General features: G+C 43.7%; 2 protein-coding genes and 1 long non-coding RNA gene across 6 annotated transcripts; 2 read left to right on the plus strand and 1 right to left on the minus strand.

Moving 5' to 3' along the window:
- Positions 1 to 41,236: 41,236 nt before the first annotated feature.
- On the plus strand, positions 41,237 to 46,570 carry LOC130871530 (uncharacterized). The gene is made up of 3 exons (XR_009056843.1): positions 41,237 to 41,831; positions 42,218 to 42,425; positions 46,167 to 46,570. It is a non-coding gene; the product is annotated as an uncharacterized LOC130871530 (long non-coding RNA).
- A 4,962-nt stretch (positions 46,571 to 51,532) lies between these two features.
- On the minus strand, positions 51,533 to 92,683 carry LOC130871172 (serine/threonine-protein kinase Chk2-like). The gene is given in 14 exon segments (XM_057764471.1): positions 51,533 to 52,103; positions 52,512 to 52,597; positions 53,553 to 53,668; positions 53,885 to 54,048; positions 54,726 to 54,812; positions 55,798 to 55,894; positions 64,666 to 64,727; positions 67,332 to 67,385; positions 69,557 to 69,665; positions 83,723 to 83,813; positions 84,893 to 85,040; positions 85,397 to 85,521; positions 91,247 to 91,566; positions 92,657 to 92,683. Coding segments are annotated over 13 exon segments (1,461 nt in total). The 5' UTR covers positions 91,560 to 91,566; positions 92,657 to 92,683; the 3' UTR covers positions 51,533 to 52,094.
- Positions 92,684 to 92,924: 241 nt separating this feature from the next.
- On the plus strand, positions 92,925 to 107,651 carry Hscb (HscB mitochondrial iron-sulfur cluster cochaperone). Of its 4 annotated transcripts, XM_057763422.1 has the most exons (6): positions 92,925 to 93,207; positions 96,091 to 96,187; positions 96,871 to 96,960; positions 98,070 to 98,214; positions 104,378 to 104,425; positions 107,515 to 107,651. In XM_057763422.1, exons 1-6 carry the CDS (start codon positions 92,975 to 92,977, stop codon positions 107,604 to 107,606), a joined length of 705 nt encoding a protein of 234 aa, XP_057619405.1. In that variant the 5' UTR covers positions 92,925 to 92,974; the 3' UTR covers positions 107,607 to 107,651. The 4 variants fall into 4 exon arrangements, with proteins under 4 accessions (XP_057619405.1, XP_057619402.1, XP_057619404.1 ...); XM_057763419.1 differs by lacking the exon at positions 98,070 to 98,214; XM_057763421.1 differs by lacking the exon at positions 98,070 to 98,214 and having other exon boundaries at positions 96,871 to 96,965; positions 107,515 to 107,602.
- The last annotated feature ends 14,245 nt before the right edge of the window (positions 107,652 to 121,896 follow it).

Raw genomic sequence — 121,896 nt, forward strand, 5'->3', positions numbered from 1 at the left:
TGGCCTTGGCATTTGCTCTCACTCTTCTCTCCAGGATGTGTGGGTTTGCTTTTCCTCATGAAAGTTTGTGGGAAATAAGAAACAGCAACCGTCAGGTTCTGTTCTGTATGTCTCTATTAATTTATTTTTGAGTCAATATCTTGCTAGCCCATACTAGCCTTGAACTTGTGACCTTCCCAACTTTGCCTTCTGAGTGCTGGGATCATCACACCCTGTAACATATGTCCATTTCCAGGCAATTTTTTCACCTGTAATGTACGTCTATCGCCGAGAAATTTTTCTTCTCTCCTTTCATTTTTATTTTTTTCAGTTTTGGGCCCCAGCTGCAGGTGGTCCTATTTTGACACAATGGGCACTGTTAGCATGCCAGAGAAACCAATGGTTTTAGGAGTCATGTACCAGAACCTGGGCTTCAGACCACTCATTGATTGATTGATTGATTGATTGCAGGCCAGGGGATTGAACTCAGGACTCAGCTGCATTAGGCAAGCCCTCTACCACAGAGCTATCCCTCAGTCTCCAGGAGAGGTGGTCAGTGTGCCAGGCCTGAGGTCGGTGTGGCTGAGATGCCTCGAGTCCTTGCTTCAGCTGCTTATGCATCTTTTTTCATTCGTTTCCAGTTTCTCCAGAGAGACCACAGCTGCTCGCTCACCAGCCTACACACAAGAAGCCCTTTATTTGAGTGCAGTAAAGACTGGCGGCAAAGTCGGTTTTGGTGGGAACCGTGCAGCAGGAAGAACGCAGGACAAGACCTTGGTCTCAGCCATCTAGCTGAGGGGAGAGGTGAGCACCAGGGGTAGGAAATACAAATTACCTTTCAAACCAAAGATACCAGTGGGCCAGTGGAAACACTGTTCCTTCTGTTTATCTTTTGTGAAAATACTTCTTTTTCTTCACTTCGGGGCCCAGACCAGCCTTGAACTCCTGATCCTCCTGCCCTAGCCTTCTAAGTGTTGTGCCAACACTTCTTTAATCTGTGAAAAAGGCTGCCTTCCTTGTTGTCCTTAGCAGATAATGTGACAGATGTTAGTGTGTGCTGAGCGAGTCACAAGAAGCAAACCAGGAAGCTCCATGGCTTCTGCTTCATAGGTTCTTCCCCTGCTCAAGTCCCTGCTCTGACTTCTCTCAGCGATGGACTGTTAACTCTGCCTCAGTTAAAAACTGGTCAGTCAGTTGGTATTACAGACCCTAAAGCCCAAAGTGCGATTAGCATGGCCCCTGGGCAGAGGTGACATGAAAAATTCCACATTCTGTAAGGGAAACAACAGCTGGTCAGTCCAGAGTGACAGAGAACAAAGGGAAAGCTCTGAATTTGTGGGAATGTGATCCTTTTTTCCAGCAGGACTGGTTGGCAGGGCCAGGTCCTCTGCCTGCTGTGCTCTGTCAGCTCTGAGAAGCACACCACAGTCCCTTACACCTCCACAGAGTTCAGAGGGATTCAGGTGTGGAGTTAGAATGGGGACAGATGTTCTGTGTCATGGTATGTTCCTACCATGCTGTATCCAGGTGTCCATGTTGTCAAGGGTTTCCATCCCAGCACCAGGAAACTTGGACATAATTCACTTAACAGTTTTTAAGCTGGGTGGAGTGATAGAGGCAGGAGAATTGCCAATTAAAAGTCAGCCTGGGCTCTGGAATGAGACACCATTCTACCCCTTCTTTCCACCCAAGCCCTTCATGATCTGCCATTGGACAGCCAATAATGACAAATACCCATGGTCATTAAACATGCTTAAAAGCACAGACTGGAAGAGATAGGAAGAGCATCACAGACTGGACACTCGACATCATGTCCATGCTACCGCTGTTACTCAAAAGTGTTGAATTACTGTGTGTTTGACAAGTGAAAAGAAGGCTTGTTCTTCTTTGTAAATTAGAAGTTAGAAGTTGTTTGCTCCAGGGCTGTGGCAGTCAGGGGTGGCAATAGAAGCTTCCATTAAGACTATTCCCAAACTGATACAAACATTTAACAGCCTTGACTATATTGATTGACTAGTTGATCTAGCAAAAGCATAGAATGACAGGTAGCCTTAGAAATTTCCTTTATCTTTCTAATCTAAATCAGCTAGATTTCTCTGGTATTTTCCCCCATCTAATAGGGAGGGATAGCCTTCCAGTTCCCAACGACCTTTGTCTAGTTCAGTTCCTCTGACTTCCTTTCCGAGCCTTTCATACCATATAGCAGTGGGGCTGTATGAATAGAATGGCCCAAGGCAAGTGGTGAAGTGGGGGTGTGATTTGAAACTCCAGGGGGAAAATGTGAATAATAAGTCATTTAAAAATACTCTAAGCCTCTACAGTGAATATGTAAATAACAAGATGCTACTGGTTAAATTTCAACCTTTAGAATCTACAGTTAGGGCTAGAACTCGGTTGTAGAGCATTTGCCCACCAGGCACGAAGCCCTGCATTTGATCCCCAGCACCACATTAAACCGAGCATGGTGGTTTGTGTTTATAATCCTAGCAGGAGCAGAGCAGGAGGATCAGAAGTTCAACGTCATCCTCAGCTATAAGTGAACTTGAGGCTAGTTTTGGATTCATAAGGCCTTGCTTCAAAAACAGTCCCCTGTCTGGCAAAAAAAAAATGGAAAAAAGAGAAAGAAAGAATCAAATTCCCCCTCCATGCTAAGCAAATACATTTTATTTTTAAAGATTTTTTAAAAATGTATTCCAGGGTTGAAGAGTTGGTTCGTTGGGTAAATCAAATTTGCACACATGTAAGAAGCTGAGTTTGGAATCCCAGAACCCACAAAAATCCAAACATTGCAGCACACGTGTGTAATCCCTTCACTTGTACAGTAAAAATGGAGGTGAAGATGTAGAACCCCTAAAGCTCACTTGTCAGGTAACTTGGCTCACTCAGGGGAAATACAAGAGAGACCTAGTCTCCAGCAGGTGGAAGATAAGGATCGCCCGTCAAGGTAGCCTTCTGCCTGTCACACATGTTCTCTGGCAAACATGTCTCTCCTCTCCTTCACCTCTCCCCCCCCCCACACACACACACACACATATACATACATATACCCACACACAAATACATACATATATAAATAGATACATGCACACATACACATATACATACATACAGATTTTTTTAAATCAACCCAATTTGCAAAATCACCCTTGATTAAGAACCACCAGACCTGGTTAATACTATGTACAAATAAGTACTCTAAAAGGATCCCAAGAAGACACAGTCAGGGGTGAGGGCCTGTGGCCTGCGTCACTGGTGTCTATCCCCTATCTCACACATGGTTCTCAGCTTCCCATGTAGCTATATGAGGCTGTTCAACTTAAACAAGATTGTAGTGGAGTTTTGCTGAGGATTGGCAGGAGGAAGTGTGAAAAGGTTACACTTTTAAAGAAAAAGTTTTAAGAAAGTATTGTATTGCTGGGCACACACCTTAAATTCCAGCACTTGGGAGGCAGAGGTAAGTGAATCTTTGTGAGTTCGAGGCCAGCCTGGCCTACAAAGTGAATTCCAGAACAGGCTCCAAAGCTACACAGAGAAATCCTGTCTTGAAAGAGAAAAAAAATGATTTATTTTATTTTATGTGTATGAGCGTTTGTCCATATGTCTGTGCACCGCATGTGCCTGGTGTCCTCAGAGGTCAGAGGAGGGCATCAGATCCTATGGATCTGGAGACACAGATAGGTATGAACTACCAAGTGGGTGCTAGAAATTGAACCCAGGTCCTCTCAAGAGCAGTCAGTCCTCTTAACCATGGAGCCATCTCTCCAGCACCCAGCTTACAATGTGACAAGCATCCTGTTTCTATCCCATTTCCTGCTTTCTCTCTAGTGTGTTTGAGTGATGTCGGGAGCAGCTTTTCTGTAACAGAAAGAAGATACCTATGCACATAAAAGCTAATCCACTAAGGACAGCAGAGAGGAAAGAGAGAAAGCCCGGTGCTTCTCGGAGCTTTCTGACAGCTGAACTCACAATAAAAGGGTGTATTAAGGAACAGAAATAGCTCCAGTGTAAACCCTGTGGTCAGGTTTCTGTAATTCGAGAGCAAAGCAATCACAACTCCTGAAGTTACAGGCATCATGAAAAGAGGAAGCTAATACAGGCACTTTATCCTGGCCTGGTTAGTGTTAGCAGCCTGATACAACCCAGGCATACCCCAGAAGATGAGACCTCCACTAAGGAACTGCCTCCAGCAGATCGGCAGCAGGACTTGGGTGCTGTCTCATGCCCTCGAGCCTGGCCCTTCCTCCCTGAGACCTCTTCTCTGCTTCCTGCTCCAGGACTCAAAGGGATCCCGTGCTAAGCCCACCGAAAACTTGCCCGCAGCATCAGGCTTTGAATCTGGAAGGCACAGAATCTCAGTGTAGATGCCATGGCTGAGATGCATGGGGCTCGCAGTCTTACTTTTCACACTGGCCTGCAGAATGAGGGGCCAAGAAGCAAGTGTCTGTGGGCAGCTGCCAGTGGGCAGGCTCATCTGTTCCTTTGCTAGCATCTGCCAAGAGCAATTTCTTTTCCCTACAGTTCAGTCTCAGAACTGATGCCGTGGGCCTGGCCTGAGGCAGGTCCTCATCCCTGCCCTGCTCGCTGTGGCCAGAGGAGGACCGCAATGTGTCAGGCTTTTCATACACCTGCCTGAGGTGCCAGGACTGACTGGGGGCAGGGAGCTCAGAGTTGTCCTGGTGCAAGGAAGGTGTGAGCTGGGCCTAGTGCCATATTCCTATGACCACACCTACTTGGGAGACTAAGGGAAGAAGCCCACAAGTTCCAAGCCACATGAGTGATTTAATGCTATCCTGTCTCAAAAAGAGGCTGGGACAGAAATAAAGGGCTTCCCACGATATGAGAGGTCACAGTCTCTTAGATATCTATAATGCTGTTTAGCGTTTTGTTAATTTGACACAAGCTGGGACCATCTTGCAAGAGGTGCCTCAGCTGAGAAAATTTCTTCATCACAGCATCTTCCTGATTGATGATTGATGTGGAAGGGTTCAGTCCATAGTAGGTTGTGCCACTCCTGGGCAGGTGGTGTTGGGGTGTGTAAGAAAGCAACCTGAGCAAGCCACGAGGATCAAGCCAGTGAGCAGAGTTCCTCCATCATGTCCGCCTCAGTTCCTGCCTCCAGATCCCTGCCTTGCCAGGATGATGGACTGTTTGCTATAAGTTGTAAACCAAGGAAACCTTTTCCTCGAATTTCTTTTGGTCATGGTGTTTAATCGACAACCAACAGAAAATGAAGGCAGCTGCTGAGGAGCGAGGGATAGCCCTGTTTGCCTTACTGAATCCTCATCTCACCAGGAGAGTAAGGCAGGCTCAGGGGATGTAAAAGTGTTGTCAAGAACACACGCTGTGTGTTAGAGGTAGATATTTCCACGTTAAGGGCCTTCAATGGTGGCACTTTCAGAGGATCCAGGCTTAACCTCCAGCACCCAAATGGTAGCTCAAAACCTTCTGTAGCTCCAGTCTCAGAACTCCGACACCTTCAACCACCATGGTTACCAGGAACACCTGTGGTACACAGGCATACAGCAAACCAAACACCCATACAAAACTTTTTTAAAAAAGGAGAACACCCAATTCAGTTCAGACCTGTCCCCATATACCTTCTGTACAGCACACACCTTGGCTTGCTAGCCCACAGTGGGCTGGGCCCTCCCACATCAATCATTAATGACGAATATGCCCAACAGACATGTCTCCAGGGCAGTCTGCTGGAGGCAACTCCTCACCTCACTTGAGGCTCCCTCTTTCTAGGTGAGACCATTTTGTATCAAGTTGACAAATTAACCAGCAGAACACCTCCCTCCCCCCATAAGCCACACCTGACTCACCCCCTATCCTGCAGGACCAGGAAGACGTTGGTGGCTAGGCGGCTCCTTTGGAGACAGCAACACCCCATGGGTCAGGGTTGTTCTCTCAGGAGGACCATGTCTTTTTTGGCCAGACATCTCCCAGACATTTGGTCCGGGGTTTTCCAGGTGAATTTCCCACTATCTCACTCTCTGAACACTGCACTGTCCCCAGCTCCACGGGGCAGGTGATGGGAAATCGCCCCACCTGATTTCCTATCCTTTCCCAGACTGAAACACCAGCATTCCATTCTGATTTCCTTCTATTCTGTAGGTGGAGATCAGGGACTCTCCAGTTAGGCCTCCCACCCCTCAGGACCCCAGAAAACTGCTTCTTCCCTCCCAACTCACCAGGTGGGAGATGGGTTGACTTCCAGAAGCCCAGGTGTCTCCTGTGACCCTCCTATCTTAGTGCTGGCTTCTCATTATCTTCCCTGTTATGGTGCCTAAAGGGTGTCCCACAATCAGCAGGGGCGGCTCTTCCAGCAAGGCCTGGTAATGCTGACTGGTGAAGAATCAGGTGCCTCAACCTCACCTTCTGTAGCTCGGGTATTCTCAATGTTCTCAGTCTGCATGCAGCTCTGGGACTATCACATGACACAAGTGGAAGATTAAATAGCACTTTACTTCACAGAGACATTAGCCACCTTTTATGAGAGCCACCTCGGGCTGTGCATTTCAGTGTGCATGAAACACATCACTCCTTGTTCACACTTGAACTTCCCGGAAAATACTGTGTCATGTATTTGCAGAATACTCCACATGTAAAACTTGAAGCATTTCTGGTGCTAAGCATTTGAATAAGGATTCCTCGGCCCAAGTGTCCTTCCTCTTTTTCCTCTGGGATATCTGTGGCCATCATATTGACTTAAGCAAATAGAATCAGGTAAGAAATGTTTATTCAGCACCTACTATGCCTCGAGGAATCTTGCTTTAAACTGTCCACCTATATTTGGGGATGAGAGGTAAATGGAGAATGGACTTGTTCTTGTGGCCCTTGTTGCCCACCCTTCCCCCACCCAGCTCCACACCACAGTCAAAGAGGTTTCCAATGGCCATATCCCTCTTTTATACAATGACTTTCACTGCTCCCCACTTACTTAGGCTTCAGTCCAAATTACATTGCATGAGTGAGCAGCTCTTCTTGATCATGCTGATCTTTGAGAGTGTCATTTCTTCTGTGGCGTCTCCTCCCCAAATGTGGCCTGAGATTCCTTACTCCTCATCTGTGTCCTAGATGTGGTGGTGACAATAGGGAAGCTCTGGGCTGGGTGGATGAACCCCATAGGTGCTCCAGGGAGCCAGCCAGCCAGAATCCTTGGGAATTATGCCAAGGCATAAGGTGGTGTTAGTGGGTAGGTGAAGGAGGTATTCTGTCCCAGTCTACAATCAGGTCAGAGGCAGGCAGAAGGCAGATGGTCCCGGTGGGGACTAAACACCCAATATCAGACCTGCAAAAAACATTAAATATTCTAAGCACCAAGACAGAAATTGGGGTTCAACCTGAGCATCAGAAAAGTAAAATAGCCACCAACTGGTTCTTTACTCCACCGAGTCTGAAATGGTGATCCTCCCTCCAGGAATCTCAGAATTAAACTGAGACTGAGAGCTGTCCCTTCCGACTTATAATCCTCTCTCGTCCTGAGATTGAAGTTATGTATCACTACTACCTGGTTTCTATGGCAAGTTAGTGTGGCTCTGGGATTAAAGGTGTGTGTTATTGCTGCCTGGTTTATAGGGTCTATTTTACATTTCTGACCTCAGGCAATTTTTATTTATTAAAATACAAATGAAATGATACTATATTTCACCTTTTTTGTCTAATAAAAAGGCTATAATTAATATAAGAGAAAATATATACAATAAGTACAATAACTATATACAATATATACAGGCAATAAATATATCATCAATGTCTAATCCATTTGCATTTGACAAATTCAGAGAAAATACTGTGTATCTATCCTATCTCGAGGAGTCCATGTTCCTGTACCTAATTTACTTTCTATCATAACTTGCTTTTGCATCAGGTAAACAAGGAAAACTATAGCTATCTAGTCTTCAACTCCCTAAAGAACCAAGAATGAAATAATATTAACTGAGTAAGCAGGAAATGTAAGCAAGGAACTTCACAAAAAAAATGTGAGTAATGACAGAAACAACTGGCTACCTGAACAGTCACCCAAAGTTTCTCTGCAATGTTGGGGTACTCCATCTTCAGTATACAAGGCTAGTGTATCTGACAGATCTTTCTGTGAAGGAGGACATTCTGAAGGGCTGTTCCTCCTTGTCTTGGCAATGTTTGACAGTCACATTCTTTTGTGTCCTATTGTCAGCACTCAAAGCAAGGGTATTTTTTTTACCCATTCTTTGTGGCTTACTTTTGCCACAAAGAAAGTAAGCTCCATGTGAAGTTTCTTTAATTCCCATTATCTCCTCTGAAGTATATTGGTACTGTCAAGACCTGGTGTGTCTCATTGTCATAAAGAAGAAGAACCTAGGTTATTAAAACAATTAAATGCCATATTCTGTAGATCTCTGAAGTGTTTGAAGTTGACTTGTTTATCTAACTATATCTTTGTTTGACCTTGAGAACATACCCAATGTGACTACAAGTTCAATTATACTAGGTGACTAACTACTAGCCTATATTTCCTCATTCTCTTAAACTGTTGGTAATAATAATTATCAAGTATTATAAATTAGCATTATATTTTAAAATGTATAATAAATATAAATTTCATAGGTACAGTACCTTGAACAATATTAGAAATTTATGTATAGTATATTTTAACAAAATTAATCTCAAATTTGTATAAATATACAAAATTTGTATATAATATACAAAAGTTCAATCCGATGTAAAATGTTTAAAACTAATAATTGCTTTTTAAAAGTAGGTTCAATAATCTACTTTTTTATCTTATTGCATCTGTATTCTCCCTTTTGCTTTTTAGAGTAGATTTAAAAAAATCAACCCTTATCTTATTCTGTCTATAATATCCGTAATTCATTGAATGACCAAAAACCACCCACTGTACCTCCTGGGAATGTGGGCATGGTATTCTTAAATTTACTTTCTGCTCTCTGGGGGTGACAGTATCTTTATGGGATCCTGCTAGAAAATTTTTGGTTAATTTTCAAGTCCTGACACACGTAGTTGTATCATTTTTTGTCCAGTCTATGCATATTCGGAAAATGCAGGACTTGTCTCAAGTCCTTGCTAGAGTAGTCTGTGAGGCTGAATTATTTGTTAGCTATCTCAAAATTGTTCTGAGAAGTTTGTAGTCTAAAGCTGATCATTAAGTGGAGCTATCAGTTGAATGGCATCATATGAACCAGGTGGAATACTTGTATAATTGTCTTCTTCCTGGAGACTTCAAAGATTACTGTATGAGAATTCATTATTCATTGTGGAAAACTTAAACATTATTTATGTCAAAATTAAAAGTTTGGGTTTCAATATACATATATTCAAAGAAAGGGATCATAGAGATGAAAATAGGTATGGGCAGAAGTAAAATTTTTGAAAGCAGAATTTTGAAAGCCTTAGTCCCTAGATTTTATATTTCTTCTTTTCCACACCAGATGGCTCCTGACATGAGACAGAAACTCTAAAGTTTTCTTCTAACAACATGATCAGATTTAGAGAAAAGCCACCATCCAACTCCAAAGACAGGTTTGCTTTTGAAGTGAGTTGCAACTACCATTGTATTGACAAGTAGGGAGATATGTAAGTCTAGGTAGTGAGATTTTTACCCTTTTAAGGATATTGGTATCAAGTGGTATTCCTTGATCAAACCTGATTTTTCTTAATTCTTTCATTTCCTGTGTAAACAAAACCAAAATCTCTTCTCCAAAGTAACATACCTTCAATTTTGAAGTCAAAGTATTTTCAAAATATCTATCTTGGATTAATTTAGCAGCATTTATAAGCAAATACATTTTAGATCTGTTGCTCCTTCCTCAGCATACAAACAATTCAAAGAGAACATAATAACATACAGTGTCAAGATTCTCTGTGTGTTTTCCATTTTTACATGGCTTTATTTTAAACTCTATTTCTTTTATTTTTAATTTTTGGCTTTTTGAGACAGGGTTTCTGTGTATCTTATCCTGGAACTCACTCTATAGACCAGGCTGTCCTTAAATTTACAGAGATCTGCCTGTCTCTGCCTCCCAAATGCTGGGATTACAGGTGTGTGCCACCACACCTTGAACACCACCCAACCACTCTTCTTTTTTAAAAATATTTTAACATTTTTCTTTTCTGTCCCAAGCCTGCATATATTTTTAACACACTGTAAAACATTTAGAAGTTTTCTTCAACTTTGAATTTTTATTTTACTATATATCTATCTTTTCCTGACCATATGAGTCTCTAATTGGCTAAGCACTATGGAGAGGATTAAAGTTGTGGCTTTGATGGCTGGATCCAGCCCATTCCTTAGCTTTCTGAAATTCCAGGCTCGGCGGCAGAAGTACTGGCTGGATCCACGCATATTGCCACAACTCTATGGCGTTTCAAGGTCCCTGTCAGTAAGCAAGCTGCAACAGTGTGCCCACAAACCAGACTCAAATGCTCTGTAGCTGAACCTCTACCTGGAAGAGTCAGAGTTTGTGCTGGCAAGATGGCCCAGAAGGCTGGCATTTTAAAACAGTGTGACTTTTTTCCTGCTACTGCTGAAAACCAAAAAGCATGCAGTCAGCTTTTCATCAATACTGTTTGAGTCTTTCTTGGCAGGTCCTCTTAAAGAGCTGCAGGATTTTGCAGCTAAAACTGAGTCAGGAAGCCTCTCTTAAATGTGAACACTTGCCTCTTGCAAGCAGAGCAGATCTTAGCAATTGCTGCTACCAAGAAGCCATGCTTTATTCTATTTTTTTTTCTCTCTAGAATTACTTCCCAAGCTCTCAAGTTTTACGTGGATACAGTTGCCCACACGTTGGGCACCATTTGTTCCAAGGAGGGGTCTGCTTGTTTGTCCCAGCCACCCAGCTAGCTTACTTTAGCCACATATGGCCTCAGCCTTCCTCTCTGTCCTTCTGGCCCTATGCATTTAACATATCATGCTTTGTTTTACTTGAGATATGGTTCCAATTCCTAAGAATTGAACATCTGCCTCCCGAAGAGCCCAATTCAGATGCCAATATTCTGGAGTAATAATTGACACATCTACACCTGCATCCAATAATCCTTCCATTATAATGTTATTTATTCAAACTCTTAGCTTTGGTCTTTGACCATTCATAGAAGTCTGCCAAAATATAAGTTTTCTATTTTCTTTTGGAATTTTTGATTCATCTTCCATTGTTATTCTATCATCCAGAGCCATAGGTTTTTTTTTTTTTAATAACAGACATCAGATTTTATAATTTTCCTGGGGAGGTGTGTCTCCCTCAGTGACTGGGAATGACTGGAACACATGTGACCTAGAAGCCTGCGAGAGGCCCTTCAAGGAGTATTCTGATGATAATGGGTTGCCTTGTTTGTCTCTTTTTGCTCTACATTCAGTGATCCAGTGTCATCCTTCACCTCATCTTCTTCATAAAACAGAAGATTGGGGCCTTCTATTTGGGTGAGTCCCAGAAGATACACCCTGTCTGAAATCCCTTCTCAGATGTCCAGTTATACCACAGTTAATACTTTAGTATTTTGATGTCTCTTCATACTTTTGGAAATCACTTCTCCTACCCACGCCTCAGTGTTATAATCAAAGGACTCAACACTGGCTATGTGTAGGATCCATTTATCCATTGGTGCTCTTCTGACCTTTAAAGGCCCAAGTATCTATTTTCCATTTTAAATTATCATTTTCAAAAGCAAGAGTCTCAATGAGTACTCATCTAGGTTCTGCATCTGCTACCCCTATTTGTACAGCTTTAGTTAATCATTGCAAAAATCATTAAATGGTTTTGTCAGGCCTTGTGATTCAATTCTTTTTTCTGATTCTTGAATCTTGTCCCAAGCATTCAAGGCTGTTGTACAGCATATGGACAATATGTGTTCATTGTCTGTAGCTTGACTATATGGATCAGCATAAGAGCCCTCACCAAGAATTTGATCTTGGGGGCCTCAAAATCTCTGACTCTTCCTTGAGATTAAAGGGCCTTGGCTTCTTCTCTCCAAAAACTCTTCCACTAAAGCTATAGTCCTCCGTCTAGTACAGCTAAGACTAGTTGAAGCCGATCACGTGGAATAACCTTATTTATTGATACCCATGACTTTAACAATTCCCTTACAGGGGGCTGGAGAGATGGCTCAGTGGTTAAGAGCATTGCCTGCTCTTCCAAAGGTCCTGAGTTCAATTCCCAGCAACCACATGGTGGCTCACAACCATCTCTAATGAGGTCTTGTGCCCTCTTCTGGCCTGCAGGCATACACGCAGACAGAATATTGTATACATAATAAATAAATAAATATTTTAAAAAAAAACAAAAAAAAACCAATTCCCTTACATATGGTAAATGCATGGCATAAGATACTGCTGCTTGCTTAATATATTTCAGATCTTTCATACATATAGGTTCCCATTTACATTCTGTATATCCTTTTGAGTATTGAGCATTTGCTGATTTTTCAGAAGCAGTAACAGAATAAATAGCTAAAATGCTTGGTAAGTCATCTCTGACTCTGAGAGGTACTAGCGATGCTACATCTACTATTGTCTTTTGCCTGTATCTCCTCTCCTTATTTATCAGTTCTGATGAGTTCCTCAATTGATTCAAGTCTTTTTATCACTGTTTTTTGTAAAGTCTGAATCTCTTGTGAATATTTCTAATGATTTCATCAAATCAATTAATTTCTGGTTCTCATTCTGCACTTGTGATTCCAGGCTTTTAAATTTTTCCATTAATAATATCTTTCCATCCTTAGAGATTATTTGGATGGCACATAGATTGCCCTCCAGGAGAGATGGTCTATCTGCTAGCTTGTTGTAACTTTTTAACAGATTTGGATTGTCAATTTCATCAGTATGAATCCTTTCAGATAATCTCTCATTAACATTCTGTCAGGTTTAATAACCCTTTGGTATGCATTGAATTTTGCCTGTCAAAGTATGGTTATCATTTTCGATGGTATGAATCCTTTCAGTCAACTTCTAATTACTAGTCTATAAAGTCTGTATCATATCTATAAGTTTCTCCTTCTTGGATAAGGAAAATGTGGTACATTTATACAATGGAGGACTACACAGCATAAAAAATAATGACATCTTGAAATTTGCAGGAAAATGGATGGATCTAGAGCCGGGTGGTAGTTGCGCATGCCTTTAATCCCAGCACTCGGGAGGCAGAGGCAGGCAGATCTCTGTGAGTTCAAGGCCAGCTTGGTCTACAAGAGCTAGTTCCAGGACAGGAACCAAAAGCTACAGAGAAACCCTATCTCAAAAATCCAAAAAGAAAAAGAAAATGGATGGATCTAGAAAACATCATATTGAATGAGATAAACCAGACCCAGAAAGACAAATATACTATGTACTCACTTATAAGTGACTTTTAGACATAAAGCAAAGCAAAATCAGCCTACAATTCACAATCCCAGACAACCTAGACAACAAAGAGGACCCTAAGAGAGACACACATGGATCAATCTACATGGGAAGTAGAAAAGGACTAGATGTCCTGAGTAAACTGGGAGCATGAGAGTCAAGGGAAAGGGGAAGAGGAGAGGAGAGGAAGGGAGGGGAGTGGAGAAAAAATGTAAAGCTCAGTAATAACAATTTAAAAAATTTCTCATTCTTGACTGTGTTAACAAGCCATCTCTTTAAAGGTATAATATGAATTATCAAACTGATAGCAGCTATGTCTAAGAATGTTCAAGTCCAGGTAGGTCATATACCTCTCCTAGAATTCCATCCATAATAGAAACAAAGGGTTTTTAAATTCTTTTTTTTTTAAACTTTTTCAGATTCATACTTATTATGTATACAGCATTCTATCTGCATGTATGCCTACTCGCCAGAAGAGGGCACCAGATCCCATTACAGATGGCTGTGAGCTACCATGTGGTTGTTGGGAATTGAACTCAGGACCCCAGGCAGAGCAATCAGTGCTCTTAACCTCTGAGCCATCTCTCCAGCCTAAGTTTTTAAATTCTTAAATGGAGATATTATCTGGCATTATCTTAGAAGTGGTTTACAAATTGAAAAAATATTATAGTTAGCAGATGACTAACCTCTGTTAAGATCCTGGTTTAGTTGAGAATTCTAGCAATGATGTGAGCCAGAAAAATCTGTGGATTTTCTAAGCAGAGCTCAAAACCAAACTGAACAGAATTTTGTTAGACACAGGGAAGCCATGCAGCAGTTGCACATAGGTCACAGAAGTCAGGAGAAGCTGTGGTAGCCGTATGGGAGCCATAGGCATGCGGGATGGGGTCAAGCCAATGGAACCGCAGGAGCCACAGGAAGCTGTGGTGGGGGCTGGCAAAGTGTGGGAAGCTGTGTGGTGCCCTGTAGGGTGGTGGCAAGGACTGGTGTGACAGCAGAGGAAGCTAAGCTGGAGCGGATGGGAGCTGGGACACTAGTGCTTCTCTGGAACCCAGGTGTCTGGGTGTGGGCTCCAGTTCCTAGAGCTGGAATTCCAATCCCAGTTTGGGGCTGGGCTGGTGGCTAAAAACCCTCAGGCAAATGGCTTTTTTGTAAATTCACGCCCCAAAAGTTGGGCACCAAATGAAGCTCAATTAATAAAAACTAAGAGATAAAAATTTCTTAAAGGTCAGAAAAGTATAACAGCTAGTCACTGGCTCTTGCCTCTACCTCATTCGGAAATGACGATCCTGCCTCCAGGAATCTCTGAATGAGGTTCTCAGCTGAAACTGAGAGCTGTTGCCTCCAATCTTCTGGGATTAGGGGTGTGCACCACCGCTACTGCCCAGTTTCTATGGCAAACTAGTGTAGTTACTGGGATTAAAGGCGTGTGTTCTTGCTGCCTTGTCTGTATGGCTGGCAGTGTGGCTGGTTTACTTTTCTGATCCTCAGGCAAATTTTATGCATTAAAATACGAAATGCCACTACAGAGAGAGACACACAGAATTGCTATATTGGAAATGAGAGAGAGAGAGAGAGAGAGAGAGAGAGAGAGAGAGAGAGAGAGAGAAAAGAGAAGAGAAGAGAAGAGAAGAGAAGAGAGAGAAGAGAAGAGAAGAGAAGAGAAGAGAAGAGAAGAGAAGAGAAGAGAAGAGAAGAGAAGAGAAGAGAAGAGAGAGAAGAGAAGTTGTGGTGTCAGAGAGGGGACAACATGTTTTAAGGACAGGGCCAGGCCAAACAGGCTACAGTGAATTCAGCCTTGTTGAACGGGAAATGAGGCAGCGGAAGAGAGGGGGCGCTGTAGACCATAGGCTGCCCGCCTCCCTGCCTTGTCTCTGCTTTCTGATCAGTAGAAATGTGAGCAAGCAGCCTTGGACCCCTCCCAACAAGGCTAGAGCTAGTTGCATGGCCATGGCTTCTCTGCCGTGATTGACTTTAGCCCGTGAATCTGCCAGGATACCGCCCCCCTTATATTGCTTTGTTAGGAGTTGGTGACAGCAACAAGGAAAGAAACTGGCACAGTGGGACTTGAGTTAGGGATGGCGGATTCAGGCTAAGGGGATCCTGAGACCGTTCCTTAAGGGGCCCAGGATGCCCTGTGAAAGTCTACCCAGTAGAATTCCATGGCTTGCCAGGTGTGTCTGTTTGTGTCTGAGCTTCGTGGCTATTCCCTGTTTCCTCCCTCCCTCCCCGTCGGCCCCCTATCGGCCTTCTTCCTCCCTTTTACTTTATGTTCAATCATGTGAAGGTGTAGGGGCACACGCAGGTGCATCCTCAGGACTATCAGCGGTGCTGTTACGAGAGGGTGGGGAACAGGGGAGTAGTGGGGTCTGACATGGGTTCTGGGAACTGAATTCAGGTCTTCTGGGAGCACACACGCTCCTCGCCACTGAACCATCTCTCCAGTCAAAAGAACAGAGGTTTTTCTTTGCGGTACAAAAGTAAAAACCTCTAGGGGCTGGAGAGACAGTTCAGTGATTAAGTGTGCTTGCCTCTCTTGTAGAGGACCAGGTTTAGTTCCCAGCACCCACATGGCTGTTCCTAACCACCTATAACTCAAGTTCCAGGTAATCCAAAGCCCTCTTCTGGCCTCCTTGGGCACCAGGCATGTACGTGGTGTACATACTTACATGCAGACAAAACACTTATATACATAAAATAAAATTTTAAAAATATAAAATAATTCTAAGAAAAATAAAAATCTCTAAACTATTGCTAATTCTGAAATGACAATCTTACTGTGATCACTTGTTTTTAACAAAATGTGCATTTTATTGAGGTAAATACTTTGTTTTTGAGGATACATTTAGATTTGCAGAAAGTTTGCTGAGCTGGCACTGGTTCCCACGAGCCCTCCTGCATTCTCCTTCCTGTGCTCAAGAGCCCAGACCACCAACCAACCAATATCGTACAGGTTTCCCAAAGGCCCTTCTGTTCTAGGGTGCTGAAGTATGTTTAGACAGCATGTGTCCTGCAGCTCCTCACGTCTGCTGACTGAAGGACACAGCCCTACCGTGTGTGTGTGTGTGTGTCTGTGTGTCTGTGTGTGTTTTAAGTAGTTGTTGTTTGAAACAGGGTCTTGCTTTGTAGTCCAGCATGGCCTTGAACTCTGTATTATCCTGACTTAGTCTCTGAGCTATCATGAACTTTCACCCTCTTTTTCAGTTTTTTTGTCAACTTTGATACAAGCAACAGTCATCTGCGAAGAAGGAACCTCACCTGGGAAAAATGCCTTCATTGGTCTGGCCTGTAGGTGAGTCTGTGGGGACATTTTCTTGATTAATCATTGATGTGGGAAGGTCCATCCCACTGTGGGTGGTGCCACCCCTGGGCAGGTAGCCCTGGGTTGTGCCAGAAGACAGGCTGAAAGAGCTGGGGGAGTAAGCAGAAAGTATGGCTTCTGCCTTAGTTCTTTAGTGCCCGCTCGGACTTCATGAGGAACTGTAACCTCTAAGTTGAAATGAATGCTTTTTGCCCCAAGTTGCTTTGGTCGTGGTGTTTATCCCAGCACTAGGAAGCAACTAATACCACCTGCTTGTTTTGATGACCGTCCTCACCCTGGGAAAAGCTCCTTCATATCATTGACCAGGGCAGGTGTTCTCACCATTTTGCTGGGGTGGAACAAAACCTCCCCCTCCAGAAAAAAGGAACCTAGTAGAGGGGACAACCCAGATCTGAGTTCCCCCTGGAGAGAGGGCTTATCTGTCCTTCCTCTACCTACCAGACCTGACAGTGTTCCAGGACAGCAGAACTGCCAAGTTGGGTTCCCTGAGGTAGCCACCACCCTCAGGCTTCTTTCCTAAAAGGTCAAGTTCATGGCTAATCGTGGCTGATTAATAATGACGATGTGTGTTGCCCTCAGAGATTACAAGGGACCATTATTCATGTCATAGTGCCTTATAGCACAGCAGCCCTGGGTGGCCCCAACACCATGCCCATTCCACAGCCTAGGAAGTAATGAAACAGACTTACTCAAGTCCTGTCCCAATGCCATCCCAAGCTCCCACTGTTACTATGGCCTGCCTTGCATTATCTTCTAGCCCCGGGTCTCCTGTGTAAAATGAGGAAATCAGAGCATGAGAGGGCATGCTGTCAGTCCTCTATGAGGGGTTTTCATGACCAATTTTAATCATCAACTTGACACAGCCCAGAAGCACCTGGGAAGAGAGCCTTGGTGAGGGATTGTCTAAATTGGGTTAGCCTGTGGCTATGCCCGAGAAAGCCGGTCTTAATTAAATTAACTGTTTGGAAAGACCCATGAGAGTCCTGACTGTATTCAGAAATCAAGCAGAGAATAGGTAAGCAAACCAGCTAGCTGAGCAGGATGCATGCATTCATTTCCCACTACTATGAACTGTGGAAGTGATGTGACTAGCTGACTCCCCACCATGGTGGACGACAGCCAGGAAATGGAAGTTGAAATAAACCCTTTCTCTTCTAAGTTGCTTTGTTAGGATATGTGTGTGTGTGTGTGTGTGTGTGTGTGTGTGTGTGTATGTATGTATGCATATATAATCATAGTAACAGAAATGAGATGGCAATAGTGGTTCAGCCTGGGTCAGTGATGGGGTACATGGCATACATGCTCAAGCAGATGGTATCCACAGACAGGTCTGTATAGACAGAGCCTTTTCCCAGCACTGGGGCCCTGGACCCTAGTCCCTTAGCTTCCTGCAGGGGTGTGGCCCATCCTCCAAGAGAAATGTCAGCAGGAGCGTGGGGACCACACAGCTCCTCACAGGGCACTGGACAGCCAATAGCTCGGAGCCTGCATGAAGCAGGAGGCCAGGCACAGCAGAGGAGCCTGTAAAGTCACCAACTTCCCTTTTATAAGGAGGAGACCCCAGTTCCCACTACAAAGCACTTCTTTCTGTTTTGAGTTGTTCTACCTCTTGGCAAAGAGATTGACTGAGTCCTGTCTTTTCCTTCAGATTTAGTTCAGTATCCTGTACCACAGAGAATGGGAGGAGCTTCAACCACCTCTCTTGTGATGCTCAGGTGAGTGACCTCTACCCACAAGCAGCCTCAAGGTCAGTTCACCCGCTATCCAGCTGTTGATGTGAATCTGACATGTTCCCCCCACCCCATAGACTCATGTTCTGAACACTACTTCTCCAGTAGTAAATACTATGGCACCTCTATGGAACTTTAGGAGGCAGAAGTAGGTTGTCTTAATCAATGTTCCATTGCTGTGAAGAGACACCATGGCCATAGCAACTCTTACAATGGAAAATATTTAGTTGGGACTGGCTTACAGGTTCATTGTCATCATGGCAGGAAGCATAGCAGCATGCGGGCAGGCCTGATGCTGGAGAGTAGCTGAGAGTCCTGTATCAGATCTGCAGCCAGGAAGCAGAAAGAGATACTTACTCCAACAAGGCCACACCTCCTAATCCAGAGGTTCTCAACTTGTGGGCTGCAGTCCCTTTGGGGGTCAAATGACCCTTTCACAGGGGTTGTTTATCAGATATCCTGTATATCATATATTTACATTATGAGTTATAATGGTAGCAAAATTACAGGCATGAAGTAGCAACACAAATAATCTTATAGTTGGGGTCACCACAGCATGAGGAACTGTATTAAAGTTTCCAGCATTAGGAAGACTGAGAACCACAGAAGACGATTTAAAATCCCTGACAAAGTAGTACACTCCCTAATGACCAAGCATTCAAATCTATGGCCCTATGGGAGCCATTCTTGCTGAAACAACCACTTAAGTCAAGAGTGAGACTTTGAAGCCTATACCCAGCCCCTAAGGCCCATCTTGGCAGCACACACCTAGAATCCTAGCACTTAGGAGGCAGAGGCACAAGTGGGTACAAGCGTCTTAAAACAAACAGGCCCAAGAGATGGCTCACCAGGTAAGCCTTCTGCTAAGCCTGATGACCATGACTTTGATCCCAGGGACTTGGATAATGAAAGAAGAGAAATGACACCTGCAAGTTGTCCTCCAACCAACGCACACAAACGCACATGCACACACACATGTGCATGCATGTGCATGCATGCAAGTAAGTGTAATATACACAAAAAATTAAAACAAAAGAGAAAAGAGTGACTGGGTGGTGGTGGCGCACACCTTTAATACCAGCACTTAGGAGGCAGAGGCAGGTGGATCTCTGTGAGTTCAAGGCCAGCCTGGTCTACAGAGCAAGTTCCAGGACAGTCAGGACTGTTACATAGAGAAAACCTGTCTCAAATATATATATATATATATATATATATATATATATATTACATATTACATGTATGTAATACATATATTATATATATATATATAATATAGAGAGAGGGGGGCACATCTAACGCCTGCCTCACTCTGTACTTCCTGCTCCCTATGATACGAACAGCCTCTGCCACAAGCCCCTGCCCTGTGAGCCAAACTGCTTTCTAGTGTCTTTGTCCCATAACAACCGAAACTCCCCCTCCCTTAGGTTGTGTCTCCAGGCACTCTGCTCACAGCACAGGACAGGAAGCAATGGTCCAGCCCAGCCCAGCCCACTGTCCCAGCCTGAGCTGTGCTTCCTACCCCTTCCTTCCCCTTGCTGCTGTCCCACTCTTTATGGCTTGACATGTAGTTTCCTGAGAATTCAGAAATAGAATTGCTGCAGAGGAAGGTAGATGGTCATGAGTGTGCCACCACCCAGGGACTTGTATCCCTAGAAGAACGGGAAATTACAGGTTGGGCCTGGTAGCCAACATCTGTGACACTAGAGCTAGGGAGGTGAAGAGGGAGAATGAACGGTTCGACGTCAGCCTACTCTATATAGAGTCCAGGACAGCCAACTCTACATAGTGAGACCTCGTCTCAGAAATAAAATAAAATGCATGCAAAAGATTGAGAGATCTGGACACAAAGATTTTAGAGAGGGAAGATGCTCTAAGGCTGGTAATAGGGAAGGAGAAAGGACAGTTCAGGAGAGTCTCTTAGAGCAGATCCCTGCCTTACTTTCCCACAAAGTTTCTACCCAGGGACACCCTGCAGACTCCAGCCACCACTGTCAAGCCCTTGACCAGTGCTCAGGATGAAGCAGTAACAAAAGAAGGGATGAAGAGTCATTGCTTTGTGGGGGCTTGCACCATAGGTGGGGGCAGATAATGCCACGTGGTGGTGAGACCTAGGACTGAAGCAAGGGGCCCCTGGCTCTTGTCACCCCTGTTTTGTGAGTCCTTTCTGCCTCACCAGGAAAGGCCTCTCCTACCCTCTGCAGGACTCTGCCTACACCTGCTGTGCTCTGAATGTGGGTGGCTCCATGCAGGCACCAGTGAGATCTTGGAAAGAAGGCTTCCTCCCCTCAGCTCTCCTGAACCCCTGAGCCTAGCAGCCCCTCTCTCTGTTCTCCAGCCACCTGCTCACCCCTCACAACCCTGCTTTCTGGAGCCTGTCTCCTTCCCTCTCAGGCTGCAGGGCCCTTTCCTCTCTGAGGCAGGGCCTACCATCTTGTCTCTTTCTTGATTTCTCTACCTGGCCCCACTTCTTTTTTCTTCTTTCTCCCTGTTTCCTTGGAAAGTTTTCAAATTAGAGTGAAGCCGCACTACTAACGCAATGAGTACTTCGATGTCTTTCATCTGAACTCCCCAGCTGCCAGTGTGTTGCCATTTTCTGTATCCCAGTGAGTCTGCGCTTTGATGGACTTTATTTGTGGAGTCATTGGAGATTAGGTTAAAGCCTTGTGAGTCATCACCTCTCATTCCAGCTGTGTTTTCTAAGAACAGGACATTCTATGACAAAGCCACAATTTAGATGTCAATGACAGAAATTCATTGACACACTATTCTTATATAAAATATAGTCCTATTTAAATACCACAGTTGCCCCTATAATGTCCCCCTTTGCATTCTTCTTTTCTGACCCAGGAGTCAGCCTAGGAATACACACAGCTATGAATCAGCATGCCCAGCTTCCTCCAGAGCCACTGCCCCCAGGCTGTCACTCAGTGAGATCCTGCCCCTGTTTCAATCACCAATCTGCTAGAGACAGCTCCTGGCCCCTCCAGCCTTCTTTTGGCTCCTTCTCTCCTTTTTATCCTTCCTGTGTTGGTATCAGTCCAGGACAGAGCCTCTGGTTTATGTCCTTTCCCAGAGCCATGCCTGCCAGAGTCTGGGGGGAAGCACCCTTGCCTGGAATCATCCAGACCTGGATCTCAACTGTGGCTCCCCCCAACCCCTGCCCAGTTTCTGCTTTAGAGACCTTTGTGTTACAAGATGCCCTCAAGGCTTCACTGTCATCCAGGAGGATCTGCCTGGGTGCTACCGGAATGCCTGGCTCAATGTATACCCAGTGGAAGGAAGCGTGTGTATGGTACCCAGCAGTGTTCATAGAGCAGGGTGATATGGGACACTCAGCTCCTGGATGTCCCTTCCCCCAGTCTGACCCTTCCAGGGCTGACAGAGACAAGACCTCAGATTAAGAATACAAGGTACCAGGCTGTCTGGGACTGCTGGACATACCTACGATGCCAGCACTTTGCCTGAGATCCTACCCACCCTGTCCAGTCATTCCATGAACCTGATCATCACCCCTAAGTTTGGCCAACTAATAACATTTCTCCCCAACTTGCTACACTCGAAGTGTCCCCCAAAGCTCTGCTGGGTTTGGGTGTCTGAGGCTTCTGTCAACCCACAGCAGGAAGGACCAACTGCCTGTGGAGCACTGTTGACATCAGATCCCTAAGTAACATCTGGGTCCCATTTAGCAGCAGAATATTGAAAAGCTGGGCTGGCCATCAGCTAGCACCCAGCAGGAGGGGCAGGGCCACCACTCCCTTTCCAGGGTGATTGAATTGCCTGGTTCTCTGGAGGCCCACCCAGTTCCCGCAAGAAATCCTGAGGAGGTGTGGGGGGGAGTTGCTTCAGCTGGCAGGGCAATATTGAGTTCCCTGAAGACCCATCCCTGCCTGCCTTTCAGGTTTTCCAAAACAATAGAATGAGTGCTTCTTAGACATGATGGCAGAGGGCTAGGGGGTGCTCTGCCTGCATAGACTTAGAGTTGAGGGTAGAGCCTCCACCTAGCACAAAAAGCCAGGCAAACACAGCTGTCTGTCACTCACCAGCACACTGTGCACAGGTGGACCAACCATTTGCCTACCAAAAGGATGTGTGGAAAGACAAAAAACAGTCTTTATCAGGGAAGCAGAGTCTGGCGACTGAAGGTAAACAAAGCAAGCTCTACCTGGGCAGTGATGTCTGCCTGCTGCTGATGCAGTGACTGCCAGGCCAACCCAGCAGGGATGCTGCTGTGACTACAGGTTCATGCACAAGGAATCAAAAGAGCAGGGATCGAGTAGCTCTCAAGGACCAGACAGGCCACCTTTCCCTCTACTGTTGGGGAAACTGAGGTCCCAATGCACTGGAACACATGACAAGATGATTTCCTGAGCCATCTAAGTTGGGGATTCCACCACATGTTGTCCATTTCCAGGTTGCAGAAGTCAGACCTGTGAGCTCCTTTAAGGTCAGGGGAAGTTGAGTGACTTCTTCAGACAGAAGTCCTCAGGTAGGTGCTGTCTGGGAGCTTGGCACCAATTGATAGGACTACACTGAGCAGCGAGCTAGGAGAAGGCAGACCTAGCACAAGGAGCCAGCTCCAGAAAGATGGGAAGATCTGGAATGCCGTAGCCTAGCATGTGAAGGTAGCTAACCTGTGTATGGCATGGGGAGAGGTGTTCTGTCTTTGATAACCTATACAGTACCGTGGTGACCCACAGATACTGTCATCTTGTGACCTCCCTAGTCTAATCAGGAATCCTACCATGATACCTTTGCTGGAAGGTAGGGCCATATATAGGGGGTGTGGGTGGCAAGGCCATGGTATCCTTGAATAGTTCCCAGACACAAAGAGCCATGACAAGTATCTTAGAGTTTCTATTGCTGTGAAGAGACAACATGACCATGGCAACTCTTATAAAGGAAACCATTTAATTGAGGGTTGGCTTACAGTGTCAGAGGTTTAGTCCATTATCATGCTGGGACATGGCAGTGTGCAGAGATACATGGTGCTGGAGAAGGAGCTGCGAGTTCTACATCTTGGTCCATAGGCAGCAGAAGCAACTGTGTCCCACTGACGAGATTTGAATTTCTAAGACCTTAAAGCCCACCCCCACAGTGATGTACTTCCTCCAACAAGGCCACACCTCCTAATAGTACCATCCTCTGTGGGCTAAGCACTCTAACACTTGAGTCTATGGGGGCTATACCTATTCAAAGCACAATAAAAATCTAGCATGGGCCTCTGTACCCTTGACAAATAGGGGCTCCAGACAATTGAGTTTGATTTAGAAAACGCAAGAAATGTGGCCACTGCAACGTTTTACTGTACCTTGGAGGAATCCGGGCTTGACAGAAACTTTTAGAAACATCCTTCAACAAATCACACAGTTTTTAGTTTTTAGGGGCTCTGGGGAGGGCAGCTTTTGTACATAAACTCATGCTACCTCCGTCACACCCCACCTTTCTGGGAGCCTTCCTCATGCCAGTAGATGTCTCAGGCCTCCTTTTCTGTTCTTGGGCCATGTGGGGTGTGCTTCTAGAAGGAAATCTATTTGGTTGGCTCCCATGGCATGGTCCAGGTAGTCTAACCATGGCCGTCTCACCATGGAAACACGAAGAATCCGGCAGTCACCATTTGCAAGGCTGGATGTCTCAGCAGTCCCATGCTGGGACTTTGGAAGCCTGAAAAGGTTGATTCCAATCTCAGTGATGGAGTGCTGCAGCAATAGGGTGTATGAACTTGCCAGAAGGAATGAAGGCACGCAGGCAAAGATCAGCTTCCTTCTTCCATCTTCTTTATATAGGCTGCCACCAGAAGGAGTGGCCCAGATTTAGAGTAGGTCTGTCAGTCTCAAATCCTACAGATTTAGGGTGAGTCTTCCCACCTCACACGATCCAATCAAGAATGATCTCTCACAGGTGTGCCCAGATGCTGGGATGTTAGCTGATTCCAGATGGAGTCTAGTTGACAAGCAAGATGAGCCATCACAAACCTAATGTTAAGTTCAATTTCCAAATGTAAACAATATCCAGGTCCTAGTTATGGCAAACATGATATAACTAACATACAGCTGCAAATGCAAGATATGTCTTACAATAGGTGGCAATGTATCTTGAGGGACAATCTATTAGTATCTCAGCTTAAATATAATAACTACCAGTATTATCTCAATTGATTCTACTTTACAAGATACAGAAATAAAAGAAACAAAACAAATATCTGCACAAACACATTCTTATTTTTATTTTTTGTTTGTTTGTTTGTTTGTTTCAGACAGGGTTTCCCTGTGTAGCCCAGCTGTCCTGGAATAACTCCCTCTGCCTCCACAGGGCTGGGATTAAAGGCATGCACCACCAACACCTGGCACAAAAACATTCTTAACAAAATATGACAGAAATACTCATGTTACTAATAATCCTCATTCCTGTAATGGTCACATGGCCTTGGCTGATATGAGTAGCTTACTCTCCTACCCATTCTGTATTTCCTCCACCATAAATAAGAATTTAGGTAGGTCTTGCTTCTTCTCCTGCAGGAGTGACCCATACCTTCATTTCTGAAGGGTCTGTGCCCTTTCTCATCCTGCCTAGATTAGGTTGTGGTCGTTTCCCGTTGACTTTAATCACAGGACATGGTAGCACCGAGAGATGCCCTAGGGATCTCCTGCACTGCAGACATAATCTTCCTTTTCTCCATTGTGAAGAAGCAATCCACTTTCTCCTTGGTAATCTGTCATCCCTCACAATGCTGTCTTCCCTTTCTTAGCATGTTGGCTAAGAATGTCTAAGGCACCAGAAACCCAAAATAATGAGGGGGAAGTCTGAGCTCCAAAAACTTCTAAGCTAGCAGAACTTAAGATCTCAGGAACAGGAAGCAAATAATTTCCTAGTGGGTAGTTAGGAGTGATAATGAGTAAAACAATTCCCATTTCCACCCCTGGGTTCCTGGACTCATGGATCCTGGCTATGGGAGAAACCATAGGGTAGGAGTACTTTCTCATGGGGGCTGCAAGCTCCCAAATAATGACACAGACTTATTATGAATATAATAATGCTATATTATATCAGCCCTAGCTTAGCCTTGTTCCTAAATAGTTCTTATAATTTAAATTAACCTGACAAGGGAGCAACTACTGAGGGAGTAGGCCTGAGCCAGAGACATCTGCAGGACGGGGTTCAAACCAGGGACCTCTGCAGGAGGGGGCCCAGGCCAGGGACATCTAAGGAAACAGGCCTGAGCCAGCTACCTCAGCCTGAGCAGGCCCCAAGCAGCAACCTCCACAGGAGCAGGCTTGAGTCAGTGACCCCTGCCAGAGCAGGCCTGAGGCAACAACCTCCACAGAAGCAGGTACAAGGGAGCCACTGTTGAGGGAGCAGCCCCAAACCAGAGTCCTATGTCAGACTGGGCATGAATAAGCAACCTCTGAGGTAGCAGGCCTGAGCTAGCAATATCTACTGGAGCAGGCCGGAACCAGCCACCTCTTCCAGAGTAGGCCCAAGGCAGTAACCTCAGCATAAACAGCCCCAAGAAAACAATCTCCATGGGAGCAGGCCAAAATAACCCCTGGTATTGCAGAGCCACCACTGAGTGACCTCCAGGAACAGAGTGACCAACGGTTTGACTGGAACCATGGCCCTGACTGTACCATGAGGAGCAACCATCGGAGCCTTGGATTCATTGGCACCTGGAAGATTGATCACCAGAGACACAGACAGCCCCAACTACACCAATCAGAGGAAAAGATGGCTAGACAAGGTAAGAGCACACACCAGACCACACACCCAGAACTCAGTCATGCTAAACTCCATGTCTTTTTCACTAGCATTATACTGAAACACTTCTATATTATTAAATATTCTTCCACGCTATAATTTTAAATACCCTCCTAGCACTTGGTTATGTGAATATATAATAAATTACTTCACAAATCCACTATGCTCAAGTTCAAACTTTAAATCTTTGGCTTTAAAAAATAATACTAGGATTCAGGTGTGATGACACACACCTGGAATCTCACACTTATGAGTCCTGAGCTGAATGATTTCAGGTTGTAGGGCAGCCTTGATTTGAGAGCGACATCTGTCTTCAAAACCATGAACAGCCTCAGAGTGTCGAAGTCGTGCTGGAATTATGATCATTTTCACAAAAATTTTTATTAGAAAATTTCCTAGAAGAGGAATAAATCAAAGAGTACAATGTTGCACATCTTCAGATAAATACCACCCAACTATTTTCAGAAAAAAGTGTCTTTGCCCCTTTATGACTGTGTTCTCAAACTCTGCTTGCTACTAGATTTCATCAGAAAGCTTAAAAAAAATCATTGTGATAAAGTAGGTGAAATACAACATTTATCAGTTTAAATACATTTCAGCTCATAGCTCTTAGAGTCATGAAATAGAATCTTAAAGCTTTGCAACCATCACCAGTTCCATTTCTAGAACTGATTCATTGTCCCATGCAGGAAATCTGTGTCTGCAAAACAAAGAGAAGGATTAAAATTTTCTTCTAGTTTTTCCAAGCTCAACTCACCAGCTCTGTCTCTTTGTATTATTATCTTTTTATTGCCATGTTTTGTTTTAGAATGCTTTTAAAGATTTGTTTTGATTCATGTTATGTATGGGTGTATTCATGTGTGTATGTGTGTGTGTGTGTCAACAGGGGTCAGAGGAAGTCTTACAGGTAGTTATGAAACCATCTTTGTAAGAGAAGCAAGGGTTCTTAATTGCTGATCCATCTCTCTAGACCCTTGTTTTGGAATTTTTGAAACAGGGTTTCCTGTAGCTCAGGCTGGCCTGATCTTACTATGTAGCTGAGGCTGGCCTTGAAATCCTTATCCTCCATCCACTCTTGGAGTGCTGTGATTGTAGACACGTGACATTTTGTGTGGCCTTTATGTTGTTCTTGGAAGTATGTGGTGTTCCCATTGGTTCTCGGAAGGGTGGCCATGCAGAGATGAGTCATTCTTGGTTATGTTTCTGATCCTCTGTGCCAAAGAACTATGTTCACTGTACTTGTGTCTCATATACTACCAGACAAGTTGGAAATTCAGACTAGGGGTCCAGCAAACTTACCCAAGCTTATTCTTATTTTATTTCTGTTTATGCGTATGGGTGTTTTGCTTACGTATACGTCTGCTTACACCACACATGCATGCAGTGCTTTTGGAGGTCAGAAGAGGGTGTTCAGTGCCCTGGGTCTGCAGTTCCAGTTGGTTGTGAGCCATCAAGTGGGTTCTGAGAATCAAACTTTGTTTCCTCTGGAAGAGCAGCCAGGGTTGTTGACTGTTGAGCCATCTCTCCAGTCTAGAAGTCTTTTCAAAACAATCGTTATGGTGACATTGGTTTAAAATGAGAGCCCCATGGGAAAATGACAAAGAATGCTATTCTAAAGCAGGTCAGTCAGCTCCTGGTAAAGGAGGAATTAAGATCTGGTCACTGAGAGTAAAGAGATCATGTTGAGTGTTAGCTGGAGCCTTGTTTCTACACTATACGCTACAGGTAACGAGGTTCCCCTTTTGCGATGTAGACAGAACGCTGCTGTATTTTACTCTATTTATGGCAAATGGCCAATTGTATATACCCTAAGTTTTCCCCTGTAGGTTACTGGCTGTCTGCTAATATACTTTGGTTGCAAAGAAACACACAGATTCTGGTCACTAAAGCAAAAAGACATTTTATTTAGTGAGGTGTTAAAGAAGCTGGCAGAGTGTGCCTGGAAGAAGGCAGGTAGCCTACAAAGAAGCAGGTCTTTCTATTTCCACATGCTTGGCCGGACTATGTTAACTTTGCCTCCTCCATCAGTGTTTTATTAGGTTCAGAAGCCTAAGTCTCGGGGATGCAGGGTTGGTTCTTAAAGTTATGTCGTGTGCTTGGACCTTGCCTGTGGCAGGACCCTCAGGAAGGCTTACAGCAAAAGTCTCCAGAGAGCTTTTAGATCTTCTAGCTGGAGGAGGCTCGGGAGTTTTACCGAGAAGGCAGGGGTATGGTATCTAAAGAAGTGCATACCAGGTGGAAATCAGGCTGCTGTTGGGAAGTGGAAACAAATTGGAGCCCAGCAAATGCCGGCATCCAGCACCTAAGAGCAAAGAACAGGAATTCAGTGGTATTCAGGCTCCTGAACCTTGTGTGTGTTGGTTAGTTGTTATATGTTGGTTTAATATTTTTCAAATGTTGGGGCTGGAGAGATGGCTCAGAGGTTGGGAGCATTGCCTGCTCTTCCAAAGGTCCTGAGTTCAGTTCCCAGCAACCACGTGGTGGCTCACAACCATCTGTGATGAGGTCTGGTGCCCTCTTCTGGCCTTCAGACATACACGCAGACAGAATATTGTATACATAATAAATAAATAAATATTTTAAAAAAATATTTTTCAAATGTTAAAATGATAACAGCCACTTTGTCCTGTCTTCCCCCTCCCTCTTCTGCCTTCTCTATTTCTCGCACCAAATATACACACCAAAATAATATAGCTTTACAGAGATTGCATGTCCGAAGCGAATGACCAGAGTACACATGCTCCTAACTTTTCACCTTCTATTGACTGGGGTGCCAGCAGACTCTGTGAGCATGCCTTCAGTTGCTGCTGGTTGACATTCCAGTGGCTGGATCTTGGCCCAGCTGAAGGTCACACTGTAGAAACTTCTCTAGGTCATACTGTTGGTGATCTGGCTGTGGGAAAAAGCATTCTTTGCAGGTGCTTTCTTTGTGCTGACATGCATATGTATATATTGTTATATATACATATTAATGTCTGGACGAAACAAATTCCAAGGTCAGCAATGTGGTCCACTCGCTCGCTCATGAAGTCACTTGGGCATTTCCTTCATTGTTGTCATTTGCTTTGTGAGAAGCAAGCCTCAGCTAGTTTGAAAGTTGCCCAACGATCTCTCCTTTTCTACCCATTCTGTCACTTACTTTTGGCAGAGTTGTAATGAATACTTGTCACTCCTTTGTTCTTCCTGCAGATGTCACTGTCTTATCTGTGTGCAGGGACAGATGCAGGTCAGGAGCTAGGCTTAGCGCAGAGATCAGGTGACATGATCAGTTAGACCAAATGTAAGACAACAACAGAAGAATCTATACAAACCCTGGATTTAGGAGGAGGGAATAGTTTCCTCTCTGTGAAACTGTGCTGCCCCCTCCCGGTCTTCTTCCTTCTGGAGCTTGTCTTGTAGTGGAACTTTCAGTCTCTGCAGCTGTAACTTGTGATTCTCCCCTTCCTTAAAATTCCTGCCTTTCTAGGGTTTTACACGCACCCATATATATATGTACATGTATACACATATATGTTTGTATATATGTGTATGATAAATGGGGATTTATTATGTGGGTTTCCGTGTGTGTGTGTGTTTGCTTGTGTGTGTATATATATTCCTTCTATAAGTCCTGTAACTGTGGAGAACCCTGACTACTGCATATTTTGGCACCAGAAGTGAATCCAGAGCAGCAGAAGGATAAGGGTGACTCAAGTATCTGGCGTAGGCTTTTCCATTTGCCAACAGCTACAGCTAATGAAGCCTCTTCTGGGAGCTCAGAGAGAACTGAGAGCCCATAGTGAGAACACTTTACAAATTAAGGAGAAGAATGCCATCCATTATCCCGATTCACCAATTATGAGCAGGAATGCGTCTGGTGGTTCTGTATAGGAAACTTTGGACAGTTGCAAAATAAGGAAAGTGATGGTGATGGTCAGTTGCTCTCAGCATCTCTGGTAAATTAACAAAGGATAGGAACGAGCTTTGTGTTAACCAAGGTCTAGCTTCTCAGCACGTGCTGAGGACAACAATGAATTTAGTGATAAGATTGACAGGCTCCAGTATTAAAGGAAACAGGATAAAAGTTTCTAAGTGTGTCCCGGAAGAGAATCTTTCCAGCAGCCATAGACCTCAAGCTACAGAAAATCAAAGAGCAGCCCACATGATAAGGTTGGCTGAACTACAGCAAATACTCAAGTCCCAGCCTCAGACAGTGTCTGCAGTTAGGCAAGGGCATTAATTGGTAAAGTATGGAATCCTGGGACTTGAGATGGGGATGTGTGGGAGGACTCTATTAGGGCTGAGAACTGTGAACTCTCAGGTACTCAAGGGTTAATCTCACCTGAGGGGTAATCACTCTACCCTCATTACCCCCTCCCCTTGAAATGTTATCATTGTCACCAGTGACTGAGGAAGTTCATTCTTCATTGTCTTCTAAACCAGCTGTGAAGGAAATGTCAGGCAACACAATACTGATGCCCCTCGGGGTCACCAATAGCTGCCTCTAGACCCATAACCAGACTTAAGGTACAGTAGGCTGGTAAGGGGAGGTAGAAAGTGTAGTTCATGGGGCCCATGATCACAGAATCCCCTGGTCTCGCCCTGTTCTCTGCTATCCCGAGGGAGCTGAGCTGATGAAAGATGGGATGGTCTTTTGAAGACATAGTTCCAGTGTCAGCTAGATGGCAGCAGCATGGAGGGCAGGGGCAGGGTTCTCTAGAAGATGCTGTATGCTTTGAATCAGCATCCAGTATATGGTACAGTTTCTCCCATAGCCAGGATCCATGGGTCCAGGAAACAAGGCAGGATGGAAAAGGCAATATGTATACTCGTTACACCCTAGTGACTCCCTAGAAAAAAAACTCCTTCCTGTTCCCACAACCTTAAGTTTTACTGGCCTGGAAGTGTTGGCATGATATTGGGGAGCACTCCTGCCAGGAGCCACAGCAAACCTTCAATTGAGCTGGAAGATCAGGATTCCCCCGGCCACTATGGACTTCTACTGACCTTAAAACAACAGGCTATAACTGGTTTTCTGCCCAGAAAGGTGAGAACAGACGTGTTTAACAGCCTGGTGACCTTTGGGCTACCTATGTGGCCGAGACTACACCCAGACCCTCATATTGAACTTGTTTTCTCAGTCTATAGAACCCATCTTTATAGAAGATGGCATTTGTACTTAACACAGTTTTGATGTGGTCACGTCTTTAGATTTGCTGTGCACATGAGATTGAGTAAATTATCAGGAAACTTCACCAAATTGTGCTGTGCCTAAAAATGCCTTAAATAAACTACTTGGCATCAAACTTGAAGTTTGAACCACCATTGGACTGTTACCCTGCTGACTGTGGTGTTTGCAGAGACCCACACAACATGGCTGCATTTAAATCATATCAAGTAGATCAGGCCCAAGGACATACCAGACACTCCAGGTTGTGGAAAGGGCACAACTCCCTCACATGGGCTTCATAAAATGCTGTCCCCTCACACTGCAGTGGCAGGAGGGGGCACAGCTTAGTGGTGGAATCCTCGCCTGGCATGTGTGAAAACTTTGATTCCTCGTGACTCAAAACAGTAAAACCCTTTGACAGCAAACAAAAACGCTGCCGTGGCATGACTGCACACCACCCTACCATCTGATGCTGTGTGTGCAAGGACTGGGGACCCCTGTTCTGCTCTTTCCCTCACTACTGATAGAGCTTACTTGATGGACCTGGACCTGACCCACTACCGTTCCATGCTCCTGACCCATTTCTTGCTGTGGACTTGGTTCAGACTTTTCATCTCACAGATGAATTCTGCATCTTCATTCTGAAACCTGATTCCAGGAGCAGTAACACCGTATTCCTTCCTGATATGGGCCTCGTTCCTTATCTCTGTGGATCACGTTCCCAGCATACTGTTGAAACCCTTGCGCTCTGCAGTGGCTTTCTTTCCTTAACCTGCATGTTTGTGGAGAGATATGCAGCCACATTTACAGTGTGATGTCTGATGTGAATTAATATTAGCATTTCAAATGGAAATAAAGCCGGGTAGTGGGGTGCACACCTTTAATCCCAACACTTGGGTGCCAGTGGCAAGCAGAACTCTGTGAGTTTGAGTCCAGCCTGGTCCACATAGCTAGTTCCACAATAGCCAGGGCTGCATTGAGAGACTCTGTCTCAAAGTAAATAAATAAAAAGAAACAAAAAGGTTTGGAATCAAGAACCAAAATTTGCCTCGGCCAAACTGCTAAGATAGGCAGACTTATACTAATTGCCATCATTAAAACTGCTCAGCCTTACAGCTTTAGTGTTATTCAATACATTCTGACATGGAGGAAAGATGTGAGCATATTCTTCTGTGAGAGGTTACAGGCCAGTGACTGATGGATCTCAGTGGATTCTCCTCTTGACCAGTGCAAAGCCAAAATGAAGACGCCAAGACAGAAGCGAGGGAAGAAGGACTTATCAGCTGCAGCAGGAAGGAGAAGCAGGGCATCATCTCTACAGCCGGGCTCTCTCAAACCAAAGAACAGGTATGAATTTATAGGAAGGCCACACTTGTTCCTATGGGGAGGGCGCATTCCTGCACATGCCCAGTGTGTGCTGCAAAGCTTTATCTGGAAATAAAAGATCACCTGTCATTGACACAGCGACCACCCTTGAAGGTGCAGCTCTGCGTGGCTACTAACAGTGTGAAGCCAGTGAAGCTTCATGAGACCTTGTTTCCAAACCAAAATATAGGAGCGGGGGCTAAAGCTCCATCTGGAGAGGCTCTCTGCTTCCTGACTGTGAATGTCATGTGAGAGGCCGCCTTCAGCTCCCACGGCCACAGCAGACTCTACCCTCCCAGCCTCCTCAAGTCACTGTTGTCTCAGCAACAGGAAAAAACCAACGCACCACATTACTGTGTTGAACATGGGGTTCCCGATGTTTCTATGAAGATTTGGTGGCTGAGGACGCCTTTTGTTATCGATCTCCCAGGTATAAAGAAATGCCAACATTAGCACCTCAGCTCTCATCCTAAAGGGAATAAGAGATGGTTTATTCTGGAGTCATTTAGAGTAAGCACACCCCAGGAACACAAATTTAGGTTACCCCAAAATTCCATGTTCCAATGTGGAAGCCTTTCACAGGATTTGCGCAGTTTTACACAACAAAGACAGTCGTAAGTCAAGGCAACTTTACCATACATTTGTGGGCACACCAGAGCGGCAGGTACATCGAGAAGTGGGGAGCGCTATTCTACAGGCGAACAGGCGATCTGATGACATTCTTAGAGCTCTCCGTTTCGAGAAGCTAATGTTCTGCTAAGTTAATAGCTTCAAGGAGGTGTTTATTATTGTGAGTTACTAGTTTTGATAGAGTGACAGTTAGGTGGTGGGGGCAGACACCTTTAATCCGAGCATCCAGGAAGCAGAGGAAGGTGGATCTACAGAGTTCCAGTCCAGCCTGGTCTACAGAGTGAATTCCATGACAGCCCAAACTAGACAACCAAACCCTGTGTGTGTTGAAATGTCAAAAAAAAAAAAAGGGGGAAGGAAGACAGGAAGAAACTCAGGAACTGAGTGCGGCAAGGAGCTAGAACTAGCACAAGGTAAAGTAATTAGTCGCTGGACCTATCAAATTCAAACCTCTGCACAATACTGAAATTCTGCCTAGACTGTCTGTCTCTTCAGACACAACACAGACTCCTTCCAGGAGCTTTGTTGTTGTTGTTGTTGTTCACAGCCAGACAGCATCTTTTCAGACATTTTTGTTCACACAAACTAAGTAAACTATTTTTTTCATAATGCAGAGTAAATTAAACCAGGTATAGGGAAGTACACCTGGAATACCAGCAGCACAGAGGAGGTAGAGGCAGGAGGATTCCTATGAGTTTAGTGCCTGCTTTGGATATGATATATAGCAAGTACTTCTGATAGCCACATGCTGCGAATACATACACACATAGGAACTCACTCACACACACATATACATAGGAACACACACATACACGTAGTAACAAACACCCATGCACATATGAACACACATACACATAGGAACATACACACATACACTAGGAACACACGCAAAAAGTACTAAAAATAATAATGAAGAGAATTTTGAAGGCAGTGCCAGGCATGGAATCGTGCCTGCAGTTCAAGGAGTTGGGAGACAAAGGCAGGAGGATCAAAGGTTCCAGGCTATTTTTGTCTACATAGTAAATCTGACACCAGCCTGGGCTACATAAAACCCTGAACCCTCCCATTTGGTGGGGAGCAGAGTCGATGTTGACCTTTTTCCATGACTCAGAGTTGCAACAAGGGGTCTATCTTCCACCTTCTGAGTTTTTGAACATAAGCTGCTGCTCTTCTTCCCCTGTGAGCGCCCAGGTCTGTCTGTTCCGGGTTCTCCCTTAACAGCCTTCTCTCACCTGGTGTGTGCCTATGCTACTGGGATAAGAAAGCATTGCTGAATCCAAAGCTATGAGAATGTATTAAAATGTTTTCATTTCCTTTTTTAGAAAGGGTCTCATGGAGCTCGTGTTGTTCTTAATATTCTAGGGATGACCTTGAACTTCTGATCCTCCTGCCTTCACCCCCATTGGTAAGATTACCACATGTGCCAACATGCCTGGCGCCCAACCCTGCTTAGCTGACGGGATGAGGCTGTATGGTCAGAGTCCGGGATACCTGGAGTGTGATACAAGTTAGAGAGTAAAGCTCCCAGCTTGTAGAAAAGATAAGTATCAAGCAGTCACATGATCTGCTTATTATATATTTCTCATTCTATATAGGAATGATGCAGAAGGTAAACCTAGGCCACCAGGCAACACAGTCAGCTCTCTGCCCTGCTGATTTGGCATAAGGCCCCAGAAATGTCAGTCATTGACGTGACAGAAGACTAACTTCGAACTATCAACCTCATCAGTTTAAGATTTTAGGGATCTTGACTCAGGAGAAACCGGGATTTGTGGTTTTGACACTGAAAAGAATTTCAGGAGTGGCCTAGATGGCAAGGATATTTCAATAGGCTCAAGGGTGAGGAGATGTCTATGCAGTGAAAGCCCTCGCCCGAGGCCCTGCTGCCAGTGCCACCAGCTGAGCCCACCACCATGCTGGTCTGATCCTCTGCAAGGCTGAGCCAAATAACCTCTACCTCCCTTACACTGAATCTTGGTATTGATGTGGGAGGAGCCATGAGCAATGAACTCTAAAGCTATGCTGGCTTCTGGTCAACTGTGATTGGTGCATGGCTCTATGACCTCACAAGGAACCATTGTGATGTATGAGAGAGGCCTGCCTATATTAGGCACCAGCTGGGCCTAGACTTTGTTCTTAGGCTGCGGTGAAACCATTGGTTACCTAGCTCCAGAGGACTTGACTGTAGACTGTGATTTTTATAGATTTTGATTTTTAGTGTGCGTCTGAACATCTGTGATCACCACTGACCTGAATATCGTGAGTGTGCTTCCAGTGGGGTCGGGTTTGTGCCTGAATTTTGACTGACTTGGTTTAGGTTTAGTTTATGCCTTGCTTCAGTTTATTTCATCATCAACCATTTTCTGTTATTCTCTACACATTCATCTTTGACATTTCATACATTGGTTTATTTCTTTACCTTAACTTTTGTTAAGTTAGCTGTAAAAGATAAGGGATTTGATTTGGTCGTGCACTTGGAGCATACCCACCTGCCTTGTTACTTCCCCCGGCATTTCCCTGTGGTTATAAATCCCCTTACCATGTTAAGACTCTTCTCCTGCCCACCATGCCACTCACTAAACAGAACACGCTCTGGAATGTCTTGAGGGACGACAGTTTCCTCGTGTCACAGACAGGCCATCATCCTTTCGGTGCCCATAACTACGAGTTTAAGGGAAAGAAGCTGAGTGTCCTGAGGGTGGAGGAAGAGGCTGCAGTAGTTGGAGTCATCAGGGAATTTGAGGGTCTGAGTGAAAAGGACTTTAAAGAAACCTGCGTGTTCCCTATCTAGTCCATAGCCTGTCTCTAACCCAGGCTAGCCCAAAGCCGGCTGAGTCCACTCTTGTTGTTACTGCTGCTGTTATTAAAGTCCAAATGTCCTCAAGGTTGTGAGGGAGAGGTTTCACAGCATCTCAATTCTCTGGATTTCCAGTCTCTAACTGGGGGTGCTGTTCAGGACATTGTAATGCCCCATGGTGGTGGAACCCAGAAGGGGGAATTGAGTCATTAGAGGCAACAGGACATGACAAAGGCGTGTAAGCAGCTGCTTCAGACCCATCTTCCCAAGTCCCCAGACATGGATTCCCTGTCCTTTGAGAGTCTGAGACACAGCACAACCCATGGAACAAATGTTGCTGTTTCTCAGGGAATTGGTCATGACAATGAGAAAACCAATGCAGTTTTAGGAGACAGAAGGTGAAGGTTTTTTTTTTCTTGGTTGTGAATAGCTGTGATTGGTTCATTTCCTCCTATGACCTCACTGGAGCCATTGTGAGGAGTTGCAGACTCTGCCCACATGAGGCCCTGGCTGGGGCTTCTCACTCTGCAGAGAAGCTGTAGCTAGGTTGTTTGCAGAGTTGTTGAGCTCAGACTTTGATTAACATAAACCTTGATATTACTGATCTACGAAAACAGACGCTGTTCATTTGCTTTGACATCCAAACAGTGAGTTTGCTTCCCAGGTTGTTGGTTTTGATTTTTGTCTCTGAGGTGGTTCTTGACTTAATTTGTGCTTTTCATTCAGTTTCTTCTGACTAGTCCCATATTTCTATTCTTAAACATGGTTCCTTGATATTTTTAAATATATTTTTTCTGGTTTTCAAAGTTTATTAGTATGGACAAGCTGTAAAAGCCATCTATTTCATCACCATGTAGATGTTTATCACATCTACCTGTGCCCTCTATTATCTCATAAATCCTTTGAAGCACTTAAATGCTCATCCACCCTGGTAACTATCTTCCACACTTGCTATGTTGCACCCCAACGCCCTGCAAAAAAGACCAAAAACTGTCATGTGTACCATGAGGTACAGTCCATTTCATTACAGCATCCCAGTGTCGGGGAGGGCTGGCATCCTTTAGATGACCATCTATATGAGTTTTAGACAAAGGAATGGAATATGTGAAGTGTGGAGACAATGTCTGTAGTCGTCAGAATACTTAGAGAACTTTAGTATCCTAGTGCAAAGGGCGTTGGGACAGACCATGGGTTCATTCTCTAACTAGTCCATACCCGTGTCCCTAGCAAAGGTCAGCACAGAGTTGCTGAGTCTGTTCACCTTGTTACTATGGCACTTGTTACCTTGTTACCATGTTACCTGCTTACTATGTTCTTAAAGTCAAAGTGTCCTGCTCAGGTTCGATAGGAATGGTCTCACACCTTCTCACATGTCTGAATGCCTGGGTTCTAGCAGGAGGTGCAGTTTGGAGAAATCATAAAAGCCCAGGGCCTCAGGAGAAATTGGGTGACTGGATGCACCATGGACCTGCCAAAGCCATGTACCCAACTGCTTCAGACGTATCTTCCCAAGTCCCCAGCTCCTCATCTGCCATCCCTCCCTGTCCCCTGAGAGCCTAAGAGGAGGGTTACCCTTTGTCATGTAAGATGTATCTTGTTGGGGGATTTGCTCATAGCCTTGACAAAAGTTATGCAGTCCCTGGAGCAGGGTAGAGAATCACCTTTTGGTCTCTTTGCTGTTACTGGTCCATTCCTTACTGTGATATCACAAAAAGCCTTTGTGAGAAGTTATTGAAATCTCTTCCTATAAGGCCCTGCAGCCGACTGCGGTTTGTCTTGATGCTGCAGAGAAACTCTTGTTGGATAGAGAGCACCGGACTTCTACACTTGACCTGATAAACTGGAATCTCCTAATGTCTTGGACCTTGACATTGGGAGATTTCCTCTTTGTTGGCTGGATTTTGTGTTCAGTTGTTCTTTTTGATACATACACTCAATGCTTTTTGTTGAGGCACAGATTTCTGCTTATGTGTTCATTTCATTTAATTGTTCCATTTAAATTTTTTGCCATGTTTTACTTTGGTTTCATTTTTCTTATTTTAAACGATATCTGTATGAAATAAAAAATCCTTTGTAACACTTCTATAGATATAAACAGTGACCTGGGATCATTTTCATCTGCCTGTGACATTACAGCTGCCCCTTGTGTGTGCCCCAAAGTTCCCCATTTCAATTAAAGTTCGAGCTACTGATCCATAGCTCTAGTCACCATTTCTCTGGAACTGGGAGGGGGAGGGCATTGCAGTGCGAAGCTCATGTCTATTTCTTCTTCAGAGAATGACAAAAGTTGATGTTTTGTGGCCAAGTGTGGATCTCTTCACTTGATCTCCTTACATGCTTGCTAGTTTCCCCATAGAATTGTCCTAGGATTCCCGTTGAACTCTGTGAACAGGAAACATCCTAGCTGTCATGTATTGTTTGAACTTGTGTGAAGAAGCAAGGAATCTGATAACAGATGTACAAGTGGATATTCCTCAAGAACATCGGAGTATACTCAAGCCTGTGTGTGTGTGTGTCTTGTGGTTGTTGTTGTTATGGGCTAAGCCTCAGGGTTATACTGTTTTTCAAGACTGTGTTTGCAATGATCTTTCCTAGTATCTTTTTGAAGCTTCCTGACGAACACTGGTCTCCGCTATACGGAAAGACCCATCATGCACTCTGTTGGTCCTGGGATGTCCTTGATAGCAGAAGTTGTGTTTCTCTTTCCATATCATCCCTAAATTGATTATATTGTATGTTTTGTAACATCCAGACTTGATCCTCACGCCCAGGGTGGAGTATCTGGAAGGCAGCAAGTGCTATGTAGGTTTGATAACATCTTATCAATGTGAGTGTCTCTTTTATGACTCAAGAAATCTCTTGCTTACAGGGATATCAACTCTGCAGTCAGTTCACATCACACACGCAGGGCTCCCTAGGTCCTGCTTGTCCTTTCATTCCTCATGTCTTGTCTCACATTTCAAGAATTTGGATCTTATCTCTGGGTGACGCAGGTCAAGGGTTTCTCAGACTTCATCCTTTCAAATCACCAGATCTTTGCTTTGATCTTTGTTTCTTTGGCCTTTGATTCTGACTCTAAGAGACCACTTATTTCATCTCTGAGGTTTCTCATGCTTTCTCGTAACTGCTTTGGGGTTTGGGTTGGCGTTTATTTTCTTTTTAACCTCTGACCCCAATATGTATCATAAGGAGGTTTGAGATAGCTAATTTTTTGATGATTTTCATGATGTAGACATTGAGAGCCATAAACTTCACTTCTAGACCTGGTTTTGTCTTTTACCTTCTAGAATCTTGTGGTGGTCGCAGCCCCCACCTGTCAGGGTGGGGGCCATGGAGGAGGAGAAAACGGAAAACCTGTGGCATAAGAGCTGGCCGGGTTTTTCGGCCCCACAGATTTATTCTGAGGAGATGGAGAGTACGTCATCACACAAAACTGTTCTTGACAGTGAGTTAGAGGAGGACTACTTCTCCTGCGTAGAGGATTTAGACATGGAGGATGACAGCGGAGAGGCTGAGATCCAGGAGAAGGGCAGCATCACCATCCAGTCAGGCCTCCATCCGCTCTGTGCCCTGCACCAGAGGGTAGACCCTGAAGAAAATATGGGCCCTAGCCCAAGCCAAAGCGAAGTAATTGAAGACACCATTGGTGCTCCCCTCAGCCAGGGATTAGTCCCTGAGGTCAGCATGGGCACTGGCCCCAGCAGGGATACTGACTCCAAGACAGGCCATGGCCCAAGCCAGGGCATAGACATTTATGAAACCGGTTATTGTGCTCCCGAGAGCCAGAATACAGTGCCCAATGTCAGCATGGGCACTGGCCCCAGCAGGGAGAGTGAGGGCACCGTAGGCCATGGCCCAAGCCAGGCCATAGACATTGACAAAACCGGTTATTGTGCTCCCGAGAGCCAGAATACAGCGCCCAATGTCAGCACGGGCACTGGCCCCAGCAGGGAGAGTGAGGGCACCGTAGGTGATGATCCAAGCCAGGCCATAGACATTTATGAAACCGGTTATTGTGCTCCCGAGAGCCAGAATACAGCGCCCAATGTCAGCGCGGGCACTGGCCCCAGCAGGGAGAGTGAGGGCACCGTAGGTGATGATCCAAGCCAGGCCATAGACATTTATGAAACCGGTTATTGTGCTCCCGAGAGCCAGAATACAGCGCCCAATGTCAGCACGGGCACTGGCCCCAGCAGGGAGAGTGAGGGCACCGTAGGTGATGATCCAAGCCAGGCCATAGACATTTATGAAACCGGTTATTGTGCTCCCGAGAGCCAGAATACAGCGCCCAATGTCAGCACGGGCACTGGCCCCAGCAGGGAGAGTGAGGGCACCGTAGGTGATGATCCAAGCCAGGCCATAGACATTTATGAAACCGGTTATTGTGCTCCCGAGAGCCAGAATACAGCGCCCAATGTCAGCGCGGGCACTGGCCCCAGCAGGGAGAGTGAGGGCACCGTAGGTGATGATCCAAGCCAGGCCATAGACATTTATGAAACCGGTTATTGTGCTCCCGAGAGCCAGAATACAGCGCCCAATGTCAGCACGGGCACTGGCCCCAGCAGGGAGAGTGAGGGCACCGTAGGTGATGATCCAAGCCAGGCCATAGACATTGACAAAACCGGTTATTGTGCTCCCGAGAGCCAGAATACAGCGCCCAATGTCAGCACGGGCACTGGCCCCAGCAGGGAGAGTGAGGGCACCGTAGGTGATGATCCAAGCCAGGCCATAGACATTTATGAAACCGGTTATTGTGCTCCCGAGAGCCAGAATACAGCGCCCAATGTCAGCACGGGCACTGGCCCCAGCAGGGAGAGTGAGGGCACCGTAGGTGATGATCCAAGCCAGGCCATAGACATTTATGAAACCGGTTATTGTGCTCCCGAGAGCCAGAATACAGCGCCCAATGTCAGCACGGGCACTGGCCCCAGCAGGGAGAGTGAGGGCACCGTAGGTGATGATCCAAGCCAGGCCATAGACATTTATGAAACCGGTTATTGTGCTCCCGAGAGCCAGAATACAGTGACCAATGTCAGCACGGGCACTGGCCCCAGCAGGGAGAGTGAGGGCACCGTAGGTGATGATCCAAGCCAGGCCATAGACATTTATGAAACCGGTTATTGTGCTCCCGAGAGCCAGAATACAGTGACCAATGTCAGCACGGGCACTGGCCCCAGCAGGGAGAGTGAGGGCACCGTAGGTGATGATCCAAGCCAGGCCATAGACATTTATGAAACCGGTTATTGTGCTCCCGAGAGCCAGAATACAGTGACCAATGTCAGCACGGGCACTGGCCCCAGCAGGGAGAGTGAGGGCACCGTAGGTGATGATCCAAGCCAGGCCATAGACATTTATGAAACCGGTTATTGTGCTCCCGAGAGCCAGAATACAGTGACCAATGTCAGCACGGACACTGGCCCCAGCAGGGAGAGTGAGGGCACTGTAGGTGATGGTCCAAGCCAGGGCACAGAATTTGATATAAGCTCTGGTGGTCCTGTGCCTCCCTGTCTGTACCCTGAAGTCATCATTATCCCTGGCCCCCCCTGGGAGAGTGAGGAGTCCCTGAACACTCCCCTGAGCCACAGGGAAGCATGTGAAGATACTGAGGGCATTCTGCCCAGCCCAAATGAAGACAACTTGCATGGTGAGGAAAACCAGAACCCAGACAGGAGGAGGAGATGGCGCCTCAAAGGGGTGAGGAGGCAAATCCACCGTCTCTGCTGCTGTTTCTTCTGTTGTCTCCTCACCCCAACGGAAGAAGCCCCAACCCCCAGGTGAGGGACTGGGAGAGGTGGGAAATGGAGTCCCAGTGAGACCGGGTAGACAAGCCCAGTGACTTCTTGTGTATTTCATCTTTGCTTTTGCCGTGGATACGCGGCACCATTTAGAGGACAAGAACCCTAATGTCTGTGACCCTAGAAGGAGCTTTCCCATTCTGCCCCTTTATATGGATTCTGGGAAAGTTGAGCCTGAAGCAGACAAGCAGAGGATGCAACCAGGGGCAGTGGAGGGAGGGAGAGGGGTTTGGGCTTGGGGAAGGGAGATCAGGTTAGGCAAGAGGAATCATGTAGAGTGCTGTGGGACAAGAGGCTAGCCCAGTGGTGAGTCCTGCCTGTGTCTGAGTCACTAACAGAGTCCTTTGCTTGTGTCTTCTTTCAAGGTCTGAAGAACAGGCCTGGGGCCATGGTTCTTAAACCATGGGTCTCGTTCGGCCTGGTGTGGCCTACCAGCCACAAGAGGGGGCCAGGCCAGAACATTATAGAGCATTGTACCCGAAATCATCACGCCCAGTGACACATGCTGTGACTCATAAGGACAAGCTCTGTACCCCTCCTCTCCCTGCAGTGGGAGCTGTTAGCTCCCTTAAGGTAAGCTGATACTTGTCGTCCCAGCACTATGGCTGGACAGAAAAGTCGGACACAGGGCCACCCCATTTTAAAGAGCCAGCCTTCCAACTTCTGCAATCCACATTATGCAGCATCATGTTCCACACAACATGGGGTCTTCACCAAGTCGTCCCCTAATTTTTGAAGATCCTTATCGATGACCAGCTGTAAAGAAGTCCATGGACAGGGCAGAAAGGAGGAGAGAGGTGTGTGGGACAAGGCAAGAGAGAAGAAAATCAGTAAGACAGTGAGGGGGACAGGGCATGACACTAGGGAAGGAGAGGAGTCTGCCCATAGGAAATTCCAGTTCCAGCCAGGCAGCTGAGAAGAAAGAGATGAGAATGTAGGGCAGGGACAGGGACCTTGGGCGGGCTGATCGGGAGAAACTCCCTGAAGAAGAGACATGAGATGCAGGGCATGGGTTCCCAGGAGCGGAAGACCATGCCTCCCCAGGGGGTTCAAACCAACCCCTTCCCACGATCCTCCTCCTCTTTCTGCTCTAACAACCTCAGGCTGATCTGGAAGAATCTGCATTCTTTTCTTCACTGCCTCCTGCCACCAGGGTCCACGCTGCCCTTCCCATGTTCCAGAAGTTCAGAAACTGTGGTAGTATTTTTATCCCAGTGAATGATTCTTTCACTTTGACTAAAATTACAGGACTTTTCTGGCTACTGTGAAAAGGTAACTAGGACTTGAGAGGGCTGTGGAACATCACTGCTGGACAAGGCCAGCATCCTGGGATGGCTTTGTGTCCAGTGATGACATCCGGGGTCTAGATTGGGGCAACAGTCACTGTCATGGAGCTACAAGGTGTCAGCCAGTGTTATTGTGTACATTCTTGCTGAGTGAGGTGTCTGCAGAATCCTCATGGTCACCATGCAGGTTGTGAACAGCTCTCTGGGTCAGCGAGATCTTCCCAGCTGACAGGGAATCCAGGGTTCTTCTGAGGGGATTATTTGGATCAGTGGTTCTCAATATTCCTAATGCTGCAACCTTTTAATACAATTCCTCATGTTGTGGAGACCCCCAAAAAACAGTTACCTTTGCTCCTGTTTCTGATCTTAGATGAGCCTGTGAAAGGTTCATTCGATCCCCAAAGAGGTTGAGACCCACAAGTTGAGAAGCGCTGAAGTGATGAATTAGTTTGAGTTCTCTGAGTGTCTTTTTATGGAGGATGAGTTTCTGAAGCCTGGTCTTGATGGAATCCACCAATGAATCGGGCTTTCTTATGACTGCTGAGAATGCTGGCATTGGTCTTTCTGAATATGGGTGTTGTGTCAGCTTAGCAAATAGCAGTCTACTCCCTCGGCCACTGCTGAGCACAGCTTGCACACACAAGTCTCTGTGGCAGCCTACAGTGCCGAACTCTACTGGTGTTGATGGTGCAGTGGGTCAGCAGGTCATCCTGAGGAGGGCTTGACACTTGTCTCCCTGTGTCATGAATCATTTGCCAGATACCCTGGGGCCTTTGAGATAGGAACTTGGTGCAGACAGATACCTATTCTAGCATTCACTTACTGAATTTGCCCTTTCCTGCTGTTTCTACTCTGTCGCCACTTAAGCGAAAAAGCATGTTACTTAGGGGTCCACAGTTGCAGAGGGGGACAGCACATGAACATCCTGATGGGAATCTAGCAATAGGCAGTCAGTCATGGCATTGGAGCTGGAGGTGATAGCTGACACTGATTCTCAAGCAACAGAGAGAGAGAGAGAGAGAGAGAGAGAGAGAGAGAGAGAGAGAGAGAGAGAGAGAGAGAGAGAGAGAGAGAGAGAGAGAGAGAGAGATTTGGAATGGGTTTGGTTCTAGAATCCTTAAAGCTCTGTGACCCCTACTGGCACTTCCTTCTTCCAGGCCATACCTCCTGTTCCATATCCAAACATGTTCATCCGTGGGGGCCATTCTCATTCAAACTAAGCCACATACTAACCAGGATGGGGAGAGGAAACTCTTGGGTAGCCTTGCCCTGAGTTCTGACTGTTGATGTCCCCACTCTTCCGTTCTCCTTACACTCTCAGAGAGCAGATGACACCACTGTCTCTCTTGAAAGTTGCAAACCTGCACTTCCATAAAGATGTTTGGAAGACAGAAGAGACCTTTACACTCAGTTTTATCCACAACGAAGTTTCTTTTGTGGAGCCCCTCACCTAGAGGAGCCCTTTTTGCCTCTCTGCACCCAATTGGATGTTTGTGACCACCTCACACTGTCAGAATGGGCTAGATAGTCTCAGAAAAAAGAACAAATAACAGGCACACCCCTCAATCCTCATTGGAAGACACAACATACAAAACCATCAGTGGTCTGCCTTATGTGACAATGGAAGCCTGACCACAGTGGCCCCTGTCAACCAACCCATGCCACAGCCTCTCTGCCAACTTGCTGAAAGAGGTGGGGCATTCAGTGTTGGTGTCTTCCTGCCGCTGACTACCAGACACAGTAGTCAATGTGAACATAAGTCCTGGACCAGTGCAGGGCACCATGGAGTTTAGGGAGTGCCCTGCCAATCAGCTCCTTGTGTTGGGAAAGCCATCTAAGCAAGCAAAGGGCGATTTTCTTAGTTTTCTCATGAGACTTTGGAAAGCAGGGGGATTAGTAAACTCTGTGTGACTCTGACATCATGATTTGCCTCCTGTCATGGGGAAGCTGAATGGGAGGCAGGTGGGCAGGTGGCCAGAGAATTCAGGCTGAGCACCATGGAAGGTTAGAATGGGACACACATGTCTGGTCAGCTCTCCCCAAGCAAAGGCTGTCTAGCCAGGGACAATGTGAAAGAAATCTGTCCCTGACAGACAAGGTTGCAGAATCCATTAGGGACACCATCCAGTAAAGCCAGGCCACTTCCCTTCAAAGACTTGAAGGCACCAGCCTCATCTGCCCTTCGGTCTTACCTCAGGAACGCGTGTGGTCGCTTCTCTGCCCTTTCAGACGCAAATCCACACTGCTCATCTTCACACAAGTCAAGAAACCATGTGGTTTGTTTTGTTTTCTTTTTTGGCCAAACTTCCTGATCCCCAGGCTGCTCACCATGGCAGGAAATGGATAATAACCTTTGGTCTTCCTTACCTTGCAGGCACTCGTGAACATATTCAACCATAAGCTTTTCTTGCTTCCCATACAGAGCTCCAACAGGAGATTGACTACACACAGGGTCAATTATTCATTTGTTCTGTTGACAACATTAGGCTCCTGAGAGATATCATAAGATGAGAATGTAGCCATGATATTGCCCTCCTAGTGACAGGAATAACTCACTCCACCAAGTGCTCGGTCTTTAAATGTGAGGGCGTGGGCTCAGAACCAGCTGCCACACAAAAGCCTTGAAGGCCAGTGTGAGCGTTTCATCCTACCTCTATGGAGGTAGAAGGGAGAAGTCCCCTTTTCATCATTGGACAGGTGGTCTAGAGTTACCGACAATTCACAGGTTCAGGGAGAGTGTCTCAGGAAGCAGGGTAAGTATGACACTTGAGACCCCTCCTACTCACACAGGAGTGGACACAGGCAGTGCTCCAGAAGACACATATGAACCTAGACACACATAAAAGTTGGGAGGCATGAAGAAAAGGGAATAGAAAGAAACATGGGTGAAGGCTTCATCTTTCATAAATGATGGTTCTTATGTGCGGGATCTATTTCTCAACCTGCAATAACTGTGATTTTTGTCCACAGCATTCTAGCGAAAGGCTCCTGCATAACTGTGCTTTCAACTTCATTTTTGTCTCCTCAGATGACTCTGCTGAAAATCATGGGTCGCTTGAACCTATGAAGAACAGCGGGGTAACCTGTTGTAAGCGCCCTCTCTGGGATAACATGTTAGCTCATAGCTTTGTGTGGCAGCATTTCCAACGATGCCACGGTGGTATGGAACCCACTTTTACTTTTCACTTGATGTTGGCACATCAGGACTATGTTCTACTCTTAAGAACATATCCCAAGCCTAAAAGAGAAATTTCTCTGTTTATTATTTCATTATTCAATAAATAAATTCCTCACTTTATTAAATGTTGACTTGATTTTTATCCTGACCCGTGGGGCAGTATTATACAGGCCCTACATTGTATGGCAGCCAAACTTACAAGCCAGCTCATACCTGGCCACAGGGAAGGTGGTCACATGACTTCCAGACAGGATGTCGCCATCCTCAAAAGATTAGGATATGCTAATATTGTTCTGATTCTTGCTTTGCCATTATGGAGATTACCTGGGAAGTGTTAATCCAGGCTGCCTGACAGAGCAACCGTACTTGTGGAAGTGACTTTAGTCCCCCTACCCCAAAACAGAGTGCTAATGAACTTCCCCCTCAGTTTACCTTTTGATATAAAAGCTGTTTGGAAAATAAACACGGGTGATCTTTAGGATTAGAATGAATCCTGGGACTCCCTCCTGATATTGCCCTGTGAACTGTGTCTCGACTATTCCTACCCTTCCTCACTGGCCCAGGGAGATAATTTATGTTGGGGCTGGACCCCGACACTGACCCACCTCTTCACGTTGATATACACCTATGATATCCAATCCCAAGTGAACTGAAATATTGCAGCACAATTTCTCAGTCAGGATTTCCCAATCCTGTTTGATTTCACCGTGGCTGGTATTTTTCAAAACTATTTCCCACAAAGCTTTGGCATTGACTCTGGTAGCAGCCCATGCTTCAGGGCACCTATGTCTCATTGGTAGCTGTGTCTGAAGCACACAGACAAGTCACGTCTGCAGCATGGTCACACCCGATGCTTCTTGACTGCCTTGACGTGAGCAGTCCAGGAAGTAGCTAGGAAGGTGTTCTGTGCTCAAGGTCACATGGTCCCAGAGCTCTCACTGGAGGGAAGAAACCAGTTTCTGGGATGGCCAAATGAAAAGGAGGCCTTAAGGAATGTAAAGCCCAACTATATTGAAAAACCTTTATAGCTCAAGAAAACAAAAAACAACAGCAGCAACAAACAAAGAGGCCTGGGAAGGTGCCTTCAGCTTAGATGTCCCCGCTTTAGCTATCCAGCCATGAGCACAGACCTGCCTCAGGAAATTCAGAGACACAAAAAAAAATCAGAGCAACTGGGGAAAACATAAAAACCAAGGCAAAGGAAGCACACTCAGGAGACAGAGGCAGAAGGATCTTTGTGAGTTCAAGATCGGCCGTGTTCACAAAGGGAGTTCCAGAATAGCAAGGGCTGTTTACAGAGAAACCCTCCCTGAAAAAGCAAAGGAAGCTTGAGAAAGAGGTGTCCCTTCACTGCTTGCTAGGCAAGCATGATTTCTGACTTCCTGTCTTCCTCCTCTTTGTTGGCAAACAGGAATGGTGACATATGCTTGGAATCCCACCACTGGCAAGGCAGCCATCTGCTGATTACCGGCTCTCACTGTCAATGCCACCAGCCTAGCATAATCACCAAGACCCGATATAGATGAGTGACCTGTGTCAATAAACAAGGTGAATGTGTCTTAGGAACAAACACTGAGGTTTTGTTGTGGCTTCCGCATACATATACACTAAAGGAATGTATGTGTACACAGAGACACAAGTGTATCCATGTACATGTAAGAAGAACCACAGATACACACAGGCACAGTATGGGGTGGGGGTGGGGAGAGAGAGGAAGACAGGACAGAGCATGGAGAATCATAAAGAATGAATTCAACTTTTGTAGACTGGTATGTCTCAAAGTATTTTGATTTTTGATTCTTCGAGACAGGGCTAGTGACCCATGCCAAAGCTCAATGAGGGCCCTACATGCCTAATGGTGACCTCAAACATCCCGTTCTGCTCTACTGCCAAGGGCTGACATTACAGGCATTGGCCTCCCTCTTCATCTGTTCAGTGCTACAAATCTGTACCAGATACTGAAGCATGCTGGAGCAACCTCTGTGACTTAAGGTGATCCTGAAACCATTTTACAAATTTCATGGAGGGGTTGGAAACGGAGGTTTCTCTGAACTGCACCGTGCAGTAGCAGCTTTGAAATCATCCCTAGGCTGGGAGCTGGTGGTGCAAGACTTTAATCCCAGCACTCAGGAGGCAGAGGGAGGCGGATCTCTGTGAGTTAGAGGCCAGCCTGGTCTACAAGAGTTACTTCCAGGACAGTTAAGACGAACTGTTACACAGAAAATCCCTGTCTCAAAATACAATCGATAATAATAATAATCACTCAGGTTATATTGATTACAAATTTTGGCCTATTGCTGAGGCTTATTACTAAATATCTCTTACAGTTAAATTAACCCATTTCGTTTAATCTATGTGTTGCCCTGTGGCCGTGGGTCTACCTGTCTGCTTGTGTCTCGTGTCTTAGTTTCTGACTCCTGTCTCACATGATTCTGCCCTTCTTTCTCCCTGTTTGGCTTCCCACCTAGATTTATTCTGCCTTGTTAAAGGCCAAATCAGCTTTTTCATCAGCCAATAGCATACAGAAGGGTTACCCCACAGCAAGACCTGGTGTCAGGAAGTGAAAGAAGGATCCCCCTGGACTGAAAATTACTGTGGATGCTCACCACTTATGTTGTGTAGCTTGGGTCCCTCTTAGCAGATATTCACACCGAAGAGGCGTCGGAAACTGGAGAAACAGTATCACAGGAGAAGTGTCAATGCACACCATGGTCACTTTCAATTCCCAAAGCTCAGAGAGACTAGCGACAGAGGCCCCGAGGGCCTCAGAAGAGACAGTCCCTGGCAGAAAGGAGGCTAGGAGACGGGCTGACTCCATGCAAGCAAACCTCTAGCATTTTGGTGACAGTTCTGAGCAACAGGCAGAAAACTACTTTGTTCTTCATGTTGGGTCATCATCATTTTCAGAGCACAGACCAAAGTCACATCAACATGGATAGACAGACACCATGGGGAATGGGATATGGACTTCCACATTCTGAGGAACACCCAGGTCATGAGAGCCACAGAGAGTGACAATCATGGCGAACATAGGGACTAAGAAACCAGAACTAGGGATTGTGTTGGGGGGATTCCTCGGTTGGCAGAGTACTTGTCAGACAACAGTGGGACCTACGTTTGTGTCCCAGCGCCCGCATATAATGTTGGCAGCACTAGCACACAGTGGGAATCCCTACTCCTGAGAGTCTAGGATGGAGTCTAGGAGAACCGATGAGCTCCAGAACTGGTGGGAAACTGTTTCTCTAAATTCGCACCAGAAGGCCAACAAGAAGAGAATCATGAAGTTGAATTCAGGATCCAAGAAGTACACCCAGAAAGGAAGACACGGGCAACTAGGGAAAGGTATCCTGACTTGTTGGGAAGTCAGGCTCTACCTGAAGCTGGGGTATAGGGAGGGGTGGTCTCTCCGCCAGATGCACCAATCCTGGGGCTTTCTCAGCACTGGTGCAGCTGAGCTCTGCTACACCCTCCCAAGGGAGCTTCCCAGTAGAGGTATATAGCACAAATTCCAATTATTCTAAAAAAAAAAAAAAAAAAAAAAAAAGAGTCAGATACTACTAGCGGGTGAAGGCTGAAGGATCAGAGCAGTGTGCCAGACACTAAAGAGGCCTTTACCCTGACCAATGTTTAAACCGAAGGGGCGATCCTGTCCTCAGACCTTCTCTTCCCATCTTACATTCCTCTCTCCTCCCAGCCACATCCCTCCTGCCTCCACCTCCCTGTGGAGGGATTAAAGGCGTGGGATCACAAGTACTAGGATCACATTTGTGTGAGCTGTTTCTCTTTTAGACAGATTCAATCTCCTCTAGCCCAGAGTGGCCTTGAACTAACAGAAATCCCTCTACCTTCGCCTCAACCAGTTCTGGGATTAAAGGTGTGTGCCACCACTGGCTGACCTCTAGTAGCTTAGCTCTGCACTCTTGATTTTCAGGCAAGCTTTATTGGTTCAAACAGAAACCAAGTATCACTACAGAGGTATCCATTTCTTCTGTTCTGCCCCCCTAAGGGAGTATCTCAGCAAAGGTATCCATTTCTTCTCAGCTCTGTCCCAAGATGTTACTTCTGCCTCTCCGTGAAAGGGGAAAGGCCTGCAGGAAGGCGGCAGTATCCTCTCCTCCGACTCAAGTGAAAAATTGATACTCAAATGCTCTTCAATCGAAGAGTGACTATGGAAAATGTGGTACATTTACACAATGGAGTATTACACAGCAGAAAAAAATAACGACAGCTTGAATTTTGCAGGAAATTGGATGGATCTAGAAAACATTATTTTGAGTGAGGTAACCCAGACACAGAAAGACAATTATCACATGTACTCACTCATAGGTTTTTAAACATAAAGCAAAGAAAGCCAGTCTACCAACCACAATCCCAGAGAACTTAGACAACAATGAGGACACTAAGAGAGACTTACATAGAATCTACATGGGAAGTATAAAGTAGAAAAAGACAAGATCTCACGAGTAAATTGGAAGTGTGGGGTCCTTTGGGGAGGGTTGAAGTGCAGAGGGGAAAGGCAGGGAGGGGAGCAGGGAAAAATGTAGAGCTCAATAAATATTAAAAAAAAAAAGATTGGGGCAGAGCCAAGCTTCATGTTTTCTTGCTTGTGCATAACAGATTTCTTTTGAGACAGAAGTACAAACAAAATGGGCTACGCTGACTCATGCATCTCAGACAAATACAAACCCTTGTTGCTAGGCCTAACTATTTGAATGATAACACAGAAAGCAAACACAGTGTGTCTGCCTCCATTTGGATCCCAGAAGCTGCCCCCCTATTAAAGCATGTGAAAGGAGCCAAGGAATGGGTTTCTCTTTTTCATCAAAGTTAAATCCCCACATGTAATGACACCTTTGTCTCCAAACTCCTGGTCTCCAAGGCCCTTGCTGTTTTCAGATCTGTGTGATCTAGCAAACACTAAATCATCTGACAGATTTATTCTAGGAGGAAAATGTTTCCAGCGCAAGATCCAAAACACATCTATCTGTTCTTTTTCCTCCCCTCCCCATCTTCCTCCTTTTTCTTAATTATTTTATTGCATTTTTTGCTTATTTATATATGTGCACGTGTGTGGAGTCAGAAGACAATTTCAGTAGTCAGTTCTCTCCTTCCACCATGTGTACTGGGGATCAAACTCAGGTCCCCAGGTTTGGTTGCTGGGCCTGGTGAACCATCCCCCCAGACCCCAGCCACCGTCCTTCTTTTAAGGATTTGTTGTTCTCAACTTGAGCAGGTCTGATCAAAACTTAGGTGTGGAGAATTACAAGTGAGAAAGTGGACAATCTTCCAGAGTCCCAGAAGACTAACAGGGACACTTGTTTTTTCAAGGTGTCCCGGGAACAGAGAACCATGGAAGGTAACGTCACCCAAGACCAAACAGAAGCCATAAGGAGTTCACAGCAAAGTGTGGCAAAGCTGAGCAGCAGAATCACATCTACCAAAATACTGGTAGATACTGCTGGATACTCCAGTTAATTAACTCCAAGCCAGCAATTAATCTCCCAAAGTCATAGATGCTCTGACAGCAGCTTTGAATGAGCTTGGCACAAAAATCTCACAGCGACAGGGATGTGTGAACACAGACATCACGCAAACTAAAAGGGTGCAGGTGACAGCCTGCACTAAGGGCATGCTGGCTCACTAGGAACAAGAGTGAGACCCTTTAAAACATAACCACCTGGCTCAGGAAGTGACTGGGTTCCCTCAGGGAGACTGCCTTCCTGGACCTGCCCCAGATTTCTTGATTGAAGGTGAAAAATGGCTGGAACACAGCCCAGCTCACTCCACCTGGTAGAGGAGGGGCAGAAAAAGGAGACAGCTGGGCAGTGAGGAAGACGAAGCTCTCAAAGGATTATGCTGCAATGTCAGGGCAGCCAAATGGAGCCAGAACCTAACATGAAGTGAGCTTGTTCATCCAGGAGCTATGCATGAGTTGCAAGGAAGGAGTTGACATCCCAAACACACACACAAATCCATTCTCCCTCCCTCCCTCCCCTCATCTCTTCCTCCTTCTTTCCCTCCTCCACATGTGGATCCTGATTGAAAACATTTACACACACACTATACCTACAATCAAATTGAAAACACTTACATAAATGAATCCAACAACAGAGACTGTGTAACCCTCAGCCTCACCTCACGCAGTTCAAGGCTCCTCTTAATTTTAGGCAAACATGCATTGCCTCACACACCCACCTGTAGCCATGGATGATTCAAGGCTTCCTCAGTGGTAAACCTAGATTTTGGATCCACAACCAACAGTTTCTTGACAAGGTCCAGAGCTAAGAAAGCAGAGAATTGGGAAAATCATAATGAAAAAAAAGAATACATTTCACCTGTGTTTTTAAACTATATCAGAACTACAGACCATCAGCCAGAGAGGAGAGCAGCAAGAAGTCAGCCGATTTGGTGGAGAGAGCTCTTCAAGCTCCTTCCTCTCTGAATGCAGAGAACTGGAACCTTGTGGATAAGAATATATCCCATTACTCCCTGCTGGGACATCACAATTTTTTGGCTTCTTCTTTCCTTTCCTGCTGCTGTAATCGAGTTTAGGCTAATTAAAACTGAACTTCTACCCAGTTATGAGATACTCAGGATGCACCAACTCTGTATCCCATTGCTTGATGGTGAGACCAGAGAGTAGTTCTCTCTAGGCATGTAAAAACAAAGCCCAACCCACAGGCCAGCAACTGCCAAAGCCTAGCTTGCATGCTGCAGCAATATTCTTTCTGGATTCCCTGATATTTAACACTATCACCTAGGTTATACTATTGGACACTTAGTCTTCACCTTTTTTCCAGAGAGTTGCAAAGGTGCACTTTTAAATTATAAAATACAGCTAACTGACGACATTAAACTTTTCCATTCTTCTTACTCTAAGAAATGTTTGTTATTAAAAGTTATCTTGCACTCTTGAATGGGTAGCAGGCCCTTGTGTATATTATATTAAACCTCACACAAAATCTTTAATGTCAGGGTTATTGATCACCTATTTACAAATAAAGAAAATGGAGAACCAAAAAAGTTAAATATCTTGCCTAAGGTCACAAAACTAACAAATAGCACACTTAGGACTCCATCTCAGTCTCAAAAGCCCAGGCTCTTAATAATATCTTCTTCCCTTCAAATGGTGCAAAGCAATGGAACAAAACAGACAGGAGAAAAAACCACGGAGTTTGAGAAGAAACTCCCACCAAAAAAACACCCACATTTAGTAAAACTCTTTTGTGTCCATACCCTTCTCTGAAACATCTGTCCAGACTTCAGGAATAAAGTTGTATTTTCCACTGGTGATTTGATCCTTCAGTGACACTTGAGTCTTATGCTCAGAGAAAGGCGGATACCCACTAAGGCTTAATATTGGCAGAGAAAAAAAGGGAAAAAGATCAACTGGCATTCTTAGTGCCATTTGGATACACAGGTCTTTTCAGCATTGAGAAAAATCAATTTTTCCTTGAATCAATGATTTAAAAACGACCAAAATCAAACAGAAGCTCTCTACCCAGACATAGGTACAGCTTCCATCTGCACTCATCCAACTAGACTGTGAAACAGAAAATGTTTCCTACCAGATGAAAAGAATAACTCCTAAGCTCCAGCAGTCTACCGCACGGCTGTACCCAGCAGTCCCATTGGAGACAAGAACCTCAGGAGCCAGATAAGTGGGCGTACCACATAAAGTTCTCATCAGTGATGTCTCCTCCAAAATCTTGGACTGTCCAAAATCAGTGATCTAAAATTATAAAGGAAACAAACGAAATCCAAACACGATCACAGCCAATCATTCCCAAGAAACATGGATTGGCTATTAGTCACACACCCTCCATTAACCCAAAATGTACAATTTCATGTCTTTGCAAAGCATTTAATTTTGCTTAAAAGAAAATCCCTGGGCCCAGGAACCTGAGAACCAAGATTTTTCCATCATTATAACCTTAACAAAAACTGCATAAGCCCGGCCACAAACACATTAGACTCTTAACACTTAGGCATATTTTTTAGACCCAAGACCCTTAAATTAAACTACACCATGGAACATCTGGAAAGTTTGGGGAATGGGGAGAAATGCGCCTGTTCTCACCCTTGAGTTTTGGGGTCTTCTTGTTAGTTTTTGTCTACTAATTGTAACAAGAGATTCTAAAGTGAGGTTAGGCTGAGAAGGCGGGATCCATGACTCAAGGGTCCATTCAGACCCTTCCTCTCTGAACACAGAAGTGGCTTGTATACACAGAACTCAATAAGTGCTCATTAGATTGGTAGAATATGGTGTGATCTCAACAATAACTGTTAAGTATGGGAAGTTCAGATTCTCAACCTTTAGATAGTCCTATTTTCTTATGTAAGAAATTAAAGGACAGTTTTGAAAAGAAATATACAGCGGTGGCAACAGAGAGAATGAAAAGTTCCCACCTTGATAAGGCAGCCCTCTTCTTGAGAAGACAAAAGAACATTCTCTGGCTTTAGGTCCCGATGTATAATCCCATTTTCGTGAAGGTACTGTCCAAAAAGAGAGGCAGGACCATTGGTTCATACCAAACACATGTGAAGACGGTGACCAATACCTAACTCCTAGCCGGGGTGAGCCCAAGCTGTATTAAATGTCAGCTCACTCCTTAAAGTCAGAGCTGGAGTAAGGCTTCAGCAGGTTTTCTCTATGTGTAGCCTTGTCTGTCCTAGAACTTGCTTTGTAGACCAGGCCGGCCTTGAACTCACAGAAATCTACCTGCCTCTGCCTCCAAAGTGCTGGGACTAAAGCTGTGCTGCACCACTGCCTGGCTTTGAAGCTAAAGGCCAGCATGGATTCTATGACAACTAGGGCCACAGAGAGAGACCTTGTCAGCAGAGGAGAGTTAAAAGTTAGAGGACAGAGATGGGGGAAGAAGGAGGGAGAGAGACACTGACCAACTTATCAAACCATGGGAAGTAATCACCACCACAAAATATGGGACAAAGCACGAGCACATTCCCTGACACCCACCCATTACTGGTGCACTGGATTTCATGGGGTGCTATTCATAAAGAACACATTATCGGACCGCAGAAGAACAAATTATCCCAACTGGTCAGTCAGCTTTGCTTTCAATCCTATCTTTACTCCTTGAAAACCAAGACATTGCCACAGGGATCAGGTAGGTGCAAAAATCAATGCCCCTCCAGAAGGCCCTCCAAGTCAAAAACATAATGGGGTTATATGGATTTTGTTTTTCTGAGATGACTTTGTCCGTGGTAGGCAAGCACTCTACCTCTGAAGTGTTTCATTTTGAAACAAGTTCTCTCTAAATTGCCTAAGCTAGATTTGAACGAGACTCCTGCCTTAACCTCCCCAAGTAGCCGGGATTCCAGGCTATGGCACCAGGTCATTTCTTTAGTTCTCTTCCTTACTGTCTCTCACACTCCCAGCAGCATTCGATCATCTGAGTCACGGGGGCAGGCATTTTCTCCTAGAGGATGGCCTTGCCTACCACAAGAGGGCTTCTCTCACCTGTACAGCCAAAAGCATCTGGTAGAAATAGAGCTTGCAGGTTGCTTACTTCAGGCGTTTGCTCACCACCCGGTCGAAGAGCTCTCCACCTTCCATCCTGAAACAGAAATAAAGAGGGACCTTCACTCGTGGAGGCACAGCACAAAAGAAACTCATCTAGCTCAGCAAAACGGGGTGCGTGTGTGCATGAGAGAGAAAGAGAGAGAGAGAGAGAGAGAGAGAGCACAAATGAGCGCATGCCTCACAAGTGAAAGGCCCTGGCCTGGAACTCTAGCACTAAAGCACAGGCCACTTTTATCCAGTCTTCACATAACTTTTAAAATTAATGCACTGAGGCAGGCCCGGGTGGCGGAGGCACCGGCAGTCAGGCCCGGGCGGCGGAGGCACCGGCAGGCAGGCCCGGGCGGCGGAGGCACTGGATGCAGGATAGTGTAGGCAAGAAACAGTGAAGCCCGCACTGAGAGCAGATTGCTCCGCTACAATTAAATCAAACCCAATAGATAGCATCGGTAAGAGGAGATGGGCAGACGCCAAGGCAAGAATTCACCCAACAATCTGAAAAACAACATGAAAACACCAGAACCCAATGATCTTACAACACAAGGACTTGAACACCCTAACACAGGAGAAGAGGAAAAAACTGACTTTTTGAAAGCAATAGAGTCCCTTAAACAACATGTAAAAAACGCCCTCATAGAAATGGATGAGAAGTATAACAAAAAGTTTGAAGAAATGAGTAAATACGTAAATGATACCCTGGGAAGCCAAGAAAAAACGATCAAACAGGTAATGGAAAGAGTCCAAGAATTGAAAACTGAAATGGAAGCAAGGAAGAAAACACAAACTGAGGACCAGTTGGATATGGCAAATATAGGTCAACGAGCAGAGACTACAGAAACAAGCATAATCAATAGAATACAAGAGATAGAAGAAAGAATCTCAGATTCTGAAGACACCACAGAGAAAATAAACGGACTGATCAAAGAAAACACCAAAACCAACAAATTCTCATCACAAAACATTCAGGAAATATGGGACACAATAAAAAGACCAAACCTAAGAATAATAGGGATAGAAGAAGGAGAAGAGGCACAGCTCAAAGGTCCAGAAAACATTTTTAACAAAATTATGGAAGAAAACTTCCCCAACATAAAGAAAGATATTCCTTTGAATATTCAAGAAGCATACAGAACACCAAACAGACTAGATAAAAAAAAAAGTCCCCTCGCCATATAATAATCAAAACACAAAATATACAGATTAAAGAAAGAATATTAAGAGCTGCAAAGGAAAAAGGCCAAGTAACTTATAAAGGTAAACCGATCAGACTTACACCTGACTTCTCTATGGAAACCATGAAAGCCAGAAGGTCCTGGATAGAGGTACTACAGAAACTAAGAGACCATGGATGCAAACCCAAACTACTATACCCAGCCAAGCTATCGTTCACTATCAATGGAGAAAACAAGACATTCCAGGATAAGAACAAATTTAAACAATACGTAGCCACAAATCCAGCCCTACAGAAAGTAATAGAAGGAAAATCACAACCCAAGGAATCCAACATTGCCAACACTGCCTACAATAACCCAGGCATCTAGCGACCCTTCAACAGCACAACTCAAAGAAGGGAGACACACAAACTCTTCTACCAAAAGCAGTAAGAATAACCGGAATTAACAACCACTGGTCATTAATATCACTTAATATTAATAGTCTCAATTCACCAATAAAAAGGCACAGGCTAAGAGATTGGATACGAAAACAGGATCCAACAGTCTGCTGTTTGCAAGAAACTCATCTCAACCACAAAGACAGGCATCTACTCAGAGTAAAGGGTTGGGAAAAGGTTTTTCAAGCAAATGGTCCTAAGAAAAAAGCAGGTGTGGCCATACTAATTTCTAACAAAACTGACTTCAAACTAAAATCAATCAGAAGAGATCGAGAGGGACACTTTATACTCATAACAGGAACGATTCAGCAGGATGAAGTCTCAATCCTGAATATCTATGCCCCTAATATAAAAGCACCCACTTATGTAAAAGAAATATTGCTAAAACTCAAGGCAGACATCAAATCACACACACTAGTAGTAGGAGACTTCAACACACCTCTCTCACCAATGGACAGGTCAATCAGACAGAAAACTAATAGAGAATTAAGAGAATTGTTGGAGGTAATGAATCAAATGGACTTAACAGACATCTATAGAACACTCCACCCAAATAGGAAAGAATACACCTTCTTCTCTGCAGCTCATGGAACCTTCTCGAAAATTGACCACATACTTGGAAACAAAGGAAACCTCCACAGATACAAAAAAATATCAGTGTCCACCTGTGTCTTATCAGATCACCACGGATTAAAGTTAGAAGCCACCAACAATGCTACCCCCAGAAAGCTGACAAACTCATGGAAACTGAACAGTCAACTACTGAACCACACCTGGGTCAAGGAAGAAATTAAGAAAGAAATTAAAGTCTTCCTTGAATTTAATGAAAACAAAGAGACAACATACTCAAACCTATGGGACACGATGAAAGCAGTGCTAAGAGGAAAGTTCATAGCACTAAGTGCCCACTTAAAGAAAACGGAGAAAGCATACATTGGGGACTTAACAGCACACCTGAAAGCTCTAGAAAAAAAAAGAAGCAGACGCGCCCAGGAGGAGTAGAAGACTGGAAATAATCCAACTGAGGGCAGAAATCAACAAAATAGAAACACAGAAAACAGTCCAAAGAATCAATGAAACAAAAAGTTGGTTCTTGGAGAAAATCAACAAGATTGACAAACCCCTACCCAAACTAATTAAACGACAGAGAGAGAACACGCAAATAAATAAGATCAGAAATGAAAAGGGGGACATAACCACAGACACAGAGGAAATTCAGAGAATCATTAGATCTTACTACAAAAGCCTGTATGCCACAAAACTGGAAAATGCAAAAGAAATGGACACTTTTTTAGATAAGTACCATATACCAAACCTAAACCAAGACCAGGTGAACGATCTAAATAGACCTGTTAGTCGCGAAGAATTAGAAACAGTTATCAAAAATCTCCCTTCCAAAAAAAGCCCAGGACCAGATGGTTTCAATGCAGAATTCTACCAGAACTTCCAAGAAGACCTAATACCTATACTTTTTAATGTATTTCACAATATAGAAACAGAAGAGTCATTGCCAAATTCCTTTTATGAAGCTACAGTTACCCTGATACCAAAACCACACAAAGACCCAACCAAGAAAGAGAATTACAGGCCTATCTCACTCATGAACATCGACGCAAAAATTCTCAATAAAATACTGGCAAACCGAATCCAAGAACACATTAGAAAAGTTATCCATTATGATCAAGTAGGCTTCATTCCAGAGATGCAGGGCTGGTTCAACATATGCAAATCTATCAATGTAATCCACCATTATAAATAGACTGAAAGAAAAAAACCATATGATCATTTCATTAGATGCTGAAAAAGCATTCGACAAAATTCAACACTCCTTTATGATAAAGGTCTTGGAGAGATTAGGGATACAAGGGTCATACCTAAATATAATAAAAGCTATTTACAGCGAGCCGACAGCTAATATTAAATTAAATGGAGAAAAACTCAAAGCCATCCCACTAAAATCAGGAACACGACAAGGATGTCCACTCTCTCCATACCTCTTCAATATAGTGCTTGAAGTTCTAGCAATAGCAATAAGACAACATAAGGGGATCAAGGGGATCCATATTGGAAAGGAAGAAGTTAAGCTTTCATTATTTGCAGATGATATGATAGTATACATAAGCGACCCCAAAAACTCTACTAAAGAACTCCTACAGCTGATAAACACCTTTGGTAATGTGGCAGGTTACAAAATCAACTCCAAAAAATCAGTTGCCTTCTTATACACTAAGGATAAGGAAGCAGAGAGGGAAATCAGAGAAGCATCACCTTTCACGATAGCCACAAATAGCATAAAATACCTTGGGGTAACTCTGACCAAGGAAGTGAAAGATCTATTTGGCAAGAACTTTAAGTCTTTGAAGAAAGAAATTGAAGAGGACACCAGAAAATGGAAGGACCTCCCTTGCTCTTGGATTGGGAGGATCAACATAGTAAAAATGGCAATTCTACCAAAAGCAATCTATAGATTCAATGCAATCCCCATCAAAATCCCATCAAAATTCTTCACAGATCTGGAGAAGACAATAATCAACTTTATATGGAAAAACAAAAAACCCAGGATAGCCAAAACAATCTTATACAATAAAGGATCGTCTGGAGGCATTACCATCCCTGACTTCAAACTCTATTACAGAGCTACAGTACTGAAAACGGCTTGGTACTGGCATAAAAACAGAGAAGTCAACCAATGGAATAGAATAGAAGAGGGGGCTGGAGAGATGGCTCAGTGGTTAAGAGCATCGCCTGCTCTTCCAAAGGTCATGAGTTCAATCCCCAGCAACCACATAATGAGGTCTGGTGCCCTCTTGTGGCCTGGAGACATACATACAGATAGACTATTGTATACATAATAAATAAATAAAATTAAAAAAAAAATAGAATAGAAGACCCTGACTTTAGCCCACAAACCTATGAACACCTGATTTTCGATAAAGGAGCTAAAAGTATACAATGGAAAAAAGAGAGCATCTTCAACAAATTGTGCTGGCAAAACTGGAAGTCAATCTGTAGAAGAATGAAAATAGATCCATATCTATCACCATGCACAAAACTCAAGTCCAAATGGATTAAAGACCTCAATATCAGTCCAAACACACTGAACCTGATAGAAGAGAAAGTGGGAAGTACTCTACAACACATGGGCACAGGAGAACACTTCCTACATATAACCCCAGCAGCACAAACACTAAGGACATCATTGAATAAATGGGACCTCCTGAGACTGAGAAGCTTCTGTAAAGCAAAGGACACTGTCACTAAGACAGAAAGGCAACCCACTGACTGGGAGAAGATCTTCACCAACCCCGCAACTGACAAAGGTCTGATATCCAAAATATACAAAGAACTCAAGAAATTAGACCGTAAAAGGTTAATCAATCCAATTAGAAAATGGGGCACTGAGCTGAACAGAGACTTTTCAACAGAAGAAGTTCAAATGGCCAAAAGACACTTAAGATCGTGCTCAACTTCCTTAGCAATCAGGGAAATGCAAATCAAGACAACATTAAGATACCATCTTACACTGGTCAGAATGGCTAAAATCAAAAACACCAATGATAGCCTCTGCTGGAGAGGTTGTGGAGAAAGGGGCACTCTCATCCATTGCTGGTGGGAATGCAAACTTGTGCAACCACTTTGGAAAGCAGTGTGGCGGTTTCTCAGGAAAGTCGGGTTCAACCTACCTCTCGACCCAGCAATACCACTATTGGGAATATACCCAAGAGATGCCCAAACATACAACAAAAGTATATGCTCAACTATGTTCATAGCAGCATTGTTTGTAATAGCCAGAACCTGGAAACAACCTAGATGTCCTTCAATGGAAGAATGGATGAAGAAAGTATGGAATATATACATATTAGAGTACTACTCAGCAGTAAAAAACAATGACTTCTTGAATTTTGCATACAAATGGACGGAAATAGAAAACACTATCCTGAGTGAGGTAAGCCAGACCCAAAAAGAGGAACATGGGATGTACTCACTCATATTTGGTTTCTAGCCATAAATAAAGGACATTGAGACTATATTTCGTGATTCTAGAGAAGCTAAATAAGAAGGTGAACCCAAAGAAAAACATATAAGCATCCCCCTGAATATTAACCTTCATCAGGCGATGAAAGAAGACAGAGACAGAGACCAACATTGGAGCACTGGACTGAAGTCTCACGATCCAAAGGAGGAGCAGAAGGAGAGTGAGCACGAGCAAGGAACTCAGGACTGCGAGGGGTGCACCCACACACTGAGGCAATGGGGATGTTCTATCGGGAACTCACCAAGGCCAGCTGGCCGGGGTCTGAAAAAGCATGGGACAAAACCGGTCTCGCTGAACATAACGGACAATGAGGACTACTGAGAACTGAAGAACAATGGCAATGGGTTCTTGATCCTATTGCACGTAATGGCTTTGTGGGAGCCCAGGTAGTTTGGATGCTCACCTTAATAGACCTGGATGGAGGTGGGTGGTCCTTGGACCTCCCACAGGGCAGAGAAACCTGCTTGCTCTTTGGGCTGAGGAGGAAGGAAGACTTGATTGGGGGAGGGGGAGGGAATGGGAGGTGGTGGCGGGGAAGAGGCAGAAATCTTTAATAATTAAATAAATTAATTAATAAAAAAAAGAAAAAATAAATAAATAAAATAAAATTAATGCACTTGACTGGGCGTTGTAGGACAGAACTTTAATCCCAGCACTCAGGTAGAATTCAAGGCCACCCTGTTATGATCTATATAGTAAGCCCCAGGCTAGCTAGAGATACAGGATACCATGCCTCAAAACAAACAGATAAATAACCTTGAAGGCTGAGAGAAATGGGTCAGTTGTTAAGGCTCACTGAGACCCCAAGGCTCCCCTCAGCTCTTTTCAACCTATCCCCTCCCCTAAACTTCCGCAGCTTCTGGGCTTCCATAACTTCGCTGCCTTTTGGGCCATGTGCTCTCTTGGTTCTCTTGGCCCTCCTCCTTGCTCTTTCCTGTTCCTCTCTCCTCTTCATTTCTCTCTTCTCTCATAGCCTGGTTTATTTATTTATTTATTTATTTTTAAAGATTTATTATGTATACAACTTTCTGCCACACGCCAGAGAAGGGTGCCAGATCTCTTTACAGATGGTTTGGAGCCACCATGTGGTTGCTGGGAATTGAACTCAGGACCTCTGGAAGAGCAGACAGTGCTCTTAACCACTGAGCCATCTCTCCAGCCCCATAGCCTGGTTTATTATGCTACTTCTCTCTCAGCTCTGGACTCTTCCAGATGCCTTTCGCTGTGCTCTCCCTTATTCTGACAATAAAAACCTTCTCCTCAACCATACCTTGGAGAGGTCATGCCCTCATTCACTCACCTCCCAACACCCGTGCCTAACTCACAAGTGCCTGCAACTCCAGCTCCAGGGAAACAAAGCCCACCTCTGACCTCTCCAAGCACTGGCAGTCATGTGTACAGACACAGACACACAAACTTAAAAGTAATACAAAATAAATCTTCTAACAAATGAATGAGCTATTAAAAGCCTCATCCACAGTCAGATGCCCCAGCTAGAAAAGAAGAAAAAGTGGAATAGCATGACTTCTTTAGGGACTTTCAAAAGTCTGGTTCCAGCAGGGTGGTGGTGGCCCACAACTTTAATTCTATCTATAATAACTGATGTCAAATAAAGACATAATTGGTGGTACATTATCTATAAGCCCAGTACTCAGAAAAAAGAGGCTGGTATATTCAAGGAGATCCTGAGCTACACAAAGAATTTAATACCAAAGTGGGCTACATGAGACTCCACTTCAAAAAAAAAAAAAGTGCTAAGTGAGGGCTGAGAATGTAGGGAGGGCCCTTGCCTACCATGTGCAAGACCCTAGGTTTGAGTCCACCCACAGAGCAGAACTACTGATGCAGGTAAAAAGCATGGCACAGTGCAGATGTTCAATGAGGAAACGTCAACAGTGAAGCAGTAACCCACTGGAACCTGTAGGAGCGTTATGAAGGATAGATAAGTCCATTCAAGGGAAACGCCGACAGCAATACTGGGCGCACAGCAAGGCTTTAACAAGCAGCAGCAACTGTTGATTATATTGTTACTACTATTATTAATATGTTACCTGAACTCGTGCAGGTTCTGAGAATTGAACCCAAAGCTTCCAGAAGATCAATCGGTGTTCTTAACCACTGAGCCATGTTTCCAGCCTTTCTATAAATAATGGGCACACACACACACACACACTATTGCTGGTGGGGGTTGTGTATAAAGCACATGTGCGACATGTCTTAAACGTAAAGGTCAAAGGACAACTTACAAGAATCAGTTCTCTCTTTTCAGCATTTGGGTCTTACAGATCAGACTCAGGTCCTCAAACTTGGCAGCAGGTGCTTTTATTCAATGAGACATCGTGCCCTCCCAATCATAATCTTAATGGCCACTCCTCATAGGAACTATGAGCACAGCATTTCCTGTCTGGCCCAAAAGCTGCTCCCAGAAACACACAAGTTTATACAAGAACAGACATGCAGCAGGCCACCTCCAGGAAAGACAAAAAATTTGAAGATATGAAAAGACATTCAAGAGCCACCACGTAGCCAGGGCTCACAGTTCTCAAGAACAGTCCACACAGGCAGATATCTTCAGAGTAATGATAAATTGGACTCATGTTGAATGTGCACATCTGTCAGTATCCTGAAGGGCTTCCCAACCCTTAAATCATTTAATCCTTTTAAGAAGTCTACAAGCTAGAGTACAATTGTTATTCAATTCAACACTCAGAAAATGAGAGTCAGGGAGGTGAAATGAATTCCTTCCAAGGGCAATCAGCTTGTCCTGTACAAAATAAAGCTCAATCTCAGGCCTCAGATACAAGGTCTCAATCCCTTCATACCTGGCGTTAGAAGGGCTTTAGAATTCACACACACACACACACACACACGCAGTGACCCCACTAACACATCCCCTTTAAGAGCCCCAGCATGACAAACGCAGGTCTGTATTCAATTCTTTGCTGGCTTATAAGACTTACACAGAAACATAAATTTAAGATATTACTACTATTTGCTGGGCAGCAATGATACATGACTCCAATCTCAGGACTCTATGAGTTCGAGGCCAGCCTGGTCTACAGAACAAGTTCCAGGACAGGCTCCAAAGCTACACAGAGAAACCCTGTCTCAAAAAAACCAAAACCAAAACAAAACAGAAGAAAACAAAGTTACTACTTACAACTCCAGAACAATGTAATAATCTTCTGCATCAAAAACATCTTTAATCTGGATGATGCATGGCTAAAACAGAGAAGAGGAGAGAAGTGAGACACTCCACAAAGGAAACCTCAAGGCCCAGAAACTGAGGTCTCAGGAGGACAAAGACCAGGCACTGGACTCTTATCTGAGGATGTCTTTATGTCAAGTACAGGAGAAGGCAGAAGAAATGTTTCTGACCCTTCAGAGAGAACACTCAATATCAATCAGCAAGGGGAAATTCATGTGTGCATATGAGCCTACCTAAGAGTGACAGCAGGTCCTCGCAGCCTTCTTCATTTGTCCAGAACAGGACTCAAGCAACCTGACAAGGACCATGCATAAGCCAGCAGCAGAATGCTGGTGGGGAATTTTCACAGCAGGTCTGAGACCTGAAATCCAATCCTAGCACAAGAGTGAAGGAGAACCAGACACACAACCAGAGACCATGAAGCTAATTTGTAATTCTAGCACTTAGGAGGGCAAGGAAGGAAAATCAAGAACTCAAGGCCAACCTCAGCTATAAAACAAGTTCAAGGCCAGCCTGCAATATGAGACCTTTTTCTCAACAACAAAGAAGAAAGCTAGGGAGGAAGCCCAATTATATTACCAGACACCAGACCCATACAGCTCCAGGACTGGAAGCATGGACAATGGAAGGAAACTTTCATGATTAGATCTTCCCCATTGTATAAGACCTTCCAAGTACGGCCTCCAGATTATGACCGAGTTATCAGCACAGGGGACAGAGAACACAGCAGGCAGGGAAGAACAGGTTTAGATACTCTAGAATGCACACTTATGATTTTCCACTTAGAAAGCACACCTATTGTGCTTACAATTGACAGTCAAGTTCAGTGATAGGGATAAGAACCAGACTGGGTGAGTATCAATCAGAATAAAGGATTGTGATCATGTGAGAACCGGACAGCCTATACTACGTCCAGGTTTGAGATTAAGAGGGTGGTGAAACTCACTATAGTATTCTTCCATCAGAGCAAGTCTCATCATAACTGCTGCTCTGTATCCAGGGCCTTCCTGCAGTAAACTGTTAGAAGACAGGCAGTGGAGGCCCCACTGCCTCGCAGCATGTAAGACCTTGGAAACACTGATGAGTGCTAAGGCGAGACTTCCGCTTTAAAAAGGATCAAAATAACCAGTAAAATATTTAGGGAGATGGGATGTATGGATTGGTTTGCTTGTTTGTTTATTTAATTGCATGTGTCTATCTATATCTATGCATGCCACAGAGCAAGCATGAGTGGAGATCAGGGGAGAACTTGTGAGAGCTGATTTTCTCCTTCCTCCTGTGGTTCCTAGGTTCCAACTAAGATTGTCAGACTTAGTAGCAAGTGCCTTAAACCTCTGAACCTTTTTGCCAGCACTGAATGTGTTTTACAAAACAAAATAAAACTGGCAAAGCAGGCTACAGCAGGAAGATTGCTTGAGCCAGGAATCAGAGCCCAGCCAAGTCAATTTAGCCAGTTCCTGTTACAAGGAACAGAAACAAACTCACTCAAGAGACAGAGATGGGCTGGGCGGTGGTGGCGCACGCCTTTAATCCCAGCACTTGGGAGGCAGAGGCAGGCGGATCTCTGTGAGTTCGAGACCAGCCTGGTCTACAGAGCTAGTTCCAGGACAGGCTCCAAAACCACAGAGAAACCCTGTCTCGAAAAACCACAAAAAAAAAAAAAAAAAGAGACAGAGATGGAAGGGTCATATGAGCACAGTATTCCCAGACCAACCAGGGCAGCAGTGCAGGGCTGTCTCCAAACAACTACAACAAAAAAGAATAAAATGAAAGAGCAGGAGAGGAGGTAGGTGAGGAGGAGAAAAGGCAGAAGGAAAGAAAAAGGAAAGGGAAGAGGGAGCAGGAAAGGAAGAAGCTGCAAATCCAACAGAGGACAGCCAAGTAAGAGGCTCGGCCACTGAATTGTAAACAGGCAGTGAGATCCTGTGTCAACGGCGGTAATTTAGAATAAAAAGAGCTTCAAGTACTCGGAGGGATGTGAGGAGATGAAAGAGAGAACAAAGAAACTCTTCTGTTTGGAGGTTAAAAGTGAGAATAAGCCAGATTTGGGTCAAGTTGACTCCAGTCCCTACGGGGACACATAAACCGATGAAGACACTGAAAGAACTAGCAAAGGGAAGACAGGACCAGCCCAGCCCACTACAGCCCTTCTCGTCTTCCACAGACACACTGATCCTGAGAAAAAAGGAGGACCATTTATACCCAACCAGACTTCCCCACCAAGGAATGAGACAAGATAAAGTGACAGGACTCCATTCACCTCTCACACACCATAGATTTAAATAAAATACTCCAAATAAAAAGTATTTAAAAGTGCCAAATTTTCAGATGTGATTAACCTCACTAAAACTTTCATTTTCTTTACAAATATGATCAATAATCTCTGTAAGATTTTGGTCAAGATCTCATCAAAAATACTGAGCATTGAATCATGAGGTCATAGAGCCTTTACAGAGGATTATATTTTCACAAGCTTTAAGGAAAACTCTTGCAAGGTTAAAAAAAGAGTTTGGTCACGTGTGTGTTCACATGCCCAGGTCGACACTAACCCCTACAGACATGCTCTATACATGTCCCGTATTTTGAGACAAGTTTCTATAAGTGATAGTGATACTTACATGATTCAGTTTTTTCAAAATTTCTATTTCAGTTTCAACACTGGGAGCCATGTCCTTAAAAAGGATAACATTACAGTTCATTAATAATAATAATTGCAATGGTTAGTATTCATCTTAAGTAAAGACCCTCTGTTCATACAGATGACACAAAATTACGTATTTATGTAAAATGGATTTTGTCCAAGAAGCTCAGATTAAAGATTTTTAAATACATATTGTCTCTATTTTTTATTTTTATGCACATTCATCTGTGTGAGAGTAAGAGACCTGGTCAGTCTTCATTAACTTAGACCATGAAACCCGGTATGGACAAGTTCGAGTTGAAAACTTGAATATCTGTGTGCAGGTGCTGAGCCCCCTGGAACTGGGAGTATGGATAGCTGTGAGCTGTGAGTGTTGAAAATTGAACCCAGGTTCTCTGGAAGAACAGCCAGTGCTCTTAACCACTGAGCTATCTCTCCAGCCCCCCAGATTTAAAATTTTTAAATCCAGCCTTTTCCTCTCAGCTCCCGCGCTCATTATTACATTGCAGGCTGGGGTGGGAGGGTCTACTGAGAGGTCCCAGAGTACAATGAATGAAAGAGAACAATTAAGAAGTAAAGATTGGTTCTAACTTTTTAATCAATCTAGTAGATATGCTTTTCCCCCCGAAACAGGAGGCAAATCCAGAATCATGTCTATAACAAAGTGAACACAGACCGGAAATTCCTATTGCCATGTAAGAATAGAATTAACTAGGGAAAAACAATGTGAAGAATGTTAAAGCCAGAAACAGCTGGCTGGGCAGGAAGAGTGATTGGGTCCTACCTTTTATACTACTGCATCGCATATGTGCAGAAACACAACACATCTGGCTCACTTATTCAGTAAATGTGGGCAGAAAAGTCATAAACAGCTGTCACATAAAAATAATTTACATTCTAAAATCTGCAGCTGAGAACTGGAAATGTTATCTCAGTGGCACAGTACTTGTCTGGCATTCATAAATCTCTGACTTTGATAAAAATGTTTCGAAGCTGGGCAGTGGTGGCACACACCTTTGATCCCAGCACTCAGGAGGCAGAGTGTGAGGTCAGCCTGGGCTACAGAGCAAGTCTCAGGAAAGACAGGACTACAAAGAGAAACCCTGTCTTGAAAATAACTTTTTTTTAAATGTGTTTCTGTAACAAACTCAGTCATTGCCATTTGCCAAAGAGCAAAGAATTGGGAATTACCTCAACAATCAAGCAGATAATTCTTTTTTTTTAAAGATGTATTTATTTATTGTGTATGCAGTGTTCTGCCTGCATGTATGCCGGCAGGCCAGAAGAGGGCATCAGATCTTATTACAGATGGCTAAGCTACCATGTAGTTACTAGGAATTGAACTCAGGACCTCCAGAAGAGCAGTCAGTAGTCTTAACCACTGAGCCATCTTCTCCAGCCCCAAGCAGCTAATTCTTATCTGCATAAATTATGAGGAAGTCGGAACCACTGCTCCTCAGTGACATCTGTTTAAACCTGTCTGATAATATCCAGAACATGTGTAGAGTGTTCAGCTCACACTGAACTGAATCACATCAGGCAGAGGCTAGCTGACTCTTTGGAAACACCTGAAGCCTTTCATAGCAAATGGGATCAGCAGGGCCTAGGGAAACAGTCAGTCGCTCTCCTTTGCTGTCATCAAATAGTAAAAATAATTTAAAGGTTAATTAATAAGAGCATTAATAAGCTCCCTCTGTCAAGATGGGAGTATATGCCTAGCATAGGCCAGACTCACTCCATAAGTTCAAGGCCAGCTGGGGCTGTGAGACAGCCCTATCTCAAAAAAAAAAAAAAAAAAAAAAGTTTTTTTTGGACTAAAAAGTAATCACCACATAACTAGTAGAGTGAGGCAAAATAATACATCACAGCTAATAAGGAGTTGCCATTTTAACAAATACTTTCAAAATCAGTGCTGAGAGTAAAGTACAGCCAGGAGGTGTCATCCACCATTGATCACAACACTCAGGAAACAGAGACAGGCGGCTCTCTGGGAGTTTGAGGCAAGCCTGGTCTACAAAGCGAGTTCCAGGACAGCCAGGGCCACACAGAAAAACCCTGTCTTGAAAAACCAAGGAGAAAAAAAGTACTACATCTCAGCTACCCAGTCTTCCTGAGACTGAGTCATGCTCCAGGGTTCCTGAGGAAGTTAAGAGGCAATGTGAAGACCAGGCAGCTATAAACACGAGTAACTCGGGTACTCACTGCTTCTCTCGACAAGCCGAGAGCAAACTTCCGTTTGCTGATGATCTTTATGGCTACTTTCCTGCAAGTTCTCCGCTCAAAAGCCATTTTTACCTCCCCACAAGCACCACTAATGGAAAAAACACAGACAGTGATTTTTCAGATGATTTTCATCATGAAACCCACCAGGTATCTACCTTGACTAGAATAAATTAAAGATGGAACTGACAAGGCTGCTCAGGTGGACAATCTGAGTATCCAGAACCCATGTAAACCAGGCATCATAGCATACATCTGTGACCCAGGCTGTGACCCAGGAAGACTGGAGGCAGAAACAAGGGAACTCCCCCAAAAGCTTGTAGGCCAGCCTTCCTAGCATACAGAGCAGCAAACAGAGACCCAGCCTCAAAGTAAAAGATTAAGGACCAACACCCATTGTGTCTTCTGTTGCACATAAACTTCCAGTCTTTTGTGCACGCATGCACACACACACACACACACACACAAGAAACTAAATATTGTCCAAGCAACATTTTTTCACTGTCCATGTGTTCAAAGGACACACTGAAACTTCGCCAGAGTAAACTGGCAAGGGCACAGGTAGATGTGAAGCCCCCAACAACACTAAGCTTGGAGTGACTTCAATCTAATCATAGCCCTTGATTGTGAACTTCATAGAAAGACACTAAGAAAATAGAGAATTTACTTTCTCTAGAGTTCTGAGAAATATCAATAAAAGAGTCTTCAGAAGCCGGGCGGTGGTGGCACACATCTTTAATCCCAGCACTTGGGAGGCAGAAGCAGGCGGATCTTTGTGAGTTTGAGACCAGCCTGGTCTACAAGAGCTAGTTCCAGGACAGGCTCCAAAACCACAAAGAAAACTTGTCTCGAAAAACCAAAAAAAAAAAAGTCTTCATGATCAAAAATGAGTACCCATGCCAAGAGGGTTACACAACCGTAATTCAAGAGCTAAGAGGACAGAAAGGACAGCAGCCAACTAAGACCAACATGGGTATATAGAGTTCTAGGTTGTTAAGGCCAGTCATGCCATCTAGGGCATTCATGCCCAAATTGAAAAAAAGAGAAAATTCAAAACAATTACCAACAACTTGCATGTAAAATTTGAAGCATAAATTGCACCCTACACTACATCCAGAAGTGCTGCATGATTACTCTGCACGCAGCAGCACCCTCAAAGATTTCAGACTCACTAGGTACCACCAAGGTCACACAGAACAGTATGCAGCAAACAATTACCCCAGTAAATGAAATTCATCCTAGCATTAATTACTAAAGTACAGGCCTGTATAGTACCTGTCTGTAGGGGGCTGTGACAGCGACCAGGTTTGGAGAGTATTGGAAAGGTTTCACATCCTTCTTATGTTGTGTATGGGCAACATAAAATGTATCATTATAATCATTTTCAAGAATAGAATTCAATCACATTAAGTACATTCACAATGCCCTCCAACTGGTACCATCTAGTTCCAATTAAGTAAACACCATTATTCCTTACTCCTAGCAACCACTTTCTAAAAACTACCTGGCATTTCATATTAATGAATTCCTATTTTTTTCATTTAGCTTAAAGTTATCAAATCCATCCACATAATAGCAGCTATCAGTACATAAATATCTGACACTGGATCTTACTATGATAGTTATGTCTTAACCTTTTTTTTTTTTTTTTCTTTTTTGGTTTTTCGAGACAGGGTTTCTCTGTAGTTTTGGAGCTTGCCCTGGAACTAGCTCTTGTAGACCAGATTGGCCTCGAACTCTCAGAGATTCGCCTGCCTCTGCCTCCCAAGTGCTGTGATTACAGGTGTACGCCAACACTGCCCGGCTGTCTTAACCTTTCTAGAAGCTGGAAGATCCCATCATAGCATCTAACTACCTATTTATTTCCTTTTATCCCCCTTCGAGACAAAGGTCTTAGGATGCTCAGATGTCCTCAAATGACTATTATGCGAAGGATAACTTTGAACTCCCAATTCTCCTGCTATAATGTCTTCAAGTTGTTGAATTCCAAGTATGTCCCACTCTGTCTTCTTCTGTTAGGGATTGAACTAAATACTTTACAGTAAATTGCAGGTCTAACTTAAGCAAGCAGAAGTGTTTGTCCCAAAAACCAGTTAGGTTTTTTTGTCTGTTTTTTGTCAACCTGACTCAATCGAGGAGCATCTGCTAAGAAGGAATCTCAATTGAAAAAAAATGCTCCATTAGACTGTCCTGTAGGTAAGGCTGTGGGACGTTTATTGACTAATGTGTAAGGGCCCAGCATACTGTGTGTAGTACTGGTACTATTTCTGGACAGGCAGATCTAGGATGAATAAGAAAGCAAAATGATCAAGCCGTGAAAACTGAGTCTGTGGTTTCCGCTTTAGCTCCTGCCTCTAGGACCTGCCCTGCTTGTCCTGTCTTGGCTTCCCTCAAGATTGGACTGTGATCAGAACATGTGAGCCAAACAACCCCTTCCCTCTCCAAGTTGCTCTTGGTCACAGTGTTTATCACAGCAACTAAAGCAAAGGAGGAGAGAAACGAGTACCAGGACTGGGGTATTGCTGTGATGGATGGAACCACATTGCTTGGTGGAAGATTTATAGGATTAGCTCTGGGCTGGTAAAGCTGTTGAGTGCTCAGAGATTAGCGGGTTGTTTTGTAGAGCACTGGAACCTAAGCTGAGAGAAATGTAAATAACAGGCCTGGTCCATGAAGTTTCAGAGGGAAATTTTAGAGTCCCTTAAAGCTCCCTATCAGAGCCATTTGTGTGATAGTTTCAATAAAGATTCTGTGAAAGTAAGGCTGGGTATAGAGGCATGTGTCTTTAATCCAGCACTCAAGAGGCAGAGACAGGTGCATCTGTGAGTTCAAGGCCAGTCTGGTCTACAAAGGGAGTTCCAGGACAGTCAGGGACATACAGAGAAACTCTGTCTGGTGGGGGGAGGGGTTAATCTGTGAAATAAAATCTTTAGATAATCACTGCTAGTTAGCTAGGGCTTAAAATCAGCAGTGATTAGCCAGATGGTGGTGGCACACACCTTTAATCCCAGCACTCAGGAGGCAGAGGCAAGTGGATATCTCTGTCAATTCGAGGCCAGCCTGGTCTACAAAGTGAGTTCCAGGACAATCTCCAAAGCTACAAAGAGAAACCCTGTCTCAAAAAACTTTAAAAAAAAAAAAAGAAAAATCAGCTATGATTAATGAGAGACCAACATCATCAAGGGGAAATCTTCTGGGTCAGCACACAGAATCTGTGGTCCAGAGAGGGTTCAAAGCTGCATTTCAAGCTGAAAGTCAAACTTCATAAGAGTTTCCCATAAACCATTTTGAAGGCATGAAGGGCTTACAGAAAGCAGCTGAGGCTTAGCACTGTGTGGCAGTCTTGAAATATCCCTGAAGACAGTCTAGGAGGTCACTGACAAAGATATAGGCTCAGTTGCAATTGAAGACCCCAGCATAATGGAGATGCCCAGACTGTGGGATGACCACCGAGGACAGCAGCAGGCGTGGAGCCAGCCTGAGACTACAAGGCAAGCTATATGGCACGGTGGGAGAAGTGGAGCTGCTCAAGACTTCTGTAGATCAAAAAGTCCTAAGTCCCAGACCTTGGACACTGAGTTACTTAAGCTGCTGGAATTTGATTTTGCTTTGATCTGATTGTAACCCTGGTTCCTTCTTATTTTAGAAGTTATTTTTATCTCCCAGAGATCCACCTGCCTCTGCCTCCCGAGTGCTGGGATTAAAGGCATGCGCCACCACCGCCCAGCGCCCGGTGGGTGCTTTTCCTACAAATAAGCCTGTGAAACACCTGCGTGCAGTAAACTAAAGATTAGGTGTCAGATCCCATGGAATTAGTTATAAGCTATGAGACATTATGTAAGTACTGGAAATCACACAGATCCTCTTGAAGAGCAACCAGCGTTCTTAGTTACTAAGTTAGTACTCCAGTTCCAAATTGTTGAGCTTTTTTTTAAAATTTATTTTTACTGTATATGCATCAGCATTTGGCCTGTATGAGGGTGTCAGATCTTGGAGTTACAGTTGTGAGCTGCCATGTGGGTGCTGGGAATTAAACCTGGGTCCTCTGGAAGGAGTAGTCAGTGCTCTTAACTGCTGAGCCATCTCTCCTGCCCCTTGTTGAACTTTTTTTTTTAAATATTTATTTATTTATTATGTATACAATATTCTGTCTGCGTGTATTCCTGCAGGCCAGAAGAGGGCACCAACTTACAGATGGTTGTGAGCCACCATGTGGTTGCCGGGAATTGAACTCAGGACCTTTGGAAGAGCAGGCAATGCTCCTAACCGCTGAGCCATCTCTCCAGTCCCCTTGTTGAACTTTTTAAAAAACCCAGACTTCAAAAAATTAGACTGTGCTTCACACCTTGACATTAATTTTTGTTTTGCTTTGTTTTTTGAGACTATGTAGACTATGTCTACATAGTTCTGGCTATCCTGGAACTCACTATGTAGACCAGGCTGATCTCAAACCCACAAAGACACACTTGCCTCTATCTCTTAAGTACTAAATTTAAAGGCTTGAGTCACCACCCACCAGGCCATGAATTAATATTAATATGACAACTTGGGGGGCAAAAAAAAAGTTATGGTTCAAGGATGATATGTTTGTATGTTAAGTTGACAAGGAATCAATTGTACTGGGTTTTGTTTTGGGTTTTTGTTGTTGGTCAACTTGATACAAACTAGGATCATCTGGGAAAAAGGAACCTCGATAGGAATAAAAAGATCTCCATCACATTGGCTTATACGCAAGTCTGTGGGCATATTCTTGATTGATAACTGATGCTAAACCCACTGTTCACAGTCTTACACCTGGTGATGTGGTCCTGTATTAGAAAAGAAAGCAGGCTGAATGAATAAGCCTTTGGGAGTAGGTAGTGATCAGCGCTCCTCCATGGTCTCTGCTTCAGTTACTGTCTCTACTGGAGTTTCTGCCTTGGTGTCCTCAATGATGGACTGTGAGCAGTACCTAAAATCAAATGAACCCTTTCCTCTCCAAGCTGTTTTTGGTTATGATGCTTATCACAGCAACAGAAAGCAAATTAGGACCCCAAACAAGCTTTATGACCTGAATCACTCTCTGGAATCTATGGTAGAAGGAGAAAACTGAACTACACACGCACACCATGGTACACACATCACATGCACCTCACAATTATACACTCTTCACACACATCACATCACACGCAACACTCGTCACTTTAAACACTCACACCTACCTACACTCACACACACATATCTCATACTCATCACAAATACACACAAGTAATTAAATAATTTTTGATTGACAATGAATACTCTGGAAATGGTAGCTCATCCTTGTAACTAGAACTGCCCATGAGTTTGAGGTCTACAAGGGCTACACTGTCTTCAAAAAAAAAAAAAAAAAAAGACAGAAACTTAATTTAATTAGTTAATAAATCAAAGCCAACCGAGTGACTGCCAGGAGAGTCAGAGCCAAGCGACAACCAGGAGCAATGACAGCAGTGGCTTCCAGAAGCTATCACATGAGGTTTCTCTGGGAAAGAGTACCTGTGTCCCAGCCAGCATCCACTGCCATTCTCTGTAAGAGACAACACACTGGTACAGCAACCACCGGAACCATGGCCCGTCATCATCTGGAGGAAAGAACACCAGATCTCTGGCCTCACCAGAGTGGCCATCACCAGAGGCTCTGCTGTGCCTGAAGGAACATTCAACGAAGCAAAAAATGGTGGAAGACAAGCCCTGAAGCACAGGCTCCACCTGTTCCAGTTAGAGGAAGAGATGGGTAGACAACAAGGTAAGAACACATTCAATATCGTAAAGAGCAAAGCAACATGGCAGCACCAGAAACTACTGCTTCTACAACAGCAAGACCTGAAAATCCCAATGCAGATGAAGCAGAAGAAAATGAACTTAAAAATAACCTTATGAAAATGATAAAATGAAAAAGAAAAAGTAACATATAAAAGCAGACCTATCAGAATTACACCTGACTTCTCAATGGAAACAATGAAAGCTAAAAGACCCTGGACAGGCGTTATGCAGACACTAAGAGATAACAGCCCAGACTACTGAACCCAACAAAGCTTTCAATCACCATAGATGGAGAAAACAAGATATTCCATGACACAACCAAATTTAAACAATACCTATCCACAAATCCAGCCCTACAGAAAGTCATAGAAGGAAAACTCCACCCCAAGGAAGTCATATACAACACAAAAACACAGACAATAGATGATCTCACAGCAGGAAATCCGAAAGAAGGGAAGCATGCACACAGTTCCACCATTAACAACCAGAACAACAACAAAATAACAGAAACTGGCAATCACTGATCATTAATATCCCTTAATATCAATGTACTCAACTGGCCTCTAAAAGACACAGGCTAACAGACTGGATATGAAAACAAAATTCATCCCTCTGCTTCATAAAAGAAACACACCTCAACCACAAAGGCAGATATTACCTGAGAGTAAAAGGGTAACTTTTCCAATCAAATGGACCTAAGAAACAAGCTGGTGTAGCTATCCTAATATCTAACAAAATACACTTCAAGCTAAAATCAATCACAGGAAAAATCCATCAAGAGGAAATCTCAATTCTGAACATCAATACCCCAAAATACAATAGCACCCACATATGCAAAAGAAACATTACTAAAGCTTAAATTACACATTAAACCCACACACTAATAATAGTGGGAGACTTCAACACCCCACTATCACCACTGGACAGGTCTACCAGCCAGAAACTTAACAGAGAAAGACAGAAACCAACAGACGTTATGATTCTAATGGCCCTAACAGACATCTATAGAACATGTCCCCCAAACACAGAAGAATACACCTTCTTCTCAGCACATAGAACTTTCTCAAAAATTGACCACATACTCGGTAAAAAAACAAACCTCAACAGATACAAAAAAAATTGGAATAACTCCATGTATCTTATCAGATCACCACGGCTTAAAGTTAGAATTCAACAACAACACTGATCTCAGAAAGCCCACACACAATGGAAATTGAAAAACACTCAACTGAATGACCACTGGGTCAAGGAAGAAATAAAAAAAGAAACTAAAGACTTCCTAAATCTCAATGAAAATGACCACACAACATACCCAAATTTATGGAACACAATGAAAGCAGTGCTAAGAGGAAAGTTCATTGCACTAAAGGCCTACATAAAGAAGCTGGAAAAATCCCACGCTAGCAAATTAACAGAACTGAAACCTCAGAATAAAAAGAAGCAAATTCACCCAGGAGGAGTAGACAGTGGGAAAAAAAATCAAATTGAGTGCTAAAATCAATAAAATAGAAACAAAGAACACAATACAAAGAATCAAAGAGACAAAGAGTTGGTTCTTCAAAAAAATCAACAAGACTGACAAACCTTTATACACACTAACCAAAAGGCAGAAAGAAAATCCAAATTTACAAGATCAGAAATGAAAAGGGGGACATAACAACAGACAAACAAGGAAATCCAGAGAATCATCAGATGGTGGCGCACGCCTTTAATCCCAACACTCGGGAGGCAGAGGCAGGCGGATCTCTGTGAGTTTGAGACCAGCCTGGTCTACAGAGCTAGTTCCAGGACAGGCTCCAAAGCCACAGAGAAACCCTGTCTCGAAAAACAAAAACAAAACAAAACAAAAAAAAAAACAGAGAATCATCAGGTCCTACTTCAAAAATTTGTACTCCACAAAATAGGAAAATTTAAAGAAAATGAATAATTTTCTGAATAGTACCAAATACCAAAATTAAATCAAGACACGATAAACAAATTAAGGAGATCTATAACCCATAAGGAAATAGAAACAGTCATCAAAAGCCTCTCTTCCAAAAAGAGCCCAGGGTCAGATGTATTCAGTACAGATTTCTACCAGAATTTCACAGAAGAGACAATACTGACACCCCTCAAATTGTTCCACACAACAGAAGCAGAATGAACACTGCCAAACTCTTTTTATGAGGCTATAGTTACCCTGATACCCAAACCACACAAAGATGCAACTAAGAAAATCTCCCTCATAAATATTACTGTAATTTCTGCCTCCAATGCTAAGGAGACGTAGGTATGACTAACTGTATGTGGACTCTGGTCCCTGTCATTTAATAGATTTGGAAACTATTTGGTCTGTACTCATATACTTTATTTATCCTTCTGAGATCTCTGATAGTATTAATGGTGAGGACAGTTATAATGTCAATTTAATAGCAAAAGGTATCCAGATTCTTCCACAAAGCTGTAGCCAACTTATTAGCTAGGACTCAAAGGTGTGAGTCTATACCTCCTGTTTACAGACATCTGTTATCTGCTCTTTTTCTAAATTTTAACTTCTGGTCCTAGATTAAACTTATCTCAGTAGGTTTCCACTTGGACGGCAGACGCATCTAAGCATCAGTTGCCGACTACAACCTGCTCTGAATGTCGGTGAACCCTGGACTTCCTGAAAGCTGATGTGGACCAGGCCAACTGATATGACTGCTCCCTGTCCCTTCAACGGAGACTGATGAGTGCCCCATTGCCTAAATCCCTCCCCGCCCCCATCTTTGGCTACCCTTTCAATCAACCTGCTTAGGCCTGGATAACAATGTCCCACTGTCAACTTGAAGTAGCTGCAGAAAGAAAAACGTCACCCCAGGCCCCATGTCCAAAATAGGTAAAAAGGCTGAGACAAGCCGGGCGGTGGTGGCGCACGCCTTTAATCCCAGCACTCGGGGGCAGAAGCAGGTGGATCTCTGGGAGTTCGAGGCAAGCCTGGTCTACAAGAGCTAGTTCCAGGACAGGCACCAAAGCTACAGAGAAACCCTGTCTCGAAAAAAACCAAAAAAAAAAAAACAAAAAAAAAAACCGCTGAGACAAAGGGGGAACTCCCTGGCATGGGGAACAAGATAACTACCTATAGTGTCCCTTGATATACCAGAAAAATATGTCCAGAGTTGTCAATTAATGGATTTATTAATTTAATAGTTTCATACCTCCATAAAACCTGGGGCAAGCAGGACCCAAGATTGGGTCCTGTCATCTGTGCTTGTGAAGGGGAAATGTAGGAGCCAGCCATGATAAGATATATATGAAAAGATCACCCAAAGGAAGTTCTTTACTTCCAACCACTATCACCTGCCAGTGTAGGACTCAGCCATCAAAAAATTTAATAGAGGCCTGAGTCTCAGTAGTTTACCCTGAAGCAATATCTGTTTGCAGGAAAAACCACAAGCTGAGATTACCCAACCACCACCCAAGAACAGACCATCAAACATTCTAACCGCTGTAGATAGGACCACCTGTCAGCACACACTCACCAGGACACCCTTAGACAAATGTCAGCCAATCAAGGGTCCTGAACCTCAGAAACCCCCACCCCCACCTTTACTAATATAAAAACCCAATTCTAACTGAGCTTGGGGCTCTCTGATATTCCAATGTGCTGGACATGCGGAGAGACCAAGTTTGCAAACTTGCATAAAATAAAGGCTCTTTGCTTTTACATACGGGGGAGAAAAATATTACTGCAAAAATACTCAATAAAGTACTGGCAAACCAAATCCAAGAACACATCATAAACATCATCCACCATGATCAAGTAGGCTTCATCCCAGAAGTAAAGGGATAATTCAACATATGAAAATCCATCAATGTAATCACCATATAAATAAACTGAAAGAAAAAAAAAACACATGATCATCTCATTACAACACCCCTTCATGATAAAGGTCTTGGAGAGATCAGGAATACAAGGAACATTCCCAAACATAATAAAGGCAATGTACAGCAAGCCAACAGCCAACATCAAACAAAATGGAAAGAAACTCAAAGCAATTCCAATAAAATCAAGAACAAGACAAAGCTGTCCACTCTCTCTATATCTCTTCAACATACTACTTCAGCATATATTGAGGTCCTAGCTAGAACAATAAGAAAACAAAAAGAGATCAAAGGGATACAAACTAGAAAGAAAGAAGTCGATTTTTTGCTATTTGCAGATGATATAATAGTATATATAAGTGACCCTAAAAATTCTACCAGGGAACTCCTACAGTTGATAATAAACACCTTCAGTAATGTGGCAGGATATAAGATTAACTCAAAAAAATCAGTAGCTCTCCTGTATACAGATGATAAACAGTATAAGAAAAAAAATCAGAGAAACATCACCTTTTACAAGAGCTACACAACATAAAATATCTTGGGGTAACTCTAACCAAACAAGTGAAAGACCTGTATGACAAGAACTTTAAGTCTTTGAAGAACAAAATTAAAGAGAATATCAGAAAACAGAAAGATTCCCTATGCTCATGGGTTGGTAGGATTAATACAGTAAAAATGACAATGTTACCAAAACCAATCAATGCAAAAGCCATCAAAATCCCAGCACAATTTTTCACAGACCTCGAAAAAACAATACTAAATTTCATATGAAAAAACTAAAAAACCCAGCATAGTCCAAACAACCCTGTACAATAAAGTACCATCCCTGACTGTAGCTTTGTATACAGGTTGGTATTGGCATAAAAATAGGTGAACCAATGAAATTGAATGGAAGACCCTAATATTAACCCACACACCTATGAACAACTGGTTTTTGACAAAGAAGCTAAAACTATAAAATGGAAAAGAGAAGGCATCTTCAGAGTAAGGCATCTTCAACAAACGGTGCTGGTATAACTGGATGTCAACATGTAGAAGAATACAAATAGAGCCAGGCAGTGGTGGCGAAGGCCTTTAATCCCAGCACTTGGGAGGCAGAGGTAGGCGGATCTCGTGAGTTCAAGGCTAGCCCAGGGTACAAGAGCTAGTTCCTGGACTGGCTTCAAAGCTACAGAGAAACCATGTCTCAAAAAACAAAACAACAACAACAACAAAAAGAGAATGCAAATAGATCCATATCTATGGCCATGCACAACACTCAAGTCCAAATGGATCAAAGACCTCAATATAAAGCCAGCCACACTGAACTTCATAGAAGAGAATGTGGAAAGTACCCTTGAATGCATGGGCACAAGAGATCACTTCCTAAATGTAACAGCAGTAGCACAGACATTGAGAGAAACAATTAATAAATGGGACTCCTGAAACTGAGAAGCTTCTGTAAAGTAAAGGACACGGTCAACAAGACAAAACGGCTGCCTACAGAATGGGAAAAGATCTTCACCAACCCCACATCTGACAGGACTGATCTCCAAAATGTACAAAGGACTCAAAAAAACTAGACCTCAAACTATCAAATAATCCAATTAAAAAACGGGGTACAGACCTACATAGAATTCTCAACAGAAGAATCTCAAATGGCTGAAAAACACTTAAGGAAATGCTAAACACCATCAGCCATCAGAGAAATGCAAATCAAAACAACCCTGAGATACCATCTTACACCTGTCAGAATGACAAAGATCAAAAACACTGATGACAGCTTATGCTGGAGAGGATGTGGAGTAAGGGGAAAATTCCTTCATTGCTGGTGGGAGTGCAAACTTGTATAGCCTCTGTGGAGATTAGTATGGCTATTTCTCAGAAAATTAGGAATCAATATACATCAAGACCCGGCAATACCACTTTTGGGCATATACCCAGAGGAGGCACACTCACACCACCAGGACATTTGCTCAACTATGTTCACAGCAGCATTATTTGTAATAGCTAGAACCTGGAAACAACCTAGATGCCCTTTAACCAAAGAATGGGTAAAGAAAATATGACCCATTTATACAATAGAGTACTACTCAGTTGTAAAAAACCATGGCATCTTGAAATTTGCAGACAAATGGATGGAACTAGAAAAAACATCCTGAGTGTGATAATCCAGACCCAAAAAGCCAAATATATTATGTACTACTCATAAGTGGATTTCAGACAAAGGATAGACAGCCTACTGTCTACAATCCCAGAGAAGCTAGAACCCTCTTCCAGAAACAGATGTGGAGATCCACAGCTAACTACTGGGCCGAGTTCCTAGAGAATGATCGAGGAGAGAAAGGAGTGATAATATAAGCAACAGGGTCAAGACCATGATGGGAAAAGTCACAGAATCATTTGACCTGAGCAAGTAAGAGCTCACTGACACCAGACTGACAAATGAGGAACCTGTATATGATCAAACTATGACCCTGAATGCAGGTGACTATGGTGTGGCTTGGGCAGTGTGTGGCGCCACTGGCAGTGGGACCAGGATCTAACCATAACGCATGAACTGACTTTGTGTAACCTGTTCTCTATGGAGAGATACCTTACTCAGCCTAGACACATGGGCCCAGGGGCAGGGGAGAAAAGGGGGGGCTTGGTCCTCCCTCAATGAGGAGATAAGACAGATAGTTGACTTCCCAGGGGAGGCCTTACCCTCTCTGAGGAACATTTCGGGAGGTGAGGTAGGGGGACGGTGCGGGGAGCAGGAGGAGAGGAAGGTTGGGGAACTGGGATTGGCAAGCAAAAATTAATTAATGCAATTTAATTAATTAATTAAAACAATGAACTAAACAACAGAAATACTAATATGTATTCCATTATGAACAAAGTGGGGTCTAGCAACAGTGATATTTTGGCAACTATAAATTGGCATAGAAATGTTGGTGATATCCATAGATGACAGGCATGGATATTGCCAATATGCACAAACACATGAATTTACCAACTTTTCAGAAATATATAAAAATGATATAACGTTCTCCAAAATTTACCCCTTTGATTAATTCTGGATTCCCTAAGGTGTCCCAAGAACACCAGCTAAAAATCATTGACCCTAAACCTTAACCAAATAAAATGAGTAAAGGGCTGGAGAAATGGCTCAGTGGTTAAGAGCACTGACTGCTCTTCCAGAGGCCCTGAGTTCAATTCCCAGCAACCACATGGTGGCTCACAGCCATCTATAATGAGACCCAGCACCCCCTTCTGGCATTCAGGCACACATGGAAGGAATGTTGTACACATAATAAATAAATAAATCTTTAAAAAAAAAATAAAATAAAATGAGTAAAGTTCTAGATTAAAAAAAAAATGATCACATGGTAGAAGTAGAAAACTGACCCCTGGGGGCTGGAGAGGTAGCTCAGAGGTTAAGAGCACTGACTGCTCTTCCAGAGGTCCTGAGTTCAATCCCCAGCAACCACATGGTGGCTCACAACCATCTGTAATGAGATCTGGTGCCCTCTTCTGGCCTGCAAGTATACATGCAAGCAGAACACTGTATACATAATAAATAAAAAAATCTAAAAAAAAAAAAAGAAAAAGAAAACTGACCCCTGCATGTTGTCCTCTGGCCTCCACATACTCACTGTGGCATGAGTGCACACACACATATATACACACATGTGAATTATATGTTCTATGAATCACAGGTCATGAAAAGCTTTTTCTCAAGTCATCAACAGCTAGGTATGGTGAGGCAGGCCTGGAATCCTGTCTGGGGAGGTTGAGGCAAGAGTATCAAAAGTTCAAGGCTGTCCTTGACTGCATAGTAATTTTGAAGCCAGGGTAAGCTACATGAGAAAAGTAAATGTCCCAGGAATGGTGGTGCCCACCTTTAATCCAACCACTTAGGAGATAGAAGAGAATCTCTGTGAGTTCTAGGCCAGTCAGAGCAACAAAGGGAGACCCTATCTCAAAAATTACTTAATCAGTTCCAGTAAAATAAAGAGCTGGAAGACAGTTCAGTCTATAAAATATTTGCTATACAAACACAAGGACCAGAGTTTGGATTCCCAGAACCTACATAAGAAGCTTGTCTCTAATCCCACTGCTCATGAGGAAAAGACAGGAGCATCCTAGGGGTTTGCTTGCTGCCACATAAGCTTAGTCAGCGAGCTCCAGGTTCAGTGAGCTACAAAACATAAAGTGGGAAGTCATTGAAGAAGATGTTGACCTCGGGACTACTTATGCGACTATCCTCATACACATGTATATGAACACACACACACACACACATAAACACACACACAGTTATCAGTGAACATGGCCCTGGTGGCACAAGCTAATCCGAGCACTAAAATTTATAAGGAAAAGAAGTTAATTTAAATTGACCATTGTCAAATAAATCAGTAATATATCTATCACAAAGTTTAATAAACAGCTATGTTATAAATAACAATATTGTAAAATCAGGTACAAAAAAACTAACCAATAAAAATACATAAGAAAAAATAAGGTTCAGTTTATTATATAAAGAAAAACAAAGTTTACCTTCCAAGAGTTTTTGACATGATGTATTCATCTCTTAATTCCTTAGGATAAACTGACTGATCATCTACAGTCAGATCAAAAAATACAAAAACTATGGGGGAAAAGGACAGAAACGGCCTCGTTAATTCATGGTTAGAAAACTGGTTCTAAAGTTTAATTAAACAGAATATAAAGAACTATATTTAGCCGGGCGATGGTGGCGCACGCCTTTAATCCCAGCACTCGGGAGGCAGAGGCAGGCGGATCTCTGTGAGTTCGAGACCAGCCTGGTCCACAGAGCAAGTTCCAGGACAGGCTCCAAAGCCACAGAGAAACCCTGTCTCGAAAAACCAAAATAAATGAATGAATGAATGAATGAATGAATGAATGAATGAATAACTATATTTATCATGTAATACAAAATAAATTATTTTTGTTTATTTTTGCTTTTGTTATTCAAGGCAGGGTTTCTCTGTAAAACAGTCTGGACTGTCCTGGGACTCGCTCTGTAGACCAGGCTGGCTTTGAACTCACAGAGATCCACCTGCCTCTGCCTCCCAAGTGCTGGGATTAAAGATGTGCACCACCACTACCTGACCAAAGTGAACTGTTTTTAATCCATGAGTCAGCAAGAGAGCTCAGTAGGTAATATAAGCTGCTATGCATGCCTAATGACTTGAGTTTGAACCCCAGAACCCACAGTGGAAGAAAACCAACTCCCAACAGTTGTTCTCTGACCCTATATAACATCTAAGTCTGCACGTGCACACAAAAATCTCTCTCTTCTCTCTCTCTTGCACGCACACATACGCGCACACACACACACAAATAAATGTAAATAGATAAGTTGGAGATGAGATAGATTAAGACATCATATATTACCCCCTGGCTTCCACACCTGCACAAACACACACACTCACAGAAAAAGCTCAGCACTCAGGAAATAGAGGCAGGCAGATCTCTGAGTTCAAGACCAGCCTGGTCTAAGCACGAAATTCCAGGACAGCCATATAGTGAGACCTTGTCTCAAAAACAAATTAAAAACACAACTCAGGCAAGGGAGTTAACTCCTGAATGCTACTGAATGCTAACTTAATCTGACTGATTTAAAGCATAATCTATGAAGACACAAAAATCTCCCTTTACAGAGAAATTAAAGAAAACCTACTAACAGTATGACAATGACATTACCTTTATTTCTACACAAAGAAAGTGCGATTTCAGAGTTGTTACTCAAAGGACGGCGTTTTCCTTTCCCTATGAGCTCAGTGTTTACAAAGGTTCCATTCCCACTGTGATCTTCTATATACACAATGTAAGAATTTTTAGGGCCCATTTCCTGAAATAGAAAACATTTCATTTCTATGGGTTTTGTTGTTGCTGGTCTTTTCTTTTTCTTTTTTTCTTTTCCTTTTCTTTTCTTTTTTTTTTTTTTTTTTTTTTTTGTTCTTCAAGACATTGTTTCTCTGTGTGTAACAGCCTTGGCTGTCCTGGAACTCATTCTGCAGACCAGGCTGGCCTCGAACTCATAGAGATCCACCTGCCTCTGCTTCCCCAGTGCTGGGGTCAAAGGTGTGCACCACCAGCACCACCACCCTGCTTAATTTCCACGTTTGAACAGCAGGGATTAATACTGCAAGACACCCAAGAGCAATGGCTAGATCACCAGACCTCCAAGAAGTAACCTTCACCTACCCTGAAGATGCGGAAGTGCTTCTTGCTGTACGTCCGATACTTCTCGGTCTTTCTCAGCAGTGGTCCATCAAAGCAATACTCACAGCTTTTATCCCTCCCAAACCAGTAGTTGTCGCTAACACAGTCTGTTAATACAAAAGCACACAGCAGAGGACTGGAAGTTCATACACTAAACATTCAATCGTACTAACTGTAGGGAGGAACCAGTTCTGTGAAGAGGTGCACATGTGACCCCAGCATTTGGGAGGCTCACAAGAGGACAAGCTCAAGGCCACTCTTACCCACACAGAAAGACTGTCAAAAAAGAAGTGTGTAAGAAGGCAATCAAAAGTATAGATTTGATCACCAAAACCTTTAAAATTAAATATTGGGGAACACTAAGATGTAGATCAGTGCGCAGTGCGTGCTTAGCATATTCAAGGCCCTGGGTTCAATCCCCAGCAACAACTAAAAAATAAAAAAACTTAAAAAGGGGGGGGACAATCATAAAATTGCTTCGTTTTATTGCAGGTTTTGGGGTGTGGTTAGTTGGTGTTTACAACAGGGTCTCATACACTCCCAGCTGGCTTCTAATTCTCTGTGTAACAAGGATGACCTTAAATTTCTAATCCATATGCCCTCAACTTCCCTGGTGCTGGATTTGCAAACAGGGCCAACCACTCCCGTTTATGTGGGGCTAGGGGTGAAACCCAAGGCTTTGTGCATACTAGGCAAGTGCTCCAACTGAGCCACATCTCTAACCCTATCTGTTTGTTTATTTGAGAGTATCACATAGTTCAGCTGCACTTGAACTTGCTTTGTAGCTGAGGCTAGCCATGAACTCCTGATCCTTCTGCCTCAGCTTCCCACATGCCAAGATGGCAGGCATGTGCCATCACAACAGGCTGTAACACTTTAACAGGTTAAATAGCTGCTGGCTTTTCCATAACCATGAGATGAAAAGCAGTCATTAAAACATCTAAAATAATTTTATGATTTTGAAAAATAATTGTATCTAATTTCCTGCATATTACCTTCCTGAGGCTTCCTATTACATTCAGTATAAAGTCTACAGTCTTCAAGGCCTGCCAGACACTCAGTCCAGGCACTTGCCTCCCCCAGCCTAGTAGCAGATATCACTCCCCTTGCTAACTACCCCCAGCCTCACCGTCTCAATTTCACTGCCCAAGCAAGCCGGGCACACAATATTCCTGTTGTGTAGCAGCTTCCTCAAAGGGTAAAACATCCACCTCGGAGAGAAGCACTTTAAGTCACAGGATGCAAAAAGGGAGGAGAAACGACAGGATATTTTAGCAAAGGATATATATAAAAAGGCAAAAACAACAGGTTCTTCCTTTCTTTTAATGATTTTTTAAAGCTTTACTTTATAGGCATTGGTGCTTTGCCTGTGTGTATATCTGTGTGAGGATGTTAGATCCCTAGAACTGGACTTAACATGCAGTTTTGAGCTGCCACCTGGGTACTGGGAATTAAACCTAGATCCTCTGGCAAGAGCAGCTTAACCTCTGAATCAGCTTTCCTGCTCCCAACAATAGGCTGTTTTAAAAAAAAAAAAACAACTCTACACTGCAAGGAAGTTCCTTAAGGCAGAAAGTAAATAAACCAAAATAACTTCTGACCAGATTCCCTAAGTCCCTCTCTCCCCAAGAGACAAAACAAGCTGCAAAGACTCTCAGACCATCAAGGTGCCCAGAAGAAACAAACACCAGACGAGATGCCTGGAAGAGGCAGAGACCAACTGAGCCATTGGGATAGGACACCCTCGAACCTGCTGAGCTGCCTAACAGGCTGTGTGCAGTGTGCTCCAGGTAGCTTTGTGAGCTGTTACCCATGCTGGGATGAACCTTTGGTGATGCAGCTGTCTTTGAGACATTTCTGCTTCTTTAAGTAACCTCTCATCCATATTTCTCTAAGTAACTCCAATAAAACTTCAGTGCTGGCCGGGCGGTGGTGGCGCACGCCTTTAATCCCAGCACTTAGGAGGCAGAGGCAGGTGGATCTCTGTGAGTTCGAGACCAGCCTGGTCTACAAGAGCTAGTTCCAGGACAGGCTCCAAAACCACAGAGAAACCCTGTCTCGAAAAACCAAAAAAAACAAAAAAAAAAAAAAAAAAAAACTTCAGTGCGATATATCCATACTTTGTCCTGTCATCACCAGTTCCCTATCTGGGGTAAGTAAACAACTGTTAACTTTCCCCAAGAACAGGATCACAACACTCCCTGCTCCCTCTCTCCTGTGTTCGCTTTCCCCAAGAACAGCATCACACAACGCTCCCTCTCTCCTCTTGCATGTGTACACACATAAAAGTCCAAAACAGAGTTTGGACTACATCTCCCCTAGGCTTTCCACACAAGCAGTCCTCCATTTCACTACCTTACCTATTATCATAACAATACCCTGCACTGATACTCTGCAAAGATGGGCCCTTAATTTTAGTTCCTGTCTACTGTCTCCTGATACCTTATTCAAGAGTGCAGCTCCATGTGGTAGTGGTAGCAGCGCACCACCAATATCCCTTACAAATGCAGGTTCAGAATTGCTCAAAATATATTAGTAAGGTGTAGTGGTTATGTCTATAGTCCATACTTGTGATCCCAACATGCAGGAGCCCAAGGAAGAACTGCTATGAGTCCAAGGCTACAACAGGCTATTTAGTGAGTTCCAAGCTAGGATAGGATATAGACTAAGGCTCTGTCTCCAAAAAGCCAAAGTCAGGCATAGTGGTAATTCTATCACTTGTGAGGTAGAGACACGAGGTTGAGATTAATGGCCAGCCTAACACACATAGCAAGTTTCAGGTCAGCCTAGGTTTCATAAAACAAAAAAGAGAGTAAGACTTGTATATTGAAATGTGTAAAACATTGTACAAAGAAGACTAAATTCAGACTAAACTCTGGGAAGATGCCACACAGTCATAGATTAAAGATAACATGGCTATTAACGTTCATTCTTGCTGGGTATACTGAAACAACTATAATCCTTGCACTCAGGAGGCTGAGATAGGAGGATGGGAAGTCGGCCTGGCTACAGATGAAATACTGTAATAGTCAACATTGATTGTTAACCTGAAGGAACCTGAAAACTAAGAGACAGACCTCTGCATGAATCTATGGAGAAATAACTGAAGGGAAGAGACTTACTGCAGAGTGAGTGGCCCCTTCTGTGAGCCAAGACAGAACACGTCCAAGGAAGCCAAGCAGTGGTGGTGCACACCTTTAATCCCAGCACTGAGGAGGCAGAGGCAGGAAGATCTCTGTGAGTTCCAGGCAGACAGCCACAGCTACACAGAGAAGAAACCCTGTCTCAAAAAAGCAAGAAAGAAAGAAAAAGAAGGGGAAACAGTGTTGCTTGTTTTCTTACTACTAAGTGCATCTATCACATCATTTCTGCTGCCAACCTTGGCTGCTTCTTCGACCTCCAGTTCCCTAGGAATCCTCCAAGCTGTCCATACCAAACTAGAACTGCCGAGACATCCAGGCTTGCAAACTGAGCAGCTGCTAAGCTCTCAGTCTCTGCGACATGAAGAGAACTATTTTTGTTGTTGTTGTTTTTCAAGACAGGGTTTCTCTGTGGCTTTGGAGCCTGTCCTGGAACTAGCTCTTGTAGACCAGGCTGGCCTCGAACTCACAGAGATCCGCCTGCCTCTGCCTCCCGAGTGCTGGGATTAAAGGTGTACACCATCACCGCCCAGCATGAAGAGAACTATTAATGGACTATCCAGGCCATATTGTATAAGGCAAATTAATAAATCCCCTTGTAATTTTTTTTTTCTGATCGGGATGGGGGTGTGGTTTTCGTTTTTCAAGACAGTATTTTTCTGTGTAGCCCTAGCTATCTTGGTACTCAATCTAGAAAACCAAACTGGCCTCAGACTCAGAGCTCTGCCTGCCAATGCTTCCCGGCACCACCAATGCCTGGCTAATCTAGATCTTTTAGGTGCTAAGATCTACCTTTACCCCAAACCACATCTGCTAACAGCTAAAGGACATGGAAGAAGGAGCTTGCTCTCTTTCCTGCTTACTCTCACTCTTACTAGCAAGTCCATTCCCTCACTGGCATTGAAGCCTACTTCAACAGGATCCTGCTGTATACTGAAGACCAGCTGAGACATCCAGCCTTACAGATTGAACAAATGCTAGATTCCTAGACCTCCCAGGGGCAACCACTGTTGGACTAACTGGACCACAGCCTGTAAGCCACTGTAATAATAATGACAAGTAATTAAATATAAATAGATTATATATATTCATTCTTTCACCTATGTTCCTCTAGAGAACACTGAATAACACAAACATCTTTCAGAAATAGTTCTGGATCAACTGGATATCCACAAACAAATGTGTAAATTAGAACCAGGTATGGTTGGTATGTGTAATTCCAGCTACTCAGTAGGCTAAAAGAAAATTAATGCAAACTCAAGGCCATGAGGAACTACACAGTGAATTGCAAGCCTACCTGAGCTGCAGAATTTGTTTCAAAAACTAATGAGTAGCCGAGGGACGGTGGCACATTCCTTTATCCCAGCACTTGGGAGGCAGAGGCAGTGGATCTCTGTAAGTTCAAGGCCAGTCTGATTTACAAGAGCTAGTTCCAGGACAGGCTCCAAAGCTACACAGAGAAATCCTATCTCAAAAAAAAACAAAAAAACAAAAAAAAAACTCACAATAAAAAAACAAATGAGTAGAGCCTAGTGAAGTATGCCTATAATGTCAACACTTGGAAAGTAGAGGCAGGGGACTGGAGAGTTGGTTCAGTAGTTAAGAGCACTGGCTGCTCTTCCAGAGGTCCTGAGTCCAATACCCAGCAACCATATGGTGGCTCACAACCATGTATAATGAGATCTGGTGCCCTCTTCTGGCCTGCATGTCTACCTACAGGCAGAATACTATACTTAATAAATAAATAAATAAAATTTTTTCTTTAAAAAAAAAAAGGAAAGTAGAGGCAGGAAGATCAAGAGTTCAAAGCCAGGCTCAGTGCCATAATGAGTTTAGGTCAACCCAGGCTACATGAGAACTTTTCTCTGAAAAAAAATGAAAAAGAAAAAGGAGGCCAGTCTATGAAACTTAGCAAGATTCTATTTGAAAACAAAAATAAGATAGCTAGGGATAGGACAACAGATGTAGCTCAGTGTAGGCTCTCTAGCACTCATAGGGTCTCATGTTGGTAACCACAGCTGCCCTGAGTTCATGAAGGACACACAATTTCCTCATCTGCCATAAGAGGCTAACTGTGCCAAGACTGTAGGAATGGAAAACTGGGGTTCATCTACTAGATGCCAAGGACTGGGAAGTGGGAATAAATATGAATGGAGTTTGGTTTCAGGTAATTTACCACTGAGTTGAGAAGAAACATGAGAAACAGAAAATTAAAATGCAACACAGTATCAGGGATGGAAAGCATTTGTTAGAGTCCAAAGGAGGAGAAACTGAACAGCTTCATAGGGAAGGAATGTTTGGAGCGGGTTCCTAAAATCTCAAGGAGAATTTGCTAAGTGAACAGGAATCGAAGGGACTGGATGGAAACAGAACATGGTCTTTTAGGCATTAGCTAGGCTTCAGAATAGGGACCATGTGCGCAGTCTGGGAGGCGGGCATGATGTAAAATTGTCCAAAGGGTGTCCTATAAGACAAGCCTTGGCATGAGGACCAGAAGCAATGAAACGAGCCCACGACAGGCAATGGCAGCCCACAAACGCCATCACAGCCTTTTTTTTTTTTTAATTTTTACTTTTTAAACTTTTTCTCACCTCTAACCATTCACAGGGCCCTGAGATTTCGGTTGCAACAGCCTAACCATCACCTCTGTTTCTCTGAACAAGACACTCCACTATATACTAAAATGCCTTACCTAGATTGGAGAATCCATCCTGAAGAGACCATAACCGAGCCCATGGGACAGGACCAGGATCCTCAGGTTCTTGGTCCTCAGGAATAGAACAGAGTTCCTGAGTGGACACTGTCTCTAAAGAGCTCAGCGTCCCAGAGCTGGAATGTGAGGACTGGCTGCAAGATGGCACTGTGCTGGTGGAGGAACTGGATGTGCCTGGAGACTGTGAGGAGAGATCGTGCAATGGAGAGAAAGTGCCACCTTGGGACTGGGAACAGGCACCACCACCATGGGCCTTTGAGGAAGCGCTGCTGGGGAACTGCTGATTCTTCATGTCCAACCTCAAAAACAAGAGTCCAACAGTGGGTGAGAGCCGAGAAACAAGGCTTAAAATTCAAGACTGGAGAATGGAAGCTGGAGGGATGACTCAGCAGGAAAACACACAGTATTCTTGTTCCCAGCACAGCTCAAGATTGCCTGGAACTCCAACTCCTGTGGTCTGAAGCCCACTTTTGGCTTCTGCAATCACCTGCACTCACATGTGCACACTCCCCCACACATAACAGAATTAAAATAAAATAAATCTTTACCCAAAGATAAGTGAATATGGACATAACTCAATGGTAGATCATTTGCCTAACGGATGCAAAGTCCTGGATTCCACGCCCAGTTACACCAAACAGACAAAATGAAGAATGGGTATATGAAGGGGCTGGAGAGACATCCCACCACCCACATCCAGGAACGCACAAACACCTGGAATTCTGGCTCTTGGAATACAATGCCCTCTGCTGGCCTCCGTGCGCACTGCACGGACTTAACAAACACTTGAAAAAATAAAATTTTTTTAAAGGAACAGGCATATTATGACCACCTATCTCAGAAAGGCAGGGGCCGTTCATGAGCGAAAAAAAAAAACCAAATCACAGCAAAATTCCAGGATTATGAATAGTTTATCGGCCACTTACACAGCTTTATGTGTACAAGTGGCCTTTCCTTTATGTACAGAAGCTGAGAATGGCCGGTTGCCTCCTTACCACCCTACCCCACAAACTTGCTTACCCTCTCCAGTGTCTGCAGAGCCTAGCAGCGAAGACTGGAGTCTCAGTAACTATTTGGAAAGAATGAATCAAGGGCCTGGCATGATCACTAACATTTATAACACTCACTACGAAACTACTTCGCTCTGCTACTTAAGAGCACAACTCTGTGCCTTCCCATGTGTCCAGACCTGTTTCAGCTTGTAACATGGAAAAAAGAATTTCTCCTCGAAGAGCAGCTAAAAAAGGAAGAGCTGCCTACGCACAGCGCCTCCTCGCACAGAAAACTAGGCAGATAAAGCGGAAGCTGCGGAGGGTTCCCTTGCATAAGACCCTGAGAACCCGATTGGAATCTTCAAACACTCAAGAAAAATTTCCCGCTAAGACTCACCGCGAAAGAACACCTGGAGCCACAAACACCCCACAGCCGCAACCAGTGGTGTGGCGCTAAACCTTCCATACAAACTCCACCCTCAACCAATCAAAACGTCTTCCTCCTCGGCAGGCCCAATAAGAAGACGCAAATCGGTTGCAACACGTAGCCTCAAGGCTTAGTGGGAATTGTAGTTTAGAATGCAGAACGGAACTCGGTAGCCTAGTTCCTCGAGACTGATCCCGCCTCCTCGGCTCCCTAACCAATCAGCAACGAGTCACTTTTTCTTCCTTCCCCTCGGGTGCGAAGACCCAGGCCAGACGGGCCGCTGTCCCAATGTGGAGCTCTGGCGCTCGGGCTTTGCTTTGCGTGTGGGAGGTGCGACTTGCTGGGTTCCTGGGTAGGAGCTTGCTGAGCACCAGTGCTGCCTCGGGGAAGAGCAAGGCGCGGCAGTGCTGGAACTGCGGCAGCGCAGGGTGTGTGGAGAGTGGGGATGGGTTCTTCTGCGAACACTGCCGCGCGTTGCAGCCTCCTGACCCGACTCGGGACTACTTCAGCCTCATGAATTGGTACGAGCGGCGCGGAGTGCTGGGAGGGCGAGCCGGCCTTGGGAAGTTCGAGTTAGTAAAATTAGGCAGGCGTTACCCTAGCGACCAAGATTTGGGTCAGCGCCGGCGGATTTGTAATTTCTTTTCCAGCCAGCTGGGAGACTGCGGCAAGAGGACCGCAGTTCCAGGCCAGTTTAGGCAATTTACCGAGACTGATTCAAAATAAGAAAAAATGGATAAGTATATAGTGTAATGGATTTGCTGCGGGTCCCCAGGACCCCTGGCAGCACTCGGGAAGTGGGGGCCGGTGGATCACGAATTCAGGACTAGCCTCTGCTGCCAAGGTACAGTTTTTAAACACCAGCAACAACAACAACAAAAGGGAACAAGCACAAGTTTACATTATAGGGAGTTTGAGGGGCGGGTGTTATGGTTTAAGTAAAAAGCTGCTGGTTTCCCGACGAGTGCTGTGGCAGAAATACTGCAGGGGCTGTCCCTAGATCACGAGGGGGCTTCTCTCTTAAAGGGACAGGACAGACCATTACAGCAAGACTCCTGGAAAAAAAGGAAGTACAGACAGAGGCTAAACTCTAGGGAGCAGAAAGGAGAGTTTGGGGTTTTTTGTTTAAAAAAAAAAAAAACCTTGGCTGCCCAGAGGTGGTGCACGCCTTTACGGATCTTTCTGAGTTCAAGGCCAGTCTGGTCTACGGAGCAAGTTCTACAGAGAAAAGCTGTCTCAGGAAGGAAAAAAAAAAAACCTTTAGCCATTAGTTCTGCCTGGCCTGGAGCTCACAACATCCATCTGGTCCACCTGCCGCCTACTCCCCCACTGCTGGGATTACATGCATGCTAGACTGAGGTAGAAAGATTCCCAGTTGGAATCCAACCACAAAATTAGGGAACATCTCATCTCAAATAAGTATTTTAAAGGAGAAAATAAAACTAAAAGAAGCCAGGTGTGTTGGTGCATGCGTGACTGAGCGCAGCACTCTGGGGTACAGGAGATTGCAAATCTGAGGCAACCTGAGCTATACAGCAAATTTGAGAGTCTGGGCCACATGAGACTAAGTCTCAAAAATCAAAAGCAGCCGGGCAGTGGTGTCACACGCCTTTAATCCCAGCACTCGGGAGGCAGAGGCAGGCGGATCTCTGTGAGTTTGAGACTAGCCTGGTCTACAGAGCTAGTTCCAGAACAGGCTCCAAAGCCACAGAGAAACCCTGTCTCGAAAAAACAAAAAAAAAAAAAAAAGCAATTAATAAAACAAACTGCTGGTCAGTGGTGGGTGGTGGAACACACCTTTAATCCCAGCAATCAGGAGGGAGAGGTAGGCAGATCTCTGTGAGTTCAAGGCAGTCTGGTCTACAGAGTGAGTTCCCATACAGCCACAGCTATACAAAGAAATTCTGTGTCAAAAATAAGTGTGGTGGCATATGTCTGGAATCCCAGTATTCAGGGATGAAGAAGGGTCGCAACTTGGAACCCTGTCTCAAAAAACCAAAATTTTAATTCAGGCTCAAGATTGAGAGAGAGAGGCCAAGAAATGTTTGTGGTTTTTTCGCCCCCTGCCTTCTGGAGATTGGTACGGAAGTGTAAGCAGAGGTAAAATGTAGAGCAAGGTGTGGTTGTGCACACCTGTGGCCCTGCCCTCTAGCCAAAAGCAAGAGGATCCTACAGTCTGACTCCCCCAATGCCACCACTCCCCAAAAGAGAAACAAGTGAGTGCTTTGGCTCAATGGATGACACTTCCTTTGCAATACCAAGAGGCTGGGTTCGAATCCCGGTGCTATCGTTAAAAAAAAACACCTGCTTCTAGGTATTAATGGGTCAGCGTGATAGTCTACCTATAATTCTAACTGCTCAGAAAGCTAAGGAAGGATCAAAAAAATTTCAGCACTGAACAATTTAGCAACACCCAACTCAACCTTTTTGTTTTTAAGTTAAGCTGGTAAACTGGGTTTATTCTCATAAATCTCATAATCCTTGCATTTGCAGGGAGAAGGTAGGAAGATCCAGAGTTGTAGGTCTCATTCTTGGTTATTATAGCAAGTTTGACGCTAACCTTTTCTCTCTCACACACACTTTTTTTTTTTAATGCCAAGGCTCTAGGCCTGGTGACAGATCTGCAATCCCAGTGATCTGGGAGACTAAAGTAGGCTTATTGCAAGTCAAAGCCTGCCTGGACCATAGAGTGACTTCAAAATCTACTTGGTTACCTTAGTTAAGAGACTTTGTCTCACCAGATGATGGTGGTTCAGGCCTTTAATCCCAGCACTTGGGAGGAGACAGGGGCATGTGGATCGCAGTGAGTTCAAAGCCAGCCTGGTCTACAAAGCAAGTTTCAGGACATCCAAGAATGTTACACAGAGAAACCCTATGGCGGACGGGGGGAGGAGAGACTCTGTCTCAAAATAAAAAGTAAAAAGAGGTCTGGTGGGGGAAAGGAGGGAAGAGAGTGACTTGGTGCTAAAGTCCTTGCCCAGCATGCAGGAGACATTCAGTCTTCAGCACCAAAAAAAGAAAAAAGAAAAAAAAAAGAAATCAAAGAACATACAGGTTGGGCAAGTACTCCAAACTCTGAAACACATTTTCATCAGACACTGAGTGCTTACAATGGGCCACACTAACCTTAGCCCTTAATTTGTCAAGCTTTTAATCTTCCCTTCAGCTCAGGGTCTCTGCACTCATGTCCCTTCTGGTCTTTGATCACTCAGTAGTAACACCATTCACATCTCTCAAACGTCATACATACATTACCTATTCTGATCCTGTTTGATTTCCCTTCACTATGGCTGCATCTTAAAAATAAGCTTTGTTTTATGTTATTACATCTTCCCCACAAGCAGATCCAGACCATAGTAAATAACTAAATACTGTTGCATGCGTAACATCTGGTTTCCTTCCAGTCACCGATCCTTCAAGGTTGACATCGTGAAACTTAAGCACAGGTACCATCAACTACAATGTCTCATCCATCCAGATTTCTTCAGCCAAAAGTCTCAGGTATTCACTGACCCCCCCCCCCAATAGTACCCATATATGTGTGCAACTGGGTGGGTGGCTGTGTTGATCTGGGAAACTGTTGGCAGCCAACCCCCAGAGATGTCATTTCTTCACAGCTTTTATCTGATTTCTCTGATAACTGGAAACCCATATTTGAAAATACAGACTATACTGGGGACTGGAGAGATCACTCAGCAGTTTAGAGCACTGACCCGCGTTCATTCCCAGCACCCACATGGCAGTTCACAACTGTCTGTAACTCCAGTTCCAGGGACCTGGCATTCCTACACATACATGCAGGCAAAACCCCAATGTACATAAAATAGTAATAATAATAATAAAGTCAGAAAGGGGGGCTGCAGAGATGGCTTAGTGGTTATGGGCATTGGGTGCTGTTCCAGAGGACCCAACTTCAATTCCCAGCACCTACATGATGCTCACAACCATTTGTGGCTCCAGTTCCAGGAGATATATCCAATATCCTTCTCTGACGTTTAAGGACACATGTACACACAAATAAGTAAATAAATTAAAAAAAAAAAAAAGAAAATACAGACTAGTCATCTAACACCAGTTCTAATTCTAGCCATACTCCTTAAATCACTGTCTTATTATAAGAGTTTGGGAATCAAAAAAAACCGGCCCTTGTGGTAATAAAATTCTTTTTTTATCTCTATGAACAGACTGAAAAACACCTCTCAGAGAAGCATTCGGCCCTACTGAATGATGCCTATAAGACTCTTCAGGCTCCCCTGAGCAGGGGACTATACCTTGTAAGGTATTTCCCAACCCATCTGTATGTGACTCCCTCTGTATGAGACCTGGCCTAGTCCAGGAAGCTAATGATGTTATCCTCAAAAAATACTACAGAAGAAAAAAGAAAGAATAAGATTCTATACAAGTATAGTTTTCATAATATTCTTTGCAAATCCATTTTCCTTGTTTTTGTTTCTTTTGTAATTCTCTTGCTTCACGTCACATCCAGCTCCTTTTTTTCTTCAGTACTGGGCATTGAACCTAATGCCTCATGCTAAGTAAATAAGTTCCTTGCCACTGAGCCATGGCCCCTGTCTGATAATCACTGGGTTGTTCTTTGGTTTTGGGTTCTAAGTTTTATTTGGGGGATGGGTGCTAGGTTTAGTATCCACTGAACCGTATCCCCAGGTGCCTTTTGACTTCTTCTTTTTTCTTTTTCTTTTTTTTGTTTTTGTTTTTGTTTTGTTCTGTTTTGTTTTTGGTTTGGTTTGGTTTTGGTTTTTCGAGACAGGGTTTCTCTGTAGCTTTGGCGCCTCTTCCTGGAACTAGCTCTTGTAGACCAGACTGGCCTCAAACTCACAGAGATCCGCCTGCCTCTGCCTCCCAAGTGCTGGAATTAAAGGTGTGCATCTCCACCGCCCGGCCACCTTTTTACTTTTTAAAACAGGGTCTCACTTAGCTGCCCAGGCTGGACTTGACCTGTGATCTCCCTGCCTCAGCCTCCTGAGTACCTGGGGACGCAGATGAACCACCAGACTGGATCCTTTTGTATATCTTAACTTTCCCTGGTTTTATTGTTTTAACTATTTTCTATAAATTTGATGATAGTAAGAGTACTTGGGGAGTTTTTTGCAAGAACATCTAGGCAATTTTAGTATTGAGTAGAATGTTTATAAACATTTTAAGACCAGCTGCCGATGGCTCAGGATAAGTGAGCTCCTTTACCAGCACTCTTGGCTCAGGTCTCCAGGCTGGACATGTGACTTACTTGGCATGCATTGTGCTCTAAGCTCCCTCTCCAACCAATATTCACATTTTCCCATATGACCATCAGATATTCTGAAGGGGTGAGCAGAACTTACATGACCCTGATCTGTTTCATTTTCCATATTCTCCTCCCCAATAGCTAAAGCTCCAAGGAATAGAAATCCCTGAAGGGACAGACTATGGAACAGACAGTCAGTTCCTTGTGGAAATAATGGAAATCAATGAGAAACTCGCACACGCTCAAACTGAGGCTGCCATTGAAGAAATAAAATCCACTGTCAGAGGTAATAGACGAGATTCTCACACATGCTTTTTTGCTCTTGGGAGCACATGACAGGAGAAATGAGTCAAAAAACATTTGTTGGCCCTCATCATCATTCAAGGAGTTCTTTGTTTCCTGGTCATCTCTAGTAGCTGGCAGAAATGCCTTCGATCACATGGAGAGCTACAGCCGGGCAAGCCCTGAGACCCTGACATTTGGTCTCACCTGCTTTACTTTTCATTTCATTCCACTGAGTAGCAGTCAAGGTTCGCCAGTGGAGTATAGATCTGTTTATTTTACAGAATTGACCCAAGTGTGTGCAGAGGCTGACACAGAAACTGCAAGCGAGATCTGGAGTGGGAAGGTGCTTTTGTACATGTGTGCTTGCCACACAACCCTAAGGACTCAAATTCAGTCCACATGGCTCCCATAAGTAGTCTCTGGCTTCACACAGGTGCTGTGGCACTCGCTCTTTCTCGCACGCTCTCTCGCTCGCTGCTAAGTAAATGTCATTTTTAAATTTTAAAGGTGGATGTCGCCTGAAGAATAACACCCAAATGACTTCTGACCTTCACACACTTGTACAGGCACATACACTCAAACGTGCACGTGTGCACCTGCAAACACACGTTACATACATACGTGTGCACGCACACACACACACAGTCTATAAGGCAGGACAGTAGGCTAAAAACTCAGGTTGGATTTTTTTGGTTTTTGTTTCTTTTTTTTTTTTTTTTAATTTATTTATTTATTATGTGTACAACATTCTGCTTCCCACACACCAGAAGAGGGCGCCAGATCTCATTACAGATGGTTGTGAGCCATCATGCGGTTGCTGGGAATTGAACTCAGGACCTCTAGAAGAGCAGTCAGTGCTCTTAACCTCTGAGCCATCTCTCCAGCCCTGGTTTTTGTTTCTTATATAGCTTTGGAGCATGTACTGAAACTCACTCTGTAGACCAGGCTGGCCTTGAAATCACAGAGATCCGCTTGCCTCTGCCTCTTGAATGCTGGAATTAAAGACATGTGCCATCACAGCCTGGCATCAGGTTGGATTTTTTTTTTTTTTTTTTTGGTTTTTTGAGACAGGGTTTCTCTGTGGTTTTGGAGCCTGTCCTGGAACTAGCTCTTGTAGACCAGGCTGGTCTCGAACTCACAGAGATCCGCCTGCCTCTGCCTCCCAAGTGCTGGGATTAAAGGCGTGCGCCACCACCGCCCCGCCCAGGTTGGATTTTTATGTCACAGTCTTGAATATGTTTCTTGTGGGTGCTCAGGATATAAACCAAGGACTTAACACCTGCTAAGTGCTCAACAACTAAACATACCCTCTATGTTACATGGTTTGTTACGTTTTTCATTTATTTATCTTCTGGATAGGCTTATATATCCTAGGTTGGCCTTAAATTCACTATAAAACTTAGAGTGACTTTAAGCTGATTCTATTGCCTCCACGTACTCGGCTATTCTGTGTCACGGTATTCAAGCAGAATTCCTTCTTTTGAATCCTGTTTTTGCACATAATGACCTTACTTAATTGAATGAGACTCTCTCACAGTGTTGAGAGTTGTCATAGTTAGGATTTCTGTTACTATGATAAAACATCATGACCAAAAGCAACTTGGAGAGGAAGGGGTTATGGTTTATTGAAATTAATACTTACAGTTCAGAGTAACAGTCCATCATTGAGGGAGTGCAGGGCAGGAATCTGGAGGTAGTGACTGAAGCAAAAGCCATATAAAAATTATATTTACTGGCTTGATCACCCTGGCTTGCTTGACTTTCTTTTTTTTAATTAATTAATTAATTTGTTTGTTTGTTTTGAGTCCCCACTGCAGCCTCCCCTCCCTCATCTCTTCCCACTCCCTCCTCCCACCTTCCCTCTACCATCCCCCAATCTACCCCTCCTGTGTTTGCTCAGAAAGGGGCATCAGCAAAGCATGACATACTGCTATAAGATGAAGCACCTCCCCTGTATTCAACATGAGGAAGGCAAGAACCCAGACCCACCTGCCCAGGGATGCCACCACCCGCAATGGCCTGGCCCTCCCAAATCAATCATTAGTTAGGAAAATACCCTGGGGCTGGAGTAATGGCTTAACAGATGAGAGAACCAACTGCTTTTTACCAGAGACTCAATTCCCAGCCCCCACATGGCAGTTCACAACTGTCTGTAGCTCCAGTTCCAGGGGATCCAACACCCTCACACACACATGCAGGTAAAACACCAATGCACGTAAAATAAAAATAAATCATCTTAAAAAAAAAAAAAAGAAAAGAAAATACCCTTCAGGCTTGCCTACAGCCCAATATTATTGAGGTATTTTCTCAATTGAGGGTCACTCCTCTCAGATGACTCTAACTTGTGTCAAGTTGACATAAGACTTGCCAGCATAAGGGCCATCTTTAAGTACACTGAACTAACTGTAAATGTTACTGCGGCCACAATCACATCACCACCAACAAGTGGGCATCATAGCCTGTCCAGGTTGTCAAATAAAATGAACCATTTCATGTAGAAAAGGCTCCACAAAGCTGGATGGTGATGGTGCACGCCTTTAATTCCAGAACTTGGGAGGCAGTGACAGGCAGATCTCTGAGTTCAAGGCCAACCTGGTCTACAGAAACCCTGTCTTTGGCTCCAGGATTCTCATGTAGCTATGAGCTTAAGTACTTTCACAAAAATATTTACAATATGCCTCTTGTGGATCAAACATTGTGTGTGCCTATGGGTATAGCAAAGAAAACGTGCTTATATATTCCAATTCAGTATGTCCAAATAGAATTCATGATAAACACTGAGTTGTCTTTTTTTTTTTTTTTTTTTTTTTTTTTTTTCGGTTTTTCGAGACAGGGTTTCTCTGTGGTTTTGGAGCCTGTCCTGGAACTAGCTCTTGTAGACCAGGCTGGTCTCGAACTCACAGAGATCCACCTGCCTCTGCCTCCCAAGTGCTGGGATTAAAGGCGTGAGCCACCACCGCCCGGCAACACTGAGTTGTCTTTAACAAGTTATGTTAGGTGCAATTATACATGCCTATAATCCCAGCTCTTGGAAGAATGGAGGCAAAAGGATCTGGAGTTCAAGGCTAGCCTAACCTACATAAGTTTCCAAGAAAGCCTGGGCTATATGTGAGTCCTGTCTCAAAAAACAAAACAGTAAAAACTTACTCAGCAGTGTGCTCACAGTCAGTTTATTAGAAAATGTAAACATTAGACCTAGGATGGACTGGAGAGATGACTCGGGATGAGAACATCAAGTGCTCTTGGAGAGAACCAGGTTCAGTTCCCAGCACCCATATTGGCTCACAGCCATCCTTTACTGGAATTATAGGTGCCATTTTCTGGCCTCTATGGATTCTGGAGCACATATGTGATACACTTAAATAGACATACAAATATACACATAAATAAATAAAAATATTTTCTTAAAAGGATAGACCTAAAGCCAGCAGGATAGTTCAGTGGTTAAGGTGCTTGCTACCAATTCTGACAACCTGAGTCTCCACATTCATACCGTGACATGCACATACCCCTCAGCTGCAAACACATGTAAAGAAAACATGTCTCGAGCCGGGCGGTGGTGGCGCACACCTTTAATCCCAGCACTTGGGAGGCAGAGGCAGGTGAATCTCTGTGAGTTCGAGACCAGCCTGGTCTACAAGAGCTAGTTCCAGGACAGGCTCCAAAGCCACAGAGAAACCCTGTCTCGAAAACCCAAAAAGAAAAAAGAAAACATGTCTCAACTTCATCTACCAATCTCTTTTTACTACCTGCAACCTATTCCTCTCACTCCATACATACCACAGAAGCTTCAGATGCTTGTACCTGGAAGCCCATCTAAAATATATCTGCCCTGTCACTATGGGGTGGTCTTAAATCTAATCACTGTTCAGAGTCTTGTCTAAAACCTTTTAAATGGATTTTTTCTGCTCTTAGGTTTAAAACCAAACATTTCAACCTAGCTACCCGGGCTCTGCATATTCTACCCTCTGCTTTTCATTTTATGTCCCAATGTAGCCACATTTGGCGGTTTCCATTTCCTCATCAGTCACAGGCACCCTTCTACCCCAGGCCTTTGTGAGCACTACTGATGTGACCTGAAACTCTCATATTTTCATCCCATCCCATCCTCTCCCCAGATCTGAGAGCAGTCATCACTCTCATGAAGCTTCCTTTGGCCACAGTGGTCATTGTACTGCTGTAAATGTTACTGTGTAACTTGTGTCTCCTCTTCTTGGCTTCCCTCTCAGAAAAGCACCTGAAGCATCACAGGGACTCAGCTAATGCTGTTAAATACGTCACAACAGTGGATACAAGTGCTGAGCATCAAGGCAGAAGTCAGCTACCCTCCTCCAGAAGCTTCAGGCATCTGGGTATCACATAAAGCTCCAGAGTGAGGATCAGGCCCAACACTGCTGTTGATTTTCTGTGTGTTCTTAAACAGTGGCTTCTGAGGATGTCTGAGCCTCAGTTCTTCATCTATAACTGGAGAGAGTTAGGTCAGTACCCCAAGGGTTAATTAAGTTAGTGAGACACAGGCAGAGCATGTGAAACACTTCTAGCAGCTTTGTCTGGATGACTTACTGTCCTTTTTTAGATCAGTTCCTAAATTTTTCCCCTGGGATTCAGTCCCCAGCTCTTGCACTCACTGGCCATGTGCCTAAGGGAGAATTCCATACCTGCCATTGCCTACCTTGGAGATACAATGTATTTGAAATGTTTTAAAAGATTCTAAATAAATATAGTTACATCCAGAAGGCATCCTTGTAAAAATTCCTCATTTTCTAATGAGCAACAATAGGAAATGAGGTTGCTGTGCCTGCTCTTTGCATTGGTAGTCTTCTAAGATAGAATGTAATGGAAATAGTATCATTTTCCTGGGTGGCTATATAATTTGCAGGTGATTGCCTAAAACACGTGGTAATGAATAGCAATAAATGTCATGATGGTAGTGTGTTAAAGTATGGAAGACTGAGGTAGAGATAGTCAAAGCCTATCCCTGATTCCTGTGTTGCTTATTTTTCCATCACTGTGAGACAGTCCCTGAAATGAAAAGAAAAGCTTTCTTCTGACTCAGTTTCAGAGGTTTAGTCCATGGTGGGTTGGCCCAGTTGCTCCTGGGACTATGGCAAGAATGCAGAGTGGAGGAGGCAATGAACACGGCACTAGCCAAAGTGAAAACTAACAGAGCCTGGGCCCCAGGATCCCTTTCCAGGACATGTCTATAGTGTCCTTCCACTGGGCCCTGCCTCCTGAAGTCTTCTCTTCCCTTTATTAGCAAAACTAATCACGAGCCAAGTCTTTAACACCCAGACCATTTGACGGACATCCAAAGTATGATGATTTCGCCCGTCATTCTTTTTTTTTCTTATGTGATTCCATAGCCACTTCAGAAGCCTTGGCATTTGCCTCCAGACCTTCCGTGGCTGAAAAATAGAATGTTCATAGTGCCTGTCAGTACTGCATTTAACAAGAACGCAAGGCAGGCACGACAGCGGATACTGATAATATCAGCAGTCAAGAGGAAGATGCGGAAGAACAGGGAGTTAAGGCTAGCCTGCCAACACAGTGAAGCCCTGTGTCAAAAGAATGCCAGGACAGGCTGGAGACATCACTCAGAACTTAAGAGCAGAGCTGACTGTTCTTCCAGAGGTCCTGAGTTCAATTCCCGGCAACCACGTGGTGGCTCACAGCCATCTGTAATGAGCTCTGGTGCCCTCTTCTGGCTTACAGTCATACTTGGAGGCAGAATGTTGTATACATAATAAATAAATCTTTTTTTAAAAAAAATGCAAGTACAGAATACAGCTCAGTAGTAGAGATTTTGCATAGCATATATAAGGCCTTAGTACAATCCTCAGCACCACAAGAACACAAAGGCTGTAGAGCCTCGAACCCCAGTCCTTACGTGTAGAGCAGCATGGTCACAAAGTGTTGCCTTCATGTTCTAAGTCTACTTTTTACCTTCCTTTTTTTTAGGGGGTGGGACTTTTCAAGACAGGGTTTCTATGTGTGGCTCTGACTGTCCGGGAACTTGCTTTGTAGACCAGACTGGCCTCAAACTCACAGAGATTCACCTGCCTCTGCCTCTTGAGTGCTGGGATTACAGGCGTTCCCCACCACCACCCGGCTTTACTGTAAGTTTATTTAAATGCAAAAATTAAAAGAATTATTTTCTCTTTCAGCTAAACAGAAAGAATTTACTGACAATGTAAACAGAGCTTTTGAACAAGGTATTTCATTGCTTTTTAAATTTTCCCATTACATTTATGTAATGTGTGTGTGCGTGCGCGCGCGCACGCGCTAGTGTGTCAATGTCATACATGAAAAGATTAGAGGACACCTTTCAAGAGCCACTTCCTTTCTACCATGTGGTCTCTGGGAATTAGACTCAAGCTGTCGGGTTCATCAACAAGAGCCTTTACCCACTGGGCCTTTTAAGCTTGACTTATTAATTTTTATTTTTTTTTCTTCACTTAATTTTTTTTCTTATTTGGCTGGAGAAATGACTCAGAGGTTAAGAGCATAAACTGTTCTTCCAGAGGTCCTGAGTTCAATTCCCAGCACCCTCAAGGTGGCTCACAATCATCTGTAATGAGATCTAATGCCCTCTTCTGGCCTACAGGCAAACATGCAGATAGAGCATTGTATACATAATAAATAAATTTTTTTTTTTTTTTTTTTTTTTGGTTTTTCGAGACAGGGTTTCTCTGTGGCTTTGGAGCCTGTCCTGGAACTAGCTCTGTAGACCAGGCTGGTCTCGAACTCACAGAGATTCACCTGCCTCAGCCTCCCGAGTGCAATAAATATTTTTTTAAAAAAAAAAATATTATTTATGTGTGCAAGTGTTTTGCCTATATATGTGTATGTGTGCCACGTGTGTGCCTGGTGCTTTGGGTTCCCGGATACTAGGAATTGAACCTAGGTCCTCTGCAAGAGTAACAAAGTGCTCTTAACCACTGACCCATCTCTCTAACCCTTTCACTTTATTAAATGTAAAACAATGTTTATAAAATATAAACATTGAGGCTTTCTCTCAGAGTAAGAGAATCCCCTTCCTTCAATACATGTTAAGTAACTTGAGATTTCTAATAAATTCATATCTTTTACAAAATAGAAAACTTGGGTAGCAATGAGGAAGAGAGTGATTTGGAAGCAAAAAAAGATTACAGAGAAAAGGGAAATCCAAAACTTTGGGCCAGCATGCACATAGGGGTTTAGGGTTATTTTGCCTTTGTTTTATTTTTATCTTATGTGTATTGGTGTTTTGCCTGCATGTATGTCTGTGTGAGGGTGTCATTACCTTGGAGTTAAGACAGTCATTAGCTGCCACATTGGTGCTGGGAATTAAACCCAGATCAGTGAGTGCTCTTAACTGCTGAGCCACCTCACCAGCCCTGTTTGTTTGTTTGTTTGTTTGTTTGTTTGTTTGTTTGTTTGTTTGTTTGTTTGTTTTTGAGACAATATCTCTCTCGATAACCCTGGCTGACTTGGAACTCTATTTAGACCAAGCTGGCCTCAACTCATACTGCCTGCCTCTTCCTCCTGAGTGCTGGGATTAAAGGCATATACGCCCACATTTGGCTTGATGGGGCCCTAACAATGGTCTGGTATGAGAGATCATCTACAGCTTGCTTCCGTGTAACTTAATATCCTCTAAGCCAGTGGTTCTCACCCTTCCTAGTGCCACAGCCCTTTAATACAGTTCCTCGTGTGGTTGTTACTCTGTCCGTAAGTTTTTCTTTTCTTTTCTTTCTTTCTTTTTTTTTTTTTTTATTCTTTTGTTGTTGTTGTTTTGGTTGCTGGTTTTTCTTTTTCTTTTTTTCAATTTTATTTATTATATATAGTGTTTTGCATGCATGAATGTTTGCAGGCCAGAAGAGGGCACCAGATCTCATTACAGAAGATTGTGAGCTACCATGTGGTTGCTGGGAATTGAATTCAGGTCCTCTGGAAGAGCAGCCAGTGCACTTAAGGGCTGAGCCCCAGTTGCTGGTTTTTCTAGACAGGGTTTCTCTGTGTATCTTTGGCTGTCCTGAAACTTGCTCTGTAGACCAGACTGGCCTCAAACTCTCAGAGATCTACCTGCCTCTGCCTCTCTAGTGCTGGGATTTTAAGTATGCGCCGCTGCCACCTGACCATTATTTTCATTGCTACTTCATATGTGTAAGTTTGCTACTGTTAATGAATCATAATGTAAATAACTGATACTTCTGTCAATCTTAGATGACCCTTGTGAAAGGGTCATTAGGCTCTCAAAGGGATCACGACCCACAGGCTGAGAACCACTATTCTAAGCAAACTTACTGTAGATCCTTTGTTTTCTGGTTTTTGTTTTGTTTTGAACTCTTTAGACTCTTTGGGGGATCCGTCACCTGGCTCCCAAATAATCACACACAGTAAGTTTTTCTTACTTATGAATGAATGCCTGGCCTTAGCTTAGCTTGTTTCCAGCCAGCTTTTCTTAACCTAAATTATCCACTTATTTTTTGCCTTCTGTACTTCTTACTCTGTGACTTGCTGTGTAGCTGGATAGCTGGCCCCTGCAGTCCTTTTCTCCTCTTTCTTTTTCTTTGATCTCCTCTTCCCAGATTCCTCCTATTTATTCTTTCTGCCTGACAGTCCCACCTATTTTTTCTCCTGTCTTTCTATTGGCCATTCCATCAGGTGTTTTAGGCAGGCAAAGTAACACAGCTTCTCAGAGTTAAACAAATGCAACATAAAGGAATGCAACTCATCCTTGCATCATTAAGCAAACATTCCACAGCATAAATGAATGTAAGACATCTTAAAATAATATTCCACAACAATCTTCCATATTTTCTATACACTAGTTTATCATTTTTTTAATTAATTATGTTCTCCAAGGCTGTCAGCTGGCTTCAGTGGACAGCAAATGCCTTCATGCTGAAGGGATCACCATCTCCCCAGCCCTGTTATATTTTAATGATTAATTTATTATTTTTAATATTTACTATTCCCAGGGTTGACTACAAACGATCTTCATTTAGGGCACATTATACAGTGTTGCATTTGTCTAAGTTGGGATTTCTCAACCTTACTGACATTTCTGAGTGAAATAATATTTTTGCTGGGGGAGGCTAAGATCTTTCACAGAGTCTCTGGCTTTTACCGAGTAGGTCTCACTTCTATTTCCCTAGTTATGGCAGACAAAAACATCCCTAGGCTTTGGCAAATGTTGCTATTGGGTACACTCACCCTCAGGTGAAGCTATCAACCTTTGGACCCTTTGGTCTGGCAGCCTGAAATGCCAGAGTTGTTTTTATTGTTGCCTGATATCATTGTCTCTTGTTTATTTCAGGTGATTTTGAAAAAGCCAAGGAAATTCTAACAAAGATGAAATACTTTTCAAACATCGAAGAAAAGATCCAGTTGAGCAAGAATCCCTTCTAGCTGCTAATTAAAAGTTATAAAAAATAAACTTTCTGTATTTCTTTTCTGCTAATTGGAAATAGGCATGGGGTCTGTGGCATAGCTCAGGGTAGATCACTTGTCTAGCATATGGGAAGCCCTGGATTTTGTCCCCATCACTACAGAAAGTGAGGGGAAAGAGGCAATGTGAGTAGATAGAGTTTAGCCATTTTTTATCATTTCTTTTTTTTTTTTTTTTTTTTGGTTTTTCGAGACAGGGTTTCTCTGTGGTTTTGGAGCATTTTTTATCATTTCAATTCAGTGTATGGCTCAGATACTAATGGCTGGCAAAGTGCATAGTACCTGTCAGAGCATGGATGCTCAATTACTCATCAGGTGTGTGATACAGCGTGCACCCAACCTAGGCCAGTGGTGAAGAGGAGGCCCACCTGATAGCTCTCTACAGTCTATCCTCTGACCCAGAGAGATACCATCTTCAAGGGTTCAACTGTGCAACTGTGCCTGCTTGGAGAAGGTCATCCCCTAGTATCCAGCTATTCCTCCCAGCCAGTTGCATACAGGAAGGGAGCAATGAGGGAGTCATCATCCATGTTAGGTGCTGGCCTTCCTATGCACTGCCCCAGGCTCACCCATGATCTGTAACTTTGGCTTAATGGACTCTAGGGGTTCTGTTGTAACTGCTGAGCTCTGCCATCATAGCACAAGCAGCCAGGTGGTCCAGGAGGAGCTCAAACTATTACAGAGAGAGTATTTGTGAAACAGAGTAGGCAAAGGTTACCAGTAGGTTTCCTACCCTCTGCTTGACAGCTACAACTTCACTCTGCAAAACCAAGTCATTTATAGGGGTTTCCTAGGGTTATGGGCATTCTTCTTTCTCCAACAACTGGGAAGCCTTACCCAACCGGGTTAAGGGCTTCTGCCTGTAGCTACATAGATTGAGCCTCTGCTCTAGTCTTCTGGCATGCATATAGACCATACATACATACATACACACACACACACACACACACACTCTAGCCCCCCCACCAGGCCACCTGCAGCATTGTCAGGTTGAAGGGAGCAGAAACTGAGATGAAAGAGTCTTGTATGCATGAGTACTTGAGTGTGTGTGTGTGTGTGTGTGTGTAACATCAGCCCAATTGGACTGATTGTTTGCAAGGGGTCACTACTGAACTCCCCAAGATGGTGACTGTTTGGCTTGGACAGTCACTCTGGCCACCCCATGTGCATTTACAGTCATACACTTGGATACTCATATATGTACAACACACATATACCATACAGACATACACATACAAATCATGGCTGAACCAGGTCTGCAGAAGCAAGCCAACTATAATGCAGAAGCTTGACCTGTCTAAAAATGTGAATTTATGACACTCCTGATAGAGGTTTACTCAATGTAGCACAAATTCTATTTTTTTTTAACTACAGCACACATATGGAAGCACAAATTCTAATTGGTGTTAATAATAAAATCTCAGAGTCAGCTATCACAGGTGAGAACTGAAGGATCAGAGAAGCAGAACAGCCAGCCACTAGAGTTCTAACCTCTACTAATGCTCAGACTGAAGGGGCAATCGTCTCTATGAATCTTTAGACTGAATTCTGTCCTCCACCCAGCCATTTCACGCCTGTCTCCACCTCCACCTCCCTAGTGCTGGGATTAAAGGTGTGAGGCACTACTGCCTGGCTCTGTTTCTCTTTTAGACTGGATCAATTTCATATAGCCCAGGGTAGCCTTGAACTTCCCAGAGATCCATCTGCCTCTGTCTCCCCAGTGCTGGGATTAAAGGTGTGCCACCACTGCCTGGCCTCTATGACTAACTAGTGGTTTAGCTTTGCACTCTGATCTTCAGGCAAATTTATTAGATTACAATCAAAATATCAATACAACTCAACAGAATTTACATCAGCTGTGTGACCTGGAGATCTTTGGGTCTATCAGTACTGTTTCAACCTGCCCCACAGTTTTCCAAACTGATCAGTTACTTGTCTGAACACACCAAGAGTCCTTTAGCAAATAATTAACATGCAAGCAAATGTGCTGACCAGATTGAGTGCTTCTGTAACAGTAGAGATGAGAGGGGTTAAAATACTTGAGAAGCTGATGATTCTCAGTTGAAACCAAACCAGTCTGTCCACAAAAATAAATCAGATGAACACTGACAGCTCTGCAGGGCATGAAAGAAATTCTCACTTCATCCACCCCATGAGCTGGAAAGGCCGCTCAGTCCTGATTTGGGGCACAAACTAGAAAGCTGTTGTTTCTGAAAGTGCGCTTCTAAGATCCCAGTCTGCTTTCTGTTGTTGTAATAAACACCATAAGAAAATGCAATGTGGAAAGGAAAGGGTTTGAGGAAAATCAGAGCAGGAAGCCCGGGGTAGGAGCTGAAGCAAAGACTGTGAAGGAACATTGACTACTGGCTTGATTTTCATGGCTTTCTCAACCTTTTTTCTTATACAACTCAGGCCCACTTGCCTAAGGGTATCATTGCCCATGGTCTGCTGGGCCCTCCCACATCAATCATTAATTAATCAAGAGACTTATTACACACTTGCCTGTTGGAGCAACTCAATTGAAGTGTCCTCTTCCCAGCTTGTGTCGTTAACAAAAAAATGAATCAACACAATTGGCATATAAATACTTCACAATTAAACCAAAACCTTTTTTTTTTCAAGACAGGGTTTCTCTGTGTAGTTCTGGCTGTGCTGCAACTCACTTTATAGTCCAGGCTGGCCTCGGACTTGGAGATCCACCTGCTTCTGCCTCCCTAGTGTTGAGATTATAGGCACGCACCACTGCCATGACCATCTGGCTCCTATGAAATCAGTTAAATTGGCAAGTGACTATTCATACTGGCTATTATGACTTTCCTCACTTTGTTTTTTCATGATTATGAGAACTAACACAGTCACTCAAGCTTCTGGGAGTGTCTCTAGTGAGATGACCAAAAAGGACTCTATTGACAGAGTACTATGACTACTTAGAAAATAGGGCACCTTAGAGCCCAACCACAAAGCCTTGAAGATAGTCTAAAGAGTTATGATCTCCTGCATCCTGACCCGCTACATTATTAAAGGAATGAACATGCCTTTTCTGTTTTTACACACTGTTCCCAACAACACCCGTTGAGTCTAAGTCCTGATCTCCTGAAACTGAGAAGCTTCTGTAAGGCAAAGAACACAGTCAACAAAACAAAACGGCAGCCTACAGAATGGGAAAAGACCTTCACCAACCCCACGCCGATCTCCAAAATGTACAAAGAACTCAAGAAGCTAGACATCAAACTACCAAATAATCCAATTAAAAAATGGGGCTGGGCAATGGTGGCACACACCTTTAATCCCAGCACTCGGGAGGCAGAGGCAGGCAGATCTCCGTGAGTTCGAAAACCAAAAATAAATAAATAAATAAATAAATAAGTAAATAAGTAAATGGGGCACAGATCTAACCAAAATTCTCAACAGAGGAAGCTCAAATGGCCAAAAGACACTTAAGGAAATGCTAAACATCCTTAGCCATCAGGGAAATACAAATCAAAACAACCGAGTACCATCTTTTTTATTTATTTATTTATTTATTTATTTATTTATTAAAAATTTCTACCTCCTTCCAACCTCCCATTCCCTTCCCACCTCCCCCTCGCTCTCCAGTCCTAAGAGAAGTCAGGGTGTCCTGTCCTGTGGGAAGTCCAAGCCCCCCCCCTTCATCCAGGTCTAGGAAGGTGTGCATCCAAACAGACTAGGCTCCTAAAAAAACAGTACATGCAGTATAATCAAAATCTGGTGTCATTATCATTGGCTTCTAAGTCTGCCCTCATTGTCAGCCACATTCAGAGAGTCCGGTTTGGTGACATGCTCATTCAGACCCAGTCCAGCTGGCCTTGGTGAGCTCCCATTAGATCTGTCCCACCGTCTTCGTGGGTGGATGCACCACTCACGGTCCTGACTTCCTTGCTCATGTTTTCCCTCCCTCCTTCTGCTCTTCATCTGGGCCTTGGGAGCTCAGTCCAGTGCTCCAATGTGGGTCTCTGTCTCTATCTCCATCCCTTGCCAGATGAAGGTTCTATGGTGATATACAAGATATTCATCAGTGTGGCTATGGGAGAAGGCCAGTTCAGGTACCCTCTCCTTTGCTGCCCACGGACCTAGCTGGGGAAATCCCCTTGGACACTTGGAACAGGGGGTGGGTTGGGGGCAAGGGGAGATGGGGAGAGAGAAGGGAGAAGGGGAGGATTGGGGAGAGATTGGGGGAATGGGATAATTGAGATGGAGGAAGGGTGGATGTGGGAGCAGGGAAGAAGATATCTTAACTAAGGGAGCCATTTTAGGGTTGGCAAGAGTCTTGACCGAGTACCATCTTACAACTATCAGAATGACTAAGGTCAAAAACACTGATGACAGTTTATACTGGAGAGGATGTAGAGTAAGGGGAACACTCCTCCATTGCTGGTGGGAGTGCAAACTTTTACAGCAATTTTGGAAATCTGTATGGCGATTTCTCAGAAAATTGGAAATCAGTCTACCTCAAGACCCAGTAATACCACTTTTGGGCATATACCTAAAAAAGGCACACTCACACCATGAGGACATTTGCTCAACTATGTTCATAGCAGCACTATTTATAATAGCCAGAACCTGGAAACAACCTTTAACTGAAGAATGGGTAAAGAAAATGTACATTTACACAATGGAGTACTGCTCAGTGGTAAACAAAGAATAGCATCTTGAAATTTGCAGGCAAACAGATGGAATTTGAAAAAAAAAAAAAAAACATCCTGAGTGAGGTAACCCAGACCAAGAAATACAAACATGATATGTACTTGCTCATTTGTGGATATTAGACATAAAGTGAAGGATAACCAGCCTATAGTCCACAACCCCAAATAAAACTAGGTAACAAGGAGAACCCTAAGGGAGACAAACATGGATCTCCCGGGAAAGGAAAACAGACAAAATCTGAGAAAATTGGGCAAGTGGGGTGAGGGGTAGAGAAAAGGAGAACATGAGGGAATGGGATGGTCAGTGGGGGAAGGACAGAGAGGGAAAACAAGAAAAGGGATAAAGGGAGCCATTATGGGGTTAGGGAGAAGGCTGGCACTAGGGAAACTCTCAGGAATCCACATGGATGATTCCTTAGCACCCAGCTAAGACTCTAAGCAATAGTGAAGAGGATGCCTTCCCCTGTAATCATATTGATGACTACCTTAATTGTCATCATAGAACCTTCATCCAGCAACTGATGGAAGCAGATACAGAGATCCACAGCTAAGCACTGGGGCAAGCTCCCAGAGTCCAGCTGAAGAGAGGGAGAAGTGATAATATGAGCAAAGGGGTCAAGACCCTGATGGGGGCTGGGAAGTGGTGGCACATGCCTTTAATCCCAGCACAAGAGCTAGTTCCAGGACAGGCTCCAAAGCAATACAGAGAAACCCGGACTGGGAAAAACAACAACAACAACAACAACACCTTGATGGGGAAACCCACAAAAGCAGCTGACACAAGCTAGTTGGAGTTCACTGATTCCAGACTGACTACATAGGACTAAACTAAGCCCTCTGAATGTGGGTGATAGTTGTGTGGTTTGAGCAGTTTGTGGGGCTACTGGTAATGGGATCTGGATTTATCTGGCTTTTTGGAGCCTATTTTTTATGGACACCTTGCTCAGCCTTGGTCCTGCCTCAACATGATGTGACAGACGTTGTTGACTGCCCATGGGAGGCTATTCCTTCTCTGAGCAATGGGTGGATGTGGAGTGGGGAGAAGGTGGGGAGAGCAGGAGGAGGGGAGGGAAGGGGAACTGGGATTGGTATGTAAAATAAAAAGATTGTTTTTTTAAAAAACATTTTAAAAATAAATAAGTAAAACATTAAAAAAAGTCTAAGTCGCGAAGGGCAGTAGTGGTAAACACCTTTAATCCCAGCATTCAGGAGATGGGGCAAGCAGATATTTGGGTTTGAGGCTAGCTTGGTCTACAGAGGAACTTCCAAGACAGTCAGGACTACAGAAAGAAACCTTGACTCAGGGGGAAAGAAGTGTAATTTCCTAGAAACTATTTGTGATTTTTGTTTTTGTTTTTGTTTTTTTTTTTTTGGTTTTTCGAGACAGGGTTTCTCTGTGGTTTTGGAGCCTGTCCTGGAACTAGCTCTTGTAGACCAGGGATGTCTCGAACTCACAGAGATCCGCCTGCCTCTGCCTCCCTAGTGCTGGTATTTTGTGATTTTTTTGTTGTTGTTGTTTGTTTTATGTTTTGTTTGTTTCTCAAGACAGGGTTTCTGTGTTGCTTTGGAACCTGTCCTGGAACTTGTTTTGTAGACGAGACTGGCCTCAAACTCACAGAGATCCACCTGTATCTACCTCCTGGAATTAAAGTTGTGCACCACCACCGCATAGCTCTATTTGTGAGTTTTAATGACTTCATTTCTCAAGACTGCCCACTCAGTCACTCTCTGTGTTCTGTAAACAGAGACTGCTCATTTGTTCCCGGCCACCTAGATCAGAATAATCACACAGAAACTATATTAATTACAACACTGCTTGACCTATTAGCTAAGGCTTCTTATTAACTAACTTTTGCAGCGTAAATTAACCCATTTCTTTTCATCTGTGTATCACCACAATGCTGTGTATTACTGGTAAGGTTCTGGTGTGTCCATCTCCTTTGGCAGCTACCTGGTGCCTCTCTGACTCCTCCTATTCTCTAGATAGATAGATAGATAGATAGATAGATAGATAGATAGATAGATAGATAGATAGATAGATAGATCTTCCATCCTGGCTATGTTTTTGCCTTGCCATAGGTCAAAGCAGTTTCTTTATTAACCAATTGAATTCATAGCATAAAGAAGGGAATCCCACATTATCTCCCCTTTTCTGTCTAAATGAAAAAGAAGGTTTTAACTTTAACATAGTAAAATTACCTATACAAAACAGTTCTCAAGTCAGAATTATTGTTACAATATTTAGTCCATTTACATTTGGCAAATTAAGGAAAATACTCTATCATCTATCCTATCTTTGTGAGTCTAAAGTTTTATATCTAATTTATCCTTTACCATTCTAAGGAATTCTATAACTATAACTATGTGTCCTCAAGTCTTCAAAAACCCCAGAAGGAGATAATATTACTAAGCTAACAGGAAGTACATTGTAAGCAACTTCCAAAACTCTAGAATTGACAGAGATGTCTTGCTGCCTAGACAGTCACCTAAAGTTCTTCTGTAACATTGGGGCATCCATCTTCAGCCCAAAGGCCCATAGTATCTGTTGACTTTTCCATGAAGCAGGAATTTTGAAAGACTGTTCAGTCACTTTCTTTTGTGTCCTGCAGAATGTCTGGCAGTATCTTCTGTGAAGCAGGAACCCTGAAAGACAGTCTCACCTTCTTTAGGCAAGTTCAGCAGTCATTTTTCTGTGGATCCTGCATATCCAGTTTATGCAGCATACCACCAAGCAGCTCAGGCAAAAGCAGTTTCTTGCCAAAATGGCTAGCCTTGTCACATTAAAGGCAAATTCCATGAGTTTCTTCAATGCCCATCAACCTCTCTGAAGTATGTGTGGCCAGAAACAGTCATGTCTCATTGTTGAAAAAGTCTAAATTCAGCCAGGCAGTGGTGGTGCATGCCTTTAATCCCAGCACTTGGGAGGCAAAGACAGGCAGATCTCTGTGAGTTCGAGGCCAGTCTGGTCTACATGAGCTAGTTCCAGGACAGGTTCCAAAGCTACAGAGAAACCTTGTCTTGAAAAACCAAAAAAAGAAAAAGTCTAAATTCTTTTTTTTTTATTATTATTATTTATTTTATTTTTTTGGTTTTTCGAGACAGAGTTTCTCTGTGGCGTTGGAGCCAGTCCTGGAACTTGCTCTTGTAGACCAGGCTGGTCTCGAACTCACAGAGATCCACCTGCTTCTGCCTCCCGAGTGCTGGGATTAAAGGCGTACGCCACCACAGCCTGGCTTGCTTGGATCATTTTTGTGGGTCTAGACTTCCCTTTTTTTTTCTCTTAAGCTCTTTTTAGGTCTCATGTGGATCCATGCCACAGACAGTGGGCACCATTTTGTAAACAGACTGCTCATTTGTTCCCAGTTTTCCAGACCTGAATTATCACACAAAAACTATATTAATTGGGGCTGGAGAGATGGCTCAGAGGTTAAGAGCATTGCCTGCTCTTCCAAAGGTCCTGAGTTCAATTCCCAGCAACCATGTGGTGGTTCACAAACATCTGTAATGAGGTCTGGTGCCCTCTTCTGGCCTTCAGGCATAATGCAGAAAGAATATTGTATACATAATAAATAAATAAATAAATAAATAAATAAATAAATATTTTTAAAAAACTATATGAATTACAACACTGCTTGGCCTATTAGCTCAGCTTTTTAATTAACTCTTGCATCTTAAATTAACCCATTTCTATTAATCTGTATATTGATACGAGGCTGTGGCATCTTTTTCCTTTGGCAACTACATGGCATCTTTCTGACTCTGCCTACTCTCTCTCTCTCTTTCTCTCTCTCTCTCTTCCAGCCTGGCTATATTCTGCCCTGCCATAGGCCAAAACAGCTTCTTTATTAACCAATGGTATTCACAGCACACAGAGGGGAACCCACACCAGTTCGTGAAGTGTTAATGAAGAGGTCGCACAAGTCTTTTTACTTTTCAAAAGAGCGTACAGTGACATAGCACTGCCTACAGCACAATCACTTGTGAGGGATGCCTTTAAGAGACCCCTGAGGCTTAATACTTACAAGAAATCATGTAAGAAAAGATGAACACTCACTGTCTAAGTCTCCGTTTTAAGGAAAGAACAGTCCTTCTTCTGTTTTCACAATAACCTCTTCCTAAAATACCTGCCAGGAAGCCAATTGCTCAGAAACTGCCAGGTCTTGATATTAGGGCTTCTGCTGTCTCTTTTCTTTTTAGGACTGGAAATAACAGTCTCAGGTTTGTAAGACTTAACGGAGTAGGAAAGAGTACTTCTGACACAGTGACTCTCAGAGATGTATCTAAGAGACTGCTGAGACAGCACTGTCACAATGTCAGAGACAGAAAAACAGCTACTGCCTGCTTCCTGTGTACATTTTCAAAGCAAAGAATGTCTTCCTTTTTATTTTACAGTGACCTGTTCCTACAGGATCTGTTAAGAAGGCTAATGTATCTGAAAGTGTTTGGACATGCTGATAGAGCTTTCTTTTTTATTTGGTTTTCCAAGACAGGGTTTCTCTGTGTAACCCTGGCTGGCCTGGAACTCGCTCTGTAGACCAGGCGGGCCTTAAACTCAGAGATCTACTTGCTCTGTCTCCTGAGTGCTGGGATTAAAGGTGTGTGCCACCATACCTATCTTACATTATTTATCTTAACTAACAAATTAAGTCTAAGGCTTTTGGGAGTATTGCTTAATGAGGTCGTCAGATAGACTTGAAGTGAACAGTTCATGGTGATGGGGGAGAGGAAACCCTGCACAGAATAAGTTACTTTTAGAGGCAATACAGAAAACATCTGCTGCTCACCTCTCAGAAAGTCATATAAGGAAACACTACCCTTCTGACCTCCTAAGAGGTCTTACATGGAAACAGGTTCACTTCATTCCTACACCCTTTCTAACCCTAGCCCTCAATCTGACTCCTGTATTTACTGTAAAGTAACTTTAGCCATAACCATTTATCTATTCCTAGAGCACACCCGTATCAAAACCTAACCTTAAACTTAACCATAGTTCTAACCCAGCACAGATCCATAACTGAAAACTAACATTCAAAACATCTCTCTAAACAAGCATGAATCCCTAAACATATGCCCAACCCTAGAACTAACTAACTCAACCTTGGCATCAACTAATTATAACCCTAGAACTAACCCTAAACCTAACCCTGGATGTAACGTTAAAACTTATCCCCCCCTTACACCATCACCCAAACCCTAATGCTAAAGGAACAATAAGCCTAAGCCTAACCATAAGTCTACCTAACACTCGGGGCATCCTAATCCTAACTGACGCAGAACAAAACATAATCTTAGACCTAACCCAATTCCTAAATGTGACCTTAACCATACCATTAGTCCTAGTCATAGCCATAAGAAAGGACGTAGAGCTGAGTCTGCTCCTAGCCCAAACACTAACACTAATACTGTAAAATCACAAGCCAGTCATAACCCTAATCTGACCTCTAATTCAAATATTAAACACAGCTCTAATGATAATTTAGACCAATCCAAAAGGCAGTCGTAAACTTAAAGCGAGCCCCAAGTCTAGCAATAGCACTTGTCCTGAGAGTAGCTCCAGCTTAATCATATCAGATCACTCACCCAAACTAAAATCTAACTCTAACCTAAGTCCTAAACATTTTGCTACCCTAACACTAACCATGTACTTGAAATGAACTCTAATTTTAAACATAAGCATAATCCTAAACTTCTCTAAGCATAATTATATACCTAATTCTAGCCCTACACCTAGAATCTGACATTAAAACAAACCACAACCCTAAACAAAAAGAAAGATAAGAAAAATGTAACTCGGGCTGGAGAGATGGCTCAGTGGTTAAGAGCACTGACTGCTCTTCCAGAGGTCCTGAGTTCAATTCCCAGCAACCATGTGGTGGCTACAACCACCTAATGAGATCTAGTGCCCTCTTCTGACCTACATGCAGGATACTGCATAAATAAATAAATCTTAAAAAAAAGAAAAATATAACTCGTATTCTAAAACTTACCCTAGCCTAAACCTTGCTCTTATCAAAGCATAAACTAAGTCCTAACTTTAAACCCTAGTCCTAACCATAACTCTAGCCCCAAACCGAAAATTAAACCTAGTTCTGAACCTAAAACTAGTGTTAAGTATAGATCTAACCCTTGACATACCACTAATACTAGTCCCAGCCCTCCAACCTGAGCCTGCTCTAACCTTAAGCCTTAAACCTAACATTAATAATTGTCCTAACCTTTAAGGCAATGGCACCAGCCCTTTAGTCCCAGCATTCAGCAGTCAGAGGCAGGCAAATCTCTGAGTCCAAGACCAGTCTGGTCTTCAGAGTGAGTCCTGGGACAGCAGGGCTACACAGAGAAACCCTGTCTTGAAAAAAACAAACAAACAAGCAAACAAACAAAAAAAAAGCCCTAACCTAATCCTAGAACACTAACAATAATCAGTGATGATCATAAGCACAGGCCTTACCCAACCACAGCACTAACAGAACTATTCACTAACCCTAACCCTTGCCAAAGATCAAAACCAAACTTCAGCCTTAACTCTAATGGTAGACACACCACAGTCATAACCCTAGCCATTACTCTAAACCTATCCTTGCCATAATTCTAATCCTACCCTAATCATAGCCAAGATCACATACCCTAGGCCTAATCTCAGCTCCTGACCTAACTTTATCCCTGACCCTAAACCTAGACCTAAACTCATCTTAACCCTAAACCTATCCATAACCCTAACACTGTCCTTAAAAATAACAATAACCTTTGTCTTGCCAGAATCACACCTAGCCCTAAACCTAACCAAAACCCAAAACTTAGCCTAGCCCTAAAACTAAGTCGTGCCTCAATACTAATCCTAACCCTATGTCCAACCTTAACCCTAAATCTAATCACATCCCTTATATTATCATAGCCAAATTGCTAACCCCATCCCTATCCATAAACACTAAACCAAACCACAGCCATAACATTAACAGAAGGCCTAACTAAAAGCCCAAGTGTAAAAACAACTTTAAACCTTACCTCAGCTGGAGCTCTCACCCAGCCTGAAATAATCTTAGACTACATATAATCCTAGCCAAACTATAACACTTAACCTAAACCTAGGCGAGCACAAACCCTACTCCTAGCAACAAACATGGTCTTAGCCGTAATAAAACTTAATCCTAATCCCATTCTAACCTAATCTACCCTGCCCCTAAATCAGTGGTTCTCAATCTGTGGGTCATGATCCCTTAGGGACCCTTTCACAGGGTCACACATCAGACGTCCTGCATATCAGATATTTACATTACAACTCATGACAGTAGAAAATTACAGTTAAGAAGTAACAACAGCCGGGCGGTGGTGGCGCACGCCTTTAATCCCAGCACTTGGGAGGCAGAGGCAGGCGGATCTCTGTGAGTTTGAGACCAGCCTGGTCTACAGAGCGAGTTTCAGGACAGGCTCCAAAGCTGCACAGAGAAACCCTATCTTTAAAAAAAATAAATCTTTTATTTATTTATTTATTTGTTATGTGTGCAATGTTCTGCCTGATTAGAGGCCTGCACACCAGAAGAGGGCACCAGATCTCCTTATAGATAGTTGTGAGCCACTATGTGATTACTGGGAATTGAACGCAGGACCTCTGGAAGAGCAATCAGTGCTCTTAACTTCTGAGTCATCTTTCCAGCCACCCTAGAACAACTCTTTTTTCCTTTTTTCCTTTTTTCCTTTTTTCTTTCTTTCTTTCTTTTTTTTTTTTTTTCAGTTTTTTGAGACGGGGTTTCTCTGTAGCTTTGGTGCCTGTCCTGGAACTAGCTCTTGTAGACCAGGCTGGCCTCGAACTCACAGAGTTTCTTTCTTTCTCTCTCTCTTTCTCTCTCTCTCTCTCTTTCTTTCTTTCTTTTTTTTTGGTTTTTCAAAACAGGGTTTCTCTGGGGCTTTGGAGCCTGTCCTGGAGCTAGCTTACACCAGGCTGGCCTCAAACTCACAGAGATCTGCCTTCCTCTGTCTCCCAAGTTCTGGGATTAAAGGTGTGCGCCATCACCACCCGACTTCTAGAACAACTCTTAACACTCATACTAAGCCTAAATCTATGCATAATTGAGAGGGTCCCTGCAGGCATCATACAGAGAAGCAAATCACATGAAGAGATAAGAGTGAAAACCGGGTATAGGTTGACTTGGTCAAGCTGGATCAGACTTTGGGGGGTTTATTCCCAATGTATTGCAGCACAGTGGGGTTTGGAAAAAAGTTTCCTGGTATAATACAATCCCCCATTGCACAATAAGTGTAGTTACACTGAAACTCAACTCAGGGCACATATTTTATTTCTCCCAAGAAGAGGGGTTCTAGAGATAGGCTACCTGTACCTGATTAAGGGCCTAAGGATCTGACCAGTTCTAGGTCATACAGATAGTACAAAAGTCATCTGGGCTGCAGGGGGCAGTGGTAGCTCACACCTTTAATCCTAGCGCTCTGGGAGGCAGAGGCAGGCAGATCTCTGTGAGTTCAAGGCCAACCTGTTCTACAAGAGCTAGTTCCAGGACAGGCTCCAAAGCAACAGAGAAATCCTTTCTTCAAAAACAAAAGGAGGGGGGGCATTTGGGCTATTAACCACCTTTGGTCCTGGTTGTAGGAGCTTGATATGTTGATGTGACCTGACCCAACAGATAACACAGATGACCAGGCCATCAGTCATTTCCAGTTCTCAGCTTTCTGGACAGAAGTACAGGTTTTTCATCTTTCCCATTGGAAAGACAGTCCTGCATGCTTAACATTTCTGGTTTCTCTTGAGATTAGTAGAGGCAAGATCCTTCATGCTATGGTCCCAACACATAATCTTAATCCTATCTTGCTGTGGGACAATAGTCTTTTATCTTATTATTATTTTTACTTGTATTATTTTTAATAAAATGCCAGCCAGGAAGTATAGGCAGGGTGACCAGGCAGTAAGCAGAGGTGGGGCAATGAGAATTCTGGGAAGAGGGAAGTTTCAGTCGCCCAGACAGAGAGAAAGCCAGTTATAGAGCAAGCAAGATGTGACTGCCTCTCCAAAAAGGTACCAAGCCACATGGCTAACAAACACAAGAATTATGGGCTAATGTAAGTTATAAGAGTTAATAAGAAGCATGAGCTAATGGGCCAACCAGTTTATAATTAATGTAGACCTCTGTGTGTTTATTTGGGACTGAACAGCTGCAGGACCAGGTAGGACAGAAACTTCGAAATTTATCCCCAGCATAGTCATAACTCTACAACTATTGTAGAACTCTAAAATAACTCTGAGGCCTCTCAGCCTTAGTGTGTTTCCCCCCTCCCCTGGGAACCACGAATCTAACAATTACCCACACATGTACTAAAATGTTGGAAACTTTCCATCTCCCCGAGTCTTTGTGAATGTTCTCCAGATAGAACTCAGTTATTGAAATTGGAGCAAGATGTTGACTCAGTTCCTGATGTTTTGACTCAGTCCATGGGAAGGGGTCAAAGTAACCCTCAAATGTTTCCTCTTATCTCACCTGATCTGGCAACCACCCTCCAGTCCTGGCTCGGACCAATTATTGTTAATAGCCCTTTGAATAAGCCAATCCCAATAGTTGGAAAACAACCCCCGATTTCCCACC

This window comes from Chionomys nivalis, chromosome 3, assembly GCF_950005125.1.
Source record: "Chionomys nivalis chromosome 3, mChiNiv1.1, whole genome shotgun sequence".
Taxonomy (NCBI): domain Eukaryota; kingdom Metazoa; phylum Chordata; class Mammalia; order Rodentia; family Cricetidae; genus Chionomys; species Chionomys nivalis.

Bases quoted from the DNA above. Each gene is read 5' to 3' on its own strand.
- Hscb (XM_057763422.1), top strand. From the start codon at position 92,975: ATGTGGAGCTCTGGCGCTCGGGCTTTGCTTTGCGTGTGGGAGGTGCGA. The intron at 98,215-104,377 runs GTAATAGACGAG...TTTCTCTTTCAG, and splicing joins AATAAAATCCACTGTCAGAG to CTAAACAGAAAGAATTTACT. The intron at 104,426-107,514 runs GTATTTCATTGC...TGTTTATTTCAG, and splicing joins AAACAGAGCTTTTGAACAAG to GTGATTTTGAAAAAGCCAAG.